At 46.5% G+C, this 142,777-nt stretch overlaps 2 protein-coding genes and 2 long non-coding RNA genes across 4 annotated transcripts in view; 3 read left to right on the forward strand and 1 right to left on the reverse strand.

Annotated features, from left to right (window-relative positions):
- Positions 1 to 4,211: 4,211 nt before the first annotated feature.
- On the reverse strand, positions 4,212 to 46,704 carry RGS20 (regulator of G protein signaling 20). Its single transcript, XM_032470066.1, has 9 exons — positions 46,545 to 46,704; positions 46,192 to 46,326; positions 44,377 to 44,534; positions 36,773 to 36,790; positions 31,200 to 31,499; positions 11,894 to 12,048; positions 9,505 to 9,591; positions 6,206 to 6,444; positions 4,212 to 4,997 (listed from the first exon to the last, which is right to left on the reverse strand). Exons 1-9 carry the CDS (start codon positions 46,702 to 46,704, stop codon positions 4,813 to 4,815), a joined length of 1,437 nt encoding a protein of 478 aa, XP_032325957.1. The 3' UTR covers positions 4,212 to 4,812.
- On the forward strand, positions 46,122 to 97,892 carry ATP6V1H (ATPase H+ transporting V1 subunit H). Its single transcript, XM_032470240.1, is given in 15 exon segments — positions 46,122 to 46,332; positions 47,598 to 47,752; positions 51,901 to 52,003; positions 53,042 to 53,131; positions 55,042 to 55,155; positions 57,241 to 57,345; positions 60,211 to 60,264; positions 68,478 to 68,575; positions 70,103 to 70,295; positions 74,132 to 74,310; positions 76,599 to 76,724; positions 81,951 to 81,999; positions 82,001 to 82,053; positions 87,036 to 87,149; positions 97,536 to 97,892. Coding segments are annotated over 14 exon segments (1,452 nt in total). The 5' UTR covers positions 46,122 to 46,332; positions 47,598 to 47,639; the 3' UTR covers positions 97,597 to 97,892.
- A 38,183-nt stretch (positions 97,893 to 136,075) lies between these two features.
- On the forward strand, positions 136,076 to 138,753 carry LOC116660478. The gene is made up of 3 exons (XR_004316025.1): positions 136,076 to 136,419; positions 136,565 to 136,716; positions 137,693 to 138,753. It is a non-coding gene; the product is annotated as an uncharacterized LOC116660478 (long non-coding RNA).
- Positions 138,754 to 142,777, forward strand: part of LOC116660477 — a 7,317-nt gene continuing 3,293 nt past the window's right edge. Inside the window, exons 1-2 of the long non-coding RNA XR_004316024.1 lie at positions 138,754 to 139,032; positions 139,158 to 139,299. This is a non-coding gene — a long non-coding RNA (uncharacterized LOC116660477). The remainder of the gene's footprint in view (positions 139,033 to 139,157; positions 139,300 to 142,777) is intronic.

Here is a 142,777-nt window from a genome sequence, read left to right on the forward strand (position 1 = left end):
GACGGAGCTGCTTTGACATGAAAGGGTTTCTTTTTGCCCTAATATGTGGTTCACAGTATGTATCCAAGTTATTTTTATAATATTGCCAATAGGAAGTATAGCTGATGTATAGCCCTGGAAGGGGGGGGGGGTGCACAGCTGTGCCTTTCATCTTTCTGGTGCTCGTTCCCAAACATCTTTTCTAGTTCATTTAGGGGACACCGTCACCTCCACGTGACCCTGCGGGGCCTGTCAATTCGTGCCCCACCCTGTGCTTCTTCCCCTGGGTAACTGTGGGAAAGATGGGAGAAGCATTGTTTCTCCTGGGCTAGGCTAGCTAGGCTAGCTGGGCCAGCAGGAGCTGCCCCTGGGGCTCCCTGTACCATGTCACCCACTCCCCACCGTGTGTGATGAGCCCAGGGAAGTTGAGATGGAGGGACGGTCTGGACAGCACTGAACGTCTGGGTCCAGCCGTGGGGACACTGGAACCACCCCGGACCTCCGGCTAGTGAAAGCCAGGCAGTTTACTTTGAGTTTAAGCCAGTTTGAGATGCATTTCTGTAGCAAGCAATGGGAAAAAATTTTTTTTAATCCTGAATTGTTTTGGATGAGTATTTGAGTTAAGTAAACATGTAATGATTCTAAATAAAAGCACTTAGAACATCAAAACCTGTGGGAGCAGTACTAAGACTTCTGGCTAATCACAGAAGCATTTTTGATCTGGAGAGTGTTAAAGCCGCAGGTGAGTGTCTCGATTCTCAGGCCCGTTGCCCTTCCTCCTGGATAATTCCAACTTTAATTCTCTTTCTAAGTTCATCCATACATCTCCGTAAGGTCAAATGCTCGTGAATCCTCTCTGCATTGAAAACTGAAAGAACTGTGGTTTACAGTTGACCCTTGAACACCATGGGTCTGAACTGCACAGGTCCACTTACAATGTGGATTTTTTCAGTACCTACTATTGTTCTACAGGATCCACGGTTGGTTGAATCCACAGGTGCGGAGCCCAGGATGTGGAGGGCCGACTAAAATTCTACGCCGATTTTCAGCCTGGTGGAGGGTTGGTGTCCCCTAACCCCTACGTAGTTCAAGGGTCAGCTGTAATTGACATATAACATTGTATTAGTTTGAGTTGTACAGATGACATAGTGATTTGACATATGTATATATATTGCAAGATGATTGTCAATATATCCATCACCACGTATAGTTTACGATTTTTCTTCTTGTGATGAGAATTTTTAACATTACTCTCTTAGCAACTTTCAAATATACTGATATTTTTACCTGCATTTACCATGCAGTTACTTTTTAAAGCATTTTCTGTTTAAGTAGATAATTATTTTATTTAGACTTCTCATTCTGAGGCTAATCAAGTTTTAACTCCTAGTTTTCTTGTAGTTAATATTTGAATATTTGCCTTCCCAGAATATTCCACTGGGACAGGTAACTCCAGTGGACCGATTATCCTGTCAAGGCCACAGTTTAAGCCCCCGAGGGATTAGGTTGGTGTTGCTCAGGGAGAACCCTGTTCAGCGACTGCTGTAAGTTAAATGATTCAAAACAAATTTTTGATTATACGATGTCAGGAAAGACGCTTAATGGTTTAGCTCCAAATTCAGTAACAGGAAAAAACATGACTGACCTGTGCGAGACAGTAGTATCACCTTTATATGCAAAGGCTGACTTTTTTACTTTGTCGTGTCATACTGAGTAAGAAAAACCGCCCACCTGAACCTTGGTGAGTTCTACGAGCAGAGAGGCCGGCTGGGAGGCTGTTCTCAGCCACCATCTCGGGAGGCTGGCTGGACCCCTCCGTCCTTTAGGTCAGAGTCGTGCAGCAGAGAAGGCGCTCCCGGCTCGGCTTCCTCTGTCGCGTCTGCGCGCGCCCCGCGGGCCAGCCCTCTCCCCCCCCGGAGACGCGCCCTGCGCCGCGGCTCTCGGCGTGCGCTTCGGATCTGCTCCGGTTCAGATCCACGACCAGCTGTGAGGCTCCGACCCAGGACCTCACCCCTCTGCCTGCTCATCTGTGAACAGGGACACCGTCCTGCCTTGGAGGGTTGTAACGACTCAGTGATTCGCCACAGTGAGACCTTGGAACAGTACCCAGTTCCAGCCAGGGGAGGGCTTTCCTGGGGGCGGCCGGCGTTACCACTGTAACCGGGCACGCGGTGCACCCCCCCCCCCCAGCGGCTGCTTTCGCCTGGAAGGCCGCCTGCCACGCACAGAGCTGCGGGGTGGGCACTCTCACCGGAGGGCGGGCAGGCAGTCTGCGGGGGTACACCCTCCTTCAAAGACCTGGGCCCCTGTGGGTAGTTTTTGCCCTGCTGATTTGTAATACAGATTTAGAGGTTTGACAGCTCAGCGAGTGGGTACGTGCATTCAGAATGATCGTTATCACCAGACTGCTTCCGAAAAAGTCGGACCAGTTCACCCAGCTGCCAGCAGGGCGGGGACGCCCATTCCCTGACACCCTGTCAGTCCTGAGTGTTACCTATTGTCCTGCCTTTGGCAGGTCTAGGAGGAAACGCTAGCCACCGGCATCTCATTGCTTCACTCTGTGTCGCGTGATTGTCTTCTCTCATTTGTGACGCTCATGTTTTCTTGTTTTCCAGCCGGTTGGTGTTTGCAGTTGTTTGTGTTGTTTCTTTCCTTTTCTGTCTGTAGAGCTGCCTGATTATTCGTAGACACTCCTGATGCCTTCCGCATAGTGATTGCTAGCACGTTTTACAGCGCGGTATTTGTGTTTCATGCTTTTTATGTTGCCTTCTGTGCTACAGAAGGTAAGTTTTTATGTAAGCTAATCTATCAGTGTTTCTTGTGTGGCTTCTGGACTTTACGTTTTGCTTAGGAAGACTGTTTCCACCTGAAGTTACAAAAAGATTGCCTACATTTTCTTCCAATATTCTTACAATTTTTTTAGATCTTTAAGCTGTTTGGAATTTACATTTGTTTATGTGTACCTTTTCCCAAATGGAGAGCTGTCCACCCCCGCAAAGTCAGCTTGCCAGATTTTACATAAATGTCTGTAGACCTTGAAATTGCACGGAATTTGTAGGATGCTTCAGGGGTGGGCTTCAGGATTCATTCATACACACAGATGGCACTGGATTGCTCCATGGCAGTAGTGAGTTCTGTAGTATGCCTTGATCACGGTGACATCCTCTTTGTCTAAGGAAAAAGGGAGACTGTAGGAGACTGGGTCAGAAGCACACGTGCGGGGTTGACGCCTTGAAGAGGAGGAAACACACCTCCTCTGGGGCTGGACTGAAGCAGATGGGAGTGGATGCTGATCTGCGTGGACTTACAGGCTCCGAGGGACAGTGCAGGGTTAGGGCCACGATTTCCACAGTCAAGCAGGAGGTGAGATGTTTTGCTGAGAATGAGGATGCAGGGCTCAGGTTTGGGGCTCTAAGACTGATGAAGAAATGGTCTGGCTGAAGGGCCAGGGGAAGGAGGTGACAGGAGGAGGCGTGGGCCTCACGCAGGTTACTTCCCAGCTCGCTGCTCGGGCCACTCCGGTGCTGGGGTCCTTCTTTCTCCTTTACTCTGGTGACGGGCTTCTTCAGGACGGTCTAGGTCCACAGAGCTGTCTCTCTGCGTGTGAGCTATGAGGTTATCCAACTCACCTGTGATAAAACCAGTAGGATCTAGAAACTAAATCCCAGTCCGGGAGCTGAAAGGTCTGCATCCCCCTCTACTGACTTAATCTTGTATTTCCCAAATAGTTACATGTGAAAAAAAAAGATTGAGATAAAACTCTTGGGATTTTTTTTTTGAGGGGGGCAGCTTGTTTTATTGAGCTGGACACATTAATTTGCTAGACAATGTGCCAGCCACTTGGGATGCAGAGATGTTTGGCATCCAGACTCTGCCCACAAGGATCTCACTGTATTTGGAGAGACAGACCAGTAAGGGTAACAGCAATACAAAAGGTGCCGTGGGAGGGCAGAGGAGGGTTTTGTTGTTAAAAGCCAGCCTGGAATCCAGCCTTGGGGTTTAGAGAAGACTTCCCAGAGGAAGCAGTACGAAGCTGGGCCATGCAGCGGGCCCCCCCCCCAAGCTGTGTGCCACGATTTCTGGGGCTCCCTGGGTTGTGCCCACTTACCTAGAAATCAGTCTTACCTGGATAACTTGGAGGCCCCTGCTCTGTAACTGACATGGGAATGAGTCATCAGAGGAAGCCAGGACCCACACTCATGCCCAGGACCCAAAGAAATCGTATTCTGGCATCAGGGAAGATAAAACTCTTGTGCTTTATTTTTTTAGAGTGAAAATGCCCACGTTTCTTCCAATAATAAAAACAGAGGTACACTTCCTTGAACGTTTTGTGATGCACACCACTAAGCTGTGGACTTAAGAATGCCTCCTTTAGGTTGGCAGATTCTGGTAATAAAGTAACAGTAAATTTTCGACAAGAGAACTTTTCTAAGCACAACTTCTCTTCCGAGACATTCGAGGCTGATCCACTTAAGAGCACAGTGCTTTCCATTAACCACGTAAGATACACACGCACACGTGTGTACCTGCACACATGTGTCCTAAGAGGAAAGTGGAATGCCGTTTTTACAAGGTGCGGTCACATCTTTGTAAAACGGGAATCTGGATCCTGTCTGTCCCCGTGGACGGACCTGCTCCAGGCAGTGAGATGTCCTCTTGTGTCTTTGCCACTGAGAACACGCGACTGCTCCTACAAATGTAAATACACTGCCTCTCTACCACAGCCCGAGGGCGACCCAGCAGAAGATCCCACCGCCTCCTCGCGATTCCCTGTACCAGACGGAGCCCACGAGTTCGCTTATCAGTTCATGAACAATAAACAGCTTTCACAGCCTATGCTTCCGCTGACTTCTCAGATAAGGACCGGAGCAGGTCTTTGTAGAGAGCAGAGTTCATGAAGCGGGGGTACGAGTCCCTGTGCATCAGGGTGTAGATCTGGAGCTGGGCGTCGTCGAAGATGTGGGGGGACGGCTGCGCCATGTTCCTGTTGATCACCTCCCTGACGCGGGAGTCCAAGGCTGACCTGTCGGCGGGGACACGGGAGCGCTGTTAGACACGGGCCCCTTTGGAAATCCATCCCAAACTCCTACAACTAGTTTCGTTTTTCAGAAATCCCAAACCAAACAAGGTCATCCAGGAAGCCAGCGGCCGCAAGGGAACCTGAGCACAGTGAATGGGGTCGGGGTCTCTGGGCCCCACGGAGCTTCTGACTCGGTGGATGGTGGGGGGGCGGTAGTCTGTACCTCTTCTGAGCCTCAGTGCTGCTGGCGGGCATCAGCCCTGGGTGACTACTTGAGAATGAATGTGCTGCAGTCTTCAAGGAGCAGAGGTGGGGTGCACGCACGCACCCCGGCTAATTCCCTCAGAACGTTAGGGCCAAAGCCTGGAGCTGGACCCGCCGCAGGGCGCTGGGAACGGGCCCGCGCTGTCAGCGCAGGAGTCTGACTCGGAAGCCCCGCGGCAGGGCCAGCATCGCCGGCCGGGCCTTACATTCCAGCTCGGCCACCGGTTAGTTGTGGGGCGTCAGGCCGGTTAAACCGTGCCCTAATGCACTGGTCCCTGTAGTGGGGGTGACGGTGATGGTGGCTGGCCAGGGTTTCATGAGAATCTGCTCAAAGTGCTGGGAGTTCATGAAGTCCTGGGAGACGCTGGCTCTCGCCCTCCGAAGTCGGCTCTCTCCCTCCTGCACGAGGCTCGTCGGCGCCCAGAGCGGGCCACGGGGCTGGCCTCTTCACTGGACACCAGACGGCCCAGAACAGGACACCCCCGCACGCATGAACTCACACGTCCCCTCTGCGGGGTGAGGAACCTCGGCCCGGCCACCTCGGCGCCAGTGGGGCGTGGTATCTATGCAGTGCGCGCGCTGTGGTTTAACACAAAGGGAAGCTATGATCACCCAGATCACTGAATGCTGGCTCCAGCGATCTGCCTTTCCAGAGGCACCACCCATCCTCCTCCTGCAAAGCCCCTTTGCCTGCCCACCCGTAACTCAGACCTAGCACAGTGGAACAGCCTCAGCATCTCGGGGTCTATGTCTTCCCAGCTTGGCAAGGATGGGGCCACGGATTCCTGCCCTCCCGTATCCTGGAGCAGCTGTGAGTGGGCGGGGTGCCGGGACGCCGAAGGGGTCCCTCTTACCGTGGCCTCCAGGGGGCACCTCTTGGGGAGCACCTCCTGGGGACACCTCTGGGGGGGCACCTCCTGGGGAGCATCTCCTGGGGGGCACGCACCTCTTTGGGGGAAAGGACGGAGATGTAGTCCTCATAGATTGTCCTCGCCTTCTCTTCGATGATGGTCTTGCTGGCCTCCTGTTTCAGCTCCTCGCACGCCATCCAGAAGAGCATGTTCTCCTCGCTGAACTCGGTTCGGAGGAACTCTCGGAAGGCGTTCCGCCCTGCGGGCGTCAGCATCAGCTTGTCGAAGGACTGGGCCCAGGCGCTGGCCTCCTCCAGTGTGGGGCTCGGGCTGGGCGGGCGAGAGGAGGGGCAGAGGGGCTGTGTCACTGGTGGCTGCAGTGAATGGCACCCCTCTGAGAAGGAAAATGTGCACCGAAGGACCAGAGCTGTGCTCGTTTCCCTGAGCCTTGGGCAGAAACACCCGAGCCGGACACCTTCCAGGTGTGGAGTGGGGCGCCTGCCAGGTGTGGAGTGGGGCACCTTCCAGGGTGTGGAGTGGGGTGCCTGCCAGCTGTGGAGTGGGGCGGCAGGGCCACTGCCGTGGTGCCTGCAAACCAGATTGCGAGACTCGCTGCCAAGAACGTGCTCCTTCATGCCCAAGTGCACGCGGCAAAGGTTTAAAGTAGGTAAGTGAAAAAAGGGGGGCGGGGGCAGCTCAGTGGTAGAGTGTGTGCTTAGCATGCACGAGGTCCTAGGTTCAGTCCCCAGTACCTCCATTAAAAAAATAAACAAAGCTAATTACCCCCACCTTAAAAAATAAAAAAAAAATAAAAGGAAAGGAAGTGAAAAAAAAATCCTACCACTGTCTGACCACTCTCAGGCTTATGCAAAACCTGTCGCTGTGCACTGGGAAGGCCCACAGATGGAGCCCTCTGCCGCACTGCCGAAGGCTCTCTGCTTAATTTTGGGGGGTAAAGGATGTACACCCAAGAATTTGCTATATAGTGAATTTGTCCCGTGTATGTGATGATTGTAGACAAAAACTCTCCCACATACGCAAAGTTCACAGTGTAAATTCTAGCTCCTTTTCTTGAAATCGTATCTTGGAGGTGGATTACAAGGGACCCAGCAGTGAAGCCTCGGGGAAAAGCTGGAGATCAGACAGAGAAAGGGGGTCTCAGAAGGAGAGCAGTCAGCTGAGCCGACGGTGGGCGAGTTTAGCTTCAGACTTAGGTTCAGTGCGTAGATGGATCCCATTTAAGTGCAGCTGTGTGTGAATGCATAGAAAGTTCCATTGGGGATACGTAAAGACACTGTTGGTGGCAGTTAAACCTAGAGATTGGGACAAGGTCTGGAGTAGGAGGACAATCGAGCTTTTATTGCAAAGCTTTTGCACTGTTTGATTTGACTGAGCAGGTGCTTAGGCTTGCCATCGTGCAAAAAGCATCCTGTGTGAAGATGCAGATATCCATCCCAACTAGGAAAATTACTTTTGAAAGAAGTATTTTAAAAGATATTTAAAAGATAATTAAAAAATAATAAGGTAATCTACATAAAACTCCTGGATTCTTTTTAGGAAGGTTAATTTAATTGGTGAGGCTTCATAAAGTGGGTTAAATTATGTTCCTTAAATGTGGGGATTCAAAATACGTCTTTTTACTCCTGTCAATTTAAGAAACACATTAAAGAATGATTCTGAAAACTTTAATCAGGAGTACATTAAATAAAGAGCGAGAGAGAGCATATCCTTTCCACTGCACTGAAGAACCAAGGAGCAAAGAAAGCACAGTTCACATGGCAAAAAAAAAAAAAAAAAGAAGGAAATAATTAGAAGAGATTATAAGCAAACAATCAACAAAAATATGCTGGAAGATTAAACATACCGGTAATCGTCAACATAACTGACCCAGTGTAACTGCGTTCTGACTCTAATTCCCACTCAGTGACAGAGACTCAAGCCAGGCCAAAATCCAACATGGTGCTATTTTTTGGGAAACATACAAAATAGTACCAAAAATGAAAAACAAATAGGCAAAGATACGCAAGGTAAATGCAAATAGGAATACAATTATTATCTAAGTAGAACTAACTGGAAGCCAAAGGCACTGAATTGGACAAAAAGTCATTTTCTATTACTGGATACAGTTGAGAATGAATAAAGTCCAACATAATTGAGTCCTTGCCTCTTGTTTCTCTCTGTTCTCAGTGCTTTACTAGTTACTCGGTATTTATGACAACCCTGCTTTGGCTGAGCCACAACAAACTATTAATACACCCATTTTACACATGAGGAGACTGAGGCAGACTGTGGCTGCCAAGGGCCCAAGGTCATTCTGGCAGAATGAGCGGAGCCAGGACTAGATGTGGGCTTTCTTGTTCTGGGTCAGACCCAAAGCCTCAAGCTTTGGTACAGAATACAGTATACTGAAATATTATCAAATAAAAGCTGTTTGGTACAGAATACAGTATACTGAAATATTATCAAATAAAAGCTGTTTTTAACAGACTCATACATTGTGGAAGATTTTAATATGCTTCCTAGACTTTGAAGTATCGGGGTAACAAATAAGATAAAGACTGAAGAAAAATATTTTAAGTCAACTTTTAGGTTACTTGGTTTTTTTCTCCCATCAAAAATAAGTAATTTAATAAAGACCTATTTGAATGATGCTCTTAGGATATTTGCCTAGTATCTGCAATTATAGAGGCATAATGTGAAGGCAAGTAAGTGAAATATAAGAACAGGTAAGTGAAAGCAAACCAGTTGATAATACAGGAAGGAAAAAAGACAATTAAAAATTTTGGCATTACAGAAAGTTCTTTATATGTTTTTCCAAAGTTTTTTCCAAAATGCTTTCAAAAAATACATCAGCTAAGTATAAATTAATAGTAAAGAAAAACATGAGACTAGGAAAACTTTCCTGAAAACCCAACTTTTATGTTTTATTATGTTCTTTTTTAAAAAAAAGTATATCACATAAAAATAAAATGATGTCCTATGTTTTGCCATGAAGCATCAATTTATAGTTGTGATTAACAGGCATTAGATTAATAACGGAACTGATTTTTCTCCCTGTCACACAATTAAATTAATTAACTTGAAAGGAATTCTGCCGAGTGAAAAGGTGATGGCACGTTATGATCTGATATTGTTAAACTGCAGTTAGAGAAGCCGCGTTCTGTTGGAACATATGATGCAAACAGAAATCAGGTTGAGACTCTATATGAGATGGATGTTCACGAAACATATGTGATAATCATTTCATGACGTATGCAAGTCACATCATTATGCTGTACAGCTTAAACTTCTGCACCGCCGCATGTCAATCATACCTCAATAAAACTGGAAGGAAAAATAGTAAGGCTGGCATTTCTGTGACTTAGTGAGCTAAACAATAGGAGATTTTACCTTTCTTCGCAGGTTGGAAGGTCCTCTCTGCTGAGTTCATAGGAAGCCCTCCTGAGTCTCTGTTCCTCTTGGTTTCTGACAGTCAGACTGCATGCAAGGGACATAGATGTGTCAGTTGAGATCCTTTTGTATCAAGGAAAGATTTTTTTTTACAGATATTTCAGAGAACTCCAGGTTACCAAGTACAATTTCTTTCTTGATAAAACTGACACTGCTTTGTCTTAAGAACACCAAAAGAATGACTACTAGCAGAGCATTGGCGAGATAAACTGTGTAACACTGCGGTCTGCACTAATGAGAGTGTTCCCATTTAGAATAACAATTCTTTTCATAAAACATGTCCGTTACAAAAGCAGTAAAAAGTTACGGTTTTCAGGAATGTTTGGGGTTTTCACTTCACTTCCTGCATCTATGAAAAGGTATACATTCTCCATGAATACATTCATGTTTCAAATGAAAATGGAGGTTTTGTATATTTACAGGCATACATTTTACAAAAGTATGAGAGAAAACCAGGAAAGTATACAGTCAAAGTCTCTGTCTCTTTCAAGAGAGTTTGAGTTTCCTTATATACATTTTGTACATTTCTTTATAAATTTACTCCAAGGTTTTTTTGTGGTTACAGCCAATGGAATTTTCACTTCAATTTTATCTCCTAACTCCTCACCTTACTGTTTGTATTTCTAAAGGCTACTAATTTCTCTCTTTCTTCCTTTCCTTTTTAGTGACAGCCGGTTACAGTGTGTCCGTCTCTGGTGTGCAGGGCAATGTCCCAGTCATGCATATACACGCATATATTCGTTTTCATGTTCTTCTTCCAGTTTTTTTCAGTCAGATGGATGCTGCCATGAATCCTCTCACAGTATGACACGTGCAGCAGTGAATATTCACGTACAAGTCTTTGCGTGGAATATGTTTTTATTTCTCTGGTTAAACATTGTTTTATTTCAGTGCAGTCAAATTTATCAGTCTTGTCCTTTTATGGATTTTCTTTTTTCTTTTTTAAAGTAATCCTCCCCTAGATCGTAAAAGCTGCCGCCCTGTGTTTCCTTCTGTGCTTGTCACATGTAGGTTATTAAGCCATCGGGAGTCGATTTTGGACTTGAATTGACCACCTGCACTGGGACATCTCTGCACATGTCTCAGACGTCACCTCACTGAGCCTGATTCGCAGAGTGAGAGTGGAAAGGGGCCAAAACCTACTCTCTTCACGGCTGGGGGGGTCTCCTCCCCGACTAGGTTGGGTCCTGGACACCATGTGTGTCAGGAGCATCTACACGTGCCTGCCCTCTCGTCTCCTGCTGGGGCCTCTAGACGCCTCCTCAGGGCTGAAGGCTCACCTTGCATGCTGGGCTGCTTGGCTCTTGTCTGCCCCTCTCCCCCACATTCCCACTTGGGTCTGGGGTTCTGTCCCTCATGGGGAGACCTCCCTACATCATGATGCCATCAGTCTTCAGAATGTCCCATTACTGGGTCCCACCCACCAGAGAGGACCCTCTTGGAAACTGACACTAGCCCAAGGCAGACAGGAGCAGCCCAAACTATCCTGGAAATCTCATTTCCAACCTCCAACCCCCCCATCTCGCAACCCCCAATTCTAACGGTTCTATGTCACCGATCAATCCCAGTTTTTCTTCTCCACTGGACAGTGAGGTCTTGGTTCAGCTTGCAGCCGAGCCTACATTAATTTACAACAACCTAACTGCCTGAAGCTGCACACTTTGGGCTGGCACTAAGCACGTGCCATATCCGAGGCTTCAGAACCGCAACCTAACATCCCTGTGATCTCCAGGTGTGAATCATACGCATTTCTCCAGACCTTCAACAATGACTCAAATGGTCAAGTTGTATCCGTTTTTAAGCAATAATTGTGTATCTTCCCCTACCAGTAAATTAACCTATATTTTTTAGATTTTTTTCTCTTCCCTGCCAAGCATTGACATTTTTCTTTATTAAAAAGCAAAATTAATAAAACAGAAGCAGCAGAAGATAAAATCCAGGCTGCTTCTCCTTCATAACCCTAACCTTCAAGACCCATATTAAGCCCTCCGCGAAGCCTCTGTTACCAGCTAGCAGGCCTTGGGTTCACTTCTGGGGGGAGTCTGGGCGCTGTTTTTGCCCCAGTATTAACAGTCAGTCATCACTGCCTTAGACTGCCCTTTCGTTGTTTGACATCTGTCGGTTTGCTTGGTTTCAGGGATCTGAACATGTCTCTCCAGCGCTAGGGTGTGGCCTCTTGCTTTTCGTTTTGTTTGCTTGTTTTTTGTTTTTGTTGTCATTCACAGAGCCCCACATCACCGCACACGGCCGTCGCTTCAGAAGCGCGACTGGCGTGAAGCCCAGGCCGGGGGCTCGGGGCCGCTCCCGCCGGGGCGCACGCGGGCCTTACCAGGAGCAGCTGCAGCAGCAGCACCAGCAGAAGCAGCAGGCGTTGGCCGCTCGGCGCCCCGCCCCGCGCTGCCCGGGCCCGGGGCGCGCCGTCGCCGTCGCCGGGGCTGCGGGCGCCGGCCGCTTCCGCGCCTCCGTCCGCTCGGAGCCCATCGGCTGCAACGGGGAGAGCAAAGGCGGGGCAGTGAGCACCACGGAGCCTGGAGCGCCCCCGCCCCGCTTGTTGACCGGACGCCGTGCGACGCTACCCAGGTCGTTTCTAATTCTGCTAAAAGCTGATGCTTAAATCTATTAATGTATCAGATACTTTTTCACTGTCTAGAACCTGCCAAGCACGGCGATGAATTCTAGGCGTAAAATGACAGACCGAGGGTCCCTGAGCCAAGGTGCTCACAGTTCAGCCGAGCAGACAGACCCGCATCACAGCCCTCGGTGAGGACCCACAGCAGGTGCATTTGTCCTGGGACGTCAGCCACTGTCCTGATTTGTAACTCCTCGTTTCTTTCCTCAGTGTTCTACGTCTCAGTTCATCTTCGCAGAGTCTCGACTTGGGCTCACACTCTAATTTTGCTCTGAACATCATTACAATTTCTTACATGGTTCCTTGGAATTCTTACACATGGTTCACTAATTCTGACATCTTAAATCATTTAAAATTTTGAGTAAACAAGTATACAGAAATCTATGCCATTTCTATAACATTTACGAGCAAGCTGTCATCCCTCAGTTCCGAAAATTCTAAACCGACAGGTGTGATTTTTCACCCAATGACTAGATGCTGGAGTATTCAGCAGCGAAGGGTCATGAATACACCACGCCGAGCCGTGGTGACCTAGGAGAGCCCGAGAGGAAGTTAAAAGTGTTAATAAAACATGCAAATAAAGATAAACAGTGCTGATAATTAAAGTTATGCCATTAACACATGGAGTTTGTTAGATTATTGCGTCTACACTTAAGTATGTTTGAAATCTTTCCTTAATAACGTTTCAGAAATGTCAAATTCTATTGTATTAAAAACACACCTGGGGGTGGGTCTAGATCAGTGGTGGAGCGTGTGCTCAGCACGCACGAGATCCTGGGCTCCATCCTCAGTCCCTCCACTAAAAAGTGAATAAATTAAAAACCTAACTACCCCCTCAAATAAAATAAAATAAATATCTATTGAGATGATCCTATGAATTTCGTCCTTGGGGTAGTTAATAAAGTGAATCACATGAATACATTTCTTAATGTTGAGTCACCCTTACTTTACTAGTACACTCCTGTTGGGTCTAAAAGATGATTACTCTTTTATTACACTGCTGAAATTGATGTGGTAATATTTTACAAGAGCTTTTAAAATCCACTTATCTACCTTTCTTTCTTTTTTCCTAAGGGAATTATTTTTTCCCCTGAAGAATATGTAGACTTCGGCGGTAAAATTACTGGAATCTTTCAGGAGTGGCTTATTGACTGTGTTTGCAATTTGTTCTTTGATTTCTGTTCTTTTTCACAGTTTCTTTCTCTCTTTGAGTCAATATGGTATTTTTCATTTCCTGGGGGAAAAAAAATCCACCCATTTCATCTAGTTTTCAAATTTACTGAAACTTACTGTTACTAGTTATCCTAATTGTCAGATCTAGATGCTTTAAATTACCGCAGGCTTGTTCAAAAGGCAAATGTACATAGTTGCTTACGGGAGAGTTGCATATTGAGTGTTATTAAATATTTGTAGAGAATTAATTTTGTAATGTAACAGCTAACTAATATGAAGACCAACAACATACAGTAAATGAACGCTACTATTTACAAAATTAAAAAGAAACATGCCATTGGCGTATGTGTTAATTCAGCTTGTCCTTTCAGACAGTGATATGTGGTCTGATCAGCAAAACTAGCTTCACGCATCTTTTCCTTTGCCTTTATCATGTGTGAGGGGGAAACTCCACACACGCTTCATTTCCATTTGTTCCTTCTAAGTAACACGGAATCAGTGCTCCTCTGCCATTGCTACTTTATGCCTCTCCCGTGTGTCCGGGGCCGACTGCTGGCCGTCACCTCAGCGTCCGTTGGGATGCTGTGTGCATGTCACAAGTGTGATGCCCCAGGAACTGGCCGCCTTTGCTTGAGGAGCCTGAGGCTCACAAGTTAGATGAATGTAAAACCAACATCAGCGACCTCAGGGGCTTTATTCTGTGATTTATGACATTTTAAAACCAGCCCGAGGAAATGGGAAAAACAGGCTGGAAGTTTATTAAATGTTCAGATCTCAACAAAGAGATAATCCTACTCAAACACGGCTTTTCCATTCCTAGGAAGCCAGCATTTAAGAGAAGTCTTTCAAAGTTCAAGTAAAAGCCAAGATACATTCTTAATCCTGAGAGCAATCTGCTGGTAATTTGAAATTGAAAATAGTAACCAGTTAGAAAAAAATTCTAACCTAACTATTATTAGCTCAGAAAAGTGATTTTATTTATTTATTTTTTACTGAAGTACAGTCAGTTTACAATGTGTCAATTTCCGGTGCACCACATAATGCTTCACCCTTACGCACACATATACTCATTTTCATTATAGTTCACTATAAGATGTTGAATATAGTCCCCTGTGCTATGTAGTTGCATACTGAGTGTTATTAAATATTGTTGTATATCTGTTTTATACACAGTAGTTAGTATCTGCAAATCTTGGACTCCTACTTCATCCCTTCCCACCCCCTTTCCCCCTGGAGACCGTAAGTTTGTTGACTGTGTCTGTGAGTCTGTTTCTGTTTTGTAGATGAGTTCATTTGTGTCTTCTTTTTTTTTTTTTAGATTGCACTTCTGAGTGATCTCACATGGTATTTTTCTTTCTCTTTCTGGCTTCCTTCGTTTAGAATGACATTCTCCAGCGCCTGTTCACATGACCAGGTCTTTGTTGCTGCTCTGTGTGAGGAACAAAGTTCCCTTCCTCCTGAGCCACGTCTATTCACTTTTCTAGACTCTCTGCTTCCTGGGCTTCCACAGCTGTGGTCCCAATGTGCATGGAAAGAGGGGTGGTGTTCCAGGAATGTTCTCTGTGCAGCAGCCTCGAGAGGCCCGTTCATTTCCCTGTTAGTGCAGTCACCATTTGTTCCTAATTTTAGCCTTCTTTGAGTCTTTCTGCCGTCTAAGTCTCCCCAGCCTGAGAACCTTTTTCTGACATCATTTTCCCCAGGATGGGAAACTCCCATCACTGGTACCTTCTCAAGCACACCCAGAGTGTGCTCGGTGGGGATGGCGGCCTGGTAGAGGGTTGAGCAGGACCTCCTGAAGGCTCTCCTTGCAGCCTGGTGCCCAGCCGAGGGTTGGGGAGGAGGCAGCTATGATCCAGGTACCTCTCCGCCCGAGCCTATCACTCCTTGTAGAGCTGGAAGAAACCGAGGGCACAGGCTGCAAAAGGAACTGTTAAAACTCCTTCCTCGAGAGGGAGGGAGGAAGGTTCCAATCTGGCGTGATGGGCACCATGCTTCCAGAACTAGGAGGGAGCTGTATGTGAGGATGTGGGGCTTGGAGGCTGATTAACCCACAGAAAGTCCTCTTTGGCTGCTGCTGCTGCTCTCTCATTCAAGAATCTACCCATCAGTGGAGGGTGTAGCTCCGTGGCAGAGCACCTGCTTAGTATGCACGAGGTCCTGGGTTCAATCCCAGTACCTCCATCAAAAATAAATAAACCCAATTACTACCCCCCAAAATAATGAGGAAAAAAAAAGGAACCAACAAAAATAACTGAAAAGAATCTACACAATGAAGTTTGAAACACAGACCGACTGAAACCAAAAGGGTGGATGCTGAAGTCTCCCTGGGTTTAGCTACCGGCTCTGAAAACAGCAGCAGGCAAACACAGCTTTCTCTGAACCACGTATGACGAGCATAAACACCGCTCACCTGATGCCAATTAAGTCACAAACAGGGCCTCTGCCTGCCCACACTCCCCAAGGCTCTCACCTGTCATTATTAGCCGCTGGGAAATAAGCTAAATCTAGTCCACAGTGATGCTTCTGTAGTTTTGGGGGATCCTGAAGTAAGCCAGCCTCAGGCCTGAGGACGCTGGCCCGTTATCCCGCCATGTGACCATCACCAAGGAAGTCCAGCTCGCTCCCTCTCGTGAAGTGTTAATGAAGAGCTGGGATTACTTGCATTGACTTCATCACAAAGAGGCCAAAATTCAGATCAAAGCTGTGTCTTCCACTTTATAGGACACAGAAAGCTCACAGTGTTTAGCAGCTAGTGGGTTTCAGTGGGAGAGCTTAACTCTTCCTCTGTGTGAAACTGTGACTTTTCAAATGTTTCTGTCTTTCGGTTTTTTTTTTGGTTTTTTTTTTTGTCTTTTTGGTTTTATTGTCTGAATAATTCCAGGACTGTTTTAAGAAAAAGCTGGTTCATTGTTCTAGCAGGGGAAGTCAACTGAAAGCTTAATAATAACACTCGACTTTTTTAGAATTATAATTACTTCCAGATGGGTGCCTTCACATGTCCTTACCTTAAAAAAAAAAATGATTTAAGCATGTTACCATCTGTTTTTTGGCGACTCTGAATGGAAGTCTTTACTCTTGTTTATATAGCTGTCGCCAGGTTTGTAGCTTAAGCCACCAAAGGTTCTAAGACTATAGGAGCAATATCTTTCTCTTCTGCTGTTACTAAATGAACATTTTGTGTAAGTCAACGTTTGCAATTGCCTTTGGGATCTATTAGAAATAGTAAGAAAGTATGCGCTGAGGGAAATGAGTAAATTATGCATGCATTTACTTGTTCTTCCTTAACACCAATTAACGGTTAAAGGGCATTTCGCAAGTGCTGATTGAAATCTTAACCGCCGGCTCTCTTTACCCCAGGAGGCCACAGGGTTCCTCAAGGAGACTGTAGGTGGGGGGGTTCCCACGACAACCGAGCCCAGGGCACCCCTGAAAGTACTGAACACTTATTAATGTCTGTGAGGCTGTTTCAGGCAATCTTCAAATCATTAAAGAACGTGTCAGGTTTGGGGTGAGAACGTCTGCTAGCTTTCTCAGTGTTTCACAGCAAGGGGATAGGTTCTTTGAAGAGAACTTCTGAGCAATCCTTGCCAATCCCAGAAAAAACGGGATGAGATATGCACAACACAGAAAAGTTAATGTCTAAAATCGAACTGACATTTCCCTGGACAAAACTACCTGTTCTCTCCCTCCTTGTCTCTTGGAGAGCAGCGTCACTATCTGTCCAGTTGAAGTTACCCTCAACTTCCAGCTCCTGGCAAAGCCAGATGAAGTCTATCGCCCGATGTCTCTCACGTCTGCCCCCATTCTCCCTCCATGGGCCACGGCCCTGGTCTGCTTGGCAGAGCCTGGGTTAGGGAGGAGGGCTCCGTGTCTGTGCACTCTGCCTCTTGCCCCCAGTGACCACGAAAAGGGTCACATTCTGGAAGGATCCATGAGAGTTATCACCCGCCTCCATCTCCAGAACTCTTCATCTTCTCCAACCAAAACTCTGTCCCCATTAAACACTGACGCATACTCTCTGCTTCGGCCCCCATCATCCTATTTTCTGTCTCTGGGGATTTGACTGTACCAGGTACCTCAAATAAGAATCACATAATATTTGTCCTTTTGTGACTGGCTTATGTCACTTATGTCTTCAAGGTTCAGCCATGTGTGTCCTGTGTCAGAATTTACGGGGGAAGGTTTTTGAGGGAAGACAAGGGAAGAAATGTAGTGGCAACAAGAGCAGAGACGCCGACCTGACTTCTAAGAACGGAAGTGGTGGGATTTCAGTGTAAAAATGTCCCCAGCTACCAGGGCCACAGGGAAAGCGCTGTCCTCACAGAGTGGCCAGAGTTCAGGGAGAGGTGGACAGGTAGGGACACGAGGGGACAACTGTGGAGGACAACTGACTGGGGGGGGTCCCAGGGGCGGGAGGGAGAGGGGCTTCCGGAGAGGCCAGATCACGAGACGAGCAGCCCTGGGAGGACCAGGACCAGAGAGGCTGTGGCGGGAACGGGGGGTCTGTTTGGAGGAGTCCCTCACGTCTGCGGCGGGCCTTCCAGCCGCAGCTGGAAAACATGAACGGTTGATCCAGAATTTTGAGAAAGGCGTGTAGTGGGAACAGAGGAGAGCTGTCGTGGGGTTTCAAGTCCAAGGTCTCGTCCAGTCTGGCCTTTCCACTTGTGAGGCCTGGACCAAATTCCCTCTCTGCTCTAAGCCCCCACCTCCGCGTCTACAGAACAGGAGCTACACGGAGACTTACGCAAAGCAGGCCGGGAGCGCGTGCATGTGAAAGGCCCCTGAGCTCCGGGGCCACTGCCACTGTTCCACCTGAGCTCTTCCCGACGGCATTTCACGTAACAGAGTGACGCATGTGGAAGGTCCTCAAATTATGTCTTAAGACCATAAGCAAACTGATCCTACACCCCTGTCTACATTCAGCAGAGACTCAAAGAGCCAGGCCCCCATCCATTGACCCCCAGACACCTGGCAACTTGACCGCTCACAAACCTCGAAGGAACCTAAACGCCCCTGAGGACGTGCAAGCGGTGACCAAAACCAGCGCGGAAAGCTGAGGCTGGGAAGCCTGGAGAAGGGGTGTGAAGCCGGCCCGTCAGAGCCAGAGAGCACGCCTGCGCTTTGCGGGGAGACGCGCCTGTCCATGGGCATTTGGGCTGCTTCCGTGTCTTGGCTGTTGTAGACAGCGCTGCTGTGAGCACGGGGTGCGTCTAATTTTCCAATTAGAGTTCCCTCTGGATATATGCCAGGAGTGGGATGGATATCCTATTTTAAAGAGTGCTAAGGTCATTATGTTTCTTAAAAGTAACGTTCATTGGTATTTGCACCATCTTTAATAGATAACATTGATAACGAAGCTCCCTATCATTGTCCCTAAGTTTTTAGCCTGAATGATGTAAACTCTTAGGGACAAGGTGTCCTTGCTGTATCCCAGGTGAGAGCCGGTGCTTGGTCCATCCCGCAGAAGCCGCCCGCACGCTGGTCCAGTCGGCGGGGCTCCCGTGACCCCTCTGGGCTGGGTGTAGCTCTCACACCCGTCAGGCCTAGATGAGTATTTTCTCTTTGAAGAACTTCTTTTCCACCCATTACAGCAGAAGGGTTATGAGAAGTGTTAACGTACGTGCAAATTAAGGAAAATAAAAGGTACAAAAAGGCGTGTTTGTAAGTAACGAACTAGCCTTTTCTACCCCGTATGGGTCTGCCTCTGAACACCTTTTCTCCGTCCGTCTCTTTTTTCACAAATTTCCCTTTCCCCATAGCAGGTTTTCCACGATCCCGTACTGGATGGCAGCGCTGGCTGTTCACACTTTGCCTCACGTCCACAATGAGTCAGAATTTTCATCTGTGATGACGACCCTATTACAAACGGTCTCAACTACCAGTAGGTCTCGTCCTATTTAAAGCTTTTTCTGTGAGTGGCTTGAATCCCTGAAAGTGTCCAGCATCCGAGCTCTCATCCACAGAACCTCTGTGTGTGTCACTCCCCTCCGGCCCCTCCTCGCCAGAACTTTTGGGGCTTGTTAATTGTCACTAGGTTTTCCCTTCAGTATAAAATTCGGAATGTTGAAATGACGGGGACGGCAAAAGGAAACTTGAGTTAGATCGTTTGGTTTTACTTCCTATGGGAGACTGTCTTTAATCGGACTTTTGGTCTGATTTCTGCATTTTCTTTTCCTGAGAGCACACCGTTTCTCTAAGGAAGGACGTTGTTACCTGTCGAACTTACTTTCGTAGAGACTGCTGCCCAAAAGAGCGCATCCCCTGCCCCACCGTGTGCTCTCCAGCCTGCTTCAGGTCCTCCACGCCCCCCCCCCCCCACATCCCAGGGGTCACCTCGGGCCTTCTCCTCGGCACCTCGCTCACCGCAGACGTGCTCACTTCTCTCCAAATCCCCTGCACCCCCCACCCCGCAAGTCCATCTCCTTCTACTCTGTCCCCTGCGGCTTCCGGACACAGTGGCGGAGTTGAGAAGCTGCAATAGAGACCCCTCGGCCCTGGAAGCTCGAAACATTTACTGTTTTAAAGCAGAATCCAGATTTTGTTAGTCCCTCCTGTGGCCTTCCACGGCCACCCACGGCGCCGGAGCACAGCCTGCTTTCCCGCCAACAGCGTCCAGCGCACACGCAGGTCCCCCTTGTCCGATGGGCGGACGCCGTGACCCCACCCCTCGCCCACACCTCCCCTGCGGAGCGGTCCCCACGCCACGCCCAGGCCCGAGCTCCTCCCCCCACAGCGCGCCCCGGCCGCGGGCAGACGGACACGGCTTGCTTCCGGACGCCCGTCCCGATGCCCCGCAGTGCTTCCCCCAGGCCTGCGGCTGCTGGCGGCGGGCTAGCAGGCACGCCGGCACGTCTCTCCCGGGCTCCATACTGCCTCGTGCTCGCGACGCCGGTCCCTGGCGCTGGGCTCGTGGAAAAGCCGGCTTGTCTGCTGTTCCGGGGTGTGTGTGAGAGAATCTGTGTTCCTCAAGGTTCTGGTTTTCTACAGTTTATGCCAAAATAGCTGCTGAATTTTAGGTCCCAGCCCCTTGGCATGAAGTGTTAGGTAGCTTGATATGTTGAACAAGCAGATCTAACACTGAAAAAAATCTCAGTGAATCGAAATGCGTAATGGTTATGCATTTTGGACTCTGCAGGGAACCGTAGCCACGTGACCCTCTTTTTGCGACAACAGAAGGCAGTTAGATACTGAGATTTAGGAATAAAACCTCCAGTCCTAAGGGATACATAAAAAGGCTCATAAAAAACAATCTGAAAAGAAAAAATATATATGCATGTATATAGATAACTGAATCACCTTGCTGTACACCTGAAACTAACATTGTAAATCAACTACAACAAAAATTTTTAAAATATAAAAATACAATGAAGTTGAAAAAAATTTTTAAAAGGCTCATAAAGGACCAATTTCCATTAAAAGATAATCTCTATGTAGTCTCCTGATTCTCAGACTAATTTGGTATACTTCTACAAATATATGCTCTATCTAAATTAGTACTTACAGTTTTAATACCTGTATAATTTTAAGCACATGACTAGAAGATAAGGGAAAAATATATCTTTTTGGGGTTAATTTATGAGACGTGTTTAACATGAACAGGTGAGCCCTTCACCTGATTAGATTTTGGATTCCTGTTTCATCCCTTCTTGTACCATTTTATTTAACCTCATTTAACCCAAATTTATTCAACATGGCCTGGTGTAGTGTTTGGATGTTTCTGTTAATAAGTACCTCATTTTGCCAAAAGAACAGCACAGAACTCCCAAGTCGTTTAAAGGGCCAGAATTGACTTATTTGCTTTAGCAAAAACTTGGCTCTTAGAATTTGATAAATTCTAGGTTGTTGTAAAACTCAACCCAATAATTCTTGTGCCTTGATTTATCTGATTTAAATCTGCCTACAAATTGTCTGAAGTTCAGTCTTCTCAGAGGGCCGAGGCTGGATCAGAGAAGCCGGCTCTCGTCACACTAAAGAACTAACAACTAAGCTGCATCTGCATCTCTGGCCTCAAGGATTCAGGCCTGAAGGGCTGTCCACTGGGGGGAGGGGCAGGAGAGCCTGTTGCTCCAGAGCCACCCAGCTGCTCCCAAGATGACTATTCCCATCTTGTACTGAGAGTAGAACCCAACTGTTTCCATTTATTAGTGAGGTCTTTGAAAAAAAAAAAAAAAAAAAAAAAAGAACCAAATGCAGAAGTCAAAATAAAAGAGCAGGCAGACTGATAACAGGAAATTTAATACGAAAATTAATTATGTTTCAATAATTCATGGAGATATCATTAAAATTACTCATTGACCCCACAGACTGTCCTCTGCAAAGGTCAACCAGCTGTCCTTTCCAGAAAATACTGTTTGCCTTTTCTTCACATTTCTTAATACTGTCTTCTTGTTGCCAACGTCTTATAGTAAAGCCTGCCACCAAGCAGTCAGCTGTGAATCTTACTGAGCGCAGACGACTGCGGATGTAACTCTTCCTGCCACTAAATGTTATTTATGTATTTTCAGCCTAGAAAGGCAAAGATTAAGGCAAAATATGAATTCACAAATTTATTTAGTAATATTTTCATAGATATTAAGTCAAAGGTACAAGCCTTTCACATTAAGAAAAAACTTTTTTTCAGCACCTTATTTGAATGGTAAAAATTTTATAATCTGTACCCAATATAAATATATCAAAATATGTATTTCAAATCAGATTATCCATGTTCAGCAGCCTGAAATAATGATGGATAAATATTACAGGAGTAATGATGACAGCTGCCACTTACTGAATGCTCTCTCAGACCGTCCTCTGTACATCTCTTGCTATAAAGTAAGTTTAATCACCCCCGTTGGGTACATTTGGAACTAGAGGCTCCCAGAACTAGTGCGCAAGGTCACAACTCAAAGCCAGATCTCTTTCGCCGCATCGCTGGTGCGTCTTACGCCGCAGCACCGCAGCGCGGAGCGTCAAGCACTGCAGGGAAAACAACGCACTTCGTTGCCTTCTAACATTTTAAAACTCAAAAAACAGGTATTATATTTCAAACTCGCACACAGCAAAATGTTTAACGTGCGTCTTCTAAACTGCATTGGAGACAAATGATGTAATAGAAAGGGAAAAATGTGCTCCCAAGATAGAAGAAAAAGAAACTTAATTCATGAAAAATATCTCCAGGAAAAATGGTAATAGGTCAGGGCAGACCACGGTTCCTGAGCAGCAACTAAGAATGTCAGAGGAATAAGTGAAGTCCCATTTCTAAAGACACCAGACAGCTGTGGAGGCAGAAGGGCTGAATTACCTGAAGTGTCACCAGGGCACGGGCTGTCACAAGGGTCTTCTTCCCTGAAGGAGGGGTGGGCCCTGGGCATGGGACTCTAGGGTCTCACGTGGGAGGACAAGTCTCCCTTCAAAAACCAGGTCTTCCTTAGACGCACAGCTGGCCTCCTCACGTCAGTTACCACATGTGGAAGATGGGGAGAGAAAGACACTCAGAGCCTCTGACGGTGAGACTGAGTCTCAGTCTTTCAGGACTGAGTGAGGAGACGGAAACCTGTTAGGTTCTAAATCCAACGCCCAGGAGGAAACACCTGAAGAGTGGGAATAACCAAGGGTACCTAAGTCTCAGCAAAACTGCAACCAGCCCCAACCCATTTCAGTTCCTTTTAGGAGTGACACGATCAGCCCCTTATCCTCACAGAGGAAAGCCCTCCAAGGGAGGTTCCTTGCTGGTGGAAGATATCATCTCTGCTTACACAGTTTCTTTATATACGATGTCTACGTACAACGAAAAGTGCTAGATATGTGAAGAGACAGAAAAACGTGACCAATAATGAAAAACAAACACCAGATAGAAGCTCCCCCCAAATGTCAACACTGGACTCAGTAGATGAGAATTAGATGGAAAAACTGATGAGGAAAGATGGAGAATTTCATCAGAGAATGTAAATGTATTAACAAGCATCAAACGGACATACTGCATTTAGAATAAAACAGTTTTTGAAATTAACAATCATGAGATGATTTGGCAGAAGCCTGGGCACAGGAGCAGACAGATTAAGTGAACTCAAACACGGTTAAAAGACAGTATTCAAGCTGAAGGAATGAGAGGGAAAATGGACAAATCATAGGAGAGAAGAAAAGACAGGAGGGAAAAAAGGAAAAAGTCTAAAATGTGTATGATTCGCATCTCAAACGTGGGAGAGAAAGAGAGAAAACAGTTAAGAAGTGACATCTGAAGAGACATTAAATGAAAACTTCTGAAGCTGATGAAAGTTTTCAATCTGCAGGAGACACCGCTTTGGGAAAGATCCCCTGTGTTCTCCTTGCTTGTGGCAAGAAACCATAAATCCTTCCTTCTCCCGACAAAAACTAAAAAAAAAAAAATCAATCCACAGATACAAGAAGCCCAATGAATCCAAAGCAGGACAAACTCAGGCACATTATATTCAAACCTGTGGAGAGTGAAAAACAAAGAGAAAAATTGTAAATCATCCAGAGGGAGAAGACGTGTTGCTTTCATAGAAGCACGATTTTCCAACAGAAACTATCAAAGTCAAAAGACAATGGAAAGAAAGTGGAAAGGCAAGACACAGACTTGGATTTGCCACACACACACACACACACACACACAGATAGGCAGACACACACACACACATTTTGACAGTAACTTATATCCAGAATATATAAAGAACTCTTACAGATCAATAGGAAAAAGACAGACAATACAATAGAAAAATAGGCCAAAAACTTGTAGAAGCAGTTTGCAATAGAAGATATACAAATGGCTGAAAAAAAAAAGTGCTCACCATCATTAGTAATCAGGGAACCACAAATTACAACCAGAATGGCACACCTCTGCAGCCACCAGAACAACTACAATGTAATCAGTGGACAATACTAAGTGCTTGTGAGGATGTGAAGCAATGCACATGTTGCTGGTAGGGGTGTAAATTGGTTTGGAGTGTAAAAGCACTTCGAAAAACTGACAGCATCCAACAAAGCTAAATATATACTGGATCTATTACCCAGCAGCTTCATTCCTGAGCATCCAGCGGACGTAAGGGCCTACGTCTATCAAAAGACCTGAATCAGAATGTTCATAGCAGCATTACTCACAATTGCTCCACACTGGGTGTCCTTCAAGAACAGGATGGAGACTCTATGGTGCAGTCACACAAAGGGACACTGCATGGAGAAGTAACTACAGATGCAGCAACCCCGCACGGATCTCAAAAACTGAATGCTGAGTGAGAGAGCCAGACGCAAAGAACACGGACTGGGTAATTGTACAAGAGGTTCACAAACAGGCACAACTAAGATGTGGTTTGGGAACTTACAACCACTTACAAGAGTGGTTACCTCTGGAAGAACTGACTAGGAGGGAGCTAGAGGGGGTCTTGTGGATACAGGCTGAAAACAGCCAGCATCTTGATCAGCGGTGAGCCCCTAGGAAATATCTGGCAGTGCCTGGAGACGTTTTTGGGTGTCACTTCCAGGGAGGGGTGCTCTGGCATCGGGCGGGTAGAGAGCAGGCTTGTTACTAAACATCCTGCAGTGGAGAGCTCAGCTCCTGCAGGGAGGTGCTCAACCCCAAAGGTCCACAGTGCTGAGGCGGAGAAATCCTCACCCAGATGATGGCGACATGACGGTGCACTTGCGTTAAGTTTATTAAACTGCACACTTAAAATGTGTCCTCTTTAAGTTATAACAAATAAACAAAGTTAAAAGGAATCAAGACTCTCACAAAGCAGCTATAGCTCCTCACTGAAATTTAGCAAATGTATATGAACTTTTGTTTTCATTTTATAAATTGTCTAATTTATCAAAGAGTACCAATGACCTGAATTTGCCAGGAACTGCATTAAGCCAGGAAGAAATGAACTCTTGATCTGCAGTCCCCATTAAATGCAAAGCAGCATCTATTCCTTTCTATACAGCAGGAGATATGGTGAAATAGCATCCTGGTTATCACTAGAAATGGCTATTTGTAGAAACACAATAAAGGTATAGGGGGAAATGCACACATCTGGGACTCTCCTGCATCCACCAGGACACACACACAGAGAAATACACATGTACTTTTTTTAAACAGTCTGATCTTGATTTCACAGGTAATAACTTCTTGCCATTAATTATCAACAACACTTTTACACAAATTAAGAAATCAAAAAAGTAGAAAAGAAAAGAAATCTACTGGACCCTTAAATCTCATTATCACCCCACCCTGAGACTTAGAAGTCATTTGCAAGGGTTGGGTAAGGCGTGGGTTGCACAATTCTTTCCACTCTCTTGCATAAATGGAACAGCTGTACAAGCCTGTGTTGATCTAGCCAGACAGCCCAGAAGGGCTGGAAGTGCTGGCTGTTGCAGCCTTAGAATGACAGGCACCACAAACTTGTGTTCTGGTTTCGGAGCAAACACAGTTCAGTTTGCATCGGGGGTGTCGAGGCACAGACAGAGACAAACCAGAGAACAGGAGGCTTCCTCTGCTTCTCTGTTTGGCTGAGGTGCACGTGGTACAGCCCACGGCCTCAGGAAGTCCAACTGCTGGGTCACTTTGCATGAGATGCTCTTGTCTAAATTTCAAACACTAATTTGTACTTAAAAAGGATTTTACAAGTCAGGGCAAAATTAATTAATATCTAAAAACTGAGCCTTCCCAAATCAGAAAGGTCAACTGGTTGTAATCCTCATTGAAGTAACTCCAGTAAAATGTCACTGCCGGTCAGTGGAGCATATTACGTGTATTTCACAAACAACTCCCCGTGCAAATGGCTAGAATCTAATCAGCCGGATTCTGTGAATTCATGACCCAGGAATATCACCTTAAGCACCCAGTCACAGACTCCACCGTGAATGGCTGCTACGGAAGCCCATTCACTTGTACGGTGAACTCGCTCACTCGGTGTAGTGTTGTCTACACTCTTGAACTGGTTGCTTAAGGTAACATTCAGGGGCCAACTGAGATGGTGCCAGGTCGTGAGTGCCTCACTGTAAACGCCAGGCCGACTCAGCGTGGACCCTGTTAGCTGCTGACTGACACTACGTGTATGAGGACGGAGGCTCCGAGTGTGAGTCACCCGGTGGTGCACAGAAAACCAATCGGCAATATTGCCAGCTGCAGAGTGATTCACATTGTAATCATAATGAGACCTGATGGACACATGCGATTTCAAAACTCAGTTCTGCTCAACTGGCTTGGGAGTGTGCTAGAAAGTCACTCGCTGCTCAATGCCCTGCATTTCTGACTAAGAACATGGGTTAGGGATCGGGAGAGGTGCAAAACCAAGAGGGAGATATCCATGGAGAGAACCATGGGTTCCTCCTTCAGAGAGGCAGACACAGTTCCTAGAGGCGACTTCCCTGGAAGACACACCACTCCTGTAAACAACTTCGCAAGGCCAGCAGCTGGCTTGAAAGGCTCCGCCCTGTAACTCCTAAGCCACTTATGTGAGGGCTGGACCTCTTAGCCCCCAGCTGCATCTGTCTGTGGAAGGTGAACATTATTAGATGGCCACCTGCAGATATGAAACAACAGGACGACTTCAGGAACTCATCTTCAAGGGTCTGCGTTGAAACCAGTCACCCAGCAATTGCATTAAAAAAAGAAAGCTTTTCTTTTTCTTTTTTCCTTTTTCACTCTTGCTTGATTACAAAATCTGGAACAATAAAATCTCCTTGAATGTAATCTTGAAAGACTTTCCTAAAAAGCTGTGTAAGACCTTCAAAGCCAGCAGGAAGATTTTTGAAAATTTAAGAGCAGCTTAAAAATGATTTCTAGTTTAAAACTGTCAAAAGGGGTTAACAGAATACACAGCCAAAGGTGGGACCTTAAATTCTAACTCTGGCTCTGCCTCTGGCTCCACCTGTGACCTTCCCTTCCCTCAAGCAAGTCAGGTGGTCATTTTCAGATGTGAGGGACCCTGATAAAGCTGTGGGCCAGCAGTGGCCACATTACCACCCAGTCTTCCTGGTGCTGGAGAGAATGGATGCTTGTATATTTTTCTTTATATAATACCTTCTGGTTTCCTATCTGTTAAGCATTCATAAATCTGTTGCGAGCAGGAAATCCTGTGTGGTGTGCAAGAGCCCCGGGTGGCGAGTCAGGACCTAAATCTAATCCCATTTTGGCCTCTGTTTACCTCCAGATATCTGACCCAAGTCCTTAACCTCTGAATCCTTCTTCACCTGTAAAGGGAAGGAGGTAAATAAGTAATGACTTTTATCATTCTATATGCTTGATAGCAAGGGTATTGTGGCTAAAATGCTTACAATGATCTTAGAGAAGTTAGCATTTCTAGCTTAAAAGGTAAGTTCCCACAGTCTCTTAAACAAAATTGACTCAGTGCAATATTTTCATGCAGACATGGGGTTTTCTGTATGTATCATGACCTAATACCTATTTTTAATGTGTATCTGTTTTACAAAGTGAAGCATTTTGAAGGCTAGAGATTATTTTCTTAAAATTCTGTTTGAAGCTTGTATGTAAATATTTCATACTTATTTGAGATAAAAGGGTTCAGGTGGTGTAGAAATGTTTTTACATTTAGATACTGACATAGAGAACGTTTTCTGTTTTTACATTTTGACGGACATCTTCTATTTCATTATGTATACTCTTAACAACAAACAAAATACGCATTTTGTTCCTGATCTTGTTATATTCTGAGGTCTGCGTAGCCAATTTAGCATCCATATAATGAAAATAGTAATACTACCTTTCATCTGGTATGTGCCAGAGCTCCACTGCGTTCAGTTACTGAATGCAGGCAGCCAGCCTGTGATGTCGGTACTTTTCTTATCCTCACTTTACAGACAATAAAACTAAGGATCTGAGAGGTTAAGTAACTTGCCTGAGGTCACACAGCTAGGCTGGGATTTGAATCCAGACAGTTACAGAGTCCAGGATTCTTATCCATTCGTCAATGTTGCCCCTTACAGGCGTTACTGATACGTGATGCCACTTAAGTGTACAAAAATGCCACTTAATGAGCAGAAGATAAACAGGATGCGGGCCAGTAGAAAATTAGGTTGTGAGAAGGAAAAAAACGTTTGCAGATAGACTCCTTTCATCACAAACCTCCTTTGCCAAGTCTAGGGAGTAAGTCAGGCTGTTTCGTGAACTCGGACCCTCGTTTAGCCAATTGCACAACCTGGAACCACCAGAAGTGAAATGAAACCAAGCTACGCAGGGACACTGCGACCGGAGCTGCAGAGGACAGGGGCTGACCCCGGAGGGTCACAGGAGGTGGTGGGGAAGCTCCCCGCACGCCGGGGGCAACTGGAGCCCCGACCGGCGAGCGCCTGCTCGTGCTGCCCCGGGGGCGAGAGGAGTTGCGCCCGCGCCGCAGGCACCGGTTCGGGTTGGGGCACCCGGCGCGCTCCAGCCAATCGGCCCGGTGGGGGCGGACAAAGAGCGCTCGGCCGCAGCCGGATCTCGGGAGGAGGGGAAGTGGGGGAGAGTTCCCTTCCAGCGCGCCGCTCCTCCCGGACAGAAGTTCGGCCCACGCGCGCACTCCTCCGCCCTATCCGCCCCCCTCTCGCCGGCCCCGAGCGTCCTCCACCGCCGCGTCCGCCGCCGGGCTCGCTCCGGGACCTGGACGCCCCCCTCCGGGCTTTCCTCGGACGCTGGCGAGGCCCGGAGGCCCGCAAGCCACTCCAGTCCCCGGGCGCTGTCTCCCTTCATCCCTTCCCCCAACGCCGCCCAACGCCGCCGGGCCGGGCACCTCCCCCTCCCTACAGTTGTGGGGGGATCACCGCGCCTACCGACCCCCAGAGCCCACCCCGCGGCCGCGCGCCGCAGCCCCGGAGGTCCCCCGGCCGCCCCCGGCCCCCTGCAGTCTCCGCAGCCCGAGTGCCAGACTCGTTCCAACTTCGGAGCGCCGCCGCAAGAGCGCGGAACACTCAGTCGCCGGTTCCTTCAAGAAAAATACCCGCGACGCCCGCATCAACCTCCTTGGCGCCGGCAGGGGGTGGGGACAGTTCTGTTCATCCTGTTTTCAGAGCATCAGTGTCGACACCGCGTCAGACCCTCCGGGGTCTGTGGCGGGGGCCGGCTTCGCGCCCGGCTCCTGGGTCCCCGCCGGAGTGGCGCGTCTCCCGAAGGGAGGTTGCGCGGTCCCTGGAAGGTCTCCGCTTCCTTCCCACCTGCGCTCAACTGCCCGCCTCCGGCGCCGGGAGTTTCCCAGATCCCCTCCGGGTGTCAGCACGCCCACCGGCTCGCAGACTGCCCGGTCACAAAGGTCGTGGGAACGCCCGGGCGGACCCCCCTTCAGACGCGGTCACACCCTAAGCCCCGCACCCCCGACGCACTGACTACCGTAGGGGCTTGATGGGCGGAGGGGGCGGCCACCGCGGAGACAGCGAGAGCGCCGGGTCCTGCCCAGCGTGCGCGCCCCCCTCGGCCCCGACTACCTCCCGGCCCGAGGCCTTGGGGTGAGTCCGGGAGGGAGAAGGGGGCGTTGAGGAAGCCGGGTACTCACGGTTCCACAGTCCAGCCGGCGAGCCCGAGGGGCAGCTGCGGCCCGCTCGCCTCCGTGAGCCGTGCGCATGCGTCCCGCGAGGGCCCGATTTTTGTTCTAATACTCAGCGCTACCCTTACTACGCCCGCGATCACTCTCTCTGGCTTCCCTCTTCCTCTGACTCTGGTCTTTCCTGTCGCCCTCTTCTCGCCCCCTCTCCCTCCCTCCCTCCGCTCTGCCTCTCCCCGCCCCTCACTCCCCCCTCCCCGGCTGGGCGATCCCAGGGGCTTCCCTCCCTCCCGCGGCGGCGCGCTCCTCTGCGGCGGGGGCTTGGGGGGGTGTCGCCGGAGGCCTCGCGCAGGACCCAGTCCACGCCGGGGCAGTAGTCCCCTTTTCCAGCCCAGGTTAGGAAGTACGATAGTGCGGGCCGCAGAGCCCCCTCTGCTGTCCCTTTGCTATGGCGCGTGGGGGCCGAGCGAGACTCTAGCGGGCGGGGAAGCGTGCTGGGACCTGGTGAATGAAGCGGGCGGAGGGAGGGGCCGGTGTGTGTGCGGGGGTGCGCCGCGCGCAGTGTCAGCTGGTTCCCGGGGAGTCTGGCCCTGAACTGTCCGCCTCTGGAGGGCAGATCCCCTCTTCTCCCTTTCCGCAGGGTGCTTCTCCCAGCTCTGCCCCGCCCACCCGGCTGCAGCCTCCGCCTCCGGGGCCCCGCACTGGAAAGGGGCTCCTCGCCCTCTCCTGGCCAGCCTGAGCCGAAGTCCCTCCGGGCTGGGTGGCAGGAGTGGCTAACTCCCGACCCCGGAGTGGGGGCAAGGGGAAGACCCACCGCCCAGCTCTGCCGCGTGTCCCTGTGGCCACCGGTGTGCCCGCGGGAGCCAAACGCAGTCAGACCAGCAGGGGTCTTGCGCCTGAGCTCCAGGGGCTAAACTGAGGCTGGAAACTGACCTGACACTAAAATAACATCACGTCATTTCCTCCCCGACCTCCCAAGCCCGCAGTGTCTGAGGGCTGGGGAGTGGGAGCGCGAGGAGGGGGCGGAGGCTCGTCCCGGGGAGGCTTGGAGAAGGGGGAGGAGAGCCATGCTGTAGCGAACGAGAGTTCGAGAAGCAGCCTGGGGGAGGGCGGGGGCGCCCTCCCTCTTCCACTGACCCTGGAAGGAAGTGGCCTGGGAAAAGTAGCTTCAGGGGTCTCCTGGGGGGAGGGGGTGTCAGGCGGGCAGCCGTCTCCTTGAACGTGCTCAGCTCAGTCTCTACCTTCCTGTCCGCCCCTCCGCCCCCACCGCGCCCCTTGCTGGCTGGAGCCCCTGCTGGCCCCGCGTGGAGAAGGGAGGAACTCCGGGTGCTGGAGGCCGGGGGAGGCCGGAGATGGGACGTGGTGGAGACCACAGTACTCACGGGTATGGGCCAACTCTGCCCAGCGCTGGCGTCCTCCTGCCGGGGCAGGCGTCCCCCAGGGGGTCGGCCGGGCAGGGCCAGAGCTGCCCTGAGCAGGAGCGAGAGGCGGCCCGGCCGCTCCTCGTGCTCCCGCGAGAGCCCAGCGCCTGGCAGGGCGGGAAGCAGGAGGGAGAAGTCCCGGCGCCGCTGGGGAGCTTCAGGAGGGGGTGGCCGGAGAAGGTGCGAGAAGAAGCGCGCGAAGCCGGAGAGCGTGCCAGAAAGGAGACTGAGCAGCTTCGGGGCAGCAGGCGAGCCTGGGAGCTGTGCAGGCCGACGGCGGGAAAGGCGAGAGGAGGGGGAGGAGAGAGACAAAACCAGCACACCGTCACTGTTGGATCCGGCTACAGGCTGAAGAAAAGGGGTCTCGAGTGCCATTCACTGCGGCGTTTTGAAGCATTACTTTGGGACTGCAGAAGGTCAGTGAGAGCTAAAGGAAAGGCCTTTGCTCTGGTTCTCCCCTCTTCTCTCTTTCCTCTCACTCCCCCTTCCTCCCTTTCTTCCCTCACCCCTTCTAACTCTGTGCTACTCAAAGTGTGGTCCTTGGACCAGGGGCGTGGGTAAAACCCAGGAGCCTGTTAGACGCGCAGAGTCCCAGACCTCTCTCGTGACCTACTGCATCAGAATCGGAATGCTAACATTCTCAGGGAATTCTTTGGCATGTTAAATGTGAGGTGTGGTGTAAAAGAGCTCCTGTGTCACCTGTCTTGGTTCTTTAGAATTTGGATGAAAATCTAGTTTACGTCTGGGACACTTTGCTCTGCCTCTTCCTCCTCTCGGCCTGCCTCTTTCCGCCTGTCCTTCCCACCTTCCAAAGTGCCTAGAGCTCTACCACCGAAGGCACAGCTGGACATGGTTACTGTGTCCTTGTGACAGGTGTCCGGGGGACGCTTGGACACTGGCAGAAGGCTGTGGGATCCTCGGACTGGTGGAAAAGGGACTGGTGGTTTGACTTTTGTTGTGCTGGGTGCAGGGGAGACCAGGAAGGACTTAAGTGCACACTCTGTGGTCCCCCTTTCTGCATTCCATGTGTCCATTTCTCTGAACACAGGCCTTTCCACCCTCCACTTGTTGCTTAGGGGATCTAAGCGGCCTTGGTGAAGACAAAATTACTATTTTCTTGGGAAGTACAGGGAAGCATTAATTTAGAAGTCAGAGGCTCAGGGCTCTGGACTCAGCCTGGCAACGAATTTGACAGCCTACCTTGGGAAATTCTCTTTATCCTTTGAGTTTATCTGATTCATTTACGGAGTCAAGGGACTGAACTCAGTGGCTTTTAAGGTCACCTGCCTTGTTCGGGTTCTGGTTTTGGAACTCTCAAGGTTTCTCGGTCGCCTAATATATAGTGAAGTTACAAACCGAACCTAACACAGCCAACCAACGGCCCCCTCGAGCAAAACAAAAAGACGGTTTAATCTGTTTGTGAAAAACAAGAGAGGAGGTTGCCAAGAAAAGCGAACGTGGAGGCGGGAAGCAGCGAACGCAAGTGACAAGGAGGTGAGGCGCGGGAGGGGGCGAGGCGCGCAGCGGCCGCGGGTCCCAAGGGCGCGGCGGCTGCTCTCCAGGGTCCTGAAGGCGTGAGACGGCCGCGGGCGGCCTTGGAGGGCTTGGCGCGGTTCCCCGGCTCTGCAGTTGCCAGGCCCGGCCTGCTTTCTTTCGGCGGTGGAAATCTTGTGGGAAGCGGGTGTTGGGAGGAAGCGAGGAACCTAGCAACCCATTTTCATTCATGAGGCCCTTTCTGGGAAGTCGCCGAGCGCGTTGGCCGATTCGTCCTCCAGTCGTTTGTATGCGTCCGGCGAGAGTGGAGCTTGGTTTGCATTTCCGAGTAAGTTCACACAGTTTCTCTTCCCCTCATTACCTTTTCCTACAGAACGGGGTCGTTCTAGTATTTTCATTTTCTGCGTGCAGATGCTCTCTCCCCTCCCTCGCTTTCTGGAAAGGCGCCGCGTTTGTTTTAGGGGTTGGAGCTGGGAACCCGGGAGGCTTCTGGAGAAGCTCCAACAGCTCACTCGAAGGGGGAGATGAGCGACTCTGAAGATGCTCAGAGCCGGTTCTGGTGCCCAGCGTCGGTCTCGCAGGGAGGGCGGCAGGGGACGAGCCCCTGGGCCGGGGATGGAGTGGGGGCTCGGCCTCAGCGGCGCGACTGGTCCTGCGAGGGTCGCCGCTAAACCGGTGCGCACCTGCGGGGGTGGCGGGCCAGCCGCAGCCTCTGCTCCCGCGCGATGCCAGTGGCCGCAGGCACCTTAGCGGACGCGGGCACCGGGCCGGAAGGACCCTATGCTAAGGAAGTCAAGAGAAAACCGGCCGGTCCCCGGAGCGTCGGAGCTTGGCCAGCCCACTCCCCGCCTTCCCGAACGGCTTCAGGCCAGAGCTGGAACAAAGCGCAGAACGCAGAAAGCGAGCCGCAGACGCCTCTGCGATGCACTCCGGCTCCCGGGGCCAGAGGTCGCTCCACCGGCCTTCCATGGGCCCCAGAATTTGCGTCTCCAGCTCAGATTTTCAAATGTTTTTTTGAGAAGGCGTGAACCTGTAACCTGACGCTCCTCTTCTCCTCCCGCCCCGGCCCTTCTTACCAAGTCACTGGGCGCCCCTTTCTCCGCACGCTTCATTAGGCATTCCGCTCCGGTCCTGTGCTTCCAGACAGAGCCGCTTGTCAGGGAAGCAGCGGAAATGTTCAGGCAGAAGAAAAGCCCTGCACTCAGCCCCAGAAACGCGAAGCCCGGCTCCTGTGCTCCTCCGGAGACACTCCCTCTTCCCTCTTTCCTGGCGTGGTCTTTTTCCTCCTCAGTTTTGGCTCCCATCTGCTGAGGGACCCACGGCTTCTCCAACTAGCAGAGGTGTGAAGCTGACAGCTGCAGGATGCTGACATCCGTCCACTTCCTTGGGTCGTCCCGGCAAGGACAGAGTACGGGGTATCAGTGTAGCCACAAAATCCGATCCGAGAAAAGTTATCTGAGGAGAGACCTTCCGCTGCTAATGGTGCTGATCTTCCAGACAGTCCTGTCTTCTTTTTAGGCCAGCTTCCAGATGATAGTCTGAGGGTTTCAGAAACATGAGCCACCAAATGGAATCATCTTGGAATCTGGATTCCTGAAAGCACTGCTCCTTAGGGATCCAGAAGACTTAGGGAGCATCTTGTTCTGCGTATCCACTTCCGTAATGAATCATGTTGGTTACTGAACCTCGCAGAGGAGAACATCACCACAGCCTTACTCAGTATAACAGTCTCATCCCTTTAAAAAGCAAATTGAAAATTTTCATTCACCCTGAAATAGTACCATTTCATAAAGGAAACATCCATGGCAGAATTAGCCTACTTTTGTACCAAAACTTTCTGAGAGCCTTTAGAATTAAAATCACAGTTAGGATGGAATTTGAAGTTAGATTTACTTTTAAGAGATGACCTATTTTCCTCAACTTTATTTTTAAGAACTCTGTTTTGCTGTGATTTAGTTGTATTATACATTTTAATTTTCTGTTATTTGGAGAAGTCGTTTTCCCACTTGGCTCTAAGAATCTAATGGAGAGAGACTGAAAACTATAAAGGCACATCTTTGCTTGTGCTGACTATAAATCATGTAGATTGGGAAGCGACCATAAATGAGACAGATAGACCATGGATTCCAAAGTCACAGGTTACTCTTAATTTGAGGCCAACCAAACTGTTAAACATGTTTCTGTCAAGGTTCACTTAAAATCTCAATGTTCCTTGTGAAAGTACAATTTGTTACAATGAATACCTCTGCAGCTCATAGTTAGTTCTGACTTTATCCTTTCTTTGAATAACTTTGTAAGTGGACTTGTGCCTAGGACCTATGTGGAGGTGTCATAAGGAGGTGCTGACTGCTGGAGCAATGGCCGAGGAAGGTGGGCTATGAACAGAAGTGGAGGGGACCAGAAATAAGGGCTGCTTGGGAGACATGTTTACCTGGGGAAGAGAAACACTCTCAGGCTCCCAGGCTCTGTCAGCTTTGTTCTTGCAGAAACAGTTGGGCCTTCTGCCTCCCTGCCAGTTTTGCGAATCAAGTGAGGAGCTTCAGATAGGAGATGGGTCTTTATTTGAATATATCCATATATTTCTTTGAATATATCCTAAAGTGAACTCTGATTTCCTCCTCCAAACTTTCTCTTCCTGAAGTCTTCACCATCTCAGTAAACTTGATTAAAAAAATTTTTTTTTTTACTTTTTTCTTTTCTAATTTTTTGGGGGAGGTAATTAGGTATTATTTATTTATTTATTTATTTATTTATTTATTTATTTATTTATTATTATTTTAATGGAGGTACTGGGGATTGAACCCAGGACCTCATGCATGCTAAACATGTGCTCTACCACTGAGCTATACCCTCCCCACTGATTCTTTTAATTCGTCAAATGCTGGCGTCTCCTTGACTTTTCTCTTTCATACTCTTCAGTCAAATCCAACTGCTTCTCATAGCCTCATAACACAACTGTTACTCTGTGTTATAGGCTGAATTGGGTCTCCCCAAATCTGTATGCTGAAGTCCTAACTGCCAATATGCCAGAACAGCACCTCATTTGGAAACAGGGTTGTTGCAGATGTAATTCAGTGAGGTCTTGCTGGAGGAGCATGAGCCCCTCCAGTATGACTGGTGTCCTTATGAAAGGGGAAAGTTTGGACACAGACATGTCCACGGGGAGAACGCCATGTGAAAATGAAGGCAGAGATGAAGGTGATGCATCTACAGGCAAAGGAACCTGAAAGACCGCCAGTAAACCCCCAGGATGTAGGAAGAGGCATGGAACAGAATTTCCCCCAGAAGGAATTTGGCTACAAGACTGAGTTTCCAGCCTGCTTGGGCTGCCCTGTGGATTTCAGAACAAGACTGAAGCATCAACTCTTCCCTGAATTTCCAGTCTGCAGGGCTGGCTTGCCCTAAATATTTCAGACTTGCCAACAATCACATGAGTCAATTCTTTAAAATCTGTCTCTCCCTCCCCTACCTCTCTCTTATCTATCTGTCTATCTATCTATCTACCTACCTACCTACCTACCTATCACATATATAGCCTATTGGTTCTAATTCTTTGGAGAACCTTGACCAATACACTCTGGTACAGGTCTTATCATCTTTCACCTGGACTATTGGAATAGGCCCTAACTGGTATTTTTACTTCATTTGCCTCATTTTCCCTCATAGTCTAGTCTCAATACTGAACCCAGAGTTATCCTTTAAAATGTAGGGCAGATTATGTCACTCTGCAAATCCAAACTTTCTATTGGCTGCTCTTTTCAGAGTAAAATCCAAAGTCCTTGCACCGCTCTCAAGGCTCTCGGTGAATGGTCCCACCCTGCCTCTAAGACCTCCTCTTCCTGTGCAGTTCCTCCTGCAATATTGGCCTTCCATAGCACCTGTTACCGTCCGACACATGTATTCACTTGTTTCTTAGTACTGTGTAAGCAGTGTCTTTTTCTCTTGTGTTTTTTGCTATATCAGTAGTGCCTAGGACAGTTCTTGGCCTTTAACTAAGTTCTCAGTGAATATTTGTTGGATGAATTAATTAGAAAGCAAACTCGAAGGGGAGGGTATAGCTCAGTGGTAGAGTGAGTGCCTAGCATACACAAGGTCTTGGGTTCAATCCCCAGCACCTCCATTAAATAATAAATAAATAAATAGAAACCTAATTACCTTCCCCCTCCAAAAAAAAAAAAAAAAAAAGAAAGAAAAAAGGGGGGAAAAAACCAAGTTCAAATATTATTCAGCCATAAAAAGAAATGGAATTCTGACACATGCTACAGCACGGATGAGCCCTGAGAACAGGCTGCTCAGTGAAAGAAACTGGACACAAAAGGACAAATACTGAATGAGGCCATTGACGTGAGATACCCCAAATAGGAAAACATACAGAGAGAAAGCAGAACAGAGGTTACCAGGGGCTGCTGGAGAGGGTGATGGGGAGTTACTATTTAATGGAAGCACAGTGTTTGGGCTGCTGGAAAGGTTCTGGAAATAGATAGTAGCAGTGGTTCCACAACATTGTGAACGTCGTTAACGCTGCTGAATCGCACACTTAAAATGGCCAAAGTGGTAAATTTCATGTTATTTATGTTTTACAATAATTAAAAAAAGACACTCAAAACTCTTCAAGGTGTGAGCTAAGAGGAGCCTGAGAGGGTCCCCCCACACCGCCCCAGCGGGAGGCCAGCTGAGTTAGTCACTCTTGATTCTGCCACAGAGCTTTCTTCTGCCTCTTGGGGTCTCTCACTTTGCTTTCTGCTGCCGCCAACTAGAAGTGTGTGCAGGATAGACACTGCCCCTCTCACTCTGTTCCTGGCGCTTGGCGGAACCTGGGTGGTGATTTGGGCAAGTGGATAGGGAAGAGCGGACGCAGGGCTCAGACCAAGGGATCTTGTGAACCACTCGCTTATTCATTCTGTCCACAAACATTTATTACCTGTCTCTTAAGTACCAGGCGATGTCCTAGATGCTCTGGATTTAAGGTGAGTGGGGAAGAAAATGACCTACTCTTGTGTGTTGAAGGACGTCGTGTCCAGGTAGACGGAATAGGGCAAGTGAGTCATGGGAAGGACTTTGGATTTTATTGTGAAGGCAGTGGGAATCACTGACAGGTTTTAAGCAAGAGAGTGATATCATCTGATTGATATTTTTTAAAGACCCTTTGACTGCTTTGTATGGGAGAGAGTTGGAAGGCGGCAGGTGTGGGAGCAGTGAAACAGGAGGCTTTGCACTGGTCCAGGTGAGAGAGGATGATGACTTGGACAGGCAATGGGAACAAAATAGAAATGGATGGATGTGAGATACGTTTGGGAGAGGATTAATGGACTTCGGGTGGACTGGAATGTGTAGGCTGAGGAAAAGGGCATCAAGGATAATTCCTAAGTTTCCTGCCTTGTGAGTGGCTTGCTGAAATGAGGAAGGCACGGGGGGGGGGGGGGAATCGAGAATCATGGTAAACACATGTTTTAGATGCCTACGAGTTACTCAAATGGAGACGTCACATAGGCTGTTGCTAAGGAGCCAGAAGCCCAGGGTAGAGGTCTCAGTGGGAGTCTAGGAGATGTAAATTTAGGAATCATTAACATAAAATGGTATTTAAAGCTATTGGAATTGGGGACGATCCCTAGAAAGAGATGGAAGAGAGAACAAGATTGAATCCACTTAAGGAGTTTGAAATAGCAAGCACCGACAAAATTTAATCAGGGAGTTAACACGATCAGGTTGGTGTTTTAAGAAGATTTCTGACATCTGGTGTCAGAGGCAGACACGACCAGAGAAGAGGGCGCTGCAGTAATCTGGGGGGAGATGATAGCGACTTGCTCTAGAAAAGTGCCACAAGGGATGGAGATAACACAGATCAGGAGAGAACTCTGAATGGTGTGGACAAAACTTGAGGGCTGATTAGGGGTGGGACGTGGAGACAAGGGCAAGGTCAAGGGTTATGCCTCTGAATTTCTAGTTTAAAACTGGTTGGAAGATGGTACAGCTTTAGTGTCACAGAAGAGTTTGGGGAGGTAAAGACATAGTGGTAATTTGGAAGTGCCTGTGAGACATTTCACTGTAGATGGTGAGAGAACATTTGTACCCGTACATTCATGTGTGGCCTGCAGGACAGAGAGCGAGCCATCACCCGTCAGCTGTCTCAGAGCCACCGACATGGCCATGACTAGCCCAGGAGGAGGCGTTGAGTGAGAAAAAGGGCCGGGCTGAAAACCCAGGGAATTTCCAATATTTCAAAGTCAATCAAGGGAGAGGAACTTGCAAAAGAGGTTAAAAAAGAGTAGTCAGAGCAGCAGAAGGAGAACAAGACAAAAGGGACATTGTCTGTTACGTTCCAGACCCTGGTATCTGTTACGATCCAGACCTTGGTTACATGCTGTGTCGTTCATTCCTTACAACAACCCTACGAGCAGGTCTCAGCTCCAGGTCACGGACAGCTGTGCTGAGACTCAGAAAAATGAAATGACCTCACCGAAGACTTGTATCTAGAAAAATAACAGAACAAGTTTGAAGGAATTTAAGCAAAGCTGGACTTTCTGGTTTCTATCTTTGATCTTTAGTAGAAGGATTGAGGGGTGTGTGTGTGTATGTGTGTGTGTGTGCACACGCACGCACATATTTACGTACACATAAGCCACCTCTATAGAATGCAAAGAAGCTGGTAAGAGTGCAGAGCGTTTACCTTGGGTGTGTGGGGGAATGGAGGCTGGTGACTGGCTGGATGCAGATTGACTGTGTAGTATGCGCTTCCACGCTCTGTGTTTTGGTAGTAATCATTCTCCGCGGCCCTCTTGGGAACCCCCTCCAAACACACATGAACACACACACATACACCAATCCCAACCCCAAACCTTGGCCCTGCCTTAAAGTGGAGACACAGAGCAGAATCCACAGAGAGAGCTCGAGCCCCGGCCTCCCCGGGCGAGCCTTCTTCAGCATCCCCACCGGACTGCCTGGCTCGTTAATTAAATCACAGCAACTCCCAAACAGGTGCCTCCTTGGCGTCTACACAGCCTGTGTCCTCTCTAACCTGCTCGCCACCCTGCAGGAGGAGTGTGGAAAAGGCAAGTGTGACCGTGTGACTTTCTAACCATTCAGTGGGTCCTCGTGTCTCTACAGGATTTCATGTGGCATAAAAGACCTTTCGTGATTTGTTGATCTAAACTCGGTTGACTCTCCCAGCTTTCTTTCTCACTCACTGTTCTTTTCCACTCAAAGCCCCAGTCATGTTAAGGTTCCTTTAGCTCCTGCCATCTCCTTGTTGGTCCTCAGCCCTGCTCTTTGTAGAAACTGCTCCCTCCGTGGTGAAGTTTCACAACGTCTGCCACAAGACTGGGATCTAGGTGAAGGGTGTTGTTCATTGTCTGACGGTTTCAAATTTTCTGTGAGTTTAAACATTTTCAAAATGAAAGTACAGCAGTCAATGAGTGAAGAAGAGAAAAAATCCGCACCGGCTGCCTCTGCCGGAATTGCACCCTTTTCCAGTGGGCTCCTCCTGGTCCCTCCCCGGGCAGCTCCCACTTGGAGCCCCAGCCCGGGTGCTGCATCGTTGGGGACCTTGCCCAGGCTGGGTCTGCTGCCTCCCTGCTCTCTGTGCCACAGCGCTTCCTGCCCTGCACTGTGACAGTCAGTGTCCCCGAGAGACTGCAGCCCAGTGTGTGTCCAGGACTTTGCCTGATTCACAGCCGTGTCCTAAAAACCTAAGGCAGTGTCAGGCCAGGATGTGCATTCAATCAATATTTGTTTAATGAATGAACTTAGACATGATCTGGCATTGATGACTGTGGGAGCTGGGTAACAGGTAGACAGGATTTTAACATGCTGTTTTCCTTTGTTTTTATGTCTCTCTGATATTTTCTGTAATAAAATTAAAAAAAAAAGACATAGTTTTTAACATCTAGATGCTGTCTCTCGTAGCTTCTTAAATTGCAATAGACAAGTAACGGTGGGATAGAAGCGGCCACTGGTGTGTGCACAAGCCTCAAGGGTGTGAGTTTACTGCCCCGGGTGTTTGGAGGAGGCCTCGTGCAGAAGGGGACCCGGGCAGGAGCCTGCACTCTGTTGGTCCCCATCGTCCTGGCCAGAGCTACCAGTGTCACACTGGAGGAGCACAAAAACCAACAGACAGGACGCCGACAACAATGGAGGCTGTTGTTCCATGGAGAGGCCAATCTGTGACGGGCCGGGGGGGCTGCGTGGGCTCCGTGCTTTCCCAGGGGCTCCCTGCAAACCGGGCTCTGCGCACGTTGCTCAGGCCCGGGGCCTGCGATGCTACCGCTCCCCGCCTCCCGCCCCGCTGCCCGAGACCGTGCCTCCTTGGGCACTCGCCCTGTTACCTGGGGGGCAGGGAAGCCGGTGCCCAGGATGCTGTCCTCCCACAACACCCCAAGCCTTGGTGCCGCCTCCCCTCTGATGTGAAGCCAGAGGAGAGCCCTCCTACTCCCAGGGCCCCGTCTGCCCTTCGCTGCCACGTCCACATTCAGTCCTTCTCTGGACCACAGGCTGGTGTGGTCCCCCGCCAACTCTGGGACACCTGCTCACTCTGCCCAGAGCCTCGCTCCCCCAGCACTCCCGACTGTGTGTATCTGGCAGCTACGGGGCTGAGTCTTGCTTTTGTTTTCTTAGTATTTCTATTATTATTATTATCATTATCATTATTATTATTATCATTATTATTATTATACTTTTCTGTACAGTCTTCGTGTCTTCCTTTCAGGACTGGTCTGGACGCAGGGCACCATTGCCTTTCCTTCGCCAGTGCTCAGGTCCGCCCTCCTCAAAGGCTCTCCTGCCTGGGCGCTCGCTCTGTGGTCCGCCTTCCTTCCACCTGCCCCGAGGAGCGGCGATGTCTCCTCTCTCCCTTCCTCTGTGTCGGTGATTTAACCTGGCATTCTAAGCCTCTTCACTCATTTCCCCCCTTTATATAATATGATCACATTTCTAAAGAATAATCACATTTTACAGTCACTTTTTAGGTATAATTCCTCCATCCAGTTAACTGTTTCAACAGTGACCACCAGTCCCTCCCAACTGTGACTTTCTCATTCTTTGCCCTCAGTTTTTGTTGCTCTGAAACATCTTTCCAAGTGATTTACACAGAAAAGCGTCACTGCGTCATGTGTTGGCCATAGGTTTGCATATCTTGAAATAGCTTTCTCTTGTGTTAAGGCATGAATGACTCCTGGTTATGAATGTCTTGAGACAGTTTTTTTTTTCTTCAAAGCTCTCTGTTTGTAAATCTTTAATTTTCAGTTATTTAGTGCTCTGGAGAATTACATGGTGAAGGTCCTTCTTTGCTTTCTTGCAGGTAATCTGTTTTTCTTCCATTCTGGATGTTTATAGAAACAGTGTCTTAATTTTTGGAATTGAAACATTCTGTGAGGTTACTTGTAGGTTCAGTCCTGTTTCCACTGTTTGCTTGGAATACAATCTGTGTCTTTGAGCTACTGTCTGAAATCTTTATTTACGTCAGGAATATGCAATTGTGTTTTTTAAAAAGTTGATTATTGCTATTTCATCTGCTCAGATCCCATTTTTAACTATTCTCCTTTCCATCCCTAAGGTGAATTTCCAAGATATGTCCTCCACTGATAGTACTTCCTCTCCTCTCTCATAATTTTAATTTCTTTATCTTTCTCCTCTGTGTTCTGGTAGACTTTCTCAAACATGTTTTTCTATTTTGGTATTTTCTACTTTGATCATTTAAATTTTTGTGGCATCCAACCTGCTATTAAAAATCTCCCTCCCTTTAAAATTGATCTCAGAGTGTCTTGTTTCCACGTGAAACTTCTTTTTCTAGAGTTTTGCATTTTTTGGTGACTCCTCACCAATTTCAGAAATGCACCACCTGCTGGAGTATTACAGTGAATATGGCACTGGTACGGATTATTAAGATGCGTGTTCTGTTTCCTGTGTGAAGTGTGCCCCGTGGTTTGGTGAGCGTCAACCTACAACAAAGCCAACAGTAGCAGCCGAAGGCACCGGGCTCTGTAGGCAGACCCTCCAGGCAGGGACGCTGCCCCCGGCTGCAGAGAAGCCCCGTGTGGCTCTTGTATGATTAGGACCTCGTGGCAACACCCAGCACCCGGAAATCAAGAAGTGTTTGAGAGTGCAGGACACCAAGGAGTCAGGGGCTTCTGACTGCGTGCCCTGAGCCTGGGGTGGCTGGTGACACACATGGAGCCACCCAGAGCCATCAATTTTAGCATCTCTGACAGTGCTTTGTGCATAATTCCTTTCTAAGACGCTTTTCCTCTCTTCTTTCCTCCACCTTCGGGCCCGCTGCACAAAGCTCCGTTGTCTTTGTAGCTACACTTTGGGGCCTTGGAATTCATTTTTCTCCTTTCAGTATGTAATGTCTCAAGGCATTCGCCTGTGACTCTGCTTAACGCACACCCTTCAAGGCAGCCTGAACCTTGAAATTATATGTGTGTATGCACATATTAGATATATTCCACATGCACCATACATGTGACACATAATATATCTGTACACACACCACATGTGCTCTGTCACTGCTGTCTGTTTCATCAGATGCAGTCTCCATATCCCCCCTTCTAGCAATCTCTTTTGTGTGCATTCCCTTCATTTAGACGCCCATTAATTGAGGGCTTCTGGCCATTATACCCCATTTCATTGTCGTTTCCTAAAGACCTAGTGCTTATGTGATAACGGGGGCTGAAAATTCATGTATTACTTGTTCACATATTATTTGTCTGAGCACTCAAAAGTAAAGGTCGGTACCTTCCAGCAGGAAAAGCTTCCTAATAACGTAAAAAACCCCACATTTTCTTCTCCCTGTGCCAATTGGTTAAAATAACATCAGAGAAAGAGCAGAACCAGGTAATTATAAAGAGTCTGCAAAGAAATGGTGACTATGATGAGGAAGTGAGGCACGGCGAGGGGGCAGATATGTTGTCCAGTGTTACAGCGTTTGGCCAGGTTTGCTCTCGAAGGATTTTGCCGCATTTAATCCTGAGCTCTGAGCATTATTTGTCAGGCATTAACACATGCCCGTCCCCCGCTGCACCAACTCACCTTTTAAGCGATGGTTCTATTAATAGTTAAGAGGATTTACAGACTTAAACCGTACGCGCTGCAAAGCTCCGCACAGCAGCACCGAGCGGGAAAATGGTCACTTTTTGGGGAAATAACGTCATCGAGCGGGAGAAATTTACTTAGAAAACTACGAATTTACAAAAAACACCCCGTAGCTCCTTCATGCTTTTATGTGCGTGTATTAGTTTGTCAATTTTGTTTTCTCAAGCAATTTTGATAGAAAGCAATCTGTAATTTTTCATTACTGTATGAGATAAAACGTTCCTATCAGAGGAAAATATTTAAGGGTTAGTTATCAATAGCCACAAAAGTCTGTGTCCAGCTTTTACTGCTTTTTAAAACATGACCTCCTGAAACAAACACAAACAAATACAGTCGTTTGTGTTGGTAAAGGGAAGCCGTTTAGGTTGGAGAAGACTGGACGGATCAGATAACGATGACCAATGTTCTAGTTTTCCTGTTGGGTTTAGTTTGAGAACACTTCTGACAAATCTACCATAAGACAGAGTGAGCACTGGCACTAAAGCTTATTGCTTTATACTCTTTCTGGATAAACCTACTCCTTGTCAAGAAAAGTCACGGACTGTGGGGATGGTCTTACCTTGACATTGTTCACAGCCCTGGTGCCTCCTTCATCTTCCACAGTTTGGTGAATGCTGGCATTATATTCCTCAGCCCTGGGCGGGGGCAGGAATTGCGTCCACATGGATGGTCTGGAGGAGTGTTTCTGGAGGCAGTCTTGGTAGGTCTCGGGAAAGTCTGGGCATGTTTTGACAACACAGGCTCCAAATGAGTCCTGTAGCCTGATTTGAACAACACCAGCCTGGGATCCACTCTGTTCTCCTCCTGTGGCTGGTGCTGGGCCGTGTCTCCATCTGCGGGGCTGTCCCTGCAAACTTACCCCAATCGAAGCCAAAGGATTACTGGTGTTGTGGACCTGCAGTTTATCCACAGATCTTTCGGGCTCTGTTCCAGGAAGAGGCACTGGTTTTGAGCGTCTGGGTGCACTGTGACTGCCCTCTACAGGTGGCAGGGTATTCCTAATTGCAATTCAATCCCAAATCAAAGCTGAAAGGAATGATTCAAGTGACATATTGCTTAGTATATAATGATAAAAGAAGCAGATTGGGTGGTGAAGTCCTGTATTTGTAGTATGCGATAATTCCCAATCTTGGGCAGACCGCCCACCTAGTCTGTCTTGACGTCTTAAAATTTACAGTGAGTTTTGGTTTACAGTGAGCTTTGAGGCTAGAAACATATGCTAAACTCATACCCAAACAAGGATTACTACACTTTTTATTTATGTCATGTAGAATTAATTGAAGTGATTTTCTTATGAGGTAACTAGTCATCAAACGATTAAGCCAAGACTTGGCTTCTACACCATCCTTCATATTTGTAAAGTGCTTTATAAATATAAAATCATTAAACAAAGTGCAAAAAGAACACAATGCCTTTCTCTCAGAGGGTCTCTAATGTCCCAGTAGCCTCTGCTGGGTCTGGGGATGCACGGAGGTGAGGGCCCCAGGTATGTATTACTGGGGACAATGAACTGGAGAAGTTTCCTTTTATAAAACACCCTAGACCCCAAAATTGATAAACAAAATGAACACAGTCCCCATCAACATCCCAACTCCTCCTTTCCCCACAGAAATTGACAAGTTGATTCTGAAGTTCATACGAGATTGTAAAGGACTCAGAATATCCAAAACTTCTATTCTGGTGTCAAACCTTGGAGGAAATGTTTCATTTGAACATTTGTTAACTTCTCTTAGCACTTTCTCCACATTTGTAAAAATTTGCCTTTTTAGAAACTTCTTGCTACTTAAAAATTATTTCTATGAAAGTTCTTTCATCTTCTTAAGTTTAATTTGTCAATGACTTTATCTCAGTAAGTCTCCCAATAAAACATGGCACACACAATGCTTGTGAGATCCTGGTAAACGTTATTTTTTGTATTTGTGTGTGTGTGTGTGGGGGTATGTGTTAGTATAACTGCAGATACAGCATGGAACATCCATGCTTTGCTACATCCGCAACCCTAGGGCAGGATAACTTGGTTGTCGCGTCTGAGCATCAGTCTCATACCGAGAATGGGAGTAAGGACGCCTGCTTTACTGACTTGTTAAACCCAAGTGAAGGTCAGTCTGGTTCAAAGCCCCGAATTAAACTTCTCAGAATGATAGTCACAGGGAGTTTCGGGCCCGCTGTCCGGCCCGGGCGTGCTCGCGGGCCCCGGGTTTCGGGGCGGTGGGGGTGGGGGGTCTCCGCGTGTGCGCAGGGAGCTCCGCGGGCTGTTTTGGGCCCTCCCGGCTTCCGTCTTCCGCCTTCCGGGTGGTCACGTGCTCGGGTCACGTGCCGGCGCGCCTGTCACTCCGCTGCGGCCGCTGCGGCTTTCGTCTCCCCGCCGCCCTACGCGTCTCCCGGGTGCGGGATCCGCTCGCGTCCAGCCGCCGCGTCCCGCCGCCGCTCAGGCCCCGGACCCGGCAGGAGACTCGCCTCAGCTCTGACTCGGCGCCAGCGCGGCGGCGGCACCGAGCCCGGACCTCGCCTGCGGGTGCGTTGCGGGAGGGAGGCCGCCCTGCGGTTGCGGCTCTTTCCGGCGCGTGCTGGGCGAGCAGCCCTGCCTCCCTCCGGCCCCGGGTCCCGGCTCTTCCTTTTCGGGGCCTGACCAGGCTGACTCAGCGGCAGAGCCTTCCCCGCAGGGCCTGGGGCGCGCGGGGAGGGCGGGGAGAGGGCGGGCTCGCGGGGAGCGTGCCTCCCCGGGACCCGCTGCAGGGCCGGGTTGTGCGGGGACTGGTGGGCCGCGCCGAGGCACCGTCACCTGCCGCAGCAGCGGCCGCTGGCCCAGCCCGCTCGCCCCCAGGCTTCCCGCTTGGCCCGGACTGAGTCTGTTTCTGCCTGGGCCCAGCCGGTCCGCGTCGCTCATGTTTGTTTAGGCAGCAAACCCTCAGATGTAGAGATGAAGTTCCAAACTGAGATGTTGAGATCTTGGAATAGAACTTGGGATGTGGTTTTAGCTTCTTTGTGGCCATAACTAAGAACTTACGTTTTGTAACCCGGAACCTGTGTTTTGTGTAGTGATAAAACAAGGCTGAAGCTTTTGTCTTTAAGTTTAGGAGTGAGAATTACTTAAAAGCTCATTAAGTAATTCTTAATTAAGATGATATGTAGGTTCGTATAATCAGGCCCGACTCTCGTTGGCTGAGCCTGAATTGTAATTTCTATTTGTTCCCCCCAATTCTCTCAATATTGATTTCAAAACACTGTGAAGGTTGATTTCAAAAAGAAAGCTCTGTCTTCTAAGATACTACATTCCCACTTTGGGTATTTTAGTTTGAAGGAATAATGTTAGAAGGGACATAGGCTTTTCAGATGTCACTTTAAAATGACGCTTAGTAAATGTAAATAATTGGTCCTATCTGTATTGTTCAGGTTCTTGTTTTTCCTCTGTCAGAAGAGGAAAGTTGATCTCAATTGCATACATTTAAAACACTTTCCTATTTTGTATGCCTATTCTAGTTAAGCACGGTTTCTGATGTCAGTATCATAGACGGTTACTTTAAAAAAATCTTCCTGCAATGTTCGTGCCAGTGATTTAAAAAAACCCTTTCCTGGAAAAGTGAAACCTTCAGCGAACACTTTCATGGAGCAGTGCATAATTGGACAAGCTTTGAAATACGATATTAATGTTTAATATTTAATATTTGAGTTGAATGCTTATTGAGATTAAGGTGATAGTGATGACATTAGTAATGAAATAGCAGTAGTAGTTGTTAAAAAAACAGTAACACCTGGTATTCTGGTTTCACCTTGCATCAGAATTGAAGATTTGTTGAAAAACTTTCAAGATCATAAAATTCGATGACCAAAATGGATATTCGGGGGGCCGTGGATGCTGCTGTTCCAACCAACATAATTGCTGCCAAGGCTGCAGAGGTCCGAGCGAACAAAGTGAACTGGCAGTCCTATCTTCAGTAAGTGCCTGCCTGCTATGCGTGATGGGGAGTCATGTGCCTTTGCATCAGACCTTTTCATGGTCATGCTCTTGTGAGAGAAGTACTGGAAAAATACTAATACGTGTGGAAGAAAGCACTTCCTCCTTAGACTGATGAGCTGTCATGGGGAGACAGCACAGGGTGGTGGGAACAGCTTGCAGCGCCGGGGGTGGGGGTGGGGCACTTTTGACCTTCTCCATCTGGAAGGTAAGTGGGAAACACAGGAAGAGTGTTCATGAGCCGTGGAGGGAGAAGGAGGACAGGGGGCAGAGCCTGCCGGGTGCACTCAGGATGCCTTGGGGAACCGTGTGGGCACGGGTGGTGTTGCCGAGGGGCTCAGACAACGAGGAAAAAGTGCTGAGTTTCAAGATCTGGGTTTGAACCCTGGTTCTTTTGTCTGCTAGTTTGGTGATCTTAGGCAGATCCCTCAACATCTCAGGTTCATTAAAGTAAATGTGAAATGGGGATACGTATCCCACGGGATTGTTGCCGAAATAGTGTATTTTAAGCATTGGCACAGTTGTATACAAGCAGCAGTATGTTGAATACACTGAAAAAGTTTTAGTTCTTTCCCCCTCCTTGTGTGTATTAAGAGTTAGCATGGGTTGGGGGAGTGGGGAGGGCATAGCTCAGTGGTAGAGTGCATGCTTAGCATGCATAGGGTCCTGGGTTCAATCCCTAGTACCTCTGTTAGTTAATATTAAGAGTTAACATGCTGTTTTGTATTTGTCTGTTTTGTATTTGTTCATTTATTCTTGACCATATTTTATCTTACTGACTTTACTTTTCATATTGGTTTATTTTGGTATCTTTATAACAGTGAGTTATTAAAGAAATTCAGCTAAGATTTGCCTACGTATTTTGAAAAACAAATTGAGGGATCTTTAGTTTTATATTTAGCAATTTGCTTTGTCCTAAGAGGGATATGCAGTGTGCAAAAGTGATCGCATTTATTTCTGTTGACTTAGTTACTCATCAAACATTTATTGACCACCTGCCAAGTTTGAGGCATTTTTCCAGTCTTGGGAGCTTCAGCAGGAGAAACTCGTCTTCTAGTAGGAAAGTCAGGTATATAAACATTTACATTAGGATGTTAACTGGGGTAACAGAAAGGTGCAAGCATGGTTGGTGCACAGAGAGAGGACCTGGATCCCACCTTCAGAACATGTTCCTGCATGTGGTGTTCACAGGTAGGGAATTCATAGCCTGCCCGGGCGGGGTGCCATAACACGTGTTTTGGAGGCAGGCAGTGGGGACACTGAGGCCGGAGAGGCAGCCGGTGCCAGTGGTGGAGGCCTCCAGTGCCACCGGGGGAGTTAGCGCTTGTTCCTGTGAGTCAGGAGCTTTTCAGCCTGACATGCAAGCTGTGTCCACGGCTGACCTGAAGGAAGCACAGCACATAAAACAGATGAAAATGGTGGATGAATGGAGGTGGGAACGGAAGTCGCAGAACCTTCTTTTGAGACCGTTTACCACCCTCATTAGGGCTCCAAGGAGCACAGGGTTGTGTTTTTGTTCATGGTTGACGTAACAATGCAGCACGTACTTATTGTACGCGACTCGCTGGGTCTAGGGGTAAGTACACACCCGGGAGGCCAGCACCGCAGTCTGTGCCGTAGACACGTCCCCCCCGCAAAAGTGTCCTCCTACTTTTTAAAAGTTTTGTGATAAGAACACTTAATATAAGATCTACCCTAGCGGCAGATTTTTCAGTGCACATACAGGCCTGTTAGCTAGCGGCGCGGGGCCGCGCAGCAGCCGTGCAGGGGTGCTCATCCCGCGTGACCGAGGCCCGCGCCCCTTGGCCACGTCCCCCCCCCCCCCCCCCGCCCAGGCGGCCGCCCCTCCGCCCCCCGCGGCTGCGGCTGCGGCTGCGGCTTTGGCTGGTGTAGGTTCCTCACGTGAGTGAGGTAGCGTAGCGTTTTTGTTCCTCTGTGTCTGGCTTGTCTGGCTTAGTAGAACGTCCTCCAGGTTCATACATGTTGTTGTAAATGGCAGGATTTCCCTCTTTTTTAAAGACTGAGTAATATTCCATTCTTTGTAAATGCTTCGTTTTCTTTATCCGTTTATCCGTCCACAGACACTTAGGTTGTTTCCATTCGTGGCTGTGAACGTGGGAGTGCAGCTGTCTTTGAGATCTTGATTTTAATTCCTTTGGGTATACGCCCAGACGTGGCGTTGCTGGATTGGGTGGTGACTCTGTTTTTCAATGTTTTTAGGGCCCTCCATACTGTTTTCCATAGTGGCTGTTCCAATTTACATTCCTACCCACAGTGCAGAGGGGTTCCCGCTTCTCCGTAACCTCACTTATACTCTTTTGTTTTCTGATAACAGCCTGTGTGGTGATGTCTCACTGTGTCTCTGACTTGCATTTCCCTGAGGATCAGTGGTCTTGAGCCCGTTTTCATGTGCCTGTTGGCCATTTGTTTGTCGTCTCTGGAAACTGTATGTTCAGATCCTCTGTCCATTTTTAAATAAGCTTTTTTTTTTTTTGTTGCTGAGTTATGTGAGTTTTTTATTTATTTTTGAAAATAACTCATTAGAGAGAGATTTTGCAAGTACTTTATCCTATTCCGGAGGGTGCCTTTGCATTTTGTCTGTTGCTGCTTTTGTCCTGCAGAGGCTTTCTAGTTCGATGTAGTCCCTCCCGCCTGTTGATTTTTGCTTTTGTTGCCTGTGCTTTCGGTTAATATCCAAGAAATCATTGCCAAGGCCATTGTCAAGAAGCTTTCTCCCTATGTTTTCTAGGAGTTGGACAGTTTTAAGTCTTAGTGTTTAAGTATTTAACCCATTTTGAGTTGATTTTTATGTGTGGTCTAAGATAAGGGTTCAGTTCAATTCTTTTGTGTGTGGCTGTTCAGTTTTCCCAACACCATTTATTGAAGAGACTGTCCTGCTCCCATTGTGTGTTCTTGGCACCCTTGTTGAAGGTCAGGGGACTGCCAGGGGTCTATTTCTGGGCCCAAGGAGCACAGTTGCAGGAATGGGAAATGTCTGATGCTTCTATGCTGGTGTCAGATGATCAGATTTGCCTTTTGGTTGGACTGTTCTCCCCTCAGCGTACGTGGTGGATTTGTGGATAACAGGCCTGGAGTTCAGAAGAGGATGTAGCAATTTTTAGGTTGTTGGAACGGACAGAATTGGGGAGATTCGAGAAAGTCTTGGTGATCGATTTGATGTATGAGGCTGGAGAAGAATCTAGGATGACGCCTGGATTCTCACTCTAAGGGCCTGGATTGTGCTGAGGCCGCGGATTCCAGGGCAGGAGGAAGATGGATTTTCTGGTGTTTTCTCTGTTCGTCTGTATCTGTGTGTTTGCTTAAACCCTGGGAAATTAGGGTTTTGAGTTCTGTTCCCTAGTTTTAGTCCACAGTGTGTTTAGCCTGGAAGACAAGGAGTTTCACGTTTCTAAAGCCCTGAGTATGTAGAACCTAACTAGAGTACTGTTGAAATTCGTTTTGAGGCTCGGGCGGGCCGGTAGGTGTTCTGTAGCATTGGCGTTTGGAACGTGTGTGGTCACGTGGAGATTTCTAATTGCTTTCTTTCCTGTTCCTCCCATTCCAAGGCCTCCATGCTCCCTAAGTCCCAGTCTCCCTTTTTTCCTATTTCTGTCTTTTATTCTGTGGTCTGGCTCGTGGATTTCTTTGATAAAACCCATCTACTCTGTACGTCTACACACAGATGCTCGCCACATGTTAACTGTGTATCTGCTGTTGAGCCAGTTGTTGTGGGGACACTGGTGGGTGTGAGATGTGCGCCCTCCCTTCCCCCAAAAGGGCTCACAGAGAGTTGGGGGCTGGACAGGACGCTGAGTTCTCAGGGGCCCTGACGTTGCACAGTGTTCTGACGGTAAACCCTGGGGAAGGATCGCCCAGTGCCGCCGGCCGGCACGCTTCCTCCCTGCCACGTCAGCGTGTGGTCAGTGCGCCCGTCCTGCGGGTCAGTTAGCTCAGGTCCAGGGAGGGTCGTGATCAGTGGGTGATGCTGCTGAGCTTGGGACGCAGGTCCAGGGCCGGCCTGTTAGCCTCGCACAGCTGGGCAGAGAGGGGAGGGCCTGGGCGTCTGTTGCTGGCGCACTGCGGCTCTTCCGCTCCTACTGAAAAAATCAACCAATTCTTACTTTCTAGGGGGCAGATGATTTCCTCCGAAGACTGTGAATTCATTCAAAGATTTGAAATGAAGAGAAGTCCCGAGGAGAAGCAAGAGATGCTTCAGACTGAAGGCAGTCAGGTGATCGGCAAAAATACTGTATCTAAACACTCCCCTGTGCCATTAAAAGTTCCAGGAGTTTTCTCCAGGGCTCTGTGGTATTCCATTGTAGGCAGATGTAATTTAACTAAAAATTCTTTTTAATTGGAAGGCATTTGAGTCATTTCTAGTTTTCTTTATTAATTTTGGAAAACATGTTACAATGAGTATGTTAAGTTCCTCCATCCTTTCCTGCATTTTTGAAAAAAAGAATTTCAAATTAAAATAGATTCCGAGCATGGAAATTACTGTCTCAAAGTATCTGATACTGTCAAAGGTGCTTAACTTTTTTTTTTTTTTTTTAGAAAATTTTTTCTCCTTTGTATTCTCAGTGGAATAACGTGCAGTTCCCTGGTCCGTCAGGTCTTCTGTGAGTTCTGGAGGGATCATGACGTAACCTGCCAGCTGGAGGGCAGAAGCTGCTCAGGGCCTCCTGCTTCCAGTGCCTGCACCCCGCTCCTGTGGCGTTGCGTAGTGTCCTGCTTCCTAGTAAACGCCAGGCGGAGGGCAGAGCCTGGTAGTGGTGTGCACGTTGAGTGTGCACAAGGGCCTGGGCTCAACCTCCAGTACCTCCACTTAAAAAAAAAAAAAAAAAAAAAAAAAAAAAATATATAGATATATATATATATATATATATATATATATATATAAACCTAATTACCTCCACCCACTAAAAAAATAAATAAAACCTAGTAAACACCAAAAAAACCCACCCCAACCCCCCCAACCCCTCCAACTAAACCAATGATAGTATTAGATAGTCTGCGTAATTTAATCTTTTTGTTATCGTCAGTAATCAAGAGTTGACAGTGGCTAGGTCTATTTAAAAATGGTAAACATTTTGACATTTATCACTAGAAATGATAAAAAAAAATCTGATGCAAGTCATGGTCCATCCTTACATCATCACGATATTTGTAAAAGGTGTGCATTTTCTGTAATTGCATGTTTTTCCTGAAATTCCATTAAAATGTGTCTGTTTTTGACAACAGTGATTAATGTTCGTTTCATCTTTCCTAGTGTGCGAAAACGTTTATCAATCTGATGACGCACATCTCCAAAGAGCAGACAGTCCAGTACATCCTAACCATGGTTGATGATATGCTGCAGGTGGGTGTATCGTCCTCTTGATGCGTCTGTGACCTCGTCTTTCTGTGTTCTCCCAGTCAGAACATCCCTGCAGGGGTTCGCTTGGAGCCCTGGTTCTCTTCCAGAGTGTGATACTGTATTTTCCTTCACTGTGTGAGCTGTAATTTGCTAAGTGTGGTAAAGATGGAAGTGCCCCTCCGCAGGCTGGCTTTGCCGTTTTCAGATGTCAGGGAGTCAGTCTGTTGTTTTTCCGCATCACCGCCGCCTTCTGTGCTGAACACCAGCGATGCTCGGTGAATCCCTCGACGTGTCCCTGATGCTCTGAGCACTTACCGGTGGTGTGACTCCCTCTCTTCAGTATTTTGTAATTAGAAAGAAGGGAGATAATAACCTCATGCAAGTGTGTTCTCCTGTGGTTGGGAGGAGACTTCATGGTAAACTCTGAGAAGTGGGAATTCCGGGTGAAAGGGGATCTGCACGTGCAGTAAAGGTGTTACCACGTGTTCCGTCTTGTGTTGCCACCAGCGTGTGAGAGGGCCTCTTTCCCTGCCACTTCACCGGCGGAAAGCGTTGTCAGGCTTTTACATTTTCCCCAGCGAAGACGGTATCTGAAACTGGACATCTTCAAATGCATAGTTTTGGTTGTTCTTGGTGACCTGTGTTTATGAAAGATCTGTGGAGAGATTTAGATTTAGGTAACCAACATTGTCCTCAGCTACTGATTAAATGTATTTTAACAGTTGATTTTTTTGGTATGACTTCAGTTACATTGAAAAATTTGCACACATCTTTACCATTTGAGTTCTTGTGCTACTTAAAGAATATTATAATTACATGTTTCTAATGCAGTCATTTTATTCCTAAGGTTTCTGAATAGAATACTTTGGGGCAGAATTGCTTGTTTTTCCACATGTGTTTAGTTTTTAGTACATACCTTTGAAGATTAAAATGTTTTCTCTGCTCACATTTTAGTATCAGTTGCTTAGTGCTTCTGAGAAGGGCTTTATCCTGATTCTCTTAAAGATTTGTAATGTGGGTGCCCGAGCAGTGGTGGCTGGAGGTATGTTTTAAGCAGGAATCAAAGCCACAAAGGACTAGTTGAGGAAGATGAGCTTTAAACTTACTTAAACATGTGGTGTAGTTCCTCCTCTTTCTCCGTGTAGGGTAGGTACTTTGTTCATGTTTGTGTGCAATGGTCCTTTCAATTTTAACTTTGGAAATAATCCACCAGTGGAGTTAGTGATGACCTATCTGAACTTTGAGTTCCTTGATAAAGGCATTATCATAACCATTTTAATTGTTACCCTGAACTATAGTGCTTTACTCCGTAAGGAGACAGTAGTCTACTCTTCAAATCAGAAGCTGCTAGCGCAGACCACGATTAAAGCCATTGTGTTTAGAAAGAGTTACATGTTGATCTGAGGATTAAAATGACTGTTTGAGTGGTTATTTGTACTTTTACCGAATATTGCTACTTAGCCACCGTGTTCACTTAGTGAACCAGATGGAGGATTCAGCCAGCCGTGTGCAGAGAAGATTGAGGTGAGAGGTGGAGTTTGCATGATTTGAACTAAGAATTAATTGCTCCTCAAATCTACCTGCTGATATCATATGCTCTTTTTTTGCTGTCTTACCTGCCCTGATTTTTCTATCATGATGTGCTGGGAGTAATCACGAACATGTGAGATTTCTCTGATTCCCTGTTTCCCTAGCTTGTAAGTAGCTTGAGGTGCTTCCTACTGACCCTTCCCTCTAGAGCCAAACGAGGATCTTTCTGCCCCTCCCGATTTTGTTTGGCTGGGAGCAGGGGAGAGGTGTCACACTGATTGAGGGCACATAAGATGACAGGCTGAGAAGCAGTGTGTAATTGTTACATTCTTCAGGAAAATACATTCTGATTACTGAAATTTCTTCCTTTTCTTTTTTTTTAGGAAAACCACCAGCGTGTTAGCATTTTCTTTGACTATGCTAAACGGAGCAAGAACACCGCCTGGTCCTACTTTCTGCCAATGCTGAACCGCCAGGACCTCTTTACTGTTCACATGGTAACTACTGAATGGGTCAGATTTCTGATTTAGGGGAGAAACACACTCAGGACATTTTTGGCTTGGTAACCTGCCACTTCCCAGAGGAGTGACTGCTCTGATGTTGACTTTTCAAAGCAGAATTTCCTTATTGGCATTTAGCAGTGTGGGGTGTTGGGATATCTGGGGAGCCAGGATTGCTCCGATACAGGTAAAGTTTTGTAGAGCATTTGATGAGATCGTCGGCATAAAAGCTTTTGGTAAATTTGTAAGTGCAAACAGCTTTAGATTGTCTGTGACAGAGTTACCTGTATTTTACTATGGAAATTAAGTTTTGCTTTGAAGCAGCTGTTGTGTTTGGTTTTTATTTTAATTACTTAACTGCTTTTTAATCTCTTAAATACATTTCTGTCTTACACTGAGCCTGAAAGGCTGTCTTTGGAAGCCTTAGTACTGACCAGTCTTTTGTGAAGTGTGCAGAAGGTGAGGGGGGGGCGGTCAGAGGAGGAGTCTTTGTCCAGGCCTTTTCTGTCCCCAGCGTGCTGTGGGCGGCAGGGGGCTCCTGCCGCTGCGTTCAGGAACCACCGTCAGTGACCCAGTCTTGAGCACGTGCTTTCTCTCTCTCCCATGTACATCTGTGTCGTATGACTGTGTACTGCTTGTGTTATAGAACAGTTACGAAAGGAAATTAAGAAGGAAGACTCATGAAATTAAACTATATTTTAAAGAGTGTTTTTTAGAAACAGTGATGTATTTTCTTTCAAATTGTAGAGGCTTGTTTTCACTGTCTAGAAACACGGTTTAAACGTCTTCTGAATTTTGATGGTTTTGTACTGAAATTGACAAATAAGTTAAAGACCAAACATACGTTTAGGTACTATTCATCACCAGTTATTGTGCAGCCAAATCCATGTTTTAATTTCTTTATGACTTCAGTTACTTTTGGCTAATCTTCCAAATTTTGAGGGTCAGGCTGTTGGGAGTTGAAGCTCGGAGACGGAACGCCAGGCCGGGTTTCCCTGCCTCTTCCCTTCTGCTTGTGCTCACGCTGTGGGTCAGGGTTTCCATCCCTGGTTTCCTTACGGGAATCCTCTCGTGCTACGTACCTATTTCGTGAAAGCGAGGTCTGCGTAAGCTAGATACACATCTGTGCGCTCACTCAGCGAGGCACATGGAGGCGTCCAGACGTCACTGCTCGGTGCGTGAGCCGGGCTGTGCCCCCAGCCTGCTGCCGAATCTGAGTTGCCTACGAGGCGTGCTGACCTCTGTCACCTGGCTCGGCTCTGTGCAAGTCTGAGGACAGACATCAGTGTGCTCTGTGGTTAGCTGACCTCAGCCCTCTGCTCTCTACTACTGACCGGAGCTTTGAAACACTTGCTTACAGAAAGGACTGAAAGAGTATTTATTAAAGTGGGTTTGTATTTTTGGGGAGATGTATATCTCTCTGTATTTTTCCAGATTTATCAAAGTATAATTGACGAATACAATTGTAAGATGTCTCACGTGTACAACATGGTGATTTGATGAATGTAGACTTATGTTGCCTATTTAATAAGAAAAAGTTTGTTTTACAGCTTAAAGAAAACTGAGAAATTTTTGAGTGAGGAGAAAGGGGTATTTGGTTGTATTGAGAGAGGTGGCTCTTTAATACCCGGGACATATTTTATACCAAGATACAGGTTTTTAAATGTGAGAACTCACGAGAGGCTTGAATGAACAACGTAGTGGCTGGCGGTTTGCTGTAGAGTTTGCTCAGAACTCTAGCAAGTGATGGTGAAAGTCTCTAAAGACAGTTTCTGTGTTCTTTGGATTTTTGCTGGTGTTATAATGAGTCCCAGTCTTACTTCTGAAACTCAGAGTAACGACGGGAATGCGATGAAATTCTTAGAACACAACTGCTTTTGGTTCACTTCGGTGGAAATATTTAAAACTATATTTTGACCATATTAAAATATTTTAAAAAATGAAATGTAATCTATTATCTTTTGAGGAGTTGACTGTTAAAAAGATGATGCAGCTGGGTTCTTACGAGTCTTGTTTTTTAAAGTCTGTGATGTGATTTGTTTTGAATCAATATAGTGTCCAAATGTATTTCTTCTTTTTCAGGCAGCAAGAATCATTGCCAAGTTAGCAGCTTGGGGAAAAGAACTGATGGAAGGCAGTGACTTAAATTACTATTTCAACTGGATAAAAACTCAGCTGAGTTCGCAGGTAAAAAGACATTCCTTTTAGTATGTTTGAAAGGAATGTGACATCCATGTTCTCTTAAGCGATTTACGGTAATGTGAAATTACAAAGAAGGTGTGTCAAAGCGGTGCCGCTTTGAGCTCGGTGAGTCAGCGCGCTGCTTGTCGGTCTGGTAGCTGCTTCACTTTCTCCTCCTTTGGCTTCGGCTCCGACCTTCCTGTCTCTTCTGTTTCGGCGGGCGGGCGGGCGGGGAGTTCTGCCGGGTCGCCCTGGTTGGAGAGCTGGAAGGACACACGGGGCTCCAAAGAGCACGCTCACATGAGGCTCCTGGGAGGGCAGCCGGCGAGCGTGCAGGCGCCGGGGGCCGCCCGAATTTGTGCCAGATAGCTTGGTTTGGGGACAGTTCTCTGAAAGTTCCTAGTGGGGCCTGTGTGACCTCAGGTGTCCTAACCGGGTCAAGCTGTCTGACCAGTTACACCAGTAAACGGGCCCTGGCTGCCGCTGGGGAGTTTCAGACGGCAGCCAGCACGTTCCAGACCCTTCGTCAGCCCAGGGCCCTGGGCTCGGCCAGGGGTCCACACCCCACACCAGGCTTCCGGCGCCGCGAGAGGCCTGGGGCCGCTGGGCCGTGGGCAGCACCCATCTAGCTTGGTGGCTCATCTCCTGAGTCCGCTGTCCCCTTGTGTCTCTGGATTTGGGCCCAGAGGGATGTGCTAAGCCTGCCCGTGGTTGCCTTGCTGCTCTCAGGCCTCTGCTTGTCCGGCTGGCGTCACAGTTGGCAGGTGACATGTCTTCTGTGGTGTCTTCTCGGTCCCCAGAGCAGGGCAGGCACCGGGACACTTCTCATGGCCTGGAGGAGGGTGCCTTGCAGGCTTCCCTGACCACGTGCGACGTGGGGAGGGAGGGGTCTTCAGGGAAGGAGTGGAGCGAAGCTGGTGGGGAGGAGGGCTCTGCGGGCGGGCTGGCGGGGCCAGCGAGGGGCCGACTGCGGCCGGGCTGGGGCCCGGGGGCTGCGGGGTGTGGGCCGGGGGCAGCAGGGGTAGTTACAATGTCAGCGTTAGGTTGCAGATACGGGTCTCCTTGAGATAAGGTTGGGGGGGTTGTAATTTAGGTCTCAGGTGGCTTCATTATTTCAGTGGATTTTAATGTGAACTGCAAAGAGGCACCGTGACGTTTTGCTTGGATTTATTTTTGTCTTGTCGCACCCTGCCTTTCCGGGGGAAGCCCAGGAGCCTTTTATATTTGGTGAGAGATCCTGAAGTGAACAAAATTAGTGACTTTTTTCTGTCAAGAGCACACATTTTAACACTATTTCTGGCTTAGTTTTTAAAAGTATTTTTTACAAGATCCTGAAGTTTGCAGATTTTGCTGAGTTGGTGAGGTGTTTCAGAAATAAGTTACTTAGAACATGAAAAATCGGTATGTTAAGATGAGATTTTAATTTCTAAATGTGTATCATTCGGACTTAGAATATTGAGTCACATAGGCAGTCCGCCCCTTTGTTTTTCCTGTCTTGAGATTGGTCCTCCCTGGACAAACGTTGCTGTGCTGCAGTGCGAGCTCCGTGCTGCGGTGGGGACCAGGCGCCGGTGGGCCTCGGAGGGCGGCGGGAGGAGCGCGCGCTGCGGGGTGCCGCTGGCGTTCTGGGTTGCTTCGTCTTAGACTCGGCCTCGTAGGAGTAACATCTACGCTGTGCCTCAGACGGTTCGACACTTGTAGGGTGATTGGCTGCGGCTGTAACATGTCCAGCAGTTGGGGGATACTTCTCTGGTCACTAGTGGAAGCAGAGACTTCAAAATCAGGACTGGCCGTTAGAATGGGGCTCCTGGGTCTGAGACACGGGCTCTCAGAGCCCGGTTCTGTCTCCTTCCTGTGCGCTCTGCCTCGCTCCGTTGTGGTCTGGCACTCCTGCTTTGCAAGTCCTGCTCCAGGGAGACTCTGCAGGGCGCCCCGGCCCCTGCTGGCCTGGCTTCCGCTGGACTCTGGCTTGCTGTCTCTCTCGCAGTGGGCAGGCCCTTCTTCCACAGCCTTTGATCAGGGTTAAATTACAGACCTCTTGTTTAAGGAACGAAACAGCGTTGTTCGGGATTTCATTTTCTGCTTTGCTTAAATGTCTTGTGACAGCACTATGTCTGGAAGTCTCCTTTTCTCTATCATAAGCGTTTTCTCCTTCATAAAAAGGGCCACATTTTCATAATTCTAATAGAAAATAAACTTTCAAAAGCCCAAATTAGTTGTAAATGAAGTATATTAAGCATACAGTTTGTTCTTTGACTTCACAGTGACGTCTAGGAGCCTTTTTTGGTAGTCTGAGCATTATACTTGGGTTACAGGGACTCATGCCTGGCACCTAGTAAGTGATAGTTACTGAATAAAACAAAGTAAAAAGTGCCTTTCAGAAATTCATTATCACTTTTCTCTCTCCTATCCAGCTTCTGATTTTCTACATTAAATTTTCTTTGGTCATTTCTCTCTAACATGTAAGGTTTTGATTTGTCATTGTAACTTGCTAGCACTGCTGTGGATAACCTCAATTTTAAGTTCCATGTAATATCTTCCCATCAACAGTCACCTGCTTTGAAAGCTTTGCCATGGAATACAGTGTAGATGATTCAGCTTAACACAGTTGTCTTACTGGAAAAATCAGCTCGGGAAGTAAATCCTGAGACTTGGAGATTTGCACTAGCTTCACTTATGAACCATCTGGATGACTGTAATGGTGTTTAGAATATTTCCTATCATCCCCAGTGCCTTTTATTTGTTGATGATTCTCCACTAAGTAGGATTCGGAAAAAAATTATAAAATTTGCCTAGCTCCCTTTTGTAAGCTGATTAATTAAGATAAAGTTAAAAACAAAACTAAGTAATAAGTCATTTATTTCGTAATAGAAACTGCGTGGTAGCGGTGTCGCTGTTGAAACAGGAACAGCCTCTTCAAGTGATGTAAGTACCTTCCTTCTTAATTCACTGGCCTCCTGACGTCCTGAATAGAAGTTATTTTGAGTTGTAGGCATTTACCATTTTGAGGATGTTTATTGGTTTCCCAATGTAAACCCATGGATTTGGTGTCCCCGCCATTGGTTACTGGCTCTGTGGAAGCTGTATGTGAACATGTCTGGTCTGGGTGGTCACTCTGCTGCTGGTGGACGTGGGGCTTGTTCTCCCTGCTGCTCCCCTCGGGCGGGTGTATCTCAGACCTGAGGATCAGAGCAAGGGTCTGGCCTCAGAGGCACAACTGAAGGGAAGAATCAGACTTCAGCTGGGACTAGCATCAGAGGTGACGCCGAGCGAAGAGAAGGGGGCCTTTGATGGTCCATCTCTTCCCTTAGCGCCCTTCAGACCTGAGCACACCCCCTCTCTCTTCTGGAAGGCTCCTGCTTTTTCAGAAGGCTGTTGCCTTGGAAAGCAGACTGTGCTAAGTTGAGATTAGCCCTTTCTCTGACACTTGTGTCTCAGTGGGGGAGTCTGAATTGGCAGCTGAGATTTACTGAGCTCTTCTGTGTGCCTGGTGCTGTTTCACTCCTTTTTCATTTACATGGCCTTGAGCCTACACACTCCCTCCCTGTCATAGGACTTACCACAGGCCATATTTTAGGGATGAACAGTGAGGCCACTGGGAAGGCCCACTGGCTTGCCCGAGGTCATCCAGCTCGAGTGGCAAGACCCCAAAGAAACAAATTGCTTGCTGAGAGAGTTCAGAGGCACTGGACTAGACTCGGAGCTACAGGCATCCCCACGGTGCATAGCCTGCATAGACTTTAAAGGAATACTGATATTTTATCTTAAAATTCCTTTAGGTTCTCAGAGAGCATGGGAAAGCAGTTTGGTAAGCTGCAGTGCATGCTGTTGCCACTTGATGGCAGTGTAAAGCAAACAGAAAAGGCTTGACGCTGCTCTAGTGTGAAAAAAGCGTGCTGCAGCGGTCTTGGCTTTCAGAACAGCCAGAGGCATAATCGCAGGTTCCCAGTCGGTCATTACAAATGTTTTTATTTAAATGACATTGTGTAAATGAAATTTTCCTAAAATGCACTGTGTCATTTTTACTGAAATGTAAAAATACTAAACGATGTCCAAGTCCAGGTGCTTACCTTAAGGCCTCTGCTCAGGTCTCTGTTGGCCCTTGAGTGTGAATTATCAGTCTTCCTTTCTCCGGAGGAAGTCTCGCAGCCTTGGAAGCTGACTGTTGTGCTGATGCCCTGATGGAGAGGAGTCCTGTGGCCTCTCCGAGACTTTGGATTCTTTCTCCTCTGTCGTCTCCACTCTTGCCCGTGTTGCCGGGCAGGGTGATCCTTGTCGCTGGCTCTTGTAGGCCTGGCCTGGCGCTGGTTGCTGCTGGGTGAGGGTGGCCTCCCTGGCAGTGAGTAACGTGGCTGGGCTGCCAGGTTCTCCGTGTTGTTTATTTTCTTTTGCCGTTTAATGTTCTGGAGCGGTTCTTTCCAGTGGGATGTTCCGTGATGACGGCCCTATCCCTTACATTTGTCTCATCCACTGTGGCAGCCGCGAGCCCCATGGGGCTGTGGGCACTTGGGAAGGTGGCAAGTGCAGGTGAGCAGGTAACCTGTCAGTTTGATGGAGGCTTTTTGGTTGGTTTGTTTACAGCTTTATCAAAATACATTTCTTACACCATACAGTCCTTCCATTTGCAACTCAGTAGGTTTTTAGCATATTTACACAGGCTAATTTTATAGCATTTTCAGCACCTCGGAAAGAAACCCTGTCCACGTTAACAGTCACTCCTGTTCCTCATCCCCTCGCTAACCTCGGGCAACCACTGATCCACGTTCTGTCTCTGGATTTGCCTCTTCCAGTCCTTTCCAGTAATCAAGTCTCATAATACGAGGTCATTTCACTTAGCGTAAAGTTTTCAGGATTTATCCACGTTTTAGCACGTATGGCAGCATTTTTGAACAAGAGGGGAAAAAAAGTAGCTATTTTGGCTTTTGACCTATTCCTTAAATTGTTTTCTGTGGCAATTCTAATCTTCTTGTTAATGTGAGGTTAAGTATTACTGCTTTGACTCTGTTTTTAATTTAAGACTATATTTTTTAATTGAGGTACAGTCAGTTACAATGTGTCAATCTCTAGTGCACAGCACAATGTCCCAGTCATACATATACATGTATATATTCGTTTTCGTATTCTTTTTCATCAAAGATTATTGCAAGATACTGAGTATCTTGTAATTGAATACCCTGTGAACTAGAGAAGAAACTTCTTTTGAAGTCTGTTTTTAAATGCAGTGGCTACACTTGCAAAACTTAAGACTTCAGTTTTTCCAAAGAGATGGAGTACTTCAATGATTTAGTTCTTTACTGTTGTTTTTTTGAAACGGAGGTGCTGAGGATGGCGCCCAGGACCTCGCACATGCTGCGCGTGAGCGCTCCCTGTGTGCCCTGGGTCCTCACACATGCTGCGCTGCCGCGTGCCCCGCACTGTGTGTTGATAAGTGCATGGAAAGTACTGCTCAGGTAGCAGGGGTGAGGGGGCCGCGTCAGGGATGCATACAGTACAGGCCTGTTATTTGCCTGTAGTCTAGTTGGTGAGCTGTAAAGGGTGAGGACCCAAAGAAATTCGCAGTCAATTCCATGTCTTCGCAGGTTTCTAGAGCATGGTTATGTACCTAAAGCAATTCTTGGGTGATTTTCATCGTTCAATTATCCTTTATCTTCTTACCACAAAATTAATGTCTTAAGCTTTGGGGATCATTAAAATATATGCAAAGAATGAATATTAAGAAAAAGAGGAGATAAGAACCTACGAGTTCTGTTTTTCTGATCGGATATTTGGAAGGACTGCCTGGATGAATATTCTGGCAATGAGAAGGAAAATTAAATGGTAGAGAATTTCAGTACGGAGCATTTTCAAAGTATAGCTTCAAAGCAATAATAAGGTAGCCTGCTACTGTGCATTAGGTGTGTTCTTGGAACTTGTATACAGAGCAGTAATTTATACAGTAAATCACAGTTTCTTAAGTCTGCAATAATTTTTCCCTATAATGAAGAATCCTAGTAGTGATGTAGTTAAATTACATGACTAAACAAATTAGATTGAAAGCGATACTTGAAGGAGATTTATAAACTTGTAAATTAATAGTGAAATTGCTTTTTTGGTTAAGACTGAAGTCTAACACTAAATTATCTTAAGTTAATTTAGGTCTTAATTTAATATAGGTATTTTATGAGTATTAACTAGAGGGTCTCTTTTAGTAAGCCAAGTTCAAGGGAATTCTTGCACTGTATGTGTTTTAGTTCTGATTTTATGAGGTAATAGTAATAATAATAGTAGTAGTAATAATAATAATAACATACCTTACAATTGTTGTGTTTATGGAAACTGATTTGAGTGGCAGAGGTTTGTTCTTTTTTTTTAATTTGGTAAGGCTGGTATTGTTTTCCTTTACTGAAACAACGATTTTGAAGAGTTTAAGTGATTTGCCAGAGATAATTTGTCAAACCTCTCTCCTCTTTGCCTCCTTTCCCTTTCTTTGGTCATTAAAAAAAAAAATGTCATAGCTTTGCCGGGGAGGAAAAAATTACCCTGCCTTTTCTAGGTTCTTCTGGCTGGTCTAAGAATTAAATTGATGGGAGTCAGATTAACAGGAGAAAATCAAATTTAAATGTGTGCGTTCGGGTCTCTGTAAGAGTATGAGGCCCCAGGGCAAATTAGATAATTGAGGCTTACATGGCCTCTGAGCGAAAGAGAAGGGGTGGGGTCGGCGACTTAGGCGGGGGGACAGCTGTTCACACGGAGATGGAAAAGCAAATGTCTGGTAAACAAGATGTTTGCTGGGCGGTGCAGGGACGTGGGGCACAGAGAGGACTTGGTCTCCAGGTCCTGTCTCCCACCTTCCACTTCCTCCTCTAGATCGTGAGCCCTTGCCGGCAGGACCGGGGTCTGTTGTGTTCACGCCCGTGTGCCCAGTGCAAGCACAGTGTCTGGCACGTAGTCATCACTCGGTAAATGTTTGCTGAATGAATCCTGAGTTCAGAGCCTTTCTGGGGAACAGCGGAGAACGGGGGGTGACGCAGGCCTCGTGCCCTGCGTTCCGTTCTGACGGCGCAGGTGAGCAGGGTGGCGCTGTCCAGCAGCGTCCTGGCGCCGCAGCGGCAGGCGGCCTCCTTACCTGGGCGGTAACAGGCGCGGTGTGTTTGCCAGCGGAACGGAGCTCCTCCTGCGCCCCTGGGTACGGTCCAGCCCAGTAAGTGCTGATGAATTCAGGAACGCTTCTTCAGAGTTGAGAGCACCATGGTTTTGAAATCTTTGTATAGATGAAGTTGTTAAAAATGAAGTAGCTTTCTAAGTATAAGATTTATTAAATGAAAAAAGAAAGTTACAAGTCAATGTTTAAAAAAGAAAAGACATGCATATAGTGTGTAGAACATTTCAGCATTGTTAAGAGTGGCTGATCTGAGGAGTGGTACTGAGGGCTGGAGTGAGTTGATTTTATGCTGTCCTGTGCCAATAGGGTATTTATGGTAAGTAATGTCCAGAGCGTCTCATGTAAAATTCAGGTCAGTAAAAACATGCACAGGTGTTAACACGGCCACGTGCTACTTGCAGGTCAGCCTTGTAGTTTATAACTGGTCCGAACACCCAGAAGCTGTGGCATCTGCACCCTCGGGGCGTTCTGCGCAGAGGGGTCGGGGAGACCGGGGAGAGGCCGCCGGGGGGGCCAGGCCTGGGGCGGCTCGGGAGGCGCTGGGCCACTCTTCCGGGCGTGACTCTCTCTCGTGGCACTTGGTTTGGAAGGAGCAACATTTGAACACCTCGAATGCCACCTCCTCAGTTTGCTGGTTCTTGGCCTTGTCTTGTAAGGTAGACTGTTTGTCTGCCTTTCAGTTCTCGTTCACTTTGCCTTTGTTGGAAATCTTGTGAGATTTCAGTATTTTCTATTAGCAGTTACAGCTACTTCAAGAATACATTTCAGAAGTCATACGGCCTGCTAGTAGGGCAGGAAGTTGTAGCGAGAGAAGAACGTGTGCAGCTTCGGAGAAGCTCAAGCCCAGTGTCTGCCCTGTGCGCTGTGGAGGGCCGGGCGCTCCTGTGTCACTGTCACGGCAGCCGGCTTCGGGGGAAGGGGGCGTGCACTCTGGGGGCCTCTCTACTTTGTCCTTTTCTGCCAGCAAGATGCAGTTTGAACAACAGGCAAACAAGAACGACTTCATCTGGACAAAATGCATCTTAAAACTTCAGGTTCTACTTTCTTTCTTTGAAAGCCAAATGGCAAAATAGAAAAAAATCCCATCAAGTGAAGCAAATATTCATTATTCGTTTAACAAACAAACAGTGAAAACTGCTGTGATTTATCAGGGACTGTACCTGCTGCTGAGACTAAAAAAGGCTCCTCTTCTGCTCTCTGGTGTAATGGGGGTGACTGATCTCTCACACGCACACGCACACACACACACACATGCACACACACTCAGGGCGGTACTGGAGACTGCCGGGTGGCGCCGCAGGGCTGGGAGTCCCGTCTGAGAAGCCAGACCACAGAGGCAGGCGCAGCCGCGGACGTTGTCGGGTGTGCTGTGCCAGGTCCCGCCGAGAGCCCTTCCCTGTGTTAGCGGTGAGATTAGCCCCACACTGTGGGACCTGCCCCTGTTTTCCCTGTTTTATAGGCAGGAAGCTCATTCAGGGTCACCTAGCTTGGAAGTGGCCGAGTGTGGCAGGCTGCTTCCAGAGCCTTTGTTCGGAGCCATTACGCTGCGTTAGTGCCTTTCGCACGTGGCGGAGGAGGTGACGTTCGGTCTGAGACTTGCAGCTGGAGCGTCAGTTCAGCTGGAGAGAGCAGGGGAAAGGGCTTCCAGGAAGCAGCTAGAGAGAGGGGTCTGGTTCTCAGGTGAGAGAGGAGCTGTTGGAACTGGCAATTGAAGGTCACGGGTGACCTCAGCATTTGCCATGTTAGTGGGCGATAAGAAATTAGAGAGGTAAGAATTTGGTGATAGTTCTTTCAAGAAACCTTCATATATTGGGAGGAAAAAAGATGCAGAGATTGGCACGAGGTTTAGGGATAATGTTCAGACGGGAAGGACTGAGTACGTTAAGGTGCTGAGGAGAGGACACTGATGAGCAGGGACTGAAAATGCAGGAGAGGGGTCTGAGTGGTGGAGCGACGTGTGTGGGGGGGTGCGTGCTGGGGCTGCGGGTCCTGGGCAGGAAGAAGCCTGTCTGCGGTGAGGGAGGGGTGAGTGGCCGCCAGCGTAGCTCACTTTGAGGGGTGAGATGTTGGTGGCGGAGCCAGTCTCAGGATTTTCCTCCTGCTGCTGCGAGTAAGGGGGTAGGACAGGAGGACAGAGGGGAGGGTGTGAGGGCTCCGGGGTGGCCGAGAGGAGTGGTCACACAGCCTTGCACGACTGCGCAGCGTTCCCCAGCAGCGCGTGAGCTGTCTCTGTGCAGAATTAGATTTGGTGACTGGTTGGATTGATCAAAGGCTGATTATTTTCTTTTGAAAAAAATAATTGAATAATTTTATGTGTGAGACCAATAGGACAGTGTGAGCGAAAGCTAAGGGACTGATACAGTCGTTCCCCAGTATTGCCTTCACTGTATATTTTGAAAATAATTTCTGGAATGGTATTTGGACTGCCCCCTGCAGTGTAGGAGGAGAGAGCAGTTTTAGCACCAGCGTCTTGTATGTGCTCGTCTGTAATGTGAATAATGAAGCCGTAACTAACAGCGAAGAATTCATTTTTAGAATGCGTCGTGTGTTTTAACATAATATGGTGAATGGATACAGAGAAGAGGACCTACAGTGAACCAGGGGATTTCTGTGTGAGAGGAGGTCGATAATAAATGGAAGAGGAAAGGGTGCCCTAGGTGGCCTTTTTATTCATTTCGTGTGGAAACTGAGCTAAGGCTCTCTCTCCAGACAGACAGACGGAATCCTTTCACAAAGGATTCCTTACCTGCTGACTGAATTGGAAAAATACCTGTGTATTTTTTCCCATTATGGAAGATTGTTTTAGAGCTGAAATTTCACCTTTTGTGCTCATTAATTTCTGCTAATGTTTTGAGTTTTCAGGCAAATTATATTACTGGCTACGTGGTATTTTGGGCAACTGTGTTCACTACTTTGTAGGTAAAACCTAAGACAGCCTGTTCATGAGAACTTTTGATTTTTTTCCACCAAATATACTTATATCATTGTGTTTTTGTGTTTGCGTGCTTGGAATTTCTTTGAAGTGTTAAGTTTTAACAAACTTAGTTTAAATTAAAACATGAGACTTAAGGAGCATCAGGTGTGTGAGGTTTTGTGCATTTATCTAACATCCACCATCCTCTCCTTTCTTTTTTCTTTTTGTTAGCATGTTCTTTAAGGCTAGCGTCCTCTTGTCCCCCCATTTCTTGTAGATGCAAGTACTTAGGGACAAGCCCGGGCCAGGTGTCTCTCCCAGCTTTGCTGACACTGAGGAGCCTGAAACTTCCTGGGGATGTTTATTCGTGTTTATTTTGAGCTTCGGATGTAACCTCAGTTTCTCTAAGACGGTGCTGTCGAACTGATAGTTTAAAAAATTCAGTCTTTATCAAGTGTTTAGTTAGACTTTTTATATGCTGTATGTTCTTTTTTAAGTTCTTACTGATTCAGTTTCTATGGAATGTCTCGGCTCTAAGCTGAATGAATTACTTGACTTAATCCTAAGCCACCCTTTCTGGGTGCCTGCGGGTGTCATCCTGCTTAAGGATGGAGAAACAGAGTATCGAAAAGGTTCAGAAACATGCTCAAGACGGTTCAAATAAGGGCCTGTCTCAAAGCATAAGCTTCTATCTTACTCATTTTGTTGTTATTCTTTGATATTTGTATAACGTTGAAGAGCCGTATCTCTGTAGAACGCCTCCTTCCAGGGGTAAGTGACACTTTGCAAGATAAGCTGCTTATCAAACCGCATCAAAGACCTAATGAGTTTGATCCTTGATTTCCCTAACACCATGTGTCCAATAGGCTTGAACCTCATAGGGTTAATTTGGCAGAAAATGTTTCATTTCTAAGTGGTGGCGGGAAGAACAAAAAGGAGGATTGACTTTTGAAAAAAATATTAGAGACGTTTGGGTGTTCTGATGATAAGAAACTCTCGGTGGGAAATTCCAGAGTTTGGCATCCGCGTGCCGCGTGCCTCTTGGTGCGCCCCGGTGTTAAGCCCCGTGCTTCTCCCGCGCAGAGCTCCCAGCACGTGCAGTGCGTGGCCGGCTGTCTGCAGCTGATGCTTCGGGTCAACGAGTACCGCTTTGCCTGGGTGGAAGCAGACGGGGTAAACTGGTGAGCGCCCTTTGACTTTTCATGTGGAAGAACATTTAAAAGTGTCTCTCCTTGACGTTTTCAAAGAAACTAATACATTTAATTATTAAAAAGGAGGGTTTTCTTCTTCTTGTTTTTTTAAACTGTCTTCCGTGAGGTTTCTGCCCAGAGACTTAGGACCCACGGTTTTCACTGGGGATGTGTGAGGTCGGCCCCCCGCCTCGCACACAGAACACTGCAGGAGGAGGGCAGGTACTCAGCATAAACACGAGCACATTGTTTGTGCAGACCGTCTAGGTGCAGCGAGCCACCGTGCCATTAAGGACAAGTTTCGTTTCCGTGTGGGGAACTGCTTACCAGTCGCGTTCCCAGCAGCCAGCCAAGGGCCAGCTTTGTAAGCAGGCCTCTCCAAGGAAAGCTGTCTCAGGACCATGATGTTAATAACTCTTTTCTGCACGGAAACCTGAAGGCAGACCACAAAGATGGTGTTTCCAGTCTTTACCTGCTTAAAAGTGATGCAGTATTTGGGGCAATGCGATAAGTATTGTAAATTCTTAATTAATAAATAATACTTACTTCACTATTATATCATCTTCCTAGATGAGTCCACCAGTCTCCCAATTTCCTCATCATTTTAGTCTTTAACGTTTTCTAGCAGAATTGAGAATAAGAATGAATAATGATAAATAGTATCTGGCATGATGAAACAGTGTAATTCTTCAAATTATAGTTAACAGAATCACCAAGATCTCATAATTTATCATGGTTTGTAAATGGGTCCAATAGACCTGTATTGTAATTGGAAGATAAATTGAATTTTATTGTATTTAACAAAAAGTAGCTTTTCTTTTTGTTCTTTGGAAGACCTGTAAGAGAGTGAAAGTCATGAAATGGCAGTTTCTACAAATAGTTACAATTACCCAAAATATAAACTCAGATGTAAGAATTTGGCCCAGTGGACCTGGATGGTAAACTGAGGGTACCAGCTGTTGCTGTTCTGATCACTGGCACTGGCAGCCTGGAAGACGGCGAGCAGTATTAACCGTTCAGTCCAGCAGGAGGAGCAGGCGGAAATGCGTCTGGAGTAGTCCCCGTTCAGCCTGCACGTCTCGATACGCTAGTAGCCCCTGCCGAGGTCGGCCGTGATCTAAGTAAGAGGCTTGTGGGTTGAGAACAGGCATCAAGAAAGGTGTAATGTGCTAACTTGCCGGTAGCTGAGCAGTTCGGGAAAGTCATTTAATTTTTTCGTTTTTAAAGAAATCAAACATACACTTTGCCATTTCTTTTGTTTAGGATTGAAAGTTCCCTTTTTTCCCTTCTGTTTTTGCCTTTTTGGTACTCCTCAGATCACAAAGCAGGGATCACGGGAGGAGGGAAAATAGTGAAAGGAGAGAACTGGTGGTTTAAGACCCCAGGACATCGGGGTCTTAAGAAAGAGAGCAAGGACGTAATTGAGACTGTGTCCTTAGTGCGGAAAGAAGAGTCGCTACGCGTCTTCCGCGCTGTGCCGCCATCCTAAATGTCTCCTCGGTGTGTGCTCCTTTTCAGCATCATGGGAGTTTTGAGCAACAAGTGTGGCTTTCAGCTGCAGTATCAGATGATCTTTTCAGTGTGGCTCCTGGCGTTCAGCCCTCAGATGTGCGAACACCTGCGGCGCTACAACGTCATCCCTGTGCTGTCCGACATCCTCCAGGAGTCCGTCAAAGAGAAGGTGACCAGAATCATCCTGGCCGCGTTCCGCGTAAGTGTCCCGTGCTGCTGCTTACGGTGTGTGTGCGCGTGTGAGGCGTTGCTGCTGTGGAGTGTTGGGGGCTTTCAGCAGGTGGGGCCCAGCTGCGTGTTCCCCGTGTGGTGGTGGAACTCTGCGTCCTGGTGGACGTGGGGTCGGGTGTCCCTGGTCTGTGCTGGTGCGTCGGGGAGGGGCGGGCCGGAGGAGGCCGCTCAGAGGGGAGCCTCGGAGGTGCCAGAGTGTCGCTGTGTTACCTCCGCACGGAGGGGAGCCCTTTCTGTTGCTTGTGTTCCAAGAGGCTGTTACTGAGTTTTTTCTCCTGTGGGACGCTTGTTTTAGCATGGAGTTGTAGTTCAGGTTCTGGGTCTGCTGACCAGCAGCATGTTTCTGAGGAAACTATAAGGATCTAGTGACGCTTTTGAGCAGTAAAGTGATCCTGTTAGGATATCAGAATTTTGGCAGTGACTTAAGTCAACGTCTTCACTTGAACAGACGAGAAAGTGGAGGATACTTTTACCTACGGGGATACTGGGGCAGAGGGGGCGCGTGGCTGGAAGATGGTGGACATACAAGTGCAAGCTACTGGCTTTGGAATTTGTGCTTTTAAACTGTTACTTGTTCTTTGCTTTCTTTAAATAAACAATGACAAGTCAAAAATAAAAACTAGTACAGAGGTATTGCAAATGTAAATAGCAGTCTTCACATTTGCGAAATATAGTCACTAACATCTTTTGGATTTCTCTAAGCACACAGAGATAAATATATAAGTAGGTGTATCATTTTGTTTTGTATTTAAAAATAAAAGGGGTATCATTATAAATACTGTTCTGTAGCTTTATTCTTAGAAGTATGTAAGGAATATATTTTCATTTTCTTGTGGTAGATCTTCAGTGCTCTTTTTAATGGCTGTATTCTGCTGTGTTCACGTAAAGTGGTTTCTTTAACCAGTATCTTGTTGATGAAAATGCGAGGTGTTTCCAGTTTCTCTTACACGTTTGCCCACTTGAGTGAGTATTTCTGTTGGATAAGTTCCAAAGGTGGAATTGCTAAGTTGAGGAATATAGTTTTTTTTTTATAGTTTTGACAATTAATATCACATCACCTTTCAAAACTGCAAATTTACATCGCTGTCCACTATATATCGAGAGTGCATATCTTTCCATTCTTTTGCATTAATGTTATCTTTTAATTGGGTTTAGGAAAAGCTTCAGGGAGGAGAGGGCTGGAAGAGGCTTGTGAAGGTTGCATAGGAGTCTCAGATCTGCAGAGGTGGAGGAAGCTTGATAAACATTACCAAGTGAAGAGAGAGGACCTTCTGGGGTTGTCAGGGGTTTGTTCCTGAGGAAGGACCCATCCCTGCCCCTCCGTCCACACTCCCCCCCGCCCCGCCCCTGAAGGGAGCCTTAGGGGAGTAGAGGGAGCACGTGGCTGGTGAAGATGCAGTCCTGGTGTTTGTGGCCGTTTGCTTTCTGAAGGAATAGACTTTGGCTCTGCTGACCTGTGCTGCCATTTGGGCATGGAACTGGTGGGGCCAGTCGTGATCCATTACTGACCACCCCTCTCGTGGGCCATCACCCACCAAGGCCTGGTGCCTTCGAGTAAGACTGTCAGACCTAGCTAGGTCTTTTTTTTTTTTTTTTTAAATCATTCTCAAATTCCTGTAACCTTTAATAAAGATTTCACTGATGAGGTTTTTTGAGGATTGTCTAGTTATGAATTTTTTCCCCCATCCTGAAACTCAGGAAGGAAATTTTTGTGCTGAAGACTGTAGGAAGCTTGCTGAGCTGCTGTGAGCTGAAGAAACCTAGCAGCTGTTTTTTTTTTTTTTTTTTTTTTCCCATTTGGCTGGGTGAGTTTTATTTTTGAAAATGTCAGTCTCACTTATTCATAGCCGGGGCTGACACTCCAGGTCTCCATAAATGTTATTCCATCGGTGAAACTGATGTGTCAGTTTTAGTTTCAAAAATAATTTGAAATGTTTTGAGGCTGTGACTGAGAAAGACTCTGAAGACCATGCTTGTTGTCTAGAGGTTTACATCTGTTGTGGGCTTTGCTTCTCTTTTTAACTCTGCTTATAGTCAAGAGCCTCTGTAATAGGTCAGGCGATAAAATTATATTTTACAACTGCATGGTTTTCAGCAGAAAGGCTTAGAAAGAAATATCACCAGATCGAATTTGGATTTTACATTCGCTGTATTAGCCATGATGTTTAATTCCCACCCCCCCCACCACACGCACACAGACACAGACGAGCACGTGCTCCTGTCTCCCTGTGCAGGTAGTTCATGGTCATAGCCTTTCATGAGGCTGCCTCTAATCTGGGCGTGTGGGACTGTACTGCCCACTGCTTTAACATGGAAGTATTGCTATCAACGAGTTTTATTCCTAGGTCTGTCCCTCATTCCCTGTTTTAGGAATTTATCTGTCTTGCTCATTAGATACCAGGTTTGGATGAGGTCTGGTAAGAATGAGACATTTTAAATCCTGGGGGGAGTGCTTTAACACAGCACTGCTTCAGGTGTGGTCTGCGTGTCTGTGCAGTGCTGTGAGCTGTTGGGCACAGCCTGCAGGAGGCAGATACAGCAGGCGAGCGTGCGTGTGGAGAAACTTTCAGTAATCTGACATGCCTGTCAAGCTTAATGACACAAAATCTGAGTTCGTATTTTGCATGTCTTTTTAAATTCATTTAAATTCATCTAGAAACTCTTTTTTTTTTAATTAAGAAAATTTGGGGGGGCAATTAGGTTTCTTTATTTTTTAAGTGGAGGTACTGGGGATCGAACCCAGGACCTCGTGCATGCTCAGCACATGCTCCACCACTGAGCTATACCCTCCCCCCTAGAAGTTCTTTTTTTATTGGAATTTCTTAAAAGTATTTTGTTTGTGACTGATTGGAAATCAAAAAACAAACACTAGTCTCCTCTGCAGCTGGTTTGAGAAGCGCTGCTTGCCACGTGTTTTACAAGGTTAGCAGCTGTGGTGGAGGAAGGATCTGAATTGTCACTTGGTTCCCCCTTGTCCTTGGTGAAGTCCAGACCACTTGGCACCATTGCCTGGACAAAGGCCAGGATGGTATTTATGCTTATGATTTTGTTGTGGTGAAGATGCACTGACTTTTAGTGTCTTTAAATAGTGCACCGCTGCTGGAAAAGCTAGCTTTGTTTCTGGCAAATTCATTTTCTTAGGTGTTTTTCATAACCTTTTTATTCTTCATAATGAGACAGAGAGATGAAATTCAAACATGTTTTAACGGAAAAACAGATGAGACTTACTGATTGATTTGACATAGGGTTGAAGGAAAGGGGAGAAGTTGAAGTGCAGTTGTCTTAGGGAGTGGAGGGGAGAGCTGGTTTCAGGAGAGCGCCCGCCTCCAGGCCACTCTTTACTAGTTCTGTTGACTGTGTTGAGTTCACAGTTAAAACCGTGAGTTATGATGTATCTTAAATATGGAGTGTAGCTCTCCAGTCTTCCTCGGGATCTGAAGTGCTCCCCGCGGCCAGTGAATGCAGCGTTGGTGGTGGTGTGCTCAGGAGCAGGGCTGTGAGGAAGCATTGTGATGGACTTAACTGTGTATGTGTCCAGTGTTTTGAGGCTTGCCTGGGTCAGTCATATAAATGTTCGTAAGCCAATAAGGAAGGAAAAAATCAGAGGTACGCTTCTGATATGGTTCAGGTGCTGGGGAAGGCAGTGCAGATTTGCAATACAGGCATCCACTTAAGAGTGATGGTTCACGTACGAACAGGAGGAGGAGCGAGCAGTGGTCTGCAAGAGCAGTGGTCTGAGAAGAGCGGTGGACTGAGGACATAACAGATTATAATCACTTCTCATCATGTCTTTGTCTAACCCAGAACTTCTTAGAAAAGTCAACTGAAAGAGAAACTCGCCAAGAGTACGCTCTGGCTATGATTCAGTGCAAAGTCCTGAAGCAGTTGGAGAACTTGGAACAGCAGAAGTACGATGATGAGGACATCAGTGAGGATATAAAATTCCTTTTGGAGAAACTTGGTGAGAGTGTCCAAGACCTTAGGTATGTCATTCTTCTTAATGCTCGCAGGCTGGATACCTCGGGCCTTGTTAAACTTGCCTCGTATTTTAAGGGAATCTCAATTTGCTACTATCAACTCAAAAGACTGCACTAAAACATGTCTCCTGTTAAAACTTGGGAGGTATGGAAAAACCAGCTCAGCAGCGTGGCAACAACTGGTCCTGGCCAGTGTTGCCTCCTCCCTCTCGGGGAGATCGCGCTGTTCTGTGTGTCTGGAATCCGCAGGTTGTTGGTGCCGCCCTCTGAGAACCTTTCTGGGCAGCAGGCGCTGTTAATTCATGGAGGAGGTTTGCTCATATATGGGAAGAGTTTTGTTTCCCCCGGCTTTTTTGAAGTTCCTGTTGGTTTTATTTATTTTTTATATTAAAAATTATGCAAATAATGTATATGCAGTAAAGAAAAAAAAAATCCCTTCTACACTAACAGAAGAGACACCAGCCTTGTCCCCCACCTTCTCTACCTCTTTCCCCCCGCACCTCTGGCTTCTGGTGTTTACTTCCCAAAAATCCTTCTAGCCCCCACCCTGGCGCCCACACGTGCACACACGCACAAATGGGGTTCTGCATACTCTTCTTGACCTTGTTCTTTTTTGTTCAGTGGTATCTTGATGATTTTTCCCATTAACCCATGTATTCTGTGTTTTTAAACTATTGATACATTTTTTGTTGTTGTTTAATGGCATTTAATCTGTTCAATCTGAGTTAATCAAACATTAATCAAAGAAAAAGAGAAGTTGAATATTCTTTTTTTAACCATTTTAAGAAGTTTATTTGTTTTAAACAAGTTTTTAATTGAGTTATAGTCATTTTACAATGTTGTGTCAAATTCCAATGTAGAGCACAGTTTTTCAGTTGTACACGATCATACATACATTCATTGTCACATCCTCTTTCACAAGAGAGTTACTTGCTAGAAATAGATCTTTCTCACGAGTGGATTGGGTTTGGGAGCCAGGCTGACTCTCGTTTGAATTGTTTGGCTACTTTCTCCATGTGTGGCCTTGAACAAGCTTCTTGCCATTTTAGTCTCAGTTTTCCTTTTGGTAAAATAGTGATAAAATTCCAACCGTGTAGTATTTGCCGTGAGTTGTCCAGCAAATGCCTTCAGTATAGTGTGTGTTCCAGAAGTGTATTTACCGGACAGTTCAGTGCAGCCCATGATCCCAAGGATCGAGAGCTTTTGTAGAGATGGGAGTTATTACCCATGTCAGTGGTTTGGATGAGTTTTGTGGAGGAAAGCAAATGATTTTTGTCTTCCTATAATTTCAGATATGAATAAGTTGACTGTAATATTTTAGGGCACCAATAAGCTTGCAGTTTATACAGATTCTGTTCTGTTTATTTAAAAGATTTATTATTCTTTTGTAATAATGATTTGAGCTCGTTTAAAAAAATGAATAAGATTACTTCTTACACTAACTAGCCTTACATTAAATTACTACTTAACAGGATACTCTGGTCAGCTTAACCAGTGAATCCTTGCTATATTGAATTACCAATCAGTATTAAATGGCTAGTTCTTTTTGAAATTTTTCCTTGAAAAAAAGTACTAGCATGTCCTGTCATTACGTTTGTTCACTGGCTAACCACGTTAAAACATTTTCATGTTATGAAGCTTTGAATGATTGTTACTCAGTACAGGTGAATAACTTTTGAATCAAACTGCACTGCAGTTTGTAATGTGCATGGAGGTTTTTGTTTTTAATAATCTTTAATGGGCTAATTCAGTGAATGAATTCCCGCTACATTGTTGGTAGTCACATTCGAAAATATTTTACTGATACGTGTTTTTATTTTTATAGTGCAGTATCATAGTTCACAACATTTATGGTATAATAGAATTAGAATGTACTATTGTATTTTGTGTTAAAGTAATATAGTTTTACATCAGTTCCCATTAATGTATCTAGTGGTCTGGCAAATAGTATTTTAGGCGGCATGGTGGAAGTGATGCTAGATTACTAGGCATTTTAGTGATACACATTTATGTGAATATTAGGGCAAGGATTCTGAAAGCAAGTGCTCTTGCTACTATCTGATGATGAGCTTTCAAATTCGACAGGAGTATTGCCCCTTAGTACCCTGAATACATTTCACATGATTTATAGAGGATTATTTAAGCTGTCTAAATTTTGTTTAGTGGGAGTTTGTGAATGTGCAAAGGATGTCAGTCTTTGTTGTTAAATCATCAGTGAAGACATTTTACATTTTTAAATTTTGGTGTATCTCTCAGATTCTTATAAATTTTGAATTCTTCAAAAATTTTTATAGCTCATTTGATGAATATAGTTCAGAACTTAAGTCTGGAAGATTGGAATGGAGTCCTGTGCACAAATCTGAGAAATTTTGGAGAGAAAATGCTGTGAGATTAAATGAGAAGAATTATGAGCTCTTGAAGTAAGTTTTAAATTCCAGTTTATGCTCTAAAACCCCTTGTTCCACATACGAGCATGTTTTTGTCATTCTTAAGAAATTTTAGATATTCCATGATTTCAGTTTCTATTTTCTTGCTTACTAATGTGTTTGAATACCTTTTCATATGCTTATTAGTCACTTGGATATCTTTTGAAGCTGTAAATCAATTTGCGGAGTTCTGCCATCTTAACAATATTTAGTGTTCAGACTCATGAACGTGGGATGCTTTCCCATTTATTTAGATTATATTTAATTTCAAAAGTGCTTTAAAGTTTTCAGAGTAAAAGTTTTGAGGGTTTTTTTTTTTTTGGTTAAATTTATTTATAATTTTTTCTTTTTCTTTTCATGCTGTTGTGAATGGAAATGTTTTCTGAACTTCATTTTCAATTTTTTGTTGCAAGTTTATAGAAATACAATTGACTTTTGTATATTGCTCTTTTATTCTGCAGTTTTTCTGAGCTCTTTTTATTGGTTTGCATAGTTTTTTTAAGTGACTTTTTTTTCTCCCATTTGCTATGTACAAGATCAGGGTATCTGTGAACAGAGAGAGTTTTATTCCTCATTTTCCAGTCTGGATGCCTTTCTTTCCCCCTAATTACAGCCTAACCATGTTTAGAATCTCTGTTACGCAAATGCCTTAATGAATTCTTTATTTTGTTCTATCATTTATTTGCCTTTTCTTGCTGCAGAACTGCATATGTTCATTGTACTTTGTAGTAAATAAGTCTTGGTATCTGACAGCATGAGCACTTCCAATGTGTTGTTCTTCCAAGGTGTCGTGGTGCTTTTGGCTCTGTGAATTTCTGTATGCATCTTATTTTATTTTATTATTATTTTTTCTTTATGCATTTTAGAATAAACTTGTCAACTAAACAGTTCTAGTAGAGTTTTGGTTGAGTTTGAATCCATAGTTCAGTCTAGGGGGAATTGATACTTTAAAAATGTAGTTGTTTCCAATCCATAAACATGGTGTATATACCCTTTCGTTTGTATAGGATTTCCTTCAGATAATGTTAGGGTCTTGTCCTTCTTTCATTAGATTTATTCCTATGTATTTGATTTCTTGGCATTCCTGTATATTGTACCATTTAAATTTTTTTGTTTTCTCCTTCAGCTTCAATAGAATATTTTGTGATGGTAAAACTAGTTTATGTTTGTGCCGTTCAGTGTAGTTGTCAGTGACTGAAATATTGCTGATGTGACCAAGAAACTGAATTTTAATTTAATTTAATTTCTGTCAATTTAACTTTAACAGTGTGGCTCGTAGATGTCGTATTGGATAGCACAGCTTGAGTCTGATTTGGAGAAATACTGTTCAAGACGGTCTGTGTTACAGATCAGGTTGCCACTCAGCTTCCCTCACTATCAGCTTGGTATTTGGTTTTCTCAAGTTATTTAGTGTTTGTTCCTCTGATTTTCCACTTCAGGATTTTGTTACTGTTGTTTAGTTTTCCACATTGTCTTTTCTTACGGGTTTATGTTTTAAAAGGAGAAAAATCCTTTTGCTGTCATTTTAATGAGATCTCTAGAAGGAGCAGAGAACGTATGTGCATGTGTCCAATAAACATTTTCAGGCAGATTTGTTTCTGTTGCTTAGACGTTATCTTCTAAAAATTTATTGGCAGGACTGATGGAGAATAGGCTGAAGGGAGAGAATGAATTACCTTTCCAGCATTGTTTTGCCACTTTGAGTTTTTAGCAACAATAACAAAATGAGATAATTTTTTTTTCAATCTACTCTTTGGAAAACTTGAATATAATGGAAGGAGCTTTTACTTTATAAAGCATTACACATATTTTATTAAGATGCACTTAAAGGACTTTTGAAGTGCATGTTCTGTCTTCTGCTGTGAGGTTTTAATTTTCATGGCTCCTTCAGGTTACTCCCTTTGAGTTTTGTGACTTTTCTGAATAACAAGAAACAATGATGTGTGGTCCATTAGTTTCGTTTTATGCTAATGTGTTGAGATATTTGAAGTCATTGTCTTTAGTTTTTATTCCTGTTAATTATCTGCATGGGGATGATTGAAAGGGCCACACCAGTGTTGTCCCTTTAAACTAGCTGATAAAGCAGACACGGATGAAATCTGTTTGGTTTTGTTTTTATTCTGCTGTTAGAAAAGCACAGTGCACGCGGGCCTTTTTGTCTGTGGAGAGCCGTGCGTGCGTCAGGCTCTGACCTGTTTTCCACAGGATGCCAAACTTAGCAGTTACGTGATGTTAGTTGGTTCGCCCTTTACCACTTTTGAGTATAATAGTATATGGAAAATGCATTTTAATCTGGCATGTTATAATTTTGAAATAGTATGTATTTTTTAAATTCTTACTTTTTATTTAAGTGTTGATTTACAGTGTTAGTTTCAGGTATACAGCAAGGCAATTCAGTTTATATATATGTATACATATATATATACACACACATATATATATTTTAAAATTCTTTTCTGTTACAGCTCATTACAAGAAATTGAATATCGTTCCCTGTGCTCTACAGTAGGTCCTTGTTGTTTACCTATGAAATAGTATGTATTTTGAATAGGGAATATTCTGAAATACAGGAAACCATGTAGATTATAATTAAAGAAAAGCAAAAGCAAGTTTATAAAACCGAGGGAAAACACTGTGAAAGAGAAGAAACGCAAATTTGTGGAGTGATCAGTTAGAATAATAATGTGAATTCTGTTTTGGATTTGAATCCTTGCTTTCTAAGATTACATTGCTAGCACATGTGAGAGTGAGAATTCACGTTTGGTCCAAGTCCAGAGCTGTGATGTGTTGCTGTCTCCATCCTATTTGTGTACCTGACAGTCTTGGCTTGTGGTTACCGTGGTGATAGAGACTTGGATGATGATCGTCGGGTCGGCTGTGGACTTAACATCTACATTCAGAGATGACTTGGAGGGAGCTCTCTTTACTCACCCTGAGAATCTAGTTTTGAACCTATACTTTTGGACATTTTTATTGATGATTTGAATATAGAAATAGAAAGTATGCCTAGTGGATTTACAGGTAATAATATAAAGATATTGCTGAAGATATTCAGTGGAATGGCTCTGAAGGATAACCATTAAAATCATTTCTGTGTTTATCAGGAAATCTGTCCATAGGATTCTGGGATTCCTCCTAATTCTGACTTCTCTGATTCTAAGACTGCTCTTCAGATGTTCCCAGAGGTCTGGTTAAAGGGCAGGTTCTGTCTTGGCAGGTCTAGGGTTGGGTCTGTGATTCAGCTTTTCTTGTTAAGTGTCCAGTGATGCTGACGGTGCTGATTCGCAGACCTGATTGTGAAAATCAAGGTCTCAGCCGTGTGGAGAATGTCTCAGGCCACTGAATGTGGTTTAAAGCAGGCATTGGCAGACTTCTGTAAAGGCCCAGGAGGTAAACTCTGCCTTGTAGTGCGAGAGCAGCCATGGGCAGTGAGTAAACTGAGTAGTGTGACTGTGTGCCAATAAAACTTTATTTGCAAAAATGAGACTCACAGACATAGAAAACAAACTGTGGTTACCAAAGAGGAAAGAGGTGGGGGGAAGGGATAAATTAGGAATTTGAGATTAATATATGTACATACTACTACATGTAAAATAGGTAAACAACAGCGACCTGTTGTGCAGCACAGGGGACGATGTGCAATATACATAATAACCTATAATGGAAAAGAATCTGATGAAAAATTATATATATATATATATACACACACGTATAATTTTTATATATATATGTAAACACTTTGCTGTACACCTGAAACTAACACAACATTGTAAATCACCTATACTTAAATTAAAAAAATAAAACTATTTATAAAAGCGGTGGTTGCTGGGTTTAGATTTCAGCTGAGATTGCTAACTTCTGGTTTGGGGTATTCAGAACAGATACTCTGTTACACTTTAAAAGACATGTTAATATCAGTTTCTTATTTTATAAAATAATTTTAAAATAACATTTCAAAGTAATTTTAAATGCAAAGTAATTTAATCCTTTGAAATTATTAAAATGTTTCAGTTGAATTAAACTAAATTTTAGAATAATTTGCCTGTTGGCCTTATAAAAAGAACCTTTTTTGAAATTTAAAAAATACAAATGTATGGGAGATTGTAAGTCTTGTTTTTTCTTACTGGGTCTTCCGTGCTTGAGCTGAGTAACGGCCATCAGGGTGTGGTTGTGCTTTGTGAGGGCTGCAGTCAGCAGATGATGATGCAAATCTCGGTTTCCACATCTGCTGTGTCCTGAGGCATGTTACCTAGCTTCTCTGAGTCTCGTTTCCTCGTTTATGTGTTGTCACGAGGAGCAGATTTACACAGACTTGGGAACAGGCGTGTGTGCAGTGAACGTGCATTCCTTTCTCCTCTGTTGTTTGGAAGTGTGGGTTCCCACTTAGTCTGAAAGAGAGAAGGTGTGTGATTACTTCCTGATGAAACGGTTCCGTGGTTGGCAGCGGTGCTTACTGTGGAGTTAGCTTGTCGCCAGGCTGAGGTGCTGGCAGGAAAGGGCGGGGAAGGCTTGAGCCAGTCTCCGGGACCTTACCTGGTAAACGCGCTCCAGGAACTGGAGTCAGCGAGCCTCACGGACGCGTGCAGACGGCGAACAAAGCGCACTTTTATTCTCGTAAGGATTTGCCTGAACGCAGATGACGAGGGATGTGGGGGCTTGCTGGGCGGCGGCGTGTGGTGAGGGCCGTTCCCGGCGCTGCAGATGCAGTGGCAGATACAGCCCCGTTCTCGTTCTCATTAAGCTGCGTTGTATTCGGGAGAGAAGGACTCAGTCATTGGTCGCGCAAACACCTGGTTTCCTCGGTCCCGTCTTGATCGGTCGCGGGAAGGTGCTTGGTTACTGGCGCTTGGCAGGAGGATGACAGAGTATGATGAGCAGGGACCCACGGGTAGTTGTATATTAAGGCAGCATCTACGCAGAATTCTCGTCGTCCTTCTCGAAAGAGTAGGAGAGGGAGTCTCGGATATTTGGGGAATTGTGCGTGGTGTTATGTTTTGACTCTGAAAGTAACCTGTCATGTGCGTAGAAAGATTTGAAAACTGCTAACGTACGTGTAATAAAATACGTGTGATGTATTGCGCGTAATAGTGAAAGCTGTAGAAAATACGGTCATGTTTGTAAACGGCTATTTTCAGGAAGATACTGGCATTCAGCCTGTGCTCTGTTGCACTCTGTAGACGGATCAGAAATCAATCTCTCTTTGGATTAAATTTATTTCAGGATTTTGACGAAACTTCTGGAAGTGTCTGACGACCCGCAAGTCTTGGCAGGTTGCCGCTCACGATGTGGGGGAGTACGTGCGGCATTACCCCCGCGGCAAGCGGTAAGCGCGGGGCCTCGTTCCTCGGGGTTTCCCGAGATGCTCAGCAGGCCCTCCCCTGCGCGCTTCTCTCGGACGGAGCAGCCGGCAAGCGGAGTCAAATTCCCGTGATGCTGGGAGTTCCGGTAGATGGTAAACCTGATTAAAAATGGATAGTGTGAGTATGTGAGCACCCTGCGGTGTGGGAGCCGACGGAGACCACACCAGACGTTGCACGTTCAGGGTTTTCTCTGGTTTGTACGATTAAACTCAAAAGCCGTTTTGTTAGCGCGCGTGATTTCCCCACTATTCTTTGTGGTTTCACTTTTACTGAACCGAGTCAGTTCATAGTATAAAAGGAAATGTAACTCGTGTGAAGAAAAGTTACAGCCGATGTACAGTAATGGAATCACGTATTTCAAAGCATTGAAGAGTGAGGAATTTTCTGTGGGAGGAGACAGGTAAGGCTTTCAGAGGAGGTGATGCTGGCCATGTAATGTAAAATCACTTAAATATATTGACAGTGAAATGGCAGACAGCCTTTTTTTTTTAAACCAGGAAGTCAAGAGGCCAATATTATATTGAGGGAGAAAGCACTAGAGGAGACCGAGGGCTGTTGCATGCTGCCTGTAGAAGCAGGGATGCCTCGGGTTGGATGGCTGCCATTCCACTTGGGGATTGGTTCCCTGACCTCTACAGTTGGGGTGATAATCACATTCCTCTCTCGTGAGGCTGATGGGAGGAGCGAATGAGTTCATCCAAGCACAGTGATTAGTATTAGCTACTTTTATTGTAATTACTGTTACTGTTTTATAAGAGGCATACGACGACATTTATCCTACTCCTCAGTAAAATGGTGTCGTGGAAACCCAGAACTTCTTAGAACGTGGGGAAAAATTGGCAGAGCCACTGCTGGAGGTGCTGACTGTAACATTCTGCAGCTACTTCATGACTTCTCTGTCCTTACTGTGTACAAGTATCTAAACATCATGGAACATCATGTCAGTGACAAGTGAAGTCGTATCCTGTCAAGCAGAGACATCACCTTTTACCCCAACTGTCTGTGGAATATTTTACTTTTGATCTTTATCTTGTTATTTATATCTGATTTGTAGTAGGTCAGGCTGCTTTGTATGGTAGATTTTGGTAACCCTGACTGCAAAAGTACGACTGTTTCGTCTGGAGCAGAATCTGCCAGTGCTGAGTATCACGTGGGTCACACACTGACACCGTTATATGGAAAACTAGGCTTGGAGTAGGTAGGATGCAACCCGCTTTGGGTTCAGATAGAAGGAGGAGAGGCGGTAGTTTAGGTCCCTTTGGCGCGAAGGGGAACGTTTCTCTGGGTTGGAATAATGACCACGAGCATGTCTGAACTCCACGTGGTGGGTCAATGTACAGAAGGCAGGTGGCACAGATGCAAATACAGAAGCCTGTGTGTAAAAGAGCTTAGTAAGCATCAAAAATAGAAAATGAATGTTGTGGAAAAGATTTTTTTGGGGAAAAATAATAACAAAAATAACGAAATACTAGACTCATGCCTCACTCAGATAAAAGAAAGCACTACAATTTAAGTATTAAAGCCGTGCTTCTTGCAGCGTCATTTAAAATAGCAAATGATTCTGAAAGTAGCCCGAGCACGCGGCGTTAGTGACACAGGTAAACGCTGTGGCGCACTCCGTGTGATGGGACGAGGGCCGGTGCTCGCTCCACGGCCGTGAGCCGGGCGTCGTGCAGCCTCTGGCGTCAGACGCGCGCGCACGTGGCTGCGTGAAACAAGTCAGTCCCGGCGCTGGCGGCGCTGGCTCGCGTCTGTAGGAGTGCGGGTGGTGTCTGGTTTTCCCTTTGTAGATCCCGTGCTTCCTAGTTGCCGGTGGGGCGGGGAAACGAATGTGGGCGGGTCCTTCGGGCCAATTCGGTGACTTGTTGCTTCTGCGTCTGAGCGCCTGTGCAGACTTACTGTGCGCGCCTGCACATCCCTGTACCGTGAGGGGGAGGACGTTCTAGGGCGCGGTGGAGGGATGGCAGCAGCTTCAGCGCTGCGGAGAGAGTCCCCTCAGGCCCCGGGACCGGGGGCAGAGCTCCACGGGAACTTCCCCCAGCTGCAGATTGAACCATTATCCCCCATCACTGCAGACGACGTGAAAATAAACCGCCAAGGGAACTTACTGAGCCGCAGCCGTCCCGGCCAGTTCAGTCCTCGTAAAGGACCCATAACCTTTACGATTGTAATTCGATTTCCAGGCGAGAAGCACAACTTACCATTAATCTTACTTTTCAGACGTGCGTGGTGTTTGTGAACAGAACTGTTCCTCAGAAAGCACAAGTCCACCCGTGACCCTGGCAGACGCCCAGAAGTCACACGTGGACGACTTGGGGGACTGTGTGTCCTTTGCGGGTGTGACTCACAGCACAGATGCTGACGTGAACGTTGTCGCAACCATCAGCATGTCAGACAGCAACATCCCAGCCACAGCAGAGCCTCGTGGGGCGTGAGCAAGGGCGAGCCCCTCTCTGCCTGGGACGCCATAGGGCATTTCCTTTTTTATTTTTAAGGAGTGCATCATCTAACCTGCCTTCCTCTGTTCGAGGAACGCCCCCCCACCTTATAAGGCACATGCTCCCTCCCAGCGGAGAAGATAAAAATGCCAGCAGCCCCCATTCCTGACCTGCTTTCCATCTGACGTGTGCTCCTGGCCTAAGCTTAGCTGGGCAGCTGTCTCTGCCCCAGATTTGCAGGAGGAATGAAGAACAGGGAAGTGGGCATAGCGGGCCTTCCCTCCCCGCACTAGTGCCTGGTGTCTGGGTGTCACTTGATGGCTTTGCTGTGACCACGGGTCAGCCGGGCAGCCTCCGGAGACGGGTCCCCAGCCTTCCAAGCTGTGGTTGCCTTTCTGCGAAGCCTTGCTGCTCAGATCAGGCAGTCAAGTTTCTGTTTCTGCAGCTGAAAGTGCTGACTGATACAAAAGCTTCTCTTCTTAACCCGGCAAACCAGTATCTTGCCGTTAAACCAGGACACGTTTGTCCAATTTTCTGCGCTTCTGCGGTGTTCTGCTTGGGTCTCCATGAAACAGCACTTTGCAGTCAGCACAGTGATAACTGTGGACGCTCAGAAAGGGAAGCTGTGTCTGACCAGACAGAGGGTTTGGCACCCAGTAGGCGTCCTGAGCGCTGGAAAGAAGGGCTGCCAAAGAGCTCAAGCTTGTTATCTTAGGTACAGACTTTCATGCGAGGTGAAGGTCTATTTTCCTTTGTACAAAGCCTAACATAGCACATGCAAATGAAAGTAGTAAATTGCTTTGATGGTGGCACAAACCTTTTATCAACCGAACTCAAATACTCCTTTGTAAACGATCATTATCATGGAAAAGTAACAAATACTCATTACAGACACCTTGAAAAACACAGGAAAGAGTAGTGACTCACTGTTGGTACAACTCTCTAGAACGTGCCTGCAGTGAAAGGCGGTCACCAACTGTATTTCCGTGTTGGGAGGTACCCCGAAGGGTCCCCATAAATAGTGCCCCTCCTGTCTGCCTGAATTCTGAATTACTTGAGAAACACAACAAAGGATGTAACAGGTGGAGAGCCCTCACTGCTGAGGCCAAAAGTGGAGAGCGTGGTGTGTGTGCGGCAGGCAGGCGGCCGTCCGGAGACCGGGCCCCAGAGCCGGCCTGCCCCGCCGTCCCGGGGGCACTGGACCGTGTGGACGGCAAGGAGGGCGGATTCCCGCCTCCCACCTCGCCAGGCACAGAGGTCCCCAGGTTGGGGAGGAGACGGGTGCTACCAGGGGTCGAACCAGCCCCGCCAGGCTCTGAGAGCGGCGTTTACCCACGGACACCAGGCTGGTCGGCTGAGTAAGCAGTTTGTGGTGACATAAGAATGACTTTATGTTTGGTCTCGAAATCCCTTTACATTTTATTCAGTGATCATCTTCTCATCCTCCCGATGGAGACCTAGGTGGGCCTCGTTACCTATCCCCTCACCCTTGGTAACGGATGGCCCTCTGGTCATCGTAAACCACAGAAGGCGTTTAGTCCAGGACACGTAGAGCCGCCCCCCCCCCCCCCCCGCTCATTCAGGGAGGACTTCTCTCTGTGATGCCCTCGGCAGGTGAGGGCCTGCTTCCCTGAGCGTCCCGACTGTGGCCTTCGTCACCAAAAGCCCTGCCGCATTAAGATGTCACATGTCACTGACCATGTAGTGGAGATTTGCCACCAGACAGTGCAGACCAGAGAATCCACACTGTTGAGCTGGACTTAAGAGACTCGACACCCTTGCCGAGGAACAGAGAGCCTCTCTTCATTCATGAAGCACGTGACTGTTTCAGTTTTGCATCTGCAGTGACTGGAGGTTTCAGGGTGTTAGGGGTGTGGTGGCAGAGCCAGTGCCAGTTGTCAGTCCTCATGGTGCTCTTGACAGTGGGGATTTCCCATCTGTCTCACTGCCCAGGAGGTCGTGTGGCATAGTCCGTCATCACAGGAAAGGGCCGATGTCTTAAAAAATCAAGCTTTTGTCAGGAAATTAACAGGACTCCTACTGGGTGCTTTTTAACCCCGTGTTCCCTGCTGTCTGCATCTGAGCCCACATCTATCTCACGGCGTGGCAGCTGCCAGGCTTAATATCGGTGATCTGGTATTATTTCAGATGTTATGTGATGTTCAGTATATGGACTTTTAAGCAAGCAAGAAATACTGGTAATAAAGATATTAATACTCAGCTGCCTAGGACACTGTATTCTAGAACACCACCACAGTGCAGGTCACTGATATTTGCCTGGACTAGGATTGGGAATAACAGTTGGCTTTATCATTAGGAATTCAAGAGAAAATACATGAATACTTTAAATCTGTGATTTGGGGAAAATTATATTTAAAAAAAGACGCGTGTCGGTTTACTTACCTGTATTGCAACTTTTTAAAACCCCTTGGTGCTTTGGAATTTGGGCTTTCTGCCGACTCTGAAAGTAACTGCGGTGTCTTCCCCATGTGGCTTCTGTTCTGCAGGGTCATCGAGCTGCTGGGCGGGAAGCAGCTGGTGATGAACCACATGCACCACGAGGACCAGCAGGTCCGCTACAACGCGCTCCTGGCCGTGCAGAAGCTCATGGTGCACAACTGGTAGGTGCCCGCGATGCCCCGCTGCCTGGAGGTTTTCATGGAAATAAATGCTCGGATGGGTGGTGGTTTTCAAAGCAGTGATTTTGATGACTATCTAGAAATATATTGTAGCCATTCAGAACATGGCATGATCACTCAGAAGAAACAGCTGCACTCCTGTTCTGGAGAAATGTGCATTCAAAGCGCTGCTATGGAAAGCGGCTCCAAAAGTAACTAAGAGGACCTGGTGACGTGAGCGGCTCCGTTGTTTGGGGCTGGATGGGAGTCAGCTGGACTGTGGATCAGAGACTCCGCAGTTTTGCACGGTTTAACGATTCAGCTTATGCGTTACCCTGAGTGGATTTTTACCAGCTCACATGAAGATGCTAAAAGCTCGGTTAAGGTCCAGCTCTCACATTTCATTTGTTTTAGCCTTTTGCTGTTGACATAGCAACCAAAGTCATGTCTTCTTCTTGTTTTTATTTTTTAAATCAAAATGATGGACCTTTTTGTGCCCACTTAAAACAAGGTAAGTTAAGAGTGACTGCTTAGATACACGGGTGGGCCACTGGTGGACGTGAGCGAACCACCCAGGACTCTGTGTCACGGCTGTTTTAGGCAGTAGGTTGGAAGTTCATTGCTTTCAGCTCTTTCCTGAACAGCTCAAGTGCCTCTGTTCCCACCCTTTGGAAGATGCTCTGGTGCGGGACTGTTTCTGTTAAGGCACAGTGAACAGACATACCCTGCCTGTAACTGACAGTAATCCTGCCAGTAGTTCCAGAGGAAAGAACTGACGGCTCATCTGAATGCGTGCGTTGGAAAGATGCGCGAAGTCCGGCGTAGGAGAGGACCCGGGCGTCCTGGCTGCTGAGCATCATGTGTTGTTGAATGTTGGCGCCTTGCCCCTTCAGTCCTTTTCTCTTGAATGCTGACACGTTCCCTCGGCACCTGCTCTTTGGGCACTTAGTTTGTAGCCTGTCCGCCAGGCGCTGGGTGATGGGCGCGGTGGGAGTGGGTGATCAGAGGTGGCCTCGCCATTTGGCTGCAGCGGCTCAGCAGAGGCAGCGACAATAAGGAACCAGCCCTGCAGCTCAGGTTTGGGGATCAGCATTTCGGGTGGAGGGGGTGGAGGGGGTGGGAGGGGAGAGGCCAGGAAGCAGGGATGAGCCTGGCTCTTTGAAAGCATTGTCTGTTTGGAGATGTATTTGATGTGACAGCTGGGGGGGTGGTGCTCCTGGCACCTGGTGGGAGAGGCCAGGGATGCTGCTGGGCATCCTGCAGGGCGCAGACAGCCCCCCTCAGCAGAACCGTCCTGCCCAGTGTGTCAGTAGTGCTGAGGGTGAGAGAGTGACGTGAAGGATGATGGGCGAGGAGAGGTTGGCGGGTCTGATCGCAGAGGGTCTTGCTGGCTGTTGTTTGAGTCTTCCTTTCATAAGATGAGTTAAAAGCTCTTGTAAAGGTTTTAACAGGGAAGCCACAGGATCTGGTTTATATTTTGGGAGGGTCTCGTAGGCTGCTCCGTGGAGGATGGATGCTGAGTGTGGGAGCAGGAAGGTCCTCCTTGTGGTCTAGAGGAGGGATGGCCCGTGGCTGGGACTGAAATGATGGAGGTTGAGATGCCGAGAAGCAGATGGACGTGGACTGGGTTTCAGAGCCAGTGCTCATGGCACTTGACGGACTGAAAACTGCTTCTTACTTTTTTCCTGTTGTCAGTGCAGGAAGAATGAGATCAAGGCAGAGGCACTCAGTTGTGGTTTTTATCTCCTGTGTAGCAAAGGGAAAACTTTCCTGTCTGTCAGGAAAGTAGGGAAGACTCCCCTGGGTTCTGCCCTTGATTCACTGTACCCCGAGCTGCAGTTTTTAACATAAATTACTTAGTAATTTTATATCTCTTGGTTTGTTTCTGTCTGTTTCATGAAATTAGTTTAGAGAATGTTGGCATTTAGTAGAGTTTGAGGCGGTTGTGATCAGTGAGCTTCTATTTGGTAGATCTTTTACTAAAGTTTCTGTTGAACAGTTTTATTTTTCCCTTTTGTTGAAAGTTGGGTTGCTGAATAAAAACCAATCTCATTTTAATAGTTCTTTCTCTTGAATTTATTGTTGGGTTTAGCTTTTTAAAATGTATTTAATTAATTAATTAATTAATTAAATGTGTATTTCTAGTGTGAAAAAAGAGCTGAATGTGAAATAGGACTTTTCCCTTTGCCAGTGGAGAAAATTTTTAAGAATTTTTGTTTGTTGTTCAGATGATCATGCATTAAAGATGAAACATTTAAAATTTGAAAAATCTTCCTTGAATTTAGGAACTTGATTTAGTCTCATGGTAAATTTTTTGATACATGATTACAAAAGGCAAAGTAAACGTCTTTATAGCCAGAAACTGGCTTTTTTGCTCTTTGTCATTGACTAGCTTATGAGAGAATGTCCCCCCGACCCGTCTGATCGTGTTATCTAATCATGCTATCTTAGCTTTAATGTTCTAATTATGATAAACCTCCTTTAATGGGGAAGCTTAGTGTCAGTATTTTCCTGTACTTTCTTTATAAAGGAGTTTTCATACAATGAAAGATTAGAATTCACATGTGATCTATAGCTTTTGTTGTGATGTGTACATTTCTGTGGCTCTATGTGCCAGAGAATGAAAATAGCAGTTTATTTCAACATCAGATTAAGTATGAGACCAAATAAAATGCCATTGGGAAAGTAGCAGAGCTGTCCGCAAATGTGAAAGGTTTTGCATCAGTATCTTTGTGCAGGTGACCAGGTTGCCTGTAACCACTCCTGCCGGTGAAGGCGGCCTTTCTGCTGCCCTGGAATAGAGGCTTTTCACCCAAACCACAGCGCTGGCGGCCAAGGTGTTTCACACCCAATAGAACGTGAAAGCGCAGTTGACTTGGTTTCCTCTTGGCATTCTGTGTGTTTTGACTTAATTAAAATGAATTTTTAGAAATGGTATGCTTCAGTGCTCGGCAGTAAAATAAATCAGTTGAAGATAATTAGAATACAACCACGGGCAACGGAGGAATAAAAGCCTGCCTGGGCGGCGGCGGCGGCGCTTCCTGGCGTGGCCGCACGTTTTGTGTGTCGCTGTTTTGCTCTGAGGCCCTGCTGTCAGGTTGCCAACACGTGGTTGATTTTCTTTTACTTTTCTACATAAATGAGTTTTAAATTTTTGATATTGTGGTATTCCCAAAGTTTCTATTGATTAGATTAAATCGTAACTTTGGAGATAGTGAAGTTAACATTTCTTTTTTATTGTAGGGAATGTTTTTATTGCTGTTTTAAGTTTAAAATAACATTTTAAGTATACACTGGATACTTACGAAATCATGGAACTGGGTTGTCAATGGATTTTGATTTAGATTCTGCTCTAAGGAGTTAAATATTCCATTTCCTGGTAACGTACAGATACATTTATCTCTGGTTTGTATAACATGAATTATAGAGTTTTATATCATGTGAAAATATTACTTAATTCCTTTTTTTTAAATAGAGGTACTGGGGATTGAACCCAGGACCTTGTGCACACTAAGCACGCGCTCTACCACTGAGCTATGCCCGGCCGTCACGATTTTATGACTGATTTCAGAATCATTTCTGTGAACTGCAGGTCTTAGAGTAGGCAGTGTTGACAACCTGTGTTTATGCGGAATCATGGGTTGCATGTAGCCCTGACTGATGCAGGCGGACGTGGGGGACAGAATGGAGTTGCTGGAGAGGGAGGCAGCTGTGGGTCACACGCTGGGTGCTCCGGAGTTCAGGGGACCTCGAGCTGGTCAGTCCCACCCCCAGCCCTCCTCCTGGCTCTGATCTCCCTGTCCCCACAGTGCCTGGTATGTCCCTCTTCTTTTTGAGCTGGGCTGGATGTTTATAGTCATACATTTGGCAACATATATAACCAATGACAGCTTACTCTAGAAAACTTTTATATAGACCCTCAGTTTACACTTTATAATTTAACATCGTAAAATGTCACCATTTTTCTCCTACAGAACAATTCTAAATGTAATCAGCCTCTAATTCAGAAGCAGCAATATGTGCATATGGGCAGCTCAGGACTTCAGGAAAGAAACACTGAATTTTGTAGATAGAAGATCTCATGTAGAATTTTCTCTTTGTTTCCAGATTCTTTTTCAACCAATGTTCAAGCAGAATAGTAAGTTCTGTGAGTGTTACCCTCTCGATCTTTACGTGTAGGTAAATAGTGTAACAGAGAGGTGCTCCCCGAGCCAAGGGTCTGGGTGATACTGCTTTATTCTCTGATGTTTACATCTACTTAGGATATTTTAGTTATTCTGTAAGAACACAGCCATAAATGCAGTGAGTAAAACAGTTACTTATGAACAGAATTGAAGAAAAAAGAAAACCCAAAAACCCTTATGTAAGTTTAAACATTTTAGCATTAATACTCATGTTACTGAAACATTCCATGTGATTTTAAATAAACATATAGCACTTCCAGATTTCTTTAATTGAATTTTAGTTAAATTTACATTTTAATAGAATTGCGCAGTGATGCAGTTGGTACCTGTCCTAAATGTAAACCCCCTTATATGAGTTAAATGAAGTTTATCCCCCCCAGTCCTTAACTTATATTTTAAACAATGAGTTCAGTATGAAGGTACCAAAGTGTTAGTACCAGGCCAGTGGTTTCCTAACAGATGGTGTTTCTCACAGCGACACAGCGTTGGAGCTCTGGCACGGCTTCCCTGTACGTCCCCACCTCCAGAAGCTTCTTGCCTGTTTTACTTAAGGGTTAGGTGTTCGTATATGCCTGAAATGAAGACAGTCTCCTGGAAGATTTTTTTCCTACCTTGCTAAAAAGCCTAGAAATATCTTATGAGGAACATTTTAGGTTTGTTCAGACACTGTGCTGTCAGTCCATTTGTGTCCAGCTGCTTTCTCAGTTGAGAGAGAGTTTACTTTTAGCTCTTCAGGGAGTGGTCATCCCATCTCAGTTATGATTTTCTGAAAATGATCTTATACCTTTGATCTCTTCTAGAGTGTTTTTATGATAGATGTTACAAAGCTGTTAGAAACATTTCTGCTAACTGTGCTTTTCAGCGGAAGCCAGTGCTGGCGGTTTGCTGTGCCGCACAGGAGTCTCCCAGCACTGACACGCTCTCCGAAGGTTAATCACCAGGCATTTCGATTACTGCAGACACTGGTTTTCTTCACATATCAGGCATATAAGTGAATGTTTGGTAAAGTGATTATACGTTCATGTCAGTAAAATAATTACTTTTTCCATTTGTCTCATTTTGTTCTGCCTGCATGAGAAAGATACACATAAACACACACACACACACACACACACACACACACACACACACACCCTGTGTTGTTTTTTAAGATCATTTTTTCTTACTACACACGTTTAAAATAAAATATATCCAGTTTGTCATCTTTTGGCAGCCTACAACAGTTTTGCGATTTTTCTCAAGTGGGAGAAAGTGAAGATTTGAGAGGCGGGTGGTTGATGGAGGGAAAGGGCTGAAGAGGTGGGTGGGACTGTTCCCAGGGCCCAGGGCTCAGGCCCGGACTGTCTGCTCTTAAATGTGTGGACACGTTTCCTTGCCAACATCCCTCCCATTGGTGAGATTAAGCCTCTGTTGTCTGTCCTAATTTAGCAAATCAATATTCGTTGAAATGAATTGGTAAATTGGGGAGGGTAGGTGCCCAGTTTATGCTGAACATGTGCTTCCCTCATAGCTGAAGAATCAACCCTTTATGGTTCATACTTTTAGTTTGAGGGTGGGGTGGGTCGTTAGTGGTTAGGAGGCAGCGCAATCTTCAGAAATGTTCAGAGCAGTTTGCGCCCTTTACCAAGCGCTGGCCGTGCTGCAGACAAGTGAGCGGGGTCGGGTGGCGCGGCCCTCAGTCCGGGCCGTGGCCGGGAGAGAAGCAGCGTTGCTGAGGCGCTGGCCGGGGAGGTGTATTATCTCGGCAGGTAAAAGCCCTGCTCTTTTCCTCCCCCAAGGACCTGTATTTGAAGTTACCTCTGTTTTATTATTTATCATCATACTGTTTAAAAAAAACTCACCTTTTAATTTTTTGTAGTCTCTTTGAAGTGCTGTTTCTCGTACTTCTCTCTTTCTCTCTTTTCTGAATGCTGTGGGATTTCCATTATACAGAATTTATTTATTGGGTGACAGCAGACTATGTTAGTTGTTTGGGCCTCTGTTCTGTAAATTATATTCTGAAGTTCCTCCTGGTGGCATGGTAGCGTGTCATCTATTCAGTATTTGGTAACCATGATTTACTTTAACCTTTTTGATTTATCTTTGTAGAAATAAAAATTTTTTAAGGACTTTGGATTTAGTATATTAAATAAATACTTTTAAAAAATTAGGGCTGTAGGGAATAGATTTTTCATATTGTGACAAAACGGATGACTTAGTTTTCTGAAAAATATTAAACTGAAGCTTTAGAACAAAAAACATAGAGCTCCTAATTTGGAGAAAATTGCTATTAGAAATTTTTTAGCCATAATGTCATGTTAAATTAGATCAAGTATGATAAATTATAAGCATGTAAAAAGGATGATTGTTAAGTAGTAAAGAAAATGTGTTCTTTCTTTTGTTGGTATACGCGTCACATTGAGTTGATTTGCAGGTATTGACCCATCCTTGCATCAATTAAAAAACGTATAGATTTGTCTGCAGAACGGAATACATACTGCTGCTGGAGTTGCTCTCATCCAGCGGCTGGCTGAGGCGGCAGGTATTGCTTCTCAGCTGAATGATTTCTCGCGTAGTTTTGAGGATAAGTTGTGGTCCAGAATGTTTAAAACAGAGAATTTTCATTTCCATTTGGCTAGTTAAACACTTCACCTTGTCTTTTCCCCGCTAAGTGGTTTCTTGCCAGCGGTCAGCGCTCTGCAGACCAAGCTGTTCGTAGGTTATGCTTTTGGGAACATCCTTGGCTGCTGCGCGTTGAGGCAGAACCGTGAGGAAGGCTTCAGGACGTCAGCGTTTGAAAAATACCTGAGTCCTGCCATGTGTTTGGGTTTACGTCAGTGTGGGAGTGAGCTGTTACCGAAGCGTATTTAACGTGTCAGGTGGATTGACCTCGTCACAGACACTTGCATTAAAGCCAGTGCACGTGGACACTGTTATTTTTATTTAAGAAGAGAAATGATTAGGAGGTAGGTTCAGCTCCTGACGTAACTGAAACCCAGAAAAGCAGTAGGTTAAACGTGAAAGGTGTTTGTCTGTGTCTCACGGCAGCGTGGGGCACGCCCGCAACCCTCGGGGAGCCCCACCGCCCGGGGGGAGCCCCACTCGCACGCGCAGTGTGTCCTCATAGTCCTGGGGGAGGGCTGTGCGGCCACGTGGGGAGCAGGCCCAGTCCAGGCCCGGGAATGCTCTGGGCAGAGGGCATGTAGAAGGCGTTAACAGACAGGAGGAGGTGGCCGGTGAGAGGGGAGGAGGGGAGCTGGAGTGGGGTGGCCCCAGGAAGGAAGCTGTGTGTACAGACCCATTGAGGTTGGAGGGATGCTGACCCGCTTGCGGAGCTGGAGTTTGGTTCTGAAGCTAAAAATAAAACTGGAGACATAAGTAGTGGCCAGATCATGAAAAGCCATCTTTGCTGTTCTGAGAAGTTTCAGCATCTTTCCTGAGATTGTGGAAAATTACAGACAGATAGTAAAAATGATGTGTCATTTTAGAAGGACTGTTTTAGAGGCAGTGGAGGCTTGTGATTTGGAGGAGGAAGGCTGGAGGGAAAATGCCAGTCAGGAGACTGCAGATTTGATCCAGGCTGAGGATAAGGAGGACGTCCGTTTAGTGAGGCAGGACCGGGAGCTGAAGGGGATAGAATCTCTAAAACCCGGAGACAGCTTGGATCTGGGCAAAAGTGAGAGCGAGGAAGCCGGTGTTTCCCACAGTTTATAATTGGTGTTCTTAATTATCAAACAAAATCAGACAAAAACCTCTTACATCCTGGTTTGTTGTATTTCAAATGTGCATAATTGCTTTTGTTTAAAAAAAATAGTTCTGAGATTCATTACAGGTGATTATGGATTCATGTTGGAGGAACAAGCTGGCCCACATTTGGTGTATTTTAGTTTTTACATATCTTATGGGGAAATGATTCTCTAAAGAGTACTTTTATAGGCTAGGAGATCTTTCAAACTTAATAATAAAACTTATTTAGTTCACTTTCCACTACATTATCATTGAAACACGGGGCTTGCCTTCTAAAATATTGTTTCTCTACTGTGGGGTTAGTTGAACTTTCTTGTCTTTTAAGCAAACTCTAATTTAAAATTTTTTCTTTTTCATTGAAATGTAGTTGATGTACAACATTAAGTTACAGGCACAGTATGGTGGTTCGCAGTTGTTAAAGGTTACACTCCATTTATGGTTAGTATAAAATATTGGCAATTTTCCCTAATTTAAAACAATTGCACGTTTCGTTTGGACGTTCTGCTGGTAATGAGCCGCTTAGACTGGGGTGACTGGTAGGTTTAACGGCTGGCGTTGTCTCTCCTAGTGTTTCTCCGCAGGAGAAAAATGTATCTTTTTTTCAGGTTCTAACTTCCCTGTAGGACTTTTCAACTATTTGCATTCAGCAGTTCTTGAGCTCCTGGAATATGCCAGGCACTGATTTAAATAGTAGAAGGTAGGTCAGGCACCCTATCTCCTCTTTTGCACGTAAGAATCTTACATTCTGAATGTAATGCAAGAAAAAAGAGTCTATAACAGGCCTTAAATGTGGTCTTTGCTGACATACTATTTTTGTAACTAATAGAATATGAGCTTTCTCCTTGAGAGTCCTTGCAGCAGCATGGACGTTTCTCGCACACGGCATGTTACGTCACTAGGTGTGTGTGTACTGTGGCCATTTAGGGACACGCTTTGCATTGTACAGATTGATTTTGGTTGTAACTACTTGCTGATGCAGAACCAGCATTTAAAAAGGAAAGGAGAGACTTCTGGTCTCCAGTTCTGCATGTAAGGAGCTTGGAAGTCATCACTCCATCCAAACAACAAATAAAAAGCTGAACCAACTGAAAAAATCAACTTTTCTTGGATCTGTAAGAGAGGGCAGGACACAAGGCACACGGCTGCTGCCAAGCCTGGAGAGACAAATGAAGACAGGGAGTTGTGGCTTACAGGCGCAGGGACCCAGAGCGAAGCCAGTGACGGAAAGCAGCACCACATGGGAAGGCCGGCACAGTGATCAGTGAATTGCAGGAGGCTCGGGGTGCGTGCACACATCTGAGTTAAAAACTCCAGGGGGACCCAATCATAAGGGCCCCCAGTGTATAGTGAGATGTGCCTCCATGAACCTAGACCGGCTTCCCACCGTAAATATCTGAGAAAAATTCCCTCAGGCTCTGGCACAGGGAGGGGAAGGGAACCAGAGCCCTTTGTTCTCAACAAGGCCTGCACTCGGGAAACTGGGTAACCAGAGCCTAACCTGCTGAGAGGTTATCAGAGTTCGAACTGAGGGAAGGGAAGTAACTAACTCTAGCTGACCCTAGCCGTCCTGTTCCACCCAAAGGGAGTAGAAAAACCCTAAGGGACAGCTGCGAAGGTCACAGTCCTGAGGCACAGGCTCGATAAGGACTGGGAGCCAGTCCGAGGACTGCAGAAAGCTTCCTCTCCCCCTGCCTCACCACCACGTACTGAAGGCTTCTTTACAGCAGTTTCTTTTGCCTGGCACATCACGTCCAGCTGTCAAGAAAATATTGCCTGAGGAGGGGAAAAAAAAAGAACAAGAGACATAGTAAACATCAGAACCGGCCAGTGGCAGGAAGGTTGGAATTATCAGACTGGGAACAGCTATGATTAATATGCTAAGGACTCTGATGGATACAGTAGACAGATGCAGTAGCCGACGGGCAGGTTAAGCAGAGAGACAGAAATTGTAAGAAAGCGATCCCAAAATAAATGTTAGAGGTCAAACACTGTAACTCGGTAGTAGACTGGACACAGCTGAGGCGGGAATCCCTGCGCTGGAGGATGTTCAGTAGAAACCTCCAAACTGAAAAGCAAAGAGAACAAGACCGAAAAAACCAGAACAGAATATCCAAGGACTGTGGGGCAACTCCGAAAGGAAGTAAGATACATGCGGTGGGAATATCAGAGAAAGAAAGAAAGGAACAGAAGCAGCACTTGAAACGACAGTGACTGAGGATCTCCCCCAAGTTAATGTCAGACACCAAACCACAGATTCAGGGAGCTCGGAGAACACTTGTCTGTGTACGGTAAACGGAGCGTTCAGAATTCCTGTGGTGCGGGTACTTTTGGTGTTTGGACAAGATTCGTTTTCTGGGGCTCTTTTACTGGTTTTTAGATACTAAAGTAAGTATAAATGATAGTATACGTGGTGCTTCAGTTTTGAAAGAGTTTCTGTGTTGTTGAAATTCTAATCCACCTTGCTGTCCCTGTCTTTCAGGGAATACCTCGGTAAACAGCTCCAGTCTGAACAACCGCAGACCGCGGCCGCCCGGAGCTGAGCGGGCCTCCAGCCTCGGGGTCTCCCGCCTCCCTTCCCGGGGACCGACGGCCTGGAGTGAGGGTCTCAGCAGTGAGGGTCAGGAACAAACAATTTCTCATTTTAGTGTCCTTTTCTTCTCTTGTGTAGCTCTTCCCCATGCTGATTCCCGATAAAAGGGTTTGCCCGTTAAGTTGTTATTAAAGTAGATGCTTTCTGTACCTAAGGAAAATACTACTGTTACATGTACTGCTTGTCATTTCTCTATTTATTGTTCTCTGGAAATGAATATAGTTATTAAAGGATTCTCACTCCAAATATGCTTTTCTCTTTCCTTGTTCCTTACTTGTATTTTAACAAAAATACCTATTGTCCCAACCAGATTGGGAGAACTGATTTTGCCAAGTAGTGAATGGTAAGTAAATGTTTTGAGATTATGCACATCTACACTGTCTCCTGTCCGTCCATCTGTCCGTCCATCCACACATACATTTTGCAGTAACCCTCTGCTAACATTTAGAGAGCTCCAAATGTTAAATTAACTTTTAACACATCGTGGTCCAAAAGATTTGCTTAGGGAGCTCAGTGAAGAATTTTAGCTTTAGATTATTTTATTGCATTGGATTTTAGTACCTTAAGTCTGTTTCCTTTAATACTTTTCAGTTTAAGTATTGTCAGTATATATCCCCCACCTCCATCACCTCTTTATTCTGGAACTCCAGGCCTTCAGTGGGGCATACGTGGCGTGGAGCACCCCCGCCCCAGAGCAGAGCCCTTTGAACCTCGTCGCCTGATCTGAGTCTCATTTTTCATTCGTTTCCTAGCAGTTCTCTGAATGTCGAGTTGCTGAGTGAAGGCAGTAAGGCAAATGAACAGTTCACAGGCTGAGTTGTTCTCCTGTGCAGAGACACCCGCAGGCCCCGCCCCCTGTGTGAGGCCCTGTGGGAGCCGCAGTTAGGGTGATGGGTGTTCTTGGTCGGTGGGTTCCTGTGACTCAGTGGTTTTTCTTAAAGAGTTGATTTCATATTTGCCAAGAAAACAGGTAGACTGATCAAACCAATTTTCTCTTGACTGAAAGTTTCAAGTTTTCACAACTGCTTAGACCTAGATGTTTTTACTTACCGCAACATGGAGAAAACTAGACAGTGGTAATGACAGTCTGCATTGGCAAGGGATCTGTTCTGATGTTAAGGTGTTAACGGTCTGTGAAATTAGTAGGTTTTTAAGACACTCACGTCTAGAAGTTCTGGTAACCAGTGACACTGAAGGCTTCTGAATTTTGTAAGAACACGTTGATTCTGTGATGTCACACTTTATGATTTGAGTTGCATTTTGCATAACCCTGTGGCTGTAAAGTAGACAGTCGTCCTGGTGGAAATTGTTAGAGCTGCAATCTCCAAGAAATGCTTTTGTACAGGGAAGCAGTATTCCCACGTTCTCATGTTTTAATTATTATCCCAAATATTAAAATGAACTATCTCTAGGCACCTTTTTTTCCTTTTAAATCTTTACGCTCAGCTTACAGAACTTACTTATAAAAATTATAAAACAATCACTTTCATTTTTTTCTGTGCTTAATGTTTTTGATTAACATTCAATGGTTAAATCCTTCATAAATTTAATACCACTTAACATTTTCAAGTAAACCACAAACACTAACAGTGGAATTCTAAATCCAGCAAAGAAAAGCTAAGTAGGTAACATTTTTTTAAAAAGGACCAGTTGATCATTTATTCCACTGACAGGCTAGATGCTGTCATTGGGTACCCAAGTATGGAATTCCACATCTGTGCTGAGAATCACCTCTTATTTTTTTTCCTTCTAGTTTTATTGAGATATAATTGACATCCAGCACTGTACAAGTTTAAGGTGTACGGTGTTACGATTTGACTTACATCATGAATTGACCACAGTAAGTTTACTGAACGTCCATCTTTTATACATACAAAGTTAAAGAAATAGAAAAAAACTTTTTTCTTTGGGATGAGAACTCTCTGTCATTCTCTTAACAACTTTTATACATGACATACAGCAGTGTTCATTATATTTATCATGTTGGACATTACATCCCCGGTACTTACTTATCTTATAACTGGAAGTTTGTACCTTTTGACCACCTTTATCCAATCCCTCCCCTCTCCCGCCACTCCCTGCCTCTGATAACCACAAATACGGATCTCTTTTTCTATGAGTTTGGTTGGTTTTGAAGTATAATTGACCTACATCACTATGTTAGTTCCTGGTGCACAGGATAGTGATTTGATATTTCTATAATTTCAAAATGATCACCAACCAGGTAAGTCTAGTTACCACCTGTCCCCACACAAAAACATTGCATAGTCATTGACTGTATTCCCCACACTGTACATTTCATGTTCATGACTCATTTATTTTGTAACTGGAACTTTGCACCTGTCCTTCCCCTCACCTCTGTCTCTCATTTCCCCTCTGGCAGCGCTTGTTTTAGCTCTGTGTCTCTGAATCTGTTTCTGTTTAGTCATATTTATTTGTTTTTAGGTTCCACACATAAATGAAATCAAGCAGCATTTGTCTTTGTCAGACTTATTTTACTTAGCATAACTCCCTTTGGCTCCATCCATGTCATCACCAATGGGAAGATTTTATTCTTTTTGCACCAGTACCATACTGTTTTGATTACTGTAGCTTTGTAGCATAGCCTGAAGTCAGGGAGCATGATTCCTCCAGCTCTGTTCTTCTTTCTTAGGATTGTTTCAGCTGTTTGAGTTCTTCCATGTTTCCATACAAATTTTAGAATTGTTTGTTGTACTTATGTGAAAAATGCCATTGATATTTTCATACAGATTGCAATGAATCTGCAGATTACCTTGGGTAGTGTGGTCATTTTAACAATATTAATTCTTCGAGTCCATGAACATAGTTTATCTTTCCGTTTGTTGTTCCTTTATCAGTGTCTTGTAGTTGTCAGAGTACAGGTCTTTTACCTCCGTCGTTAGATTTATTCCAGGTATTTTGTTCTTCTTGATGCAATTGTAAATGGGATTTTCTTAATTTCTCTTTCTGATAGTTCATTATTAGTGTATAGAAATGTAACTGATTTCTGTATATTAATTTCATATCCTGCAACTTTACTGAATTCATTGGTGAGTTCTAGTAGTTTTTGGGGGGCATCTTTAGAGTTTTCTATGTATAGTATCATGTCGCCTGCAAACAGTGGCCGTTTTACTTCGTTTCCAGTCTGCATTCCTCTTACTTCTTTTCCTTGTCTGGTTGCTATGTAGGATTTCCAATACTGTCTTGAGTAAAAATGGCTGGAGTGGGCATCCTTGTCTTATTCCTGACTTAGAGGAAATGCTTTTAGCTTTTCACTATTGCATATGATTTTAGCTGTGGGCTTGTCACATATGGCATTTATTATTTTGAAGTATGTTCCCTTTTATGCCCGTTTTATGGAGAGTTTTTTTCATCGTAAATGGAGGTTGAATTTTGTCAAAAGTTTTCTGTATCTATTGAGATGATCATACAGTATTTATTCCTTAGGTTGTTAATGTGGGTGGCATGCTGATTGACACTACACTAACAGAGGAAACTTAAATCTGACAAATTCTAGGTAATTAATGCTTTTAAATATAATTAGGTATGCGTTTAGCAGAACAAATTCTGTTAAGCATTTTTAAGCATCTTAATGAACAGTGTAAACAAAGGGCACGGTGATTACAGATTGTGCTACTGTACCTACATAAACACGATCTACACAGAACCATCAGGGGTCCTGGCATGGGGATACCCAGAGCCTTGTGCTCAGGCTTGGCTGTCACAATGTGTGAGAAGCAGTGGGAAACCAGAGAACGTCTGAGGATGTGTCGGCAGCACTGAAAAGTAGGTCAGACATAAAGGGACTGAGGAGACCGGGGAAAGCTGGACCCGGTCCGTGCTGTTGGGATGGCTTTTTGGCTCAGGATAAAGAGCTTCCTGTTAGAGTTGTGTAGCATGAAATGTTGCCTAGAGGAAGTGATTCTAAAATTAACTCGTGTGCCGTGAGTCCTATTTTACGGAAGGCCTGTGCCCAGGGCTGTACGTGGCTCCTCTCATTTGCAGCTTAGAACAGCCCTCCTGTGAGGACACGATAGTCGCCTTCTTTCAGAGAAGAGGGCGCCCCCGCGAGGGTAAGCGACTCACCCAAGCCAGTGGTGTTTGAACTCAGCTTTAACAGCCCCTCGGCTGGGACAAGGAAAATCGGGGGAGATATTCTAAAGTCTAAAACATGCACCAGCTTTTACTAGATGAGTTACTACATGATAATGCAGTAAAACCCTCTTCCTTCCTTCCTTCCTTCCTTCCTTCCTTCCTTCCTTCCTTCCTTTCTGAAATACAGTTGATTTACAGTGTTGTGTTAGTTTCTGGTGTACAGCATAGAAATTCAGGTACACATGTATATGTATATATTATTTTATTCATATTCTTTTTCCCTATAAGTTATTACAAGATACTGAATGTAGTTCCCTGTGCTGTGCAGTAGGTCCTTGTTGTTTATATACAGTTTATATATAGTGGTGTGTATCTGTTAATCCCAAACTCCTAATTTATCCCTCTTTCTGCTTTGTAAATTTTGTTTTATTTAACATTTCTTTTAGATTCCACCTATAAGTGATCTCATGTGATATTTGTCTTTTTCTGTCTGACTTACTTCACTTAGTATGATAATCTCCAGGTTCATCCATGTTGCTACAAAAGGCATTATTTTATTCTTCTTTATGACTTAGTAATATTCCATTGTATATCTATGCCACAGCTTCTTTATCCAGTCACCTGTTGATGGACACTTAGGTTGTTTCCATGTCTGGGCTACTGTAAATAGCATTGCTATGAACACTTGGGTTGCATGTGTCTTTTCTAATTGGAGTTTTCCCTGGATATATGCCCAGGAATGGGATTGCTGGATCATAGGGTAACTCTGTTTTCAGTCTGCACCAATTTACATTCCCACCAACAGTGTAGGAGAGAGTAGAACCCTATTTAATATAAGTGGAATCCCAGTATTCATCACAGACAGAAGTGGACTTGCTCTGTGTTAAAGTGGAGATGCACTGGCAGATCTCCTCCCTGGACCACTCAAGTTGGCTGTACCTCCTGCAACTTCATTCTTAGGACTCAAGGGAGCAGAGTTTGAAAACCTTTGCATGAGATGATCTTTAATGATCCTGTGATTTCTATGGAGATGAGAAGTGATGCAGTAAGGCTTGGGGGTGAGAAAGCTGAAAGGCAGCTGTGGTGATGAGAGTCTGGTCACTCGTGCTGGGGAAGGATGCTTTAAGTCAAACCTTTAATGTTTAGGTAATTGTGGATTCCTATGCAATTGTAAGAAACAGCAGAGAGAAATCCTGTGTACCCTTGCCTCAGTTTCCCCCAAGGATAACATCTTGCAAAATTATAGTACAGTATCGGAACAGGAGACTGACCTTGGCACAGTCAAGAATGTTTCCGCCACAGAAGGAGCTCTCCTGTGGCCCTTTAATAGCCACACCCACTACCTTCCGCTCCGTCCTTAACTCCTGGCAACCACTCATCGGTTCTCCATCCCCATTATTTTGCGTTTCAAGAAAGTTGTGTAACTGGAATCATACAGTGTGCAACCTTTCCAGATTGGCTTTTTCCGCTGAACACAGTTCTCTGGATTCATCCAGGTCATTGCGTGTTTCACTAGTTCATCTCTGTAGCTCTTCACCCACTGAAGGGCAGCTGGGGTTTCCAGCCTGGGCTCCCTGGTGTGTTGGTAAAGTCATGATCTGGGACTGAAAAGTTGAGGAGCAGGTCTTGGAATGTGGGTGCTCCTGGAAGCCCGTCCACCTGGACCAGCACAGCTTCAAGCTGAGCCACATGTGATGTCTTCCGACTGTATCAGGAAGCACCATCTGCCAAGTGCATTAAGATTCAGTTGACGTTCCAAGTGAAACCAACACGCGCGCTGAGCTATAAAAGACATGTCATGCATATCCAGCTTCAAAGACGTTTAATAAGCATGTGACTAATGTCTGGTGCAGATTTAGTCAAATGAAGTTTTATTTTGAGGTGAAAACATGACACCAAGATGGAAATAAATCAAATGATTAAGAACAGAGTTGCTGTATCACCACCATACAATCCGACCATCCGTCGGGGACAGGGAATATTTATTTTAAAAAATCTTAGCAAGATTTTTTGGATGTAGAGTACATTAATTCAGTTCAAATCAGGTAAGAGTTATTTAAAAAACCCTACTGTGTGCAAGACTGATGTAGGGGCTTTTGTCCAGGGGTGTGTGTGTGTCCAGGTGTGTGTATCCATCCAAGTGTGTATATGTGTATATGTATCCAGGTGTGTGTCCATCCAGGTGTGTGTGTGCTCAGGGGTGTGTGTGTGTAAAAGGGAATGTGTAAGAGATGCTACTTTGTCTTTGAAGAGTTTATAATATAGGAAGAGAGAGGAATCATAACCTTAATGTAAGGCAAATGTGATGAACACTATAAGAAAAATTTAAAATGTTCCATGTGGTGGCCAGGAGTGATTTATTGCTTTGGTTTGGAGAAATGGGGAAACGACTTACAGAGGAAGAGATGAGATTTGAGGTCAGTGTAACTTCTCCACGGAGGCTTTTCTTGGTCGTCAGTCCACAGTCACCTGGCTTCCTGCCTGCAGTTCCCTAGGGTGACTGCTCTCAGCACCTTAATGCCACCATCCTGGTTGCTAAACGGAGCGGGTACCTGTCAGTCCTCACCTAGCAGACCTCACGGCACTGGTCATCCTTAACCAGTCCTGCTTTCTCTGAGGATGCTCCACTGTCAGCTCTGCCTGACCCCAGCGAAGAGACGGGACCTCTCCCACCCGCTCAGGAGAGAAGGAGCAACTGTGCTCAGGTGGAAAAGCCACCTCCGTGGCCACATACACACCCACCTTTGGGATCACCTTGCAAAGATGCAACTGTTAAAAATGGCTCCTGCGACTGATACATGAGCTAGAAATGGGCGTTCCTGAGAAGAGAGCAGATGATCTGGGCCGGGACAGCACGGACCCCAGGGAGAGGACCACACCGAGCCCGCACAGCCGCGGGGGAAGGGCTGTCACCGCCCTGCAAAGGAGGAAGCAGACGCTGGTCTTGGCAGCCACCTGCCTCTGAGGACGGCACGCTCCACGCAGGGCCGCGCCTTGACGTCATGACCGTTCCTCCTCACTTGTTCTTTGTCCCACTCCACAAAACAAGGACAATCCGGGATGCTGGTGTTCCCGAGGCCCTTTCCATCGAAGTTCCGTCAACCCACATAGGGGTTTCTCAGTCTTAAATCTACGGCTGTTGAGTGAAGGTGACGTTAGAAGCAGTGTTTCGGTCAACAGTGAACTCAGATGCATTGCAGATTGGGGCAGGGTGAGAATGCCACTGTGTATTTGGGGTCCCCAGCTTCCTGTCTGGACCCCTGGGAGTAGGCATCGCTCTTCGGGGAGAGTCCCCTGAGAGCCAGGCTGGGAGAGCCTCACAGAGGGTCGAGGCCCTTGCATTTTATCCACCCAGATACACGCTCCAGGCCTTACTTGAGGTGCCCACGGAATCAGACAGCAGGGGGACAGAGGCGTTCTGGGCGCATTAGCTGTTCCCAGACCAACGCTCTGCATTTTGGGAACGAGGCAGACCCCTCTCAGTGGCCCATTTTGTGGACCGTGTCTCACCTCTCAAGGTGTATGGTTTCAAGGAGGATGAGGTGAAAAGATTCATGTTTACTGCTGTCAGAGAAATGTTACAAACCGACAGCGGAGATGCATGATTGTCCCACATCGTCACAAACTTACTTAGACGCAGAGGGAAAAACCTGTTTTCCTTCACATTTGCCAGATCGTTGGAGACCGTGAGCACGGCGTACCGAGTAACAATTACTGATACGGCTTTTGTAGGCGCCACACCTGCCAGCCACACAGCCCACCTCTTCTTTTTGCTTGTTTCCAAAGAGAAGATTATCTTATACTCTTAAGAGCAGAGCATTTTAAGCATGAATAGGGAAAAAATATCCCCATCTCCAGTCACTACCCTGAACTTCAGAGAACCAGTTTAATTACAGTCAATTCACGATACAGTCAAAGCCTTGGCCTGCTGCTGGAGTCCTGTCAAATCCATTATTCTAAATCTAACCATTTAAAATTACCGTTAATTTATTTGTATATGATAATTCATATTTTCCTTTCCATGAGTTGTCTTTTTAAAGCAGACAGACACAAGCAGGAGAACTGGAAGTTAGCATGAAGCTGTATGTTTTAGTTCATAGTCAGTGGGAAAAATCCTAAGATAGTCAATACTCAACTTTACAGGTTTTTACTTTTCAGTCCAGTTTTATATTAACTTGGTAAACTAGGTGTTTCTACGTTAAAGAAAATCAAGTACAATGAGCAGCATTTGGTAAGTCTAGGAAAAGCCTTTTTTTTTTAAATGCCTTCCCCCCACTGAGAAAGAGGATAACTCGGTAACAAATCAGTTTGAAAGGCAAGTGATTTGCAGAGCTTTACGTCCAACACAACTGAAACAGGACCTGAGTGAGCTGTCAGCCAATAGGTCTTTTTTAAAAAACAGGTCTAGTCAGTTCGCGATGTTGTGTCAATTTCTGGTGTGCAGCCTAATGTTTCAGTCCTGCATACAGACCTGGGTTCCTTTTCTAAGTGGTCAGGAGGCTGGGATGAACTGCTTCCTTCCTCCCTCAGGCGGCAGGGCTGGGGGGACCCCTCCTCTGAAGGATGGAGGCTGGCCCTGTGCTTCCGGGGGCTGAACACGTTTTGGAACCGCGGGTTTCCATCCCGGAGTGGTGTTCGTCGTGCCTGTTTTTACGGCGTTGTCAAGAGGGTGAACTGAGGTCATGAGTTTGCCTCAGGGGCTTGTCCCGGGTCCTGACACACTGCTGGTGCGCCATTATTTACTCCAGATAACCAGGAACAAGCTTGTGGGATTATGTCCTTACAGGAGGGAGGCCCTCCACAACCGTCACGGTAAGTTCAGTGTGGAATCAACCTGGGGAGCCATTGCCCTGACGCCCTCACCGGTCTGTCGTCATCTGTCCTAGACTCTCTCGTGGCCTAAAATTTCAAGCCGAGCTGCTGAAATTACCTGCCGATGCCCGCTTTCTCAGCACCATGCAGCAATGACCGTGGCCGTGGTGATTTAGGAGACTAAAACCTGGATGGAGTCTTTTTCAGATTTCCGTTAATGCAGATGAGCACCTGGAGTTGAATAGTGTGACCTTGTTTGCGTCCTGGACGCGTGGGTGGATGGTGTGGGATGTCATTTCCCAGAGCAGGTTGGTTGGTTCTGCCACCTTGCCCAACACGCAAGGTCTCTGCTCTCCCTTTCAGGGCAGGAGACCATAGGGACGCCGCCAGGGCACTCGCCGGCTGGCTTTTTCCGTGCACATCTGGGCACGTTGGAGGCAGAGCAGAGGGCTGGTTGCACTGGCTCACTCTTTTCAAAGGTGCAGTGGAGATGAACCTCATTTGAATTGTCAAGTCAGTCCTCACCATAGAGGAAGAAAATGTGAGCAGCACAAGGAAACTGCGGCAAACAGACAAAGAGCTTGGGGTGGCCGAGCCACGTCCCTGCCCTTCCGGTGCCCACGTGACAGACACCAGGACCAACAAGAGTGGAGTGAAGACCACGGGTTCCAGGCTGAATCCTGTGGTTCTGGCTTGAGACTCTCCACCAAGGCTCCTACAACTCCCTGTTCTTTAGTTTTACAGGAAAGCAAACAGCTCATCAAGACAAATTATTTGTGCTGGTAAATAACACAGGTGATGGAGGGCAGTCAGAAAGGGCACATTATACCTCAGTGACCATTTCCAGCACAAACAGAGTCGCACGGCCACACCTGTTGACTGAAAAAACTGCACAACCTAAAAGCTGAGAGTTGTGTTTTGTTCGACGGACTTCCTGAGGACTCGAACCGGGAGGCAGCCTCCCAGATCGCTCTAAGAGACTATTCCGCTGAGGCAAGGGAGGAGTTAGGAGATACAGGAGATCTCCAACAAAGACCAGGTAGTTGGAACATCAAAAGATGGCTGTTAATTAAAGAAAACCAGACATCTCAGGTTAAGGAACTTAGCGCTTTTCTACGCATGGGAAGGTGCACAGGTCTGGACTCACTGAGATCATCCCTTTAGGTGCACCTTACCTGTCTAGGGCCGGTGTCCTGTTCTTTCCCATCCTGAGTCCCCTTAGTGGGCACTGCTGTGGGGGCAGCAGAGGCCGGGCTGCCTGCGTGTCCCCATCCTGAGTTCCCTCCGCTCGCTGTCGGGGGCGGAGCTGCTGGCTGATGACTTGACGGCCACAGCATCCTTTGTTTGCCCATCTGGCTGGCAACAATTTTCGTTCACACACCTGCGCTTGGCGTGCGAGTGCTGACGGAGCATCTGGTAGCTGACAGCTGTCCCATCTGCTCCCTTAAACGGGGTGGCCTCAGGCCAGCGGTGGGGAGGGCTGGAGGTGTGGGTGGGTGCCGCCGTAGTCAAGAGATTGGGTATAAAGGTGGGGTGTGTGCGGGCGGGGGTCGGGGGCACAGATCACAAAAGCCAGGGAATAGAGTCTAGATGGATCTTTAAGATTAAGGGCCAGGGAAACGTGCAGAAAATTCAGCGTTTGAAGCCAAGACACTGCAGATACTAACTACAATACATAAAATAGATAAAACAACAAAGTTATACTGTAGAGCACAGGGAACTATATTCAATACCTTGTAACAGCCTATGGTGAAACAGAATATGAAAAGGAGTCTATATATGTGTAGAGCTGAATCACCATGCTGCTCGCCAGAAGTTAACACGACATTGTAAGCTGACATTACTTCAATAAAAAAAAGAGAGGACTGTTTCTTTTTACTTTTTAAAATGTGGCTGCTAGAAAATTTTAAGTTACATGTATTTCTACTAGCATTATATTCCTACTGGAAGATACTCATCTGAGAACAGCACCATTTCATTGCTGATTAGGTTCTGAAATGCTCCCGTTAGAATGGATTAAAAATTCTCCCATTTGCTTTCCCAGTTCTTCTGAGTTTACTGAAACATTTGGTAACATTGTCTGCTCAAGGATGGCCTTTCTTGTATAAAACATCAGTTATACATTTTCAGATTATAAGGCCAGTGAGAGGGTCTTTTTAAGGTTAAAGGCTCTGGACTCTCAATTATTCCACATTCATGAAATTTTTTTTTCCTTCTCTCTAATTTTACTGATGTGGTCTTGCTCAGTATACATAAGATGTAAATGTTTCCTTTGCTGGAGTTTATTCATACAAAATCATAAATAGAGTCATGGCTTTAACGCGGCTCAAAAACTGGCCAGTTATATTTACATGGTCTTCTGCTGGCCGTCTGGTGAGGCTCATTGAGAATTCTTTCGAATTGTGTTCAGACGCCTTTTTTTTTTTCTTCTCTGTCTTGAGATGGGCAAAAAGAGAAATTAAAATCTACAAGTGACGAGTGAATTTGGGAACCAGAGAACCAAGAGCAGAAGAGGCTGCTCGCCAGCTTCTTGCTGATACACGCCGGTATTGGGATTCCATTTTCGTCTGCAGCTCAGAGGGCACAACGGACTTCGCAACAGACAAGGGAAGTTTCTGAAGCCGTTCCGAGCTCCGTCAGGGAAGGCACAGTACGGGCGAAGTGGGCATTTAAAACATGAATTGGGAATTTGAGAATTGCGCCTCTTGGGGAGAGATGGAAACGTTCGCTGTCTTGGTGGTGGTGGTGGTGGTGGTTTCATGGGTGTAGACATCTACCAAAATCCATTCAGGTTGTACCTCTGAAATGTGTGTAGTTTCCTGTGCAGGAGCCAGACCACAGTAAAGATGTTAAACAATGAAAAAAAAGTGCCCTTCGTGCCCCTTTGCCTTCCTGAGCAGGTACCTGTCTTCACAGCTCCTGAGCTTCAGAAGGCCCCCTGGATAGAGGCTGAGAACGGGGACCCCGGGGGTGGTGGGGTGCGGGCTGCCGGGGATGAGGTTGGGTAGACCAGCTGTTTGGTGCTTTCAGCTCATCTTTTAGTTTTCAGGACACTGTTACTTCAGTCACAGCGATTCCTTGAGAAAAGGTTCAGTGAGGGGACGTGTGTGTAAAACGTGTATATTCACTAAAGGCATCGTAGGTTTAAGAAACTCAAAATACACTCGCAAAGCAGACCCGAAGGTGGTACCGAGCTCTATGGCGTCTTCAGTGGACCCCCTCAGACTGAGGCCGCGGTGGCCCACGTGGCTCAGCGCTGGCGCCGCCGGTCCTGCCGCGAGCGCCGGCCGTGCGGGAGCCCCCGAGAGGCCGCTCTCCGGGCCCATGCATTGTCAGTGCTCCGGGCCCGGCCGGATCAGGGTGGCGAGGGACGTCGTCTGGCAGCCTCTGGGACATCAGCTGGTCTGGGGCCCCTCTTCTGCTGCCTCACGTCTTGGCTGCCACATTTGGATCCTTAGGAAGTGGCCTTGGTGCTCTGAGGGAGGACCGTTTTAAGGAAGGGCTTGGACAAGGGGCCTTGACCCTGTTTGCCTCAAAACAGGGCAGGCATGGAGCTGGAGAGACCAGGACAGCAGGCGCCTCGGAGAGGACGTGAAGAAGCTCTTGGTAGCAAACGGGAAAAACGGCTAAGCCGCCCTCTTCCATTTAAAGTCCAAGCTCACTCGTCCTCCGATGCCTTGTCGTGTCCTCATTTCAAAGACCTTCCCCAGTGAAGATCTGTCGCTTTTCTGAAAGCCAGATGGCGAGTGCTCCAAGCAACTGCACGGTGACCGTGTGAGGGACACTGCCTCTTCACCCAGGCGTGCACGGCATGCCCTCTGCAAAGGCAGGGCTTTATTGCTGACTGTCGCTCCTTTCTCTCCCTTTCTGTGCTTCCGCACTCCCAGCCTCCTGCTTTCAAAGGCCCCTGGGCGAGCTGCCTGTGATTTAAGTCATCTCTCCACAGCGGAGCCCTGGGCCTTGGGTGATCTGCGGTGGGAAGAGATGAGGCCAAGAGTCAATCGGTTTCTTATTTGCACACAGTGTCTCGGCACATGATAAACCATCAGGTTTAATAACAAACCAGGGGGACTAATCACAGTTTTCGCACATTATGAAGTGCGTATCTCAGAGCTGTAGTCGTCAATCCGAGGGAAATGCGGGCTAAGTGGGGATTTTAGCCGTAACCCCACCGTCGAGTTCCTCGCGGGCACACATTATACTTCAATAAGGCAATAACTCATGAGAATGCGTTCTTGCAGTGAATTTCTGTGCGGTATTATTGCTTTAGAGGAAACTCAATTCTAAAAATCTTACTTCCCATTCACACATCTGAAAATATGTTTGGACTTAACTGCTTTTATTCTCCAATTTGGTTATCAACTTTTAATTATTGCCATTATGCACCTTCTTCCTGAAAATGAGTGCTTTATAAGTACCTCGGTGTCTCTGTCCTCGAGCTCGCCAGCCCTTGGGAGCCAGCTGCCCCTTTAATGTCTAAACAAAAGCGAGCCCTGATCTAACGGGACCGCAGCAGTTCCGTCCTAAAGCCCCGGAGGGCGTCTCCGGAGGTTCTGGGCTGTGGTCACAGGGGCTTTCCTGCTTGCTGTTTGCTGCCTCTTATTTCAAGTGACCTCTAGCTGTTTGCCTGCTCTCTCTGGCCGTGCACGATGCCGCTGTCTCTGTGAATGTCTCTGTCCATTTTGTCCACGCCCCAGATGCTAGAGCAGTGCCATCCCCTTAGTTTACAGAACAGAGCAGGTGAGCATGGGGCTGGTGTGAAGGCTGGGAGGAGAGACAGCTCAGTTAGACCCGGGACAGGAGATGGTTTGCATCTTTGTCCCCAGAGTCATTGCCTGTACCTCAGACTCCTTCCCTAGCGACTGCCCCCTTCCCTGGAACGCCTCCTCAGGGGCAACAGGCCCCCTAGTCATGTCTCCTCCCCACAGACCACCAGGACCCCAGGCTGCCTGATCACAGGCCTGTCAGTGGGAACCCCAAATCTCTTACCTCATAGTCATCCCTAAAGAGACGCACTCGACCACAGTAGAGGTAACCTTTTCCATATTTAGTCATAATAAGATGAACGTGGTTGGAAGCACCTGCATTTGGATTACTGCACCAGCGTTCAAGACCTGTATGGGCAAAATTGCTCATAAAAAAGGCCCCTCCCAGAACAGAGGTAAAGTTTCCCCAGGGATAAATTTCAGCTTCTGGCTGGGATGCATGAGTCACTGGAGCTTTAAAAACAGTGCGTTCTGGAGGGTTTTCTACCTATCTTTTTTATTCTCCAGCCAATTTTGACAGCTCTGATTATTTCTGTCATCTATTGCTGTGTGACAAATACCCCACGCCCCCAAATGAAGTGTCTAAAAACAACAGCCACATATCATTATTCATGAGTCTGTGGGTCAGTTTGGAAGTTCTGCTGGTCTCAGCTGGGCCCACTCGTGTGTCTGCATCAGCTGGTAGGTCGGGGTGATGGCCAGTCTCAATGATCTGGGACAGCCCAACTCACTTGTCTGACATTGGCGGGCTGCCAGCTGGGGCGATGGGGGGGTGGTGTCTCACTGTCCAGCAGGTTAGCGCTGGCTTGTTCACACGGTGGCTGGGAGGGTCCAAGAGAGGGGGTGGAACCATGCCAGAGCTCTTGAGGCTGGGGCTCAGATCCAGCACAAAGTCACTCCTTTTACTGCCCCAGCTTCTCAAGCCAGTTTCAGTAATTCTGTTTTCCTGTCTTTATAGAGCATGTGGTGACTGTGTTCAGGGGAGAAATGTAAGGCAAGGTCAGCGTCAATCCTATCTTGTTTGTTTATCTAAAACCTCTATTTTCTGGCTTTAAAGTGAATCATCTCACTATTTGACCTCATCTTTTTCATCAACAACATAAAAGTTGACTTTCTTTTGGAGGCTGTTTCATAAGGAAACCAAATCCCCCTTCACAAGAGTTGCTAAATCTGGTCACTGCAGAGAACAGTGGGCCAACCCTGAGGGGTCCTCATTGGCCGGGTCCATGCTCCCCACCAGCGGAGTGACTCCTGCGGCCTCGTGGCAATTTAAATCCATGCTTCAAGAAAGGTGACAGTTCTCCATCTCTCGATACCCAAGAGACGTTGCTAATAGTTACAGCTGCAAACATTTCAAAGGGAACATCTGTTAGATTTTTCTGCATATAAAATTTATATGAGAATAAAAGTGTAATTTGCTCTATTCTCTGGCTGCTTAGCACATTCTTCTAGAATCTTGGTGGGAGAACACATATATACACATACATTTGTGTATGTACACAGAAAGGAAAGAGAGGGAAAGAGAAAGAGACTTATTATTTTAAGGAATTGGCTCATGTGATCGTGGGAATTGGCAAATTCGAAATTTGCACAGTGGCTAGAGATTTAGGTAAGAGTTAATGTTACAGTCTTGAGTCTAAAGGCTCAAAACTTGGGCAGAATTTCTCTGTTGCAGTCTGGAGACAGAATTCTCTCTTCCTTAGGGAACCTCTGTTTTTCCATTTAAGACTTTCAACTGATTAGATGAGGTCCACCATTCTGAAGGATAATCTGCTTTATTCAGAGTCTACTGATTTAAATAATCACATCAAAAAATAGCTTCAGAGCAACAACTAGACTGGTGTTTGACCAAGCAATTTGACACCATTGCCTACCCAAGTTGACAAACAAAATTAGCTATCACAATGACCTTGGCTGTCTCCATCACAAGCACTTGGACCAGACTTTGGCTCAGAATCTGGTGTGCCCATGGAGCAGGTCAACAAGGACTTCTTCCTGGTGAGGACAGCAACACAGGCAGTGCCCACTCCCAAGGAGAGCAGTGGTGGGGGTGGTTCCCAGCAGAGGGTCCAGGGCCTGTGGTTGGGATGGCAGCCAGAAGGCAGTGACGGTGCTGAGGTATCCACAGGGATGGTTTGTGGCATAATTTTGAACTGTTTGGCTGTGTAACCTCAGCCACTGGTTCTCTAGCCCCCGAGAGATACTTTGAACAACTCAATATCATTTACTAAACTCCTGCTAAGTTAGTCAAACTTTATTTCTGTAATTTCCAACTGATTCCCGAGGTCATTCGAAAGTGAGGCCTGAACATTGTGCTATATTGAACCTACTCCTCTGGATGTCTGTGTATTAGACAAGGAAGGCATTTCCGAGGCGTTCTGGTGTCGTGGGGGGTGGCAGTCAGAGACAAAGACAGAAATGTGAGCCGATGGGAGTGCCGCTGAGGGGGCCACAGAGGGGATGAGTGAGGTCACGGAGCAGACAGCCCAGCCACTGGGAGCGATTTATGATTCAAATGTGAAGGCAGGAGTCCGGTCTCCAATTAGGTGACATATGAGACCTATACATCCTTCTGGCAACCTCTTGATTCAGGACAGATACCTCCTGCGTTGAGGGAAATTTTGCCCCATTTCAACAGACAGAGTGGAGAGGACGTTCCAGCACGTAGAAGGTCACGTAGTGCTGGCTTCTGCACAGAGCAGATGTGATTTCTGGCTGCAAAATTCAGAGCAAGAGAGAAAGAGCTCTCTTAAAATAGATTAGCTGAGTATTTTCAATGCCCTTGAAGCATACGCAGTAATTCTTTCTCCCTGCAGACACATCTTCTCTTTTGATTGCTCTAGTCGCAATAGTCCTTTATCCTCAAGTACTCACGCGGCCCTGATGCTCTGTGAGCTCCTCCATCTCTTGTGAGTTTATCAGAGTTCACAAGGTTAATTATTTCTTCAGAGACCACAGAGGACAATGGGAGACACTGGCAGCGGAGTAATTGTAACGCTTGGAATGGCTCGGGGCTCTGTACCTCGTGTAACTTTGGGATACATTTTACTCGCTCTCCTCCCAATCCCTGTAGTGAACTTCCTTTTTCACCTGTGGCATCAACCAGAGAAAGTACTAGCTGTCCCAGCCTCCATGGCAACATAATAAAGCGTTAAAATGAAAACCTGTGACCCTGAGCTTGGCAGGTGTTTGTCACCTCTCACATAGAAGTGATAATTGACTCAGAATTTAGCTTATTTCTGTCGGACACAAAACCCATCAAGAAACAATAAACACTGATAACCAGATAAATCGAACTTAAACAAATGAGAACAGTAAGACTTAAAAACAGTATCTCAACAAGGACTCTTTGGGACCGGTTAACCAAGTCAAAGGGTAGTGTTTGAACCAGTTACTATGGAAACAGGGGAATGATAACAGCCCGCCAGGCAGTGCCTCTGGTCCAGGTGAGGTGAGGGGGCATCTCTGTCGCGGCTCCGTCTCGGCAGGTGAAGGAAGGCGGGCAGCTGTGGTTTCACTGAGAAGTGGTGAGGACGGAGAAGAGAGGAGTGGGAGGAGGTACAGCTGAAGGGCTGGAAATGAAATACGGACAGAGGGGCCTGAGAAGGAGGCAGAGCGAGATCTCCATGCGGAAAACTATATAACACTGTCGAAATGGACTTAAATCAGGGGGGAGGTGCACGATAGTTATGGATTAGAAGACTCAGTATTGATATACAGAACTTGGATAATCCAATAAAAATCTAACAGAACATTAAATAAAACCTGATGGACTGATTCGAAGATTTATACGGAAATGCAAATGACCAAGAACAGCCAGTGCACACTTGTAGAATCAGAGGAGGGGGCATGGCTGGTCCCACGAGGCATTAGGACATCACACAGGTATGGTAAGACGTTACACAAGGGATGTTGGTGCAGAGGTAGACTTGGGCTAAAAACTCAGAACAGAGAGCCCAGAAAGGCGACAAGGCACGTGCTGACACCGGTTATGGCAGAGCTGTGTCTTGGAGCAGTGGGGGACAGCAGCCTTTGCAGTGCTTGATGCTGGGACAACCAAGAGCCTGGCGGCCCTCACGTTACACAAAAGTCAGTTCTGGATGGCTGAGACGCCTAAATGTAAGAAGCAAACAAAAGCATTTAGAAGATAATCTTGAGAGAGAACCTCTGTGTAACCAGGCATCCTCTCTTCCTGGTCTGGACAGGTGCGTGAAGCTGCGACTGGAGCGGGCGATGGTGGCGCTGCGCTCTCTGCCCGAGTCCCGTGCCTGGGGCTTTGTGGTTGGTGCCCTGCGGTCGGTCCCTCTGGGGTGCTAACAGGAATAGCCCATGAGTTCTGCTGTGGCTTGAGTCAATTCCGGGCAGAAGAACGCCATGTCCAGGGGTTTTTACTGTGTGTACTGCAGGACAGTTTTATGGACGATCAACTTGATTGTCTTGCCAGCATGTCTGTCTTCTCCTCGCTGTCCTAGAAACGTGTATATATATTGTTTTCTTTCTTTTAAGTAGCACATTTGCTCTTCAGCTGTGGAAGCTATCTGCTCGCCAGTGCTGGGTTCCTGGGCGTGTCCGCAGCCGCCCTTCCTGTGACTGGCGGTAAAGTGAATCGAGCCCCGCACTTCTTGTCCGAGTGCCTTGCCGTGTCTGAGGCTTTTCCGTTTCCTTTCCATCCCACCTCATATTAAAGTATCCTCAGCTCATTGTCACTTGGGGACCTCAATTTTCAGGTGAATGAGATTTCTGGCAGAATGGCTCCAACATTCATGATCACTATCGCAACGGGGGGGCTATTTTTTATGGGTGGTTGATGCTACTATAAAAAAACAAGAGTCCCTCGCAGTTTTTGAAATATATAAATAAAGGAAAGAGAAAGAAATTAAAACTATATATACATTTTCATCGCCCTCCCTTCAGATGAGGGGGCCATGTGACACGGGCAGCCTGTCTTCTTGAGTAAGTCATGCTAACACCTGCTTTCCTTTTCTCGATCTAGCACACGTCTCTTACGAAATGGGCCAAGAATATGTGGGTTGTAATGGTAACGTTTTAATACTTAGATCGAGCATTTAATTTTCTTACTAGGGTTATGGAAGGAAAATTTAACAGCACTTAAAAATCACCAGTAGATCCATAAAGACTTAGAAGTTTTGTTTGTTGGACACAAGAGGAATCAGCAGTGGAGCGATGGTGTGACTAAATTCCCCGGCCCCACCTTTGTGTTTTCTTCCTGCTCCCTGCCCATCGCACCCACGACCAGCGCGGTGACTGGCTGAACAGTAAGTGAACCAGCTTTGCCAATGCCTGTATGTCTTTTGCCTCTAAATCTACATCCTTTTCCTCTTCCTCATTGGTTATCCATCGAGGATTCACCCAGAGGAGAAAGAAGAGAGGTCTGAGGTTGAAGCAGTGAAAGAAGAAAGGATGTGCAGTTTGGAGGAAAGCAGAACGAAGCCACCCCCGTGGGCCCCCTGCCTGCCTCTCCCTGGACTCCGTTTCTGAGCTGGGAGGACGGAGGCACAGACGTCTTTCCAAATCTCACTTTCAGAGTCTGTTTTAACATTTCTGCCAGCGGTGAAGCCAGACCACGTTAGCTACACGTGCTCGTGATTTAAAAAAATGTCTTAACACCTTTATTGTGGTGTGATTCCTGTACAGTAAACTACACACATTTTAGGTGTACAATGTGATGAATTTTGGTAGATGTGCACACCCATAAAACCACCACCACCATCAAGATAGCTAGCATTTCCATCACTCCCCAAGAGGTGCGATTTTCGAATTCCCAGTTTATCCCTTGGGATACCGGGTTAACCCCTGGTAACCATAAGTTTGTTCTCTATGTCTGTGGGTCTATTTCTGTTTTGTAGATAAGTTCACTTGTATCCTTTTTAAAAAATTCCATATATAAGTGATATCATATGGCATTTTTCTTTCTCTCTGGCTTTCTTCACTTAGAATGATGATCTGCTGGTCCAAGCATGTTGCTGAACATGACATTATTTTCATCTTTTTTATGACTGAGTAGTATTCTATTGTATACATATACCACAACTTCTTTATCCAGTCATCTGTTGATGGACATTTAGGTTGTTTCCATGTTTGTCTATTGTAAACAGTGCTGCTGTGAACACTGGGGTGCATATGCCTTTTTGAATTATTTTTCTCTGGATATATGACCCAGGGATTGCTGGGTCATATGGTAAGTCTATTTTTAGTTTTTTGAGGAACCTCCATACTGTTTTCCACAGTGGCTGCATCAAACTGCATTCCCACTAGCAGTGTAGGAGGGTTCCCTTTTCTCCACAGCCTCTCCAGCATTTGTCATCTGTGGACTTTTGAATGATGGCCATTCTGACCGGTGTGAGGTGACACCCCATTGTAGTTTCGATTTGCATTCCTCTGACATTTAGTGATGCTGAGCATCTGTTCCCGTGCCTGTTGGCCACCTGGATGTCTTCCTCGTGCTCATGATTAATTATTCTGCAGACTATTTTACTTTCTTTCCTGCCTCTGTTTTAAGTCTGGAGCCTTGTTTTTCTTTCTCTTTTTGCCTGCTCTTTTGACTTACATTATCTGGTTAGATTTTACGTGTCCTTTTGGGTTATTTCTGACACAAGGGATAATTTAGAAAATACGTGTAGAGACCACAGTGTCTTGAGTCATCACCTAATCTCTCTGCCCTTGAACAGCCTCTCACTTCTGTTTCTGAAGGTGATTTTATTGTCACACGCTATTGCTGCCCTCAATATTTATACCCCTGAGAGTGATTTGTGATTTTATGAATGCTTTTCTAAGTTTCTTGGGGACAAAAAAGATATCCCACTTAAGAAAAATCTTGCTTCATTAAGATTAATTTTGTCTTTGAAGAATATACAGTATTTTAAAATACTTTACTCTGAATATAGACTTTCCTGGATAGCTTCCCCTATTTAGAGGACACTATTGTCCATTCTCTTTCCTTGTTGCTTTTCTTTTCTTTGTGGTGGGGAAGGTGATTAGATTTATTTATTTATTCTATTTTAGTGGAAGCACTGGGGATTGAACCCAGGACCTCATGCATGCTAGGCATGCCCGCTGCCACTGAGCTGTTCCCTCTCCCCTCCTTGTTTATTTTCTGTTTCTAAGTTTTAAAAGTTTTTATTTGCAGAACAGTTGCTAGAGTAATTAGAATGCACTGAATTCTGGGGCTTGAACACATTTGAAGGGCTGAATGCTTTTTGAATGATTTTTTCCCCCATGAGCCTTTTAAAATATAAACTTCAAGTAACAGCGACCTTGACTGTCAGCCAGCAGAGCTCACGGGGCGCTCACGGGGCGCTCACGTTTTTACTGCTGTCAGGAAGCTGTTCGCTTCGTTGAGAGAAAACCATGTTCTGGATGAGGAAGTTAACTGGGGAGTTAGCAGTTTATCAGGGGTGAAAATAAATTGTCATTCACAGCTAAGTGAGTTTGGCCCTGAGCTGCTTCCTGGAATCCATTTCCGCAGGCCAGGAAGCTGCGGCGTTGCCCTGAGCGCCGCAGCCGGAGGCGCCCCCGGAGGCCTTGCGCCCCGGGCGCCCATTTCCACCCTCCCCGGGGCGCGGGCGGTCGGCCTCCGGAAGCACTTTCCCGGAGGAGTGACTTGGTCCGCTACTGTCATACATTAGAGAAAAATAAAGTCACATTCTGCTCCTTTGGAAGGAGAGGAAATCTCCTGCAGAAACATGTAACAACTCTCGTTCACCCGAGTCCAGCTCCCGGAGGGGAGCCTCGGGGAGCCTGCGCCAGCCGCGAAGCGGGAGGAGCCGTGGGAGGCCGGTCCGCTGCTCCAGGACGGGGGCGGGGCGGGTGAGGCCTTGTCCTGAGAGCAAAACCCAAGGAGAGCCCCCCTCCATGTGTCATCAGGATAAAGCCTAAGTTAATACAACATTTAAAAAAAATCAAAATCAGTGCAAAGAAACAGGACAATGAGTGTGCCAGTGGGGACTTATATGGACGGATGAGTTGGAGGGGGGCATGCAGGGGGCTGACACCTCATCACCCCCTGACTTGAGCCTGAAGAAAAATGAGAGGAAATCCCCAACGTGACTGAGGTTAATTTCGTTTGCCTATTTGGTAGGAATGGGGTTCAAAATAGAAACCAAATGCGTTTATTGAAAAATAGATTTGTGTGAGGATGCCCTCACACTTTAGTTTGTGAACTAAGGATCATTGTCTTTAGGCTGTATAACCATTATTCTGCCAATAGAGAGTTTTACACATTGTATTCTCGGCGCTCACATGCTGTGGATGAGCAGGACCTGGTGGGTCCAGGCACTGCTGTTCCCTCTCGCGTAGAGCACATGCCTTAATCAGTGACGTGAACAGTGAGTGGCTCTACGTGAGGTGGGGGTTTGCACTCTTCTACGCAGTAGAAGAGATAACAAGCTTCTGGGTTTTTTTTTTTTTTTTCCTGGTTTACGTTTTTAAGAATTAAATAATGTCTAATACTAATAATATATTTCTCTATGTGTGCGTATACCATAATTATAGTAATAATAGTACTTTCTATAATTTTTTCAATGAGACAATTGCTATGGACTGAGTGTATTTCCCCCCCGTTCATATGTTGAAGCCCCAATGTGATAGTACTTGGGGGGGGGGCTGTTGAGAGATAAGTCATGAGAACAGAGCCCCCATGATGGGGATTGTCATCCTTACAGGAAGAGGAAGGAGGGGGAGCCCTTTGTTTCTCTCTCTTGGCTTTATGAGGACACAGCCAGCAGGTGGCTGTTTGCAAGCCAGGAGTCAGGTCCTCACCAGGCACAGGTCCTCTGGTGCCTTGGCCCTGGACTTCCCAGTCTCCAGAGCTATGAGAAAGAAACTAAATTTTGTTGTTTAAATCACCGAGTCTGTGGTCTTCTGTTACAATGACCTGGACTAAGACACAGTATTTTAAAGGCTATGAAGTGCTCTACATGAGTAAGTTGTCTATAACATACTAACACAAGCAAAATGTATCCTCCGATGTGTGCAAAGGCTTATTAACAAGGTGTCCAGCAGTGAGTGTGCCTGCATCCGGAGAAGGCTTGAGCTCCAGGAGAAGTGGATGCATCTTTGGGCGCACTGACGATTGTGCACAGGTGGGGCAACTTCAGTGTGTTTGAAATGTAGCGATGGGGGTGGGGGCAAGGGCGCTTGAGCTGGGAAGGAACGAAAATGAGAAACCCCGTTTCTCTGCACCCTCCCCCATTCGGTGCTGGCACCACTGTCTATGTAGCTGCCCTAGAGAGTGTGCGGCGGCATTTCAGCGTGGTCTGGATTTTCACTTCCCTAGGAGCCAGTGACGCTGGGCGTCCCTTGACGAGCCTGCTTGCCGTTTGCACCCCACCTTTGCCGAGACGCCTTCTGCCTCCTTTCTAACTGGATTGTGGTTTGTTGCTGAGCTTTGAGGGTTCTAGATATGAGTCCTTTGCCAGCTATGTGGTTTTCAAATATTTCTTTCCCCAACATCTAGCTTGTCTTTTCATGTCTTAACAGGATGTTTCATAGAACAAATGTTTTTCATTTTAAGTCCAGTTCACCCGCTTTAGTTTTAGGGGTCATGCTCTTGGTGTTATGTCTAAAAAACCCTTAACGAAGACCTAAGTCCTGAAGATCTTCCCCTATATTATCTTCTGAAATGTTCGTTGTTTTACATTTAAATTTATAATTTATCTGTGGGCTTGTTGCTCTGGATCCCATCACTCATAAGTGGGCATTTGGGTCTTGTTGGGGCCGGGGCTGACGCCAGAGTCCGTCCGCGTCACCGCCGTGCTGCACGGCCTCTCTGAGTCACGCTGTTTGATCTCTCCTCTCTGCAACGCAGGACGAGGGGGTGTGGGGCGGACAGAACGGGCTGTGGGATCAAAGCCCTGGTGTGACTCTCGTGTCTACCAGCTGCTCTTTATTCTGAGCTACGTTGGCTTTTGAGGCTTGGTTTCCTCACTTGCAAAATTGAGATGATACTCGTTCTATATATATATTCCGAGTGTGTTTTGAAAATTTCCATATTATATATTCCCAATAGCTTCATCTCGCAAGCATTTTCTTATTCCTTCTTTTACCCAGTCAGACAGTATCCAGCACCAATACTTGCAAGATGCAGTGCGGTGAGCTGTGGAGGACACAGTGGTGAAGGAGGCAGACGCCCTGCCTAAAGGGGCTTTCAGCATAGCAGTGACTAAAAAGTGTGAAACTCTGGAATCAGAAGGGCTGGAGTTCAAATCCCGGTTCCACCAATTCTGGTGTTTGAACTTGGGGAAGTTCCCTAATCTCACTAGCCTTCCTTTTTATTTTCCATCTATAAAATGCAGATAATGACACTTAATCCTGTTAGTGGACTGCACGGTCATTAAGTGAGATAATAACTGCAGAACCCAGCCAATAATAATATAGTTATGTAGAGAGCAGATGATGTGTAAACAGCTACACAGCCTACGCGGGGAGCATGGATATTTATGGAAATGTCTGCTATAACCTTCTGGCCATATATTTTAAGAAATCAGTGTATGTACAGTTGCCAAGTTAAGCTTCATGGTAATAATACATGCACTTGAATTTCATAATTAAACAAACTCAGGAGAAATTAAGCATCATGAAACTCACTCTGAATGATTAGGCTACAGACCCATCCAAAATGTAATTTGATGTTTCTGTAATAATCTAATTTCATGGAACAAATTCTGAATTTGTTAAAGCCCAGAGTAATTTGTGATTTGTAAGTGTTCTCCTAAGAAGCAGACCTCCATAGCATCTTTGTTAAGTTCATTAAGTCATCCATTTGAGAGGAAAAACAATCCTTCCCCATGTAATTAACAGTTCTTCGTTAAAGGATGGACAATGAGCTCTAAAAACAAATACACATAAGTGGAATAAAGATAGAATATTTCCTATTCCAGAGGCCCGAGATTATAGTAAAATCATCTGTATAAGTAAGTTTCTCACCCAAGGGAAGTAACTCTTTCAGAGGAAGCAGGCGGAATGGAAGAGTCATGGCTTCAGAGCCGTGGGGGAACTTGTAACTTGCATCGTCTCACAGGGCAGTTGACTTAACAATAGCTGTTCACTGGGAGAATAACTGAGGTTTTAGAGAGGAAGCATGACTCGGTAGATTCATTTTCAAAGGTGGGTTTTGATTAGTTATATTTATACATTTATTAGAAAAATAAGGCTGCATCAGATTTTTTATCACTCCATCAGATTCTAATCCTAGAAAATGCGCATAATATTGCAGAGCTTAAAAAAATTCTGAGAAAGCCTGATCATAAATTACCTTCCTAAATAAAAAAGCGTGATGCCCATATAAATGTCAGTGCTCTTCTTCTTTCATTGACTTAGTAAACACTACTGAGAGCCTACAATAGACCAGGCGTATGTCAGGCCCAGGGAAACGCAGATCTCACTAGCTCAGTATATTAGGTGAATCTGTTACATGAACCACTAACTGCAAGACGCTGTGGTAAGTTCTCTTCAGAGGGTTCAGAGTTGGCATGAAAATTACCAGCTCAGGCAGCTAGGGTCAGGGCAGATTTCACCCACGTGCTTTGCTTGGCCTGGTGCTAAGAGGCAAGGCGGAGAAGGATGTTCTGGGAAGATGCAGCTGCGTCACGAAGCTGCCAAGTATGAGGGTGAGTTCGGGTGATGGGATGAAGTTTGGTGTGTCTGCAGTGTGGTTTTCTGGGATGGGAAAGGACAGAAATAAGGAGAAAGGAAAGGGTGATTTATGAGGTCGGAGAAACGGGCACAGAACGTATCGCCATGAAGGGAGCGCATTGCAGCCGCTGAATATATGTAAACAGGAGACTCACATTATTACATTTCCTCTTTGGCAGCTTTGGGTGGGGGTGGTAGACTAAGTGGTGACGAGAGCCCCGTTTTCAGCTGGAATATCACATTTTCCTACCTATATATTGATTTAATCACAATCACATTACTTTTATCTAGGCTCAGATACTGTGACTTGGACACCGTTGCTTCAAGGTCTTCCCTTTCTTTTCCTGTTTTCTTTGGGGACTTGAGTCATCTCGCAGGAGTATTTCAAACTCAGTGTCCCAATGTCCTATTCACTATTAAAATTATGAAACATTTAAAGAACAGAAATGTGTAGAAAGCACCAATACAGGCATTCAGGTGCCCACTGCACAGGCTTAGTAAAAGTAATATTTGGCTGCATTTAACTTAAATATTTTGAGATGAAAAATTTATAAGTACAGCCAAAACACCCCTTTCCTACCCCATTCCGCTCCCTCTGTAGGTAACCACTGCCCTGAAGTTGGTGTGTATTCTTTATGCGCATGTTTTACACTTTTCTACATAAGTACACGCACAGAAAACTATGCCCACACTTCTACTAAAATTTGCCTAGGTCACCTGTGGTTCCGCTGGACTGTTTTTCCTAGTTCTTGCTTTATTGGATCTCTTTGTAATTGAATACTCTCTCATTGAAATTATCTGTTATCTTAGTGATTTTATTGACATCGAAACCCCCAGGTTATCCTCTTAATTCAAAACATTCTTTTCTTTCCTACCAATCCCTTAAGCGTTAGATTCCCTGAGTCCACTTTTGATCAGCACCCTGGACAGCAGCAGCGCCGACAGCCCCTGGCCCCTTCAAGTTATTCGCGGCTGACACTCCAGCCATTTCCTTTCCATTTCAACAAAGTCTTTCACATTTTGTTATGTTTATCCTGAAGTAGTGCATACTTTTTGGTGCTATTGTAAATGGCATCAAAAAATTAATCTCCAATGGTCTGTTGCTAGCATAGAGACACACAATTCAATTTCTGCTCAAAAAGCCCCTTTATATTCTTTAACCTGCTTTTTTAAAAACAATTTATATTCTTAAAGATTGTTGAGGCCCACAGAGCTTTTATTTATGTGAGTTATATCTATTCATATTTCCATACAGGAATTAAGCCTGAGAAAATTTAAAATACATATTCATTACATCCACTTAAATGACAATAATTATGTGAAATGTAAAGAACTATAATTTCCCAGGGGTACCATCATGCATTGGTTATTTGGAAAATAATGGCTATGCAGACCTTTCAAATATTGATGCATTTCATGATACAATATCATTGGGAAGCTGGCAAGCAGCTGGCTTTCCCGGGCTTAATTCAGTTTGGGGATGGAATGAGCCCTCGGCTGGAGGCACAGTCTGTACTGTGTTGTTGTTTATCTGTTCACCCAGATGCTCTTCCCTCAGACTAGTAGCTTCTGGAGGGCAGGACCCACATCCACTCAGAGCCTGGTCCAAAGCACCTGCTTGAGACAGGAAGAGGAGCAGCTCTGGGAGAAAGACACACAGGGAGAGCGATCAGAAACGCGACAACCGTGGGATGTCGGGCAGAGCAGACCCAGCTCTGTCCTTCCCACGGCCCACTTCATCGTCCACCACCCGTGGTTTGCTTGCCCCGTGGCTGACTTGGTGGTGGAAGGAGACTGTTGATACCAGATGGAGAGACTGAGTTGATCCTTGTGGAACCAAAGACTTCATTTTTGTGCTTCATGTGGAAAAAAATCACATCAGCTCAATTTGACAGGAGAACAGCAGAGCTTCCATGAAGAAAGGTCTGTCTATAATTGGAAAGGCACATGCACCCTTTACAGCAGCACTGTTTATAACAGCCCAAACATGGAAGCAACCTAAGTGTCCATAGACAAATGATTGGATAAAGAAGATGTGGTATATTTATATACACAATGGAATACTACTCAGCTATAAAGAGAATGAAATAACGCCATTTGCAGCAACATGAATAGGCCTAGAGATCATCATACTAAGTGAAGTAAGTCAGACAGAGAAAGACAAATGCCATATGATATCACTTGTATGTGGAATTGAAAAAAATGATACAAATGAACTTACTTATAAAGCAGAAACAGACTCACAGACAGAAAACAAACTTAAGGTTACCAGGGGGAAAATGTGGGGGTAGGGATAAATTAGGAGTTTGGGATTAACAGATACACACTATTATATATAAAATAGATAAACAACAAAGTCCTACTGTACAGCCCAGGGAACTATATTCAATATATTGTAATAACCTATAATGGAAAAGAATCTGAAAAAGAATATATATACACATATTATATGTATAACAGAACCACTTTGCTGAGCAACTGAAACATTGTAAATGAATCATACTTCAATAAAAAATTTTTTAAAAGCCCCAGAAAACCCATGAACCAAACCAAAGATCACATATTTAATTTCACAATCTGTTAGCCGGGGTAGCATTTATTGATAACCTATATGTTGGCCTTTACATACATCATCTCATTAACACACAATATCCTGGTAAGATTTTTACTGATAAGAATAGAGACTCAGAGAAGTTAGGAAGCTTGCTCAAGATCAGAGACTTAAAAATGCAAGCCCAGTTGTTCTGACAGTGGTGTGTTGGGACGGAAATAAGGGAGTTTGGGAGGGTGGGGGGGCATATTTTAATTTGAAATATTATCTTTGACACTGAAGGGTGGCAAGTTGTATTTAATTGCTGGGAAATTTAAGGATTTCTCTCGGTAAATAATGCTTAGCAATAACCTTAGGGCTCGTTTCATTAGACAAGAGAGAGTAAATTATCTACCTTTTAGAGGTGGTGAGGATATTAGGCTGCTATTTGGCTAATTGCTCTTCTGCTGTGTTAAATGGCTGCTGATTCCGATAGGTGAGCAGTTCATTTCCTATGGACCAGTCAGATCAAAGTGACACCTGTAGTAACTGTTGTTATGAAATGCATATTCGTGCTGGAGAGGGGCTTGCGTGGGTGTGCTCTGAAGCGGCGAGGAGGGCGCATACACGAGAGAAGTCATCGATAAAAAAGAGAGTGGGCTGAGCATCCGTCCTGCAGGAGACCTGGTTACCACTCACCCAGGGAGGGATGAAGTTGTTTAATGCATATTTTCATTTTTACAAGCCATGAGTTTGTAGCTTGAAAAAGTATCTCCTGAGTTCACAATGTGCAGGGAATGGTGTGCTGAGTTACCATGGCGATCACCTTTAGTGCTATTAACACTGCTGATTATGCTGCCTCACCCTTGATGTGTTTCATAAGCAGGAATGTTTCCTAGCAGCCACGTTCATCTGTGTTACTTCATAATGTGATTCCTTTTCTTCTCTCCATGTCTTTGATAAAGTAAATTCTCTGAAAGACGTTCAGATTATACCTTTAAGCGAACATAAAGCAAAGCAGAATTCATGTTTCCTGGCAGCAGATTTCAGATCAGAATTCTGTTGCTTGGGACTCACTTTTCGTATTTCTCCCTTTTACTTCACATCTCTGAGACTGCTTGAAGCCACCTGTCCGTCCGTCCATCCATCCGTTCTTTAATGCATTACGTGAATTAAGCACCAACTACACACGAGGCTTTGTGCTGCATAGGGCTTATAAAAATAAATTATACACTATACCTCTTATCAAGTTTGCAAGCTAGCAATAAAAAGAAGATAACACATGTACATTGCGTAGATATGAAAGTTTTTGGTAACTACCAGAGGGTGCGTGTACAAAATGCTATTGAGAGAAGGGAATCACTTCTGGACAGAGGCCAGCAATTCCACCTGGATGCCTCATACTTAACGGGCAGCAGCTTAAAGATACCTGCGATGGATTGTTAGGGCCGTGACAGCTGTCTTGTACTTAGGAACCAAGGCAGCACTTCAGCACTACGCTTGGGGGTCATTTAAAACAGTGAAGTCACCAACAAGAAATGTGAAAACATGGCACTTAACAGTGTGGAAGAGACACGTGTTAACAGCAGGAGAGCTGAGACGGGGAGGCAGTGTCACCTGCATCTCCCTGAGCTGGGAACACGTGCTCGGGGTGACAAAGTTTTCACCTCTCCGAGCAGGTCTGCACGTGAAGGCCGTGGGAGCGCTGGTTTTGGGGGTACACAGAAATGTCAGTAAGAAGGGAAATGTGCCCACCCGGGGTCCTGGAGTCATGAGGATCCACCGTGTTCTCTAAATTTTTATGGTGTGACTCCAAGCGTGTGGGGTAACTTCTGTGAAGCTACATAGTCCAAAGCAATAGAAATCCGATTAGAGCTGTGAGGCTCCTCGTGTAAGCCCTGGACTATGGGTCAGATTCTAACAAAGTTCTGCGGCGTTTTCAGCTTATGTTGACATAGGTTTGCAGAAGACAGTGAAGGACTCCGCAGTGATAGTTAACTAAACAAACCGACGCACGGCGAGGCTGACCGGCCGTCGGTCTGCTTAGGTCTCCCTGTGCGGTGAGCACAGAGTCTCCGTAGCCAGACCTTGTGTTCCAGACCAGCTCTGTTTCTTAATAGCTGTGTGACCTTTGGGGGAGATACTAACCTCTCTGTGCATCAGTTCACTTATCTGTAAAACTGGGACAGTAATAACACTAATGTCATAGGGTCCTTGTAATGAGTTACATATAGGAGGTGCTTCTAGGGTGCTGCAGAAGCACGGACTATGACCGTTAACGTTAATATTATCTGCGCAGTAAGTGGGCATGTTTCTACTCACTCAGGAAGTACTGTGTATTCAACGGTCATGTCTAAAGTCCCGGCATAGAACACGGCACGTCGGAAGTGGAAGCTGACAGCTGAATTCTTTGTGTAGGTGATGGCAGCTCTGCCCAACAGGACCCTCTGCAGTGACGGAAATGTTCTGCATCGGCGCTGCTCAGCTGGTGGCCACTGGCCACACGGGGCCGTTGGGCCCTCGGAACGTGCTTAGTGTGGCTGAGGAAGGGACTTCTACATTTTATTTAATTTGAGGTGACTCCAGCCTCCTGCGATAGGAAAGGGGATCAGACGCAGCATTTGCTCACCGCGTCCCGGCACTGCTCACTGGGGTTTTCTGGCTGGAGGACTTAATCTTTCTGTCCTTTGCAGAAGCGTCCACATGAGGCAGTCGCAGCTGACGAGCATTCCAGCAGGCTCCCGCCACATCCCCTTGTTCTGACTCTCACACCCCCGACGTCCTTCTCCTGGCTAAGTTGGCTCTGCCTGGCGCTTGACCTCAAGGCCGATGTGCCCAGCAAGGACGGACCTCCACATGCCCCGGGGCCTCTCCTTGTTTCCATACGTTAATCTCTCTCCTCCCAACACGGGCTGCTCCTGAAGGTGCTGACCAGCGGGCAAGCCCTAGAACGTGCCTTGTGAAGTGTCTGCCCCCTACTGGCCCCTTGCAGCGTGCAGTGGTGGCCCCTCCACACGTTGGAGCACAAGTGTGGGGCTCTCCTCACTGCCCCACGGGGAAGCCAAGTCCCTGGGAGGCTAAGGGACTCGTCCAAGCTAATTCATCACTACGTGTCTGAGCTAGGACCAGAACCTTCGTCTTCTGAGTTTCAACCCCGTTGCTCGTGAATTATACCACATCTCTTATGATGGCTGAACTGTGTTCCCTCGCCCCCCAAATTCACGCTGGAGTCTTACCACCAGTGCCTCAGAATGTGACCGTTTCTGAAGACAGGATCTTCAAAGAGGTAATTAAGTTAAAATGAGGTTGTCAGGGCGGGCTCTGATCCAGTATGACTGGTGTCCTTATAAGAAGAAGAGTCAGGACAGAGACACACACACAGGGACGACCATGCGAGGACACAGGAGAAGCATCCATCCTCAAGTCACAGAGACAGGGCTGGGAAGGAACCAGCCCTGCCCACATCCTGACCTCTGGCTTCCAGCTTCCAGAACAGCGGGAAGATAAACACTGCTGTTTAAACCAGGCAGCCTGAGCTACTGCGTTACAGCAGCTAAGAAACCAGTACGACACCCGGCCTCCGACAGGCATTTTAAGCTGAAGTAAGATGTGAAGATACTTCTGCTAAGTTGCTGATGGTGTTAATGGAACAGGTAGCAGGTGATACCACCGTAGCAAGTCCGGTGCTCACCAGCGCTACAGAGTTCACGTGAAGACTGCTAGCACCTGAAGAGTCATGTGAGATACTTCTGCTTGAGAATGACAAGCAGTGATGTGGTGATGTCAGGTACTCTTCAAGAAATAGTAACATTTCCAGATGGGCAAAGACCTGAAACATCATTGTTTTTTTAGATTGTCATGAAGTTGAAACATCATTTTTGAGAGGAAAAGAAGTAAAATGGCAAAGATGGATGCATCCCCGTATTTGAAGTGCTGGCCAGATTTAGTCCTTTCTGTAAATTGTGCTTTAGAATATGGAGGTGTTCTAATATAACAATAAATATGCAAAACTTACTGCATCTGAAATTGTTTTGTGCCCTATTTTGATAGCTCCTAGATTTCTTCATTCAAGTCTTTTTATAATAAATTGGAATTTCTAAAATTCCATCAACTTGGTCACTCTCTAATTTTCTCTGCAGCAAATCCACCACGGTCCAGAGGACACAGAGGAGGTGGTGGTTATGACCTTTGTGCTAATCTGAGACCACACAGATGATGACAATGTTTAGTGGGATTTTAAAATCAACACGTCACAGAGACAATAGGAAATATCCCAAAGGTAAATCAATAGAGGATTGGTTAAATAAATTACAATTGATCTATATAAGCAAACGCTATGTGGGTATTAAAAGTGATGGTGCAAATTACATTTTCAGGCCAGTAAAGATGAAAGATGCCTGAGACATAGCTTTATTTAAAAGAAGACATGCCGGGGGAGAGTACAGCTCAAGTGGCAGAGCGCACGCTTAGCACGCACAAGGTCCTGGGTTCAATCCCCAGCACCTCCTCTAAAAATTAATAATAAACCTAATTACCACCCCCACCAAAAAAAATGAATAAATAAAATTTAAAAGAAGAAGAAGACATGCTAACAAATAGCATTAAGTTTTGTAAAAGTCAGTTACATGTGTATATTATCCCTACGTGCCCGTATGTGTATACGCACATGTGGGAAACACACAGCAGGATTTGTATCACATGTCAGCAGTGCTTACCTGCATCTGCTGGGAGTTTTACAGGTGCTTTTCAGTGTGTATCTTTATGTGTTATCTAAAGCCTTGTTAAGACTGTGTCCATGTCTAAAAAGAGAAGCGCCCAGGTGAAGCCGGGCGCTGTCTTCCGAGTCTGTCTGTGGAGCGGGTGTGAGAGCTGAGTCTCCGAGGAGGACACCGGACATGGTGGGGGCAGAGTTCTGCTGTTCTTGAAATCCAGGGTAGGCAGAATGTCTGCTGATAAAAGGCTCCATCCGGCTTCTACGTTTTTAACAAATTAACACAGAATGGGTCAATCTGACACTGGAGAAGGCTTCCACTGAGTACATTAAGACATTGCACCCCAGGTGAGTTGAAACTAGTTACTTTTTCTTTTAATCCTAAGAGAACAGTTTTATTTGTGTCCTTGTCATGACAGTCAACCCCTGAACGGCCAGCATCAGTAGGTTTATCTCAGGAATAGCTGTAAAGTAGTCAGTTTCTACCTACATCTCTTTCCTTCTGTCTCCATTTAGGTGTTTTTTTTAACTCTTACCACCTGCACAGTTTTACATTTTTATTTTAATTTGATGTTACATGATACATGCCTATGTAACAAATTCAGACACAATAGGAACATTTAAAGTGAAAAATGAAAGTTCTCCATTTTGATTTCACCCCAACCTTTCACTCCCTGGAGGAAATCACGATGAACTGGTCTGGGTCTCTCCAGACACATAACACCCACACCAGAAATCTTCTCCCACAAGACAGTCAATAGGATTAAAAGAAAACCCTAACATTGTGGACAGCGGTGGCTGCGTGGCAGGGCATGGGGCGGGCACACCGTCACTTACTTACCTGTTCCCATGACGACTGATGTTCAGGTTGTCTCTTTTTTTTTCTGTTTTAATTAATACTTAAGGTACATCCTCCACACTTACGTAGGCTTATGTAAGTCCAGGATCCCAGATGAAGAACTATTGAGCCAGAGGTGTGGACATTTGATAGGCCCTAGTTCTGCCTTCAGGTGAGCAGAATTTCTGAGGGACTTGGGAGCGCTTTGCACACCTGGGGGAGAACACTTCTTGCTTCTGACCACCTCTTCTCTGCCTCCCCCAGCCTGTTCGTGGCCTGATAGGCGAGCATGCCAGGATCCCATTCGGTCAAGGCTGAGGTTTTGACAGGAACTGGGAACTGGGAATGTTCCCAGAGCACAGACAGGCCCTCTGGAGAGGCACACATGTTCCTGCAAGGACTGGGGTTCTGCACAGCATTTAAAAACTTATCATGAAACACCTAGACTCAGTGTGCTGCTAAAAACAGGAACAGAAGAACAACGAGCTTAATGGAACGGCTGCTTCCCCTGGAACTATTTGATACTTTAATTTCTGAGATCTGTCTTAAAACGTCACATGGGAATTTTATTTTAAAATCTTGTGATAGAGAATCCTTTGTCATTCATGAGAATTCTCTCCTGGGGGTGGGCAGAATTAAAATAGCAGTCCCAAAGTCTTGAAAACATCCGCCTGGTCCAGGGGCCGGGCGCCTGTCCTGGCCACGTAGCCGTGTTGGGGGTTTCGGGGTGACAGTCCCTCCTGTGGCTTCACCGACATGAGCTGGGCTCCTCAGTTTATCGTGTGTGGACTTCCACAAACCATCTCACGTGCCGTTTCTGTTTTCCCCTCTCCCCGGAATTGTCAGCATCTTTTGGCGATGGCAGTTTCAAAGCTCAGCAGTGTGCTGAGATGGGGGTGGGGGGGTCCCAGGTGTCTGATAAAGTCATGGGTCTTGAGACAGTTGTTTCAGTTGTGGACTATCAGCATCATGGAGTGACATCGAGAGGGCAGACGAAGCCAGGCCGTCTCAGTAGAGTGCTGGCGGCCAGTCCCTCACCTGTGCACCCATCCACTCGCACTGCGCTCACGGCCCGCCTGCTCGGCGCCGTTCTACACGCGGGAGAGGAGAGGACAGAGTCCCTGCACCCAGGGGCCGTATGTTCCAACGGGGAGTGTGGCAGGGAAGCAAGAAGCCACACCAGAAGGTAGAGAACTGCCCGCCTGGAGGGACGCCTAGCGGGGCCGGTCGCCGGGAGGAGGCGTGAAGACGGAGGGCGGAGCGGGGGGGAGAGGGGGGGCAGGCAACTTGGGTGCCGCCTTTGCTGGAGGAGATGATGGCCTTTCCCGACCCCGCCAGCGTGGCCTGGACCCTTTCCCGGGTGAAGGTGTGACGGCGGACGGAGGCCGCGCTCCGGGGCCCCGCCGGCCCCGCGCCGCCGGGGCGTCAGGAGGGCTCCGCCTGCGGCCCCGCCTGCCCAGCCGCGCTGTCGCCGCCGCGCGTCCCCGCGGAGCTGTCACGTGGCGACGACACTGCCCCCTGGCCTCAGCGACTGAGATGTCTTGCTGTTGGCGCACAGCGCTGGTTTTGGCTGACAGTGAAACTCACGGACACGGACACGGACACGGGCTGATGAGCTCTGTTCTGAAGTCTAGGCGTCTGGCGTCGCTGCACCAGAGCTGCCCCCGGGCTGGCGCCGGGGAGGGCCTCACTCCACAGCCCGGGCCTCTGGGCCGAAGAGGGGGCGGCAGCTTGCGGGGGGCGGGGGTGGGGAGTGGGCCGGCTCCTCTGCTGGCTCAGGTGATGAAAGACTTCTGGAAAATTAAAAGGCTGATTTCCGTCAGGTGCACGAAGCTTTGCTTCCCTAAGTGTGCATGTGGCTGCTGCTTGGAAGAAGACGTATCTCCCCCCCCAAATGCTTACATTTCAAATTGTTCCACACAACAGGTTGGAATTGGAACCCAATAAACATGTGTCTGTGTTTATCTTTCTTTATGGCCTTTGTTTTAAAGTCCATTTTGTCTGCTAGGAGTATTGCTACCCCCACTTTCTTGCCATTTCCATTTGCGTGAAACATCTTTTTGCATCTCCTCACTTCACCCTAAGTGGTCTCTTGTAAGCACCGCACTGTAGGCTCTTGTATTGTCCAGTCTGCCACTCTGGGTCTTTTGATGAGAGCATTTAGTCCACTGGCATTTAAGGTGATTATTGATAGATACGTGTTTATTGCCATTTTAAGCCTTGTTTTCCAATATATGTATGTGTTAGTTGATCCAACACACGTCTACTGACTGCGTTGTGGTAGAGCTTGGATATGAGGAGGGACACGTAACAGTCCCGTATCAAGTGCTTTACCATCTAATGTGTTGAAAAAGGCTGTTACAAGAAGGGCTGCCTGTGTACCCGAGGAGCCCAGCTCCTAACTTCAAGTCCTTCCTGCTCCAATTACATTTGCCATCAGTGGTGTCTTCATTTAAATTCAGATCTGTCGTGATAACTGATAGGAAAGGGCACTTCCTAGGAATCATGAAATAAGCACCCAGATCTTGTACTTACTAGTGTGCTAATTGTATCCATCAGGAAAGGCTAGCTGCAGTAACAAACAGCCCCCAAATCTCACTGGCTTAACAAAGCAAGCTTTATTTTTTGCTCATGTTGTAGTCCAGGGAGGGTCAGGTGTGTATATAGTGAGGGTGAGGCTGTGCTCCTTCAGTTTCTTCCGTCGTCTCAGGCCTTGAAGGTCACCCCTGAATTCCCTGAATCTGATGGGAAAGACAAAGGAAGGAGAGTGTGGAGGACTAAGCAGAACTTTATGGTCCAGCTGGAGACCTGAGTGTCTCTTCTGCCCACATTCTATCCAGAACTTGGGCACAAGACCACATATAACTTCAAAGGAGATTAGGAAGTATATTTTCTGTGTGTCCAGAAAGAAAAGAAATGAGCTGGTGAGCACACAGACAGTTGTTGCTGGAGAGAAAGCCCGGGAAAGCTGCCTGGATTAAGCACCAGCTACCTGTCATAGCCTTTATGTTAGGTAGGTCCTATAGGGGTAACCAAAAGGGATTCATGCTATTAATCCCCTCACCAGGTTTACAAACCAGTTAGAAGACTAAGAGACACACACAGACCATCGTAACACCAGGCAGTATGTGTTAATTGCCTGAAGTGGGGAAGTGGTATAAAAAGGTATTTTAGGAATTGGTGGGGGAGAAAAAGCCCTTCTGGATACAGGGCAGGTGGCTGATATCTCTACCTGGAAGTGTCCAAAGTACCTTGAATTCCACGTGACCCAAAGTGACACAACAGTGCCCTCCAAACTTGTCCCTTTCTGTGACAGTTCCCGTGGACCAGTGGCATCAAGTCCCAGACCTCCACGTCCCTCGCTTTAAAGCAGGGACACCATGTCGGAGGACTGTGCAAGGGTTCACTCTACACACTTACGAAGCGTCTGCGCTTGCAGTGGTTTCTGTTCTAAGCTCTGGGGATACGGTGTTGAAACAAAAAGACAAAGATTTCTGCCGCATGGAGTTTAATGGGGCTCGTGCTGCTTACGAGCTGTGAGAGTCGGTGCAAGTGCGCATTTGCAGTTTTTCGGCAGTACCCGTGTGATCCCGGCGGGGCGCTGCCATGCCGCTGGCCGGGCTGGGCTGCTGGAGAGCCACGGCCGTCTGCTCCAGGCAGCCGAGCCCGTCGCTGCGTGGTCGCTAGGGTGAAAGCTGCCCGGCAGCAAACTGACACCCGCAATTCAGATCCTCAGCTCTTGCGACTTGGGCTTTGTCTTGAAAGCCACTGTGGCTTGTGTTTCGCTGCAGCTTTTTAGTACAAATGCCATGTTCCTCCTAACTGCGCTGTCTTCTGACGCTTTGGAGGGGAGTGACCTCTCTCAGATGCCTTTGTTACGCCCACTTTGACACAAAGAAACCTTCCAACTTTAGTTTAAAAATGGCCCCCAAATCCAAAAAATCCATCTGGCTGTTGTTTCTGTGTCTTGTAGTGAGAGACAGACAGAAATTTCAGTTACAGAGACGTCATATCCTCTCCCTTGGGGGTCAGGGTCCAAAAGCTGCACATAAAGTTTGCAGAGTCTCATGTTGACAAGACTGCCCTTGAAAGTCCCTGAGGAAGGGCCGTGTTGGGGACTGCTGCTGTCTCTCAGGGGTCCAGTCCTGTGGGTTCTTCTATCCTTTGTTTTCAGCTGATCATCTGATGGAATCGTCTCCTGTTCATAGAGGATGTTGACAGAGTGAAGTGCCTTCAAGCAGCAGAATCACAGCCAAGGAGCTGAGGCTGTGGGAGGGTGCGTGGGGGTCTGTGCTCTCTGGGTGGACAGGCAGCCCTTCTCTGGCACTGTTTCAACGCTCCTCACCCAGCTGTGCAGTTGAATTTGTATGGCCGCTTGTGCATGGCACACAGCACTCACGGCTCTCCCTCCTTATCCCTCTTCTTGGAAGCTTCAGGGTTTTGTTGTTTGGCTCCCAGGACCCTTTCCAGAACCAAGTCCAGGTCCAGCTGATGAGGAAGGGGTGGAGATGCAGGTGGAGAGGCTCAGGTAGAACAGTGACTGACTACAAAGGGCGGGTATCCGTTCTCACAAGAACACAGCAGACTTCAGAGGACTGAATGTTTGCTGGGAGGAGGACAGACCTGGAATGTGAAATTTTGGGATCGTTGCTCTGTGTCTTGCAATATGAATGGCCCCTTTGATGTTGGTAGCAGAAGGGGCAGTAGTTCCTCTCTGCTCTGGGGGGAAAGGGGACTACTGCAATGGGGGGCGGGGGATCTTTGCAATGGGGGGAGGGTATTATTACAGTAGGGGGAGGGGAAGTTGCAATAGGGGACGGGGGCTGTTAAAGTTGGGGGAGGGGACTGATGCAGTTGAAGGAGGGGCTGTTGTTGGGGAGGGGCTGTTGTTGGGGGAGGGGACTGGTGCAGTTGGGGGAGGGGCTGTTGTAGTTGGGGGAGGGGGGCTCTTGCTGTAGGGTGAATGCTCTGAGCATGCGTCTACAAGTGTCTCAAGGGTTCACCAGAGAGGGTTCTTCTCTTTTATAGGGAGGAGTAAACATAGCTAGGAAGAGCCCGCCGGGGGGAGGTGGGCTCCAGGCTAGCTGTGTGGGGCGGGAGGCTGGAGAAGGTCTTCCCAGAGCCCAGCCTGTTCTCACGGGCTCTGTTTGCTGCTCAGGCTGGGGCCGAGCCGGAGTTCCGGAGGAGAGGGTCTGCGCCACAGTTCGGTTAACAAGCCTCCTGTCCTGACGGATCAGGGAGGACCAGCGTGCCGCTAAGCATTTATGAGGCAAAGACGGGACTCTGGAAGGTCTGTGAGTGGCGGTGTCGTAGGAAATCAAGCGGAACATCCGTGACTCTGACCCAGGCCACCTGGGGAGGGACTGGAGGTAAGCCATTCCCCCAGCACGAAAGGGGTGTTTCTTGACTTTGTTTTCCAGGACCACCAGACTCAAGTCAAGTTCCACATTGTCATTAAAACACTTCCAGGGCTGAAACGGTCTCAGAGTTTAGTTTGATCTTCTCACTTTGCAGATGGCAAAACTGAGGCCCAGAAGGATTTTTTTTTCACCAGATTCATGTACGTGGTTCAGGTCAAAGGAAGCACGTGCCAGAGGCTCCCGACACCCAGTACTGCCCTTCTACACGTGGTGACGGCGCATGGAGTCACGTGAGATTCAAAGGAGGTAAGTCTGAAGATTCTCTGGTAAGTTGAAGGCCAGACGTAAAGCAAGCTCACGGCGCCTGAGCCGGGCGCTCAGCTCCGCCTCGGCCCCAGGCCCCCCCTTCTGCTTGCTGCTTCTCCGGGGCACTCACCTCCTGACATAATTTGTTTACTCATTGTGCTACCTTACGGCCTGTCTCTCTGCACCAAAATACAAGTTCTGTGAGAGAAGGGGGTTTGGTTTTCTGTTTTGTTTCCTAGTGAATCTTTAGCGCCTAGAATCATTCTTAGGGGTTAGACGCCCGGAAAAGACGCGCTGAAAGATCAATAAGCCCAGGGCGTCTTGAGACGCAAACCCCTTCACCGCAGCTGTCGGGTGGGTGCACCCCGTCCCCCGGCCGGCGTTTACGGGACGCCTTCAGAGCTGCAGGAGTCCTGCCAGGAGCCGGGGATCCTGCCAGGAGCCGGGGATCCGGTGACCCTGCGGGCAGGGAGTGGGGCGCCAGCTACTCACTGGTGAACACGTGAAATCTCAGGGAGGGACCCAAACACGGCAGAGGGTTAAGTAAGGGGGCTTCCCGCTTAGGCTGGGGTTAGGGTGGAACTCTCTGGGGCAGCGTTTAGGGCTGGAGGGCAGACATGTTAAACCACCAAAAGAAGCCCTCAGGGAACAGCCCGCAAGAATCAGGTTTCCCTGGGATTCACATTGGCATAATGTTTTATCTGTTTCTAAAGGCTCTTTCATCATTATCACCTCATGCCTCCAAGGGTTAGGTTTTGTTATAAAGTGTCTGCCTGATTAGAAAGGGCTATAAAGTTTTCCTTGAGTCTAGAATCCCATCCTTCCTGTTTCTATGAGCAGGGGACAAGAGAGCTAACCTTTGGAATTTCTGTTTTAATTTGCATCAAAACCTAGCTTTCTAATGAATAACAATAAAAGGCAGTAAACAGATAAAGGCAGGTCTGATGCATAAATGTTTTTTCCCCTCTCTCTTCAGTATAGGGCTAGAAGACATAATATATGATCTGCACTTACTTTGATGTTGGAGAGGGGCTAGCCTGGTCGGATCTCATCGACTCAAAATAAACCCAGCTTAATGATGACACCACTGTAAGTTTTAAGTATATATTCTGTCTGTAGAGAAGAAAGGGAGAATCAAAATTAGTTTTAATGACAAAGTCAGGAAGAGGTTGAATCGGTTGATGCATAAATGAGACTGTCACTAAAAATATGTTCAAAAGAAGCTTCAGGGTAATAAGAATGCTCATAAAAGCTTTCTGATTAGTGTCAGACTAGAAGAGAACAGTATCTTTAAAATAGGCCACACTTTAGTTTCTGCATATCTGTCGCATCAAACCTGGACATTTTAATAAAACATTTATAAATATATGAAATATTTAAATTGATACAGTGAAACCTGTTTCCTGTGGAATCCCCGAGTTGCCACCAACAGGTCCGTGCAGTGATCTCTAAGCTATGTTTGCAACAATGAGCCTGAGGCACTGTCAGAAATTCCTTTATCCATTCACCACGTGTTTGCGGGGTTCCTGCTGTCTGCTGTATCTGGGGGTACAGAAATAGAGGCCCCCATCCCTGCCCTTGGAAAGCTCACTGTTGCAGGTCAGCAAATGACGTCAGACTTGTTGAGTGCTATGTGATCATGAAAAGAAATCTGGTGTTATATTGGCTTACACCCTTGACAAAGTGATGTGTGAGTGTGTGAGTCTACGAAAATGAAATGACCATGGCTGTCCGCACCTTGAGGAGCCCAGGCCTCGCCGACGGGCAGGCTCCCTGCGGCCGCCGAGACCCGAGCTGTCCTCTCAGGCTGGTCCAGGGCTCCTCCAGAAAGGAGGCTGCAGGCCGCAGTGTGTGAGGACTTCTAGCCATGCTGATGAAGGCAGAAGGGACTTGCAGGACTAGCAGACTTACACAAACAGTTGAAAACTACATAAGCCTGTTTATGGTTTTATTTTTAATGAAAGCGTCTGTCTGTGGTTTTCAGAGGCCACACAAGCGTTCTTTCCACCTGCTCCCCCTTCCCCGCCCCGCCCCTCCTCCCCGCCCGCCCATCCTCCGCCCCGCCCTTCCCAGCCCCGCCCCGCCCCTTCCCAGCCCCGCCCCGTCCCCGCCCGCCCCTTCCCAGCCCCGCCCCCGCCCCGCCCCGCGTGCTTACAAGGGCTCAGCAGCACTTTCACCCAAAGGACGAGTCAGAGGAAAAGGCGGATGGGTTCCGGGCAGGGCGCTCGTGTCCGTGTGACTAAAACCCGGCAAGAAACCCTGAGAGTCTGGAAGGAACTGGAGCGCGGATGTTGCTCACGACCTTCCCCAAACCAAGTAAGAATTAAAAACAGAGGCCGAGTAATCAATCACATAAGCTGTCACTACTTTCGGGCTTCGTATTTCAAAAAGTGATTTAGATGTTAGCCGTCCAGGCGACCGAACACTGTTTCTTTCCATAGGGCTTTCCCTGGCGGAAGCGCACAGAGGAGACCAGACAACAGATAACGCGACAGAGGGCGTGCGGGCTGCTCCCCTCTGGGCTTCACACCGCCTTCCAGAAGGGCATGTGGGCACGTGACTAGTTTCTCTCAGGCCAACTGGGTACGTGTTCTTCTTAAAGTAATCATATTTTAAATTCGTGTTGCAGTTGAAATTTTTGAAGCCCTTTCAGGAGTGAGTATCGTGGCCCCTGAATTGGGAGGCAGGTGTATGGGCCACGTTCCTAGCGCCTATAAACTTGATGCTTTCCCATCTGCCCTTGTGCGTAATCCAGACACCACCCAGTGGTGTTCCAGACGCGTCTGGTCCCGGGCCACCCACTCATACGCCGGTCGCCTCGCCTTGGTCTCTTGCCTCCCTTATGGCCCCTCTCCCGGATCTCGGCGGGGAGTCCTGCTCCCAGGGGCACGTTTTTTAAAATACAAACCAACCAGTCCAGAGTCTGCATCCTCAACGGTCTCCCTTATCAGGCCCTCACATCCCGGGCTGCTGTTCACCTGCCCTAATTACCCCAGAGCCAGACACCAGACAGCAAGGACCACCGCCACGCCCCAGAGCTGCTGAAATTATTCAGACTAGCCAGCCCTAAGCCTGCCTCCCCTACTTCGCCTGTTCCTTCCAGTGGAAACCAGAGAAGGGTTCTTGCACACAGTTTCTCCCTCTGCCTCATGTCCAAGCCTGGAGATTGCCCCTGTGGCCCTGTGGCGGGGCGCCTGCTCCCTCTCCTGGAATCTGTGAGTGGCGTGAACTGTCCTTTCAACGGCAGTTGTCTCCTGATCTGTGGGTCTTCTCTTTCCTAGAAATAACAAAGTCTATTAAAACACAGGACAAGTAATCTAGCAGAGGCTGGGGATGGAGGCCTACAAGGTGCAGACTTGGCTGCAAAATTTTGCAATAGGTTTTTCCGTCTTCGAGCCCCAGGCTTCGTCCCTGCACGACATTCTGGTGGGATGTGGAGTGAAGTGAGGGAAAGATGTGCCTTGTCATTCCTCAGGCTCTGTCTGCCCACTTGTCTTGGTTGGGCGTTTCCAGTCCTTGGTCGGGACATTTTTAAAACTGTAGTTACAAAGCACTAGTACGTCACAGTCCCTGATTTCCCGATTATGAGCAGACCTCTTTCCACTGAGCTGCTGTTTGTGACTGCCAAGACTTTGAAAGTGTTTGACTTCAGCTTTACTTCCCGCATGCTGGGTCCACATGTGTCTGTTTGACTGTTTCCTAGGCTTAGCGCAACGTCTTGCACAAAGTAGGTATTGGCTGGATGGTAGCTGAACAAATCAGTGGATGAATCATTCAGCTATTGAACCTAGCTGTCTCAAAGCCACCCAAAGTTTATAAGGGTTGGCTGCAAAGGACTCCATGGGTTTCTATGGTAGGCTGAGTAATGGGGGCCCCACAAGGTATCCGTCTTTGAACCCCTGGAACCTGTGGCTGTTACCTTACATGGCAAAAAAGGTGTGATTTCACTTTGCAGATGTGATTAGGTTAAGAATCTTGAGACGGGGGCAGTGTATAGCTCATTGGTAAAGCACTTGCTTAGCATGCACACAGTCCTGGGTTCAATCCCCAGTACCACCCTCAAAAAAAGCCCACCTAATTACCCACCCCTCCCCCCAAAATCTTGAAATCAGGAGAGATTATCCCGCATTATTTGGGGCCCCTAAATACAATCACAAATGTCAACAGAAAAGAGGCATAGGGAAATGACAGCACAGAAGAGTGGGAGGCAATGTGACCAAGGAGGCAGACATCAGAGTGATGTGACCGCGACCATGGAACACAAAGGAACTTGGATACGGCAAAGAAGCGTTTCCCCCAAGAGCCTCCAGGGGGGAGCGTGGTCCTCCTGACAACTTGATGTCAGACTTCTGGTCTCAGGAACTGTGAGAGAAGACAGTTTTGTTGTTTTAAGCCCCTAAATTTGTCATAATTTGTCGCAGCAAACTCAGGAAACCAGTATAGTCACTGAGGAAAACTTTCGGGTGTTCCTTTCTGGAGAACTCTAAAAAAAGCAAACAAACAAAAAAAAAGAAAACAAAAAAACCCAAAACACCACGGTCACACACTGGAGTGGCCAGGTGACAGGAACCAGATTTGATGGTCTCTAGAAGTTCCTTTCTAAGAACTTTTCTTTGATTCTAAGGGAAGCTTGGTTACTGGGCTTCAGTTTCTTTCCTCGGGTAAATGACATGGGTGCGCTTGCAGGAAAGGCAGGCAAGGGCGCAGACATACTTGGTCATATCTAGAGCTCCTGGAGGCTCAGGGTGTCCCGGCTGCCATCACTGTTGGTCCATTCTCATGACTGCCAACTATCACTCAGACAAAAGGGAGGAAAGGACATGCTGTCATTTCGCAGGGGTTGCATTTCTGTGTCTACTGAGCTAGCGTTGGAGACAATGGATCAGAGAGCTCGTTGACCTGGGGGGCGATGTTTGAAGGTAAAGGAGATACGAAGGGGATTTTTAATAAAACCTTAGTCAGTCTTGGTGATGAAATTAGCATTTTGTTTTGTGTGATGTTTTCCTGCTTTTTGGGATCAATTAGCATATTAATAGATCACTGATGATTGTTGCTGTTGTTTTGAAAATCAGTTCAAGTAAGATGAGCAGAAGTGTCTCAAATCTTGATAAAAAAAAACTGAGCCTTAAATGTGAAATAAACTTAAGGAAAGTGCAGCTTTGGGTAATCATTTGGGTATGAATTGTTAGAATTCTTGGAGTCAGAGTCACAAATATGTCCAAATAATGTCCTGTATTTTCTTGTCTCCTAGGCAATTATTAGAGCACCTTTGAGTTCTTTTTTGAAAAAAATCGATGTCTTATGTAACAAGCTGGCAGTTAAGAAGACAGAACATATGACTCCTTCACCCCCATTTAAGAAAAACACAATTTGGTCACATAGATGGTGTAGAATGTAAAACTCCACAGAGAAGTACACCTAGCCTCAAGGGACACGGAGTCCATATACAGCGTGTTAGCGAAGTTTACTGACACAACTTTGATGCATTATATTTCTTTCTTTAATATAGAATTTTACGTAAACTTCTTTTACAGGACACCCCCCTCACCAGCAAGCTGAGTTGCTAGGTTATCACTTGGTCTCATTGTATCTTCAGCTTCTATTCCGTGTCTAGGTTTCATCCAATATCTGCAAAGATGCCGTATCTAGCAGAGTTTAACCATTCTCCATCTAAAGAAGCTCTTACAGAGGACAGCCAGCTGTGTCCCCCTTACAAGGGAGGTCAACTAGTGCCTCTCCTCTCTTAAGGCAGGTTTATTTCTGATTCTGACATCTGCAGGACACATTGTGCCCAGTCAGGTGGCGTCTGAAAGGTCTCCGGGGGAATCCAGCTTACTTTCCTCCCTCCAAGCCAGGTCTGGTGGGAACTTGGTGTTTCAACATGTGCTTTTCATGAGCTTTGTTTTACCTTTCTGGAATTCCCTCGGGAAGTTAGCCTGTGCCTTAAAAACGTAAGCAGGTGGCCAAGAATTTATATACTTTCTCAGCCAAGGGAATTGACTTGTTTAGTAACACTTCTGTATTATCATTGCCAGTGGGACGAGTGATGTGGGCAGAAAGT

Source organism: Camelus ferus, chromosome 29 (assembly GCF_009834535.1).
Source record: "Camelus ferus isolate YT-003-E chromosome 29, BCGSAC_Cfer_1.0, whole genome shotgun sequence".
NCBI classification, from domain to species: domain Eukaryota; kingdom Metazoa; phylum Chordata; class Mammalia; order Artiodactyla; family Camelidae; genus Camelus; species Camelus ferus.

What these genes read in the sequence shown, in the direction of transcription:
- RGS20 (XM_032470066.1), bottom strand. Translation starts at nt 46,704, where the DNA reads ATGAGCGACGCGGACCGGCTGGGCCCAGGCAGAAACAGACTCAGTCCG. An exon ending in ACAACCCGGCCCTGCAGCGG is followed by an intron (nt 46,327 to 46,544) that starts GTCCCGGGGAGG and finishes ACGCACCCGCAG; the next exon opens with GCGAGGTCCGGGCTCGGTGC. An exon ending in ATCCCGCACCCGGGAGACGC is followed by an intron (nt 44,535 to 46,191) that starts GTAGGGCGGCGG and finishes AAACATGCCCAG; the next exon opens with ACTTTCCCGAGACCTACCAA.